This window comes from Telopea speciosissima, chromosome 2 (genome assembly GCF_018873765.1).
Source record: "Telopea speciosissima isolate NSW1024214 ecotype Mountain lineage chromosome 2, Tspe_v1, whole genome shotgun sequence".
Lineage (NCBI taxonomy): Eukaryota > Viridiplantae > Streptophyta > Magnoliopsida > Proteales > Proteaceae > Telopea > Telopea speciosissima.
Window position 1 is genome coordinate 75,407,645 of NC_057917.1, and position 136,663 is coordinate 75,544,307.

Below are 136,663 nucleotides of genomic sequence, written 5' to 3' on the forward strand. Positions count from 1 at the left end.
TTGGGTGTGCATCAATTGCTGAATCTTGCTGCTAAAACCTCTACTGATTTACCGTAAAAAAACAAAAAAATTCCGTAACCGCTGCTAATGCTGAAGTTGGATTCGACTGCTATAGGGTTGGTCCTCTGTTGATGCAGTTATCGAAGGAGACTGGAAGCCCATCTTTGCTATCGATTATTGCTGCTATTGTTATCGTTTTCTGCTTCTACTATGATCGATGAATAATTGATTTACTGCCGAAAGATTTGTTAAGGAATATCGATTTGCTGCCGAAATTCCAGGTTACTTGGTTTGTTTGCTTTGATTTTGCTACTTAGGGTTTTGTTCATGGAACCAAAGACAGAGCAAGCCCGTTGTCCACAATCTCATACAATGGATTGGCCGAACCAAATCATAATTGGTCCAGGTAGATTCTGATTCCAGCTGTGGTACGGAAAATTGTTAAGGCATTAAAACAGCCGATCCGATTGATTCAGGATGATTCCAGTCCGATCTGATCTGATCTAGTTCGAAATCGGTCGGTCCCATCCAGATCCGAATACCATGTTTTTAAACCTGGTTTAGAGGAGGTTTACTTTCCTCATTTCTGATTTCCTTCAAACAAGTTATCCACTTTTTCCATATTTGCTTTCCATTGGAAAAATATGAGGAAAGGGATTTTCACATTTTCCAGAAAATTTTTTTTTTTTCTCATCTTTTCTTCTGCTTTCATCATCATCAACTGGGTTTTCAAAATTTCTTCAATTTCCATCCAATCAAATGGGCCGGGAAAAAAAAATTCTAAGCTTAATTATGGGGATAGTAAAAAACACAAGTGCTTTACATTTTTGTCTATAATACTAGAAATAATAATCTTTCTTAAAGGTTTCCCTTTTTTGTGCTTTTCCATTGCCAATAAGAATATATTTTATTGATGCAGTATTATCTAAAATTATAACCCAATGGAACATTAATTTTCATTATATGTTTTTTGAGAAAATATATGAAAAATCCGTCCATAAAGAAAAAGGTAAACGTTTAACTAGATGATGGTCATTAAGGACGGAACCCACTAATGGAATAAGGGTGATAAACAATTTTGACAGTTGGATATCTAGGAATGATTTGTATTGGCCATGTCTCTAACACTCTAAACTCAAATATAATCATACTTCCTATGTTCTGACATTTTCCCTTTTATTTTTAATAATGTTTAGAAAATTTTAATTTTTCCTAGAACACAGAAAAAAAAAAAAATTTATGAGAAAAAGAAAACAAACTCAAACTGAAAAAATGATTACATCTGGACTAAGAACTTGTCGAACCTTAGAAGTTTGCGTTTGATGGGTTGGCTTAGAAGCTATACTAAATAAATACACATCTTTAACCACCAAATTTACAGAGCTTTACTTTACTACTTTTCCACACAATAATATTGAAACAATTTCTAGTGACATACTAAATTAAAGAAAATAACCGTCTAATGAATAAAAAATACATCAAATTTTATACTTAAAATAAACGGTAAGGAAAGAAAGTTTAATCAAGCTCTCATTCTTTGTTATAAGCTACAACATTGAAACAATTATCCAACGGCTTATCAGAGAGGAAATAACTATTTACACAGTGGAAAAATGTCACTTCACAATCCTATCAAGAAAAGTTTTTCTTGATGGTTCACAATATTTTTTTATATGATCGAATGATGTGGTAATTCTGACCATTAGATAGATAGTCTAGGTCGCTAGATATGTCACTTGTCAAATTTAAAGTTCAATTCAGTTATACATCCCCCGTGCATATTGGCATGCATCCCTATGTATGTGCAATAATTTCTACAATACTCTAACCCCTACTGCACATATTCCATAGTTCTAGATTTTTTAAACTCTATTTCGCCACTTGACCAATTCCGCTTACGCTAAAACTTGATATGTGGGCCACATATTTTGGGCTTCATCCCAAATGCCACCTGACATATTTTTGGCCAACCAGTTATTAATTTTCCAAAGGTCAAAATATAAACTTAAACTGAAAAGGGAAAAAGTATAGTATAATCAAGCTCTCTCGAACTTTAATTTTCCCCGTAAGTACCCCATTAATTGACTTAGGCCTTGACATTTGATTATCTGCAGCAAACATGCAAAGTTTCAACAACACACAACAAAGAAAACAAAAAACAGAAAGAGCATCCCAATGCACAAGGCTCCTGCTACTGCAGGGTCTGGGAGGGGGAAATGAGTGCAGACTTAACCCTTGTTTCATAGGAGAGGCTGTTTCCAATAACACACAACAAAATGAGATTTACATATAAAGCGAAGCATAAAGAAAATAAAAGTATTTCAAGCATAATCAGCATCGCAAATCTTATGTTATAGTCTCTTAGTAAGTGAAATAGAGAGAGAGTAAACAATTGGCTTCTCCCAAGCAACCCATATAACCAGAAAGAAATCTTCATGAGCAGCCCACGTATCAAAAAATTTTAAGGGCTTAGGCCCCAATGAAATATAAGGATTCAACTGGAGGATAATGGGGCAGAGATGGCTAGAGAGTTAATGAAGGCAAAACGCTTAAGGTAAAGGGATGGACAATATCTAGACGACTCAAAAACGTTCTCTTCGTACTCCTTTTACAAATGATTATATATTGTTCGGATCTGACTTAGGCATCAAAAAATCTTTTCCTGGAGTCCGTTCCAGGTCTCTTCAGTGTCCTTTAGCATTTTACAGGACATGCACGTCAAAGGGTCAAATTTCAGCTGCAACAGTATCCATCTGGATTTTGGACTTTTAAGGCCTTTATATTTTTAATTTCTCAAAGGGTACTTTGCAATATATGCTTTTGTTTCAGTGAGTGTGGGTGGGCATGATTGATTAATAATCTCTTCAGTAGCCTTGGCTTATTTCGATAGAAGATCGATCTCAAGAAATCCAAAGCCAGAAAGGAAGGAACCTTATCTTGTCTGATCAAGTCTAGCTCAACAACCTCACCTGTTTCACTGTTTTTCCATATATGTGCAATAGTAGAAGTATTTCGATTCAATGGGTAGGTAAGGTATCTCATGCATACATGTACTGTTATATATACAAAATGAAGATGGATCTGGATCTGCTCGCCCAAATTAATGGTCATTAAAATTAAGATGGAAGTTCTTAGGTTAACATTACTGGATCACTTTTGAATACAAAATAAGAACTCAATAATAAAATGGATCAACTGGGTAGGTGAGGAAGACTAAGAAGACCCATATAAAATAGTTATGTTATGGCCTGCATATATGCACACCTGCAAAGTGAGTAGTATAATTTCAAGGGTGGTAAGTAGTGAGTAGCTTACTAGTGTTTCTGACTTTTTAAACGTTTTAAGATTTGATGTTGGACTGCTAAAAGTTGTAGCCAGCCTTGAGACACGTACGAAGAACCGCTTCCTCTTATGTTTTTGAGTACTGCTTGCCTTGCTAACTTTCCTCCTCTATCAGGCTCACACCACAAAGTCCTCTTTCTCTCTCTTTATGTTTTTCAATCTATAGTTTGAATTTTTTTTTTTTTTTTCACTATAACTCTTAAGTTTTATTTTATATATATATTTGGGGCCGAAATGTCCCTGATTTGTGCAAACCATATAACTTACCACGTCTATGCACTTTTTTGTCGCATGAAAAAGTGATATGGTAATTTCAACTGTTGGATATTTAGGAAATGGTTTGCACATGTCTTCCATAGGAGAAAGAGTAAATAAATCATGAAAAAAATTCTTTATATGGGAGTGTAGTGCCACATCTAGACATAGATCCATAGAGAGCAAATTACTCACCCCGCCCCATGATATCAATGTGCATGATTGCATTGACCACCTATACATGCAGAGTCGCACAAGAGGGGGGGGGGGGGTCACTCTTCCTACAAAGAACACTGACCATTAAATCATTCATTCCAAATGGAGAAAAAATGATTAACAACCAAGATACCACACAAATCCAAGGGGTAAAATCAATAATAGCCTATTTGTTTATAAAAAAAAAAAATCAATAATAATAATAATCCATTATTTCCATTTGGGGTGGGTCGGTGGCTGACATCTGACCTTATTGTATTCATGATGGATTGACTGATCGATTTGGTTATTAGACAACGGTTGTCACATTAATGAATATAAGCCCATTCACATGGGATTGAGCTCCTCTCCAGGGAGCCTAACACACTCAGGGAGCATCCAGTCATTGGACTGTGCCGCAAACATCCCTAGGTGTACATCGAGATGTGTGTGGCACAGCTCAACCCTTGGATGCCATCTGAACACTTCCTAGGCGCTGAGCTCCCTGGAGCCGGATCCGTCCACATGGAATCAAATTTATAACAAATCTCTCCACTCTTTCTATTGGTCCATTAATGGACATTGATTTTACCAAGAAATTAATTATTGGACATTGATGACCATATTTTAAAATAAAAAAAAAGTATTATTATCTTTTTTACTACACTTTTTAAGACCTCTTCTCCCATTTCCCCGTTCTCCGCGACTTTCGACCAAAAAACCAAAGAAATCCTCCCCGAGCTAACTTTGCATTATCAATTTTCCTCAGTCCTACCATCCATATTTTAGTTAAGGGAAATTGTCCAAATCTACTAGTTAAGGAAATTAATTACAAGTTTAGTTGGTTTCAAATTTGTTTTACATTTACAAGTTTCTATTTGAAAAAGATTTACTTAATCCCCCGGCCAAAGATAGTTATTGCTTATGAGTCCCAAGAAAAAATAAGATTGATCTTCCAAAAATATCTCCAACATCACTTCTCCCAAGTCCCAACCGTTCCATTATGAAAAAAAAATATATATATATATATATATATATAATGAATTTATTTTTGGAGAAAGTTGTGCATAGACTTTTTCAGTTTGTATAATGCAAATCATAGTGGGAAAACTGGGTTTTGATTGGGGTGAATCGCCTGAGTCGAATCAAAATTTTGGAAAACCTAGTCAAGAATCATAACCTATGGAAAAAAATTTTGTTGCTACACTTGTAACAGGAATGTTCCTTCTACAAGGTTCGTAGCCAAGGAAATGAAATAATTCACTTCCCCTTTGAGTTCATAAATACCCTCCTAGATTTTTGTATTTTATAAAATACCCTTTAAGATCCCATTTGCTTGGTTGCTAACCCTGTTCTTGCTACACCCCAAAATTTCGTCCCCAACCTATTCCTAGTGAGTGGTGACTTCATCTTTGGTTAATGGAGCTGTTGTTGTTGTTGTTTTCTTTTCTTAACCATGTTGTTGTTGTTGTTGTTGTTGTTGTTGTTCGGTGTAGTACCTTATGACTTCATCCCCCCCCCCCCCCCCCAACAAAAAAAAAACAAAAAACTACACAACAAATCACAAATCACAAAATCTACTGTAGACTTCATTCTCGGATCCCCCATCCCATCCCATGATTCCCATCCATGACGATACAAAACAAAACAACAGAACTACTTTTGCCAAAAATGCCTCAAATCAAATCTCTTTCAGGTCATGCGGGCAATAAATTTGTAACCAACACCAACCATCATGATTTTTTTCAAATTTAAAACTTGTGGATATAAAATAAATTTAAAACCAATTAAACTTGTAATTTATTTCCTTAACTAGTAGATCTGGTTAATTTTCCCTTTTAGTTATCGATATCCGATAATGTGACTTTTCTTATTGGTCAGACCCATATCTTATCTCTTCAACAAACCATATCAACAGGCGCAGGTGAAGTTGGTCAAGCAAGCCAACGTATGTGTTGCTCATACACGCTGGGCCCACCACCCCAACCACAAAGGCTCACACTTGGCCAATTGGCCAACTCTATTTAAACTCTAAAGATTACTTCTCCCTGATCACCACCCTCAACCATCAAACTCAAGGAAACTAGCACAACGCTAAACGCTCAACGCCCAACGCCCTTCCAATCTCACAAATTAAGCTAAAACACTTTTCCTCTTCATTCATCTCGTCTCTTTCCTAACGAACCCATTTCTTCTCTCTTCAATTTCAACAAACCATATCACCTTTTTTTAGTCGGGAAACCACCATATATAGTGAACCCAAACCATCATTTTCTGCTTCTTGATCTCCAAAATGGGTAGCCTTGCGGATGCCCTAGAAAACAACACTGAAGTACTCACACTTAACCCTCTTGATCCTGAGGAGTTCAGGAAGCAAGGCCACATGATCATTGATTTCCTTGCCGACTACTATCGTGACATCGAGAAGTACCCCGTCCGGAGCCAAGTCGAACCTGGTTATCTTCATAAACTCCTACCAGACTCAGCCCCTACTAACCCAGAACCAATCCAAACAATCCTCCAAGATGTAGAGACTCATATCATCCCAGGCATTACACACTGGCAAAGCCCTAACTACTTTGCTTACTTCCCTTCAAGTGGTAGCGTTGCAGGTTTTCTTGGTGAAATGCTTAGCACCGGATTCAATGTCGTGGGATTCAATTGAATGTCTTCCCCGGCAGCGACAGAGTTGGAGAGTATAGTTACCGACTGGCTTGGGAAAATGCTACACCTCCCAAATTCCTTCCTCTTCTCTGGCAATGGTGGTGGTGTGTTACAGGGAACTACTTGTGAGGCCATCTTGTGCACACTCGTAGCCTCTAGAGACCGCATGTTGAATACGATTGGTAGACAGAATATTGGGAAGCTAGTGGTTTACGGGTCGGATCAGACCCATTGTGCACTGCTGAAGGCGGCCCAGATTGCGGGTATCCACCCAAATAATGTCCGACCCATTGCTACCTCGAGGTCGACGGCATTCGGTCTGTCGCCTGATTCCCTCCGATCAGCAATTCTGGCTGACCTACAAGCCGAGCTCGTCCCATTATTCCTATGTCTCACGGTAGGCACCACATCTTCAACCGCTGTGGATCCGGTCCGGCCATTATGTGATGTGGCGAACGAGTTCGGGATATGGGTCCACGTCGATGCGGCGAATGCCGGAAGTGCATGTATATGTCCGGAGTTTCGGCATTTCATCGACGGCGTGGAGAAGGCAGACTCATTTAGTCTTAATGCACATAAGTGGTTCTTCACTACACTTGATTGTTGTTGCCTTTGGGTTAAGGAACCTAGTGCCCTTGTTAAGGCACTCTCTACCAATCCTGAGTACTTGAGGAACAAAGCTACGGAGAGCAATAAGGTGATTGACTATAAAGATTGGCAGATAGCCCTAAGTCGTCGGTTCAGGGCAATGAAGCTTTGGCTTGTACTACGTAGCTATTGGTGTGACCAACCTTAGAAACTTCCTAAGGACACACGTAAAGATGGCAAAGCATTTTGAAGAGCTTGTGGGAATGGACAAGAGGTTTGAGATTGTTGTCCCTAGGACTTTTGCTATGGTGTGTTTCAGACTCCTACTGCCGCGGATGAGGGTGCATGCAAATGCAAATTCAAATGATGATCACTACTATGGTGAGCTGCCGTCGGATGAGGAAGGTGCAAATGAGCTCAACGGGAGGTTCCTTGAATCGATGAACTCATCGGGTCGGGTCTATATGACTCATGGTGTGGTTGGGGGTGTGTACATGATCCGGTTTGCAGTTGGTGCAACCCTAACGGAGGAGAGGCATGTGAACATGGCTTGGAAGGTGGTGCAAGAGCATGCAGACGTTGTTCTCGGTACGTATTAAGGTGGTGAAGGTGTGGTGCTGGAGCTGAGTTTGACATGACCGGATTGAGAGAAGACGATGGTGATCTATCTTGACCTAAAGAAAAATTGATGCCAAAGAGAAACAACTCCAAAAAGGGCAAAAAAAAAATTTTGCTATTTAGATTTTTTTCACTTATTTATTCTTAAATTTCTATGAAAATTTGCTTATTATCGATCTGTCTGTCCAAAATGAAAAGGCCCAAGATTTCATACACGGCGGTGCAAGCATGGACCGTCGTGTGCCTTCTCATATGGAGCTGGAAAAGCCATAAACCCTCCAACCCTATTTAAAGCCTTGAAACTCCTACCCTTTAATGCATGCCACAGTCTTGTATGAAAACTGTCCCCAAATATAAAATTCACGTTGTCTCATAATATCTTTTCTTCTTTTTGAGGGTTTGTGGTGCAACCTCTCACAGATGTTTACGTTTTTTTCATAGTTTAGTACGAAGTATACCTTGAAATAAATGCTTGTGAGCTCTCACTCTCTCACGCTCTCTTTGCCTGCGTGTGTGGTATGTGTGCGCACTTAACCAGTCCATTGTAATGGTGGTAGACTGGTAGTAGGGATTCTCTATATTTTTGAGTTAGGTGGTTTTAGTTCTACTTTCATTAATGAAATAAACTAGTGTAGAGGAGGGAGTTCATGTTTAGTAACCAGTGCTTCAGGACTGCCCTATAGTTCACCAAATTAGATTTCATTTTCTTCATTAAAAAAAAAAGTTTATATATTATTATACTTTACTATAAATGGATGTTGACCAAAGGTGGTAATTCCACACATGTCTCAATAAATGCAGGGCAGGGACCTATGTGTAGGAACCACGTCACTTACTAACATTCTTTTTCCCTTATAGATTATTGAAATTCCAAATCTATATATCTCAATAAATGCAGGGCAGGGACCTATGAATCTAACTCCTCTCAGTTTCTGTCCGGTCAAGTTCGTAAGTTCCTCTCATGGGGGGCTGGAAATGATGATCTCACTCCCTGATCGAATACACTGCCTGGGTGGAGTGAGGTCGTCATTTCTACCCTCCCTATGAGAGGAACCTACGAACCTGACCTAGATAGAAAACCTAAGAGGAGAAAAATTCAGGACCTATGTTTCTTTCTTTCAGTTGCCAAAAATAATTTTCAGAGATATTGACTTTTCAATCTTAGTTTAAATTTCCTTTTCAATACACATCAAAATTGGTTCTGCATCTTACCAAAATAATTAGAACTTGGTGATATAAAGGCATCCAAAAGTTTGTACTTATGCACTAATTTACTAAGCTAATTTTACATGATGATCCTAGCTAGAAGACTCTGAATACAAATATATGGAATCCACAATTAGTATATTCATATCAAGTACATCTTTCTAAATCTTTTTGTAATGATTATTATAGGAGAAAGAGAGGTGGAAGTTTATTTTTATAGGGAAAATCAAAAAAAATTTTAATAAAGGAGTTTGAGTAATATAGGGCCACTAGTATAGGGGAGTAATTTTCCCAAAACAAATTAATAGCCAAATTTAATTAGGAAGGGGTGGACTTGACCAAGTCAAGTGTTGCCAACTTGCCACCTATGAATAATGCTACTTTGAAAGGTCACCAAAACTATATCTTCCCACGTGACACATTTTCAGACCTTGATCTCCAAAGTCCTGATTAATTTCTGATTTTTGTGTTTTAGAACTTAAATTACCTTGATAAAATTGGAAATAGTTTTGTTGGGATATCCACGCATAAGGTAAAAAGAATAGTCCCACATCGGATATGAAAGGGGATGTGAGTGGGTAAATAGATACTCGGGTACCTTGTCTTTAACGACTTGTTTTTTGAGGATGAGACCCAAGTCCTTAACAAGTGGAATCAGAGCCGGGTGTGGAAATTTTCGTTTGGCCGAGGATTATCGGGGTTTGATCTCAGGCTCCATGTAAGCTCCACGTATTTGCCATCCGCGTGGAGGGGAGATTGTTGGGATATCAACGCATAAGGCAAAAAGAATAGTCCCACATCGAATATGAAAAGGGATGTGAGTGGGTTAATAGGTACTTGGACACCCTCTCCTTAACGACTAACTTTTGAGGATGAGACCCAAGTCTCTTACAAGTTTAGGACCGAGTTCACCTTCCTTCACCATGGGCTTCGGTTCCATGATATAGCTATTGGGGAGAGTAGTTTCGATTTCGTCAATGGGGGTGTGGACCGTGTGGTTATGGTTTGAGGTATCGATATCGTATCATCTATATTGGGCGATACATACCGATTTTGCATGTGACTAATCCCGACACCATGTCAGTGATATTGTACGGATAAGGGGTAAAATGATTTTTTTTTTAAAAACCTATTTTTAAAGGAGAATCAAGGACAATTTGCCCGATAGAATCAATTCCTATCCGATACCATATCGGTTTTGGAGTTGACCGATACCCATTACAATATTGTGCACCAAAACTATGGGTGTGGTGGGAGAGTAATGATGACCTAAGAGTCCAATTATGATATCACTTCAGTAACTATACAGTAGGAATTCTTCCTTCTCTATGCGTGAAGGAAGACTTTTGCTCTACCAAAAAAAAAGGAAGACTTTTGCCGAATGTTTTTTTTTAGCTAAAGAATGGCAAAGTATGTATTGATTGTAAATTGGAAAATAAATGTTACAGAAATTTCAGTGGAATAAAAACTGCTCCCTATGGGATTACAAAAACCTATAATGAGGTCGCCCCATAGCTTCCCAGGTGACCTGATTCACAATCAAACTTGGAGTTGTACTTATAGTCCATGATGTTTTGGAATTGGCCACATGATTTTCTAGGGAATCAGCTGGCCCATTTCCCTCTCTGAAACAATGTGTTATCTGCCAAGTTATGGTGTTTAGATAATCTATTGCAGCCCACCATGCTTGTAGAAATCTTCCTGGAGGGTTAGCAGTAAGAATTGTTGTTACAACTGCAGTTGAATCACTTTCCACCCATAATTTCTTGATGTCCAGCTTCTTAGCTTCTTTGATTCCAATAAAAAATGCCTCCATCTCTGCATAAAAGTTTGTTTTTATGCCATGAAAGGTGACGAAGCATTTGATTACCGCACCAAGATGATTTCTAAATATTCCTCCTGATCCTGCTGGCCCTGGGTTTCCCATAGAAGAACCATCTATATTTAACTTACACCAACCCTCTGGTGGCTCTTTCCACTTTACTTCAATTATGCTTTTGGGTTTGGGGCAGACTATTGTAGCATTCACAGTCTGTGCTAACACCAGCTCTTGAATGGATTTAATTCTTACTCCACTGATGCGAGTGCAATCTGAAATGTCTCTTAAACAGTTCTTCACAACATGTGTAGGTGATTGCTTTGAGCCTTCATATCTTCTTCGATTCCTTTCTAACCAGATTTGGCGACAAGTGACTGTGATTAAAACTTTCCAAATATCTGACAGCATGACTACCTTAGACTTCCTTCTCCACCATGAGAAAAATAACTCAATGGAAGGGAATCCTCTCCATCTTTCATTGAATAGAGATAGACTTTCATTCCATATATGCCATGAAAACATGCAATTTATAAAAATGTGTAGACCTGATTCAGCATCAGAGTGGCAAAGTTCACATCGAGACACTAATGGAACTGAGCGCCGGCTGACTCTATCATCAGTTGGTAGTGCATTATGTAGAAGACGCCATCCAAAAATAGTTATCCGGGGATGCAATTGCTTACACCATATATCTCTAGTCCATGCTGGCTGTTCAGCCTTCTTTCTTATCTCTTCCCACGTTGAATTTACTGTGAACTGTCCACTCTTTGACTTCCCCCATAGCCTTGTTTCCCTTCTATTTGATCTAGTGATTTCCTGCTCTTTGATGCTTGTAAAAATATTTTGTAATGCTATGTTGTCCACCTGTGGGAAGTTTAAAATATCTCCTTCAAAGAAATCAGCCACCTTGGTTGTTAATCGATCCCCTTGGAATTTGATATGGTTCCAGCAAATCTTCAATGCTCTCATCCCCAAACCATTTATCATTCCAGAAGTTTATTGTTGAGCCATCGCCCACCGCCCATCTCTCTGCATTTGTAGTAAACTTCCATACTTTTCTCAGCTCTGGCAGGATTGATGATGAGCCAATATTCCTTCGCAGAGAACCATTAGCGCTCAAGAATCATCCTCTTAAAAATGCAGCCAAAGGTGATTTTCAGGTTTTTATAAACCATGCTAATTTAGCTATTAAAGCCAAATTAACATCTCTCATCCTCCTAATGCCAAGTCCTCCTTCACCTTTGGGCTTACAAAGTGAATCCCATTGAACTGTGATTCCCTTTGTCTTCTCAGCTTCTCCTGACCATATGAAATTTTGAATCCATCGTTCTAACATGTCTATTGCTGAGACCGGCCATAGATGGATTGAAAAATTATGGATTAGAATATTGCAAATCACCGATCGAACCAACTCAATTCTCCTAGCCATAGAAAGTGGCCTCCCTCTCCATGCCGATAACTTTTTCTTGAAGTGATCAATCAAAGGCATAAATAAATCTTTTTTAACTCTTCTTCTTATTAGATTCATTCCCAGGTATCTTGTGGGAAAACTGCATAATGGTATTTCCAAAGTTGCCTTAAGCCGCTGCTTTCAAGCCTCCAATATTCTGTTGCCTAACTTCTGCCGAATGTTTATATGTTCAAACTTGAAAAAAGTCAGAAGGAATTTTCTAGTTTAATTATAAGTTTTCTTAGTCCAAAATATCCCTTTAGGGGGGAGGGGGGGGGTGGAAGAGTAATGATGACCCAAGAGGTCATTCATGATGTCACTTCAGTATTCATGGTGAAGGAATTCTTCTTCCTTCTCTAAGCGTGAAGCAAATCTTTGGCCAAAAATTTGTGTTCGAACTTGAAAATTAGAAGTAAATTTCTTGTTTATGAATTGTCTTTTTGCAAAATATCCCGTCAGCCCGGGTTGGGTGGGAGAGTAACGATGATCCAAGTAGTCAATCATGCTGTCACTTCAATATCCATGGTAAAGGAATTCTTCCTTCTCTACGCGTGAAGATAAACTTTCGCTGAAAGTTTGTGTTCAAACTTGAAAGATTAAAAGTCATAAGTAAATTTCTCTTGAGTTTTCTTTGCCCAAAATATCCCCTCATCAGTGTTTGGGGGTGGAAGGGGGGCAAGGGGTGGAGAATAATGATGATCGAAGTGGTCAATCATGATGTGTTCAAACTTGGTGAAGGAATTCTTTCCCCCCTCTATGGGTGAAGGAAAACTTTCTTGGAAAATTTGTGTTCAAATTTGAAAATATAGTCAGATGCAAATTTCTTGTTTAGAAGTTTTCGTTGCCCAAAATAAATGGTTTTAGGGCCCAGAACACCTACCCTTTCAAGTTTCAACCCAGTGGCAATTTTTGTGGTTTCCCCCCAGAATATGGGTTATATTTCATGGTTTTGTTTTAAGTTTAGTGATTTGCATGCAGGCCCTGCTTCATGCCTATATGAGTTGGTCAGTCAACCAATCAAAGGCGTAAGGACTTTACAAAGTCTTGATATTTATTCGGCAAATTCACATCTCAGTCGAGTCATGACTCGTGACTGGACCGGATTAGGACTCAGGAAAATGGGATCCTGTGAGAATCACAAGGTTGACCCGGACCTCTCATTGAACTTATCCTACCATCCTGTCTCCCTTCAACAAAATGTACGTGGTCATACTCCTTCCATGGGTGCGTCAGTCATTTCTTGTGCATCTAGGTGTAGGTACACGTTGCGCTGCACTACTAGATAGCATTCATTTTCCTAAAAAAAAATCTTGATCCTTCTTGGATAGGGGACATGTTTTACTTTTAAAATTTTTATTTTTTATTTTTTTTATTTTGGTATAGTACACTTGTGATGCTAATGTTTAGAGAAATTATGTTTGAGGTATCTCACGATTGATATATTAGGTTTGGATATCTCACGTTTATTAAATATTATGTTTGGAATACATTTTTTTCTTCTCTTCTAGCCAATCGGTTGTGTCATCTACTCGCTGTGGGAAAAAGAAAAAAGGAAAAAAAATAAAACAAATTAAACATTAATGTATCATTTTTCTAAGTCAAATCATCTCCCATTGGGGGGCAGGGGAAGTTTCCAAGTTTTTTTTTTGGGGTAGAGGGAAGTTTCCAAGTTGAAAATATGAAAATGTATTACAAACATAATATATCTTCTTTTGTTTTTTGGGGTAAACAAACCTAATATATCAAACATGAGGTCCTTCAGTTTAGTTTTTTAAAACATTAGGTACCCTAGGTGTAACTTACCCTTTAATTTAATTTAAATTTTTTATTTACTTGTAAGTATAAACGAGGATTTTAGTAGTAGACTTGAAAGAGAAGACAAAAATATAGAATTGTTCACACTTCAAGAGAAATCGTCTAAAGAATGTTTCAAAATCTTTAGCTAGCTCTTCTGGTAAAGTTGACATTAAACTTTGAAAGATGAAACTTTCAACTCCTCCATCTCTTCCCATATATATCACAAGTGCAGAACCAGAACCATTCATCTTTTCAAGTTTCCAATCCAAAAATTTAAAGAGATTTCAGAGAAACTTTATTCCCAAACTAAACCTTTCCTTCTTGATATTCTTAATATTCCAGACTGCAAATGAAGGCTACAGCACCAACCATCAATCAAAATCTTCTGGGCTGTTCTTATGATCGATCTCTTGTAATCCATTCCCACCAAAAAGTCACACCTACTGCACCTCATCAGCAGCATCAAACCACTAATCTTGCAACTCGCCATGCTCATTTCTTCTCGAGCCTTCTCCATCTCAACCTACAGATCCCTCATCCACCCACGCCGCAACATCCCTTCATTGATTGGAAAACCTTCTTATATCAAAATCAAACAGCTCCATTTTCACCCAAGGAGGATATATCTTCAAAATGGCGTGAAATCCATGGTTCGTCGGATTGGGATAATCTTCTAAACCCTCTCCACCCTTGGCTCCGGCGAGAGATCATAAAATACGGAGAATTCGCTCAAGCCACATATGATGCTTTTGATTTTGATTCTTTCTCGGAGTATTGTGGGAGTTGTAGGTACAATCGTCATAACCTTTTCCCCAATTTGGGACTTGGTAAGAATGGGTATATGGTCAGCAAATACATCTATGCCATGTCACATATTGACGTCCCACGGTGGCTTGAGAGGTCCCACCATTTGATGGACACATGGAGCAAGGATTCCAATTGGATGGGCTACGTGGCTAATAGCGATGATGAGGAGTCAATTAGGATTGGAAGACGCGATATCGTCGTGGCGTGGCGTGGCACCGTGGCACCTTCTGAATGGTTTGAAGATCTACAAGGGAAATTGGAACATCTTGGTGATGGGGATGTGAAGGTTGAACATGGATTTCTTGATATCTACACATCTAAGAGTGAGTCTACAAGGTACAACAAGTCAAGTGCCTCAGATCAAGTGATGAATGAAATAACTAGACTAGTTAATTTCTATAGAGCAAGAGGTGAAGAAGTGAGTCTCACCATCACTGGCCATAGCTTGGGTGGTGCCTTATCTCTCCTAAATGCTTATGAAGCTGCAAAGGCGATACCTGATCTTCCTGTCAATGTCATATCTTTCGGTGCACCGAGAGTTGGTAACAATGCCTTTAAAGAGAAGCTTTGTGAAATGGGAGTGAAGACATTACGCCTTGTAGTGAAGCAAGATCTAGTCCCTAAGATGCCTGGGATAATTTTCAATGAAGGACTCCACATGTTCGATGAAATGATTAGCAGAGCATCAGAATGGCATTACACCCATGTTGGAACTGAATTGAAACTTGATGTTCACACATCACCTTACCTCAAGAAAGGATTCAATTTGCCAGGGTTTCATAGCCTAGAGACATACCTTCATCTTGTTGATGGTTTTCGAAGTACCACATCAACATTCCGGGTAGATGCGCGAAGGGAGTTGGCTTTGTTGAACAAAGCTAATGGGATGTTGGTGGATGAGCTAAGGATACCAGAGAATTGGTATCAATTGGCTAACAAAGGACTAGTTCAAAACTCTAATGGGAGATGGGCTATACCTAAGAGAGACTCTGAAGACATACCCTCTCCCCCACTAGAGAATCATCATTTAACTAGGCTTTTGTTGATATGTATACTAATTATGAAGGGATTGAACTCTTAATGTTCGTTTCCTTATGTCAAATCCTTGAGGAATTGTAACAAATGCTAATATATATGAGTTGTAAATTGGAAGAGATTGGTTTCTTTAAAACAAGTTAACAAACACAACTGATCATCAAGATCTTATGGAAACTCCCATTAACTCCAAACTTTATTATTTCCAATGGAAACATACTGCCTACAAGGGTGGTTTTTGAAAAAGGCTACCAAAGACAAGTTAACCCTATGACCCTTTTGTCACAAACACATGAATCTTTGTGGGCTGCATCCAGTCTAGGGATTAAACTGAACATCTACAAGTTCAATCATCCGTATTCGATTTGTGTTCCCATCTATTTAGGTGATCCCAATTCAAAAAAATTGGTTTTCAAAAACTATCTGAATTTGTTCAAGGGCTGCATCCAGTCTAGGGATTAGAACTGAACATCTACAAGTTCAATCATCCGTATTCGATTTGTGTTCCCATCTATTTAGGTGATCCCAATTCAAAAAAATTGGTTTTCAAAAACTATCTGAATTTGTTCAAAAGCTATTCAAAAACGAGTACACGTACGGATAATATAATGTTATATTGGATAATATTTCGGACCCCACCTTAGCTGACTCATCTTCAAAAGGCATCAATTTGGTTATGGAGTTGGGAAATGCCGTGGATGAAGGTGGTCTTCTGGTTCACGATTTGGAAACTGATTCGTCTTCTCTCTCCCCCGAGAAACAAATTTTGCTATTACACTTGGAGTATAAATGTTCTTGCTACAATGTTGGCGGCCAAGGAAATGGAATAATTCACTTTCCCTTTGGGTTCCTAAATATCTTCCTAGGTTTTAATATTTTCTAAAATACCCTTTAAGATCTCATTTCCTTATCATTGCTACAAATGTAGCAGCAAAATTTCATCCGCGGATGACCTATAATTTCAGAGCACTCCAGCCTTGATGTTGATGCTCCATCTTCAATGATTGGTAGTGAGAGTAGGTCCATTTGGAGGAATGGAGGGACCTTCACTTGATGGTTCAATCACCCTACAACCTACCTGTAGTGGGCCTTCTTCCCACAGAGCCGAACCCCTCCCCCAAAAAAATTAAAAAAGTGTTTGTTCTAAAGGATCCACATCCTCTACTTCCATAAGTGGCGCTTCCATCCTACTTCCGTGCGCTACAAGGGCACCAGCTGGACTGACAGCAATCTAACGGTCAATATTGCAGGATTTCAAATTAAAGTTAAAACCACAAGGGATTTGGTTGACCCCACTTTAAACCTAAACCCAAAACCAAACCCATCCGACCGGTTCAAAATTTCCAAACCAACCCTTTTCACTCACTCTCACACTCATCTAGATTCCGCTCGGATCGGGCTCTTCTTCTTCTCCGTCGAGCTCTACTCAAATCGACTTATCCATCAAAATCCCCAAAAACAAAATCCCCATTCCGTGTTTTGAATCCCTTGTTCAGTTGGCAAGTATAACGGAGATGAATCCAGATTGAGTGATTGAGGAAGCAAGACATTAAGGAATGGAAGAGAAATTAAAAAACTCCAAAACTTAAAGGTTAGGTTTCTGAAGTCTGGATTCAATTCGTTGGTAGAAAATTCTTATAATGGGAAACGAAAAAAAGAAAAGATAAACCCATCCATATTCGAGGCATCAAGGTTAAACTTTCATGGCGATGAATCTTGCTTTTTTTTTGGTTAAAAAAGAAAGAAAGCTTCTCTGAATAAAAACTAAAAGGGAGTGATCTTCCAAAGTTTGTATTCTTCAAAGCAAGTAACAATTCCGTCTCTAAATTCATTCAACCCTACACCTTGATGGCATACTTCCTCATTGGGAAGTACCTTTGTTGCTTCTCTTCCCGAGGTGTTTTTAAGGATTCCTGGTGCTTAGTCAAGTGTTTTCTAATGCCTCTGGTTTTCTTCGGACGAAGATCAAGTGACAGGAACTTCTTCTCTTGTAGGCTTCCCTCAGAGCCATTTTTTGCTTCTGCGAGTCAAGACCTGTGCAATTGAGAACCTAACCACCTTGATCTTGGAAAATTTTTTAGGTGCACCACCAGTGACCTTCGCAACTCGGAGCAGAGCGAGTTCTGCTTTCAGATCTTTCAACTGGTTCAATAGATCTGTCTTTGACTTTCCTCTGAGCTCATGAACCTTAATCCTCGCCATGGCTACGGCTCTCCCTTGCCACTCCCCCTCTCTAACTCTTGCCTTCAATCATTCGAAACCCTAAATGGAGGCGATGAATCTTGATTTCGTCGGCCATGATTTCGATTGTTCAACTATTTTTTTACAGATAATAAAGGATTATTTGGGTTCACACTTTATATTTCTCAGATTCTCATATAGGTTCACACCCACAGAGAGATTTAAAGATCTTCAAAAGCCCATAATCCAGATGACAAGAGTTTTAAAAGTGATGCTTGAATGTTTCTTTCATCCGTTGCAGGAAGGGAGCGATGGAGGTTTTTGGGGATTTAGATGGATAAGCTCGATTTGGGCATTCACCTTCAGAGCTCGACAGAGAAGAAGAACAGCGGAATCCAGATGAATGTGAGAGTAGTGAAATGGGTTGGTTTGAAAATTTTGAACTGGTCGGGTGGGTTTGGTTTTGGGTTTAAGTTTAAGGTGGGTTCAAACAAATCCCATGTGGTTTTACTTTAATTTGAAATCCTGCAATATTGACCGTTAGATTGCTGTCAGTCCAGCTGGCGCCCTTGTAGTGCACGAAAATAGGATGGAAGCGCCACTTTTGGAAATAGAGGATGTGGATCCTTGTTCTAAAACAATGCAACGCTGATGCCAACTCACCAAAAAGGTCAGTTTGACTGACTTGTCAAAGTTCATTCATTTTAGGATAAATTACACATCACTCTCTGATTTTCAAACGAAACTCAAATCACCCCTACCGTTAGTTTTATGCTATTAAGTGATGATGTCAACCAGTTAAATAAATTTAAATTCTTAAACTACCCTTGACATCCAAACATAGATTTTGAAGGGTAGTATTGTAAATTTAATTCTAATGTTTTAGTACAAAGGTAAAATAGTCCTTTCACACCAATAACTAATAACAAACTAACACCGTTACTGTAGAGCGGGACATATGAATATTTTAAAAAACCAAGGGGTGACGTGTAATTTACCCTTCATTTTAAGTAGTAATATAAGTCTTTCGACGACCACTTATAAATTTAAAACAAGAAAGGTTTCTTTCAATGGCAGAGAAGAAGGTTATAAATTTAAAACAAAACAAGAAAGGTTTCTTTCAATGCCAGAGAAGAAGGTTATCTTGACTTTTGAGCATTGACTATTTTTACCATTTGAAATGGGTTACCCTAGGATATTTTATGAATTACAACAGAGAAGGAAGATCTATCTGGAATGACTCAAGTAAATTGTGATGCGAGTTTGCTTCCCAATTCTTCAACTGGTGGTATTGGTATATTATGCATGTAGAGATTGTAATGGGTGAGCTCTCCATGCTGTTTCTATTCCAAATTCTTTTGATGATATTGCCATCGGTGAAGTATTTGCAATACGATCATCTTTGTTGTAGTGTACCTCTGAAGGTTTGACAAGGTGTTGCTTGCATCTGATAATAAGGATGTTGTGTCCAGATGGGAATCGCTGCATTTTCTCTTAGGATTCGTGCTATTCTAGAAGATATATGTCATCTCTCCACCTATTTTGAATCGTATATTTTCACCTATGTTCCAAGGGAGAATAATAGTTTGGCTGACTCCCTGGCAAGGAGGGAACTATCAGTAACGTGTATGATGGTGTGGTCCATTTCCGATCCATGGCTTAGCGATCTTTGTAATCTTCAACCATGAGCTTTCATGTTATCCTTAATAAATATTTTTTACCAAAAAATAGATATAGAGAAGGAGGAAAGGGTGGGGGGGGGTGTAAAAAAGTTTTCCTTGCAATAGACATTTTTACCCATGTGATTGATTTTTCTTTGGGCCAACCTAGAAATTTACCAATCAAAGCTAAAAGGAGGGGATGTTGCATGTGGATGGTGACGATTTATCAATTTTTTTGGGAAAAAGAACTCTGTTTGGGAGTGTGACCTACGCCAGCACTCCCATGAGTCTATCTCTCTCCTCCCCATATGAAAAGACAGTTTTGCCCCCTTATTTTAAGGAGGAGTGAGATAGACACATGGGAGTGCTGGTCTCGGACAGAAAACTGTATCCCTTTTTTTTTTTTATCATTGAATGTCCAATGTATTCTATAAATTGACTATATTTCGAATTGAGTGGCACATCTCAACAGTATAGCTATTTTTAATTGGATAAAAAAATATATTAAAACCCAAGTGGAAACAATGAAACTATCTCTAGAGATCCTCAAAGAGAGGAAGTGGAAATAGCCTTTTGTCATCAAAGATGGTGAAAGTTCAGTTTTAATGAAAAGTGCAAGAGAAATTGAAACATCTTCTCTTGTTTCTCTCCCACCAAATTTAATAAATCACAACAAAAAAACAAGCTGGCTAATGAAATCGTTGATTGATTTCTCGCCGAACTAAGAGAGAACCCCATGCTCACTCCCTGTGAAAGGAGAGGATCCAACTAGGATTTGGCCAGCATTTTACTAAGATAACCCATCCAAATTAATTAGAAAGTGGGGTGGACATAGTGGGAATCTTAAAAGAACATGGGAATCTTAAATGAAACATTCTAACCTTCACATGGTCTATGTCATCTTTATTTATCATTTTGTGGAACTTCCATTCAAAAATAGATAAAATACCATATGTTATGTGTCTAATCGATCTGATCAAAAAAAAAAAAAAAAAAAACAAAAAAAGCTATGTGCCTAATGTGTCCGATCTAATGTATGAGTACTAGATTGGGTCAGCCTAAATTGGCCAAATGGATGCGTTATGGGCTTTAAAATGTGCTCCCAAATCACTCGTTGTCCTTTGTTTTTCCTTAGTCTTACATTTTCCATCTCCATTTGCACCCTAGAACCGAATATATGATATTTCATTGCAAAAATCCAAAGCTATAACAATATCTAAAAAGAAAATAATAGCTAACCATCGATCTAACCATCTATAACTAAGTTTTACACGTGGAGAAAACTATTACACGTGGAATATGTTATTCCTTTACAATATAAAGCCGACAAAATAAGGGAAAAGGCATGGCCCAGGTTGGGGAGAAACGTCCGAAGAACCGGACGACAATCGATCACTAAAGATGTCCTAATAAAGCATCTCTGTAAGGAGAGGACGTCGAGAGAGGGCCTCACAAGCAAAACGTACAAATTGGTATTCACTTTTCCAGCGCACCATATGCCTTTTTGGTTTTGATTCTTTCTCTTAAGTAGTCCCACTTCTCTAGGGAAAATTATCGCCCCCAAGTACTGGTGCAGCAGCATCCATGTGTGCACGATGTGCACCATATACCCCGTTTGTTTTACATCTCTAAATCCAGTGCAAATATTTATTTGGGTAAATTACACATCATCTCCTAATTTTCGAACGAAACTCAGATCATACTTTGATTTTTTTAAAAACTCAAATCATCCACACAATCAGGTTTTTTTTTGTTTTTTTGTTTTTTTTGGGTTGTAGTAGTAGTAGTATTATGAACAAACACGGCCAGTTGGCCAACTCTATTTAAACCCTAACATATTACTTCACCCTCAACTATCAAACTCTAGGAAACCACAGCACGCACAACCTTCTAACAAAACTCAGAAAGCTACAAACACTTGTCCTCCTCCTCTCCTTTCTGACGAACCCATTAATTTCTTCTCTCTTCAACCAACCACTACCTCTTATTATCCAAGAAAAAAACTCTAGCGAATCCACACCATCATCGATCTTCTTGTCCTCCAAAATGGATAGCTTTGTAAACGACCTAGAAAAAAACAGTGAAGTACTCACTCTTAATCCTCTTGATCCTGAGGAGTTCAGGAAGCAAGGCCACATGATCATTGATTTCCTTGCCGACTACTATCGTGACATCGAGAAGTACCCCGTCCGGAGCCAAGTCGAACCTGGTTATCTTCATAAACTCCTACCAGACTCAGCCCCCAATAACCCAGAACCACTTCAAACAATCCTCAAAGATGTAGAGACTCATATCATCCCAGGCATTACACACTGGCAAAGCCCTAACTACTTTGCTTACTTCCCTTTAACTGCCAGTGTCGCAGGTTTTCTCGGTGAAATGCTTAGCACCGGATTCAATGTCGTGGGATTCAATTGGTTGTCTTCACCGGCAGCGACAGAGCTGGAGAGTATAGTTACCGACTGGCTTGGGAAAATGCTCAACCTCCCAAACTCCTTCCTCTTCTCTGGGAATGGTGGTGGTGTGTTACAAGGAACTACTTGTGAGGCCATCTTGTGCACACTCGCAGCCTCTAGAGACCGCATGCTTAATAAGATTGGTAGAGAGAATATACTGAAGCTAGTGGTTTACGGGTCGGATCAGACCCATTGTGGATTACAGAAGGCGGCCCAGATTGCGGGTATCCACCCTAATAACTTCCGACCCATTGCTACTTCGAGGTCGACGGCATTTGCGCTATCTCCGGATTCCCTCCGATCAGCGATTCTCGCCGACCTGGAAGCCGGGCTCATCCCTTTATTCCTATGTGCCACGGTAGGAACCACATCTTCAACCGCAGTGGATCCGGTCGGGCCACTATGTGATGTAGCGAAAGAGTTCGGGATATGGGTCCACGTCGATGCGGCGTATGCCGGAAGTGCTTGTATATGCCCGGAGTTTCGGCACTTCATCGACGGCGTGGAGAGTGCAGACTCATTTAGTCTTAATGCACATAAGTGGTTCCTCACTACACTTGATTGTTGTTGCCTTTGGGTTAAGGACCCTAATGCCCTTATTAAGGCCCTCTCTACCAATTTTGAGTGCTTGAGGAACAAAGCTACAGAGACCAATAATGTGATTGACTATAAAGATTGGCAGATAGCCCTAAGTCGCCGGTTCAGGGCAATGAAGCTATGGCTAGTACTACGTAGCTATGGTGTGAGCAACCTTAGGAACTTCTTAAGGACACACGTAAAGATGGCTAAGCAATTTGAAGGGCTTGTGGGGATGGACAAGAGGTTTGAGATTGTTGTCCCTAGGACTTTTTCTATGGTGTGTTTCCGACTCCTACTGCCGCGGATGAGGGTGAATGCAAATGGTGGGACTGATGATGATCACTACTATGGTGAGGTGGCGTCGGATGAGGATGATCAGGAAGGTGCAAATGAGCTGAACCGAAAGTTGCTTGAGTCAATGAACTCGTCGGGTCGGGTGTTCATGACACATGGTGTGGTTGAGGGGGTTTACATGATCCGATTCGCGGTGGGTGCAACCCTAACGGAGGAAAGGCATGTGAAGATGGCTTGGAAGGTAGTGCAAGAGCATGCACACGTTCTTCTCAGTACGTATTGATTAAGAGAGAGAGAGAGGACAATGGTGATGTGGATATGCGTAGCTGATGTGGTGGAGCATTAATATCTTCTTATTTCAGTTGTCGTAATGTAGTTGTTTCCTTAGTTTGAGTCCGTACTGGATCACATGTTGGATCATATCGTGGGTACGTAGTTTTAGAAGGTGGGAAGTGTTATGTGGACAGTTATAGGGGAGAGGTAGTGAGATGTGTCTTGATTCAGTTATGCTACGTTGTAATAGGATAGATATGGAATTTGATAAATAAAAAGGCATCTTTTGAACCTAAACTTAAATCTACTCTTGAGTATGTAGGTCAGTCTATAAGAGAATCATTAATCACTCAAAAAAAAATAAAAATTTACTATAGGGTATGTTTGGTTGCAAGGGATATCAAAGGGAAGGGAAGTGAAAATTTTGTAATCATTACCTCACATGATTGTATAAATTATTTTAATTTCTTAGATATATTTTACATGTAATTTTTATTTTACTTTTTAATCCAAAGGGAAATGGATGCAAAGTAAAGTGAAATTAAATAATCAAATATAGAATGATTTTAAATTAGTAATATAATCACATTGAGCAATGATTACAAAAAAATCTATTTTAACAGTTCCCTTCCCTTTAATTCCCCTTGCAACCAAATGAAGCCATAATGATTTTTCTCACTTATTTATTGTTAGAATTAATAGAGAGATATGATGTTCTCTTTGTACAGTCCTTATTTAAGGACAAATCTGGATTTCTAATTATAGTAACATTTTGAATAGATTTCTTAATTGGATAAGTATTGATAGCTGGAGAACAGTTGGAATAGCTGTTGGTGACACTTCCCCAATTTGGATCCTATACTGTCGAGCTGTCCTGCAGGACCGTGCTGCCAAGACACGGCGAGGCGAGCAATGACCAACTTACTCCCACTCAGGCAAGGCGCTCGGGCAGAGGTAAGGCGGTCATTGCATGCCTCACCATGTCTTGACAGCACGGTCCTGTCGAACAGCTCGACAGTAGAGGACTACACCTTAGGTAATAGCCCTCTTTTTAAACCCCCCCCCCCTAAAAAAAAAATAGACTCTTCCCTTAGATGTGCAATCCCTTATGGATGGATTGTCTCATTGTGTTACTGTAGGTCGTTGAATGTGCGCTACATTTCCTGTCACGATAGAGAGGAGCCCAACGCGTCTGGCTACCCCCTTCCTCCTCCCAAAAAAAAAGAAATGATCTCTCTCTCTCTCTCTCTCTCTCTCTCTCTCTCTCTCTCTCTCTCTCTCTCTCTCTCTCTCGTGTGTAGGTGTGTATATGAGGAACAGAAGTGAGATCCATGCATGCAGAATATTAAGATATGGGACAAGGGAATGGTTAGAACTTCGTCAACATTTTCATTCATGGAACAAAGATGGTCCATTGGCACGTTGTTTTTGCTGGAGAGATGAACCTGTGATTTTACCACAAAAAAAAAAGAACCTGTGACAAAGGCCCCCACACAAAAGCTTTACGTATCTCATGAATTAATCATTTTTAATCATTTTTTTGCCGATGGATATGGTAAGGAATTTCAAACGAATGAAACCAACCACAAAAGTTATTATGTGTGTCTCAAATTCATGTATAAATTTTCAAGATTGATCCGTTCCGACATATTTTGGTGGCGATTCAAATAGGATTTGGGCTTCGGCTAACCCCCGATGGAGGAGTATTTATATTCTTTATTCGTCTTGATGTAAAAGAGTCAAATTTGGGGCTTTCGTGTTAAGGTTTTCTAAAGAAAGAGCAACAACACCATTTTGAGTGTTTTGTGGAGCACATTGAATTGGTAATTGATGTGTGAACCTCGTTAAATCTTTTTGTGGTTTAAAACATCAACATTAACCCTCATCTCTACGAGCATATGTATATATTAGAAGTGCATGCAAAACCCTCTATCTCTTCAATTAAGTTGTCAATCCCAAATTTTCAAGTCAAGAACAGTTTAGAGTAACATTGTTCCCAAAATAACTGTTACTCTTAAAGAGATTTCAAGAGAAGTCAGAATTATGGAATGGTTTCTCACTTGAGTGAGACGACACAAGAAAAAAGCTTTATATTTATAGAGTTAAGGTACAGTTACATGGAGGGTTGTAAACGGATCGGATTCGGCTCGGATAGTGCTATATCCGCATCCGCATCTGATTAGTTTTCGGACGGATTCAGATAGTGCTAAACGGATGAGGACATAGATACGGATCGAATATTTTATCCATTTACATGTAAATATAGCTTTTCGGATAGCTATAACCTATCCATATCCGCATCCGTTTAGCTTTCAGATGGATTCGGATAGTACTAAACGGATATAGACACGGATACGGAAACGGATTTCGACTATTCATTTACACCCCTTACATGTCACTATCAATAACTACTTATGAAAACTAATCTAACAAACTATTACGCAGCTGTCATGACTAAAGAGACAAAAGAACAGAGTATACAGCTGACGTGGCATCCTCCTTCTTAACTCTTTCACGATCATCTTAGGATTTAATATTATTGCAGATGATCGAAAGCCATAACACCACCAACCATCGATCAAATCTTCTGGGCTTTTACCATCCAATCTCTTGTAAAATCCATGCCCATCAAACCTATCGATCTGGTAAATATCCAATGGTACTCTACTCTACTGGATCGCATTCTCAATTTGGCAAGCCAAGCTAGAAATGGTACTCTCTCGGGGGTGCACTGGAGAGGAGCCGGACCGTACCAATGTGTCTTAGGTCATCCGATTGCAAATGAATCGGTGATTGGATAATAAAGATAAAGTTTCAAATAACTGAATGAGTGCCGGCTCATGATTCTGCTTCATCAAGATTATAGAGAATGGATCATCTGCAAGTACGTGCCGATGAACATACATCTGAGAAGCAACCACATGTCCCTTTTGTGTCCATAAATATCCTTCCCTCTCCCCTCTCCCTTGTAAATGACAAAAAGTCTTGGGATGTTTCTCCTCAACGACTGTTTCCTCAAAAAGAACCGGACATATATCACTAAAGATCATGTCCTGCGAATCTGTAAGGAGAGGACATCTTGATACCACGGGAGCCTTCAATCTCCAAAAGAATAGAAACACATTTTGTACAACCAAGTGTGTGAAGGTGCAAGGGTAAAGTCCCACACATTTCAATTCTTGGCTTTTTTTTCCATTTCTTGCATTGGGTTTATTTGTTTTTTATGCCTTATGTTATTATGCATTAGGATCTTATTTCAAATGCTGATCAGTGACAGTGAAACTGTGAGAGATCCTCACAGTATTTTTTTTTCCTGTTCTGTTCCTTGCCCGGTACAGTGGTCCCGTTCTCTTTATAGAGAGGCAAAAATAACGTTTTAACCTCCCTCGGACAATGTGTTCGGACAACGGGTTAGGTCATCATTTCTTGCTCCAATGATAGGAATTGGACCACATATGTTGCTTTCGATTTTGATTAGTTCTTGGAGTATGTAGATATGCTAATTTGACACAAATTTTGATGTTAGTGTATCCGCTTTAATTTCATTTTGTTTACATCCCTAAATCCAGTGTTGTACTACTTTGTTTCCAATAAGGCCTAAGGGATAGAGAAGGTTGTGCTATTTTAGATATTCTTAAGATTTTTAGATATTTTTTCGATCATTCTATGCATTTAACAGTGTGGCTCCGATCCTTGTACGAGGACCATCCTTGGGAGTTGGGACCACTGCCCTTTCGATGGGGGCAAAGACGTATGAGAGGACCTGATCCAGACTCCATTTAACATTCATATCAGGTGATAGATAATTTTTTTTTTCTTTTTTTTTTTCGCTGCTGCCATTAAAACCGCATGGAGCAACATTATGAATACAAAAAAGTCATTAAGGCACGTTTAATACCCACCAAAATTAAGACACTTTTTTTTTTTTGGCAAAAAAATTAAGGCTCTTTTAATTCCCACCAAAAAGGGCTTTAAATTAATGCTTAGGTTCTTTTAATTCCCTCCCACGAATAAAGTAGAATCTTTTAATCAGAGGAACAGTTCTCTTTGGGGGAGTACATGGGCCATGCACGGGACAGTCAATGAACGCATGCTGGCATCTAGGGGTCGGATTTCTAACATTGCGTTTGGTTGCATAAATTTCTAGATGTCTATATTGATTCAGATGTAACATCCATAGATCAGAGTAAGCACCACATCTTGAATACTTGAATAATAGTATGTGTTTCTTCTATGTAAATTAATTACAGCTAGAACAGAGTTGCAAAAGTTGCAGGGAACATAGCAAAGATTCTTAGAGGAAGGAGCAAAATCCATGGTTGTTTTATCGCTCAGTACTACTTCAATTCTGAGAGAGACGAAAGAGAGATAGAGAGTCAGAGAGAGAGAGAGAGAGAGAGAGAGAGGGGAATATAGATAGAAGAATGATTGCACAGATGCGTTTACTATTTTTTTTTGGTAAAAAGTGAAAAATTACTACTTCATCTACTTTCAATACTACTTCATCATCGTTGCAATATTTCACAGATGCGTTTACAGTTCCAAATATATCACATTCACACATACAGATACGACAAGGGAAGAAGAGTTTAAAAAGTTTTTTAATGGAGCTTTACAATGAAACTCAAATGGGGCTAGGGGACATGGAGTATAATAATAATAGAGCATTTTTTTAATGGGGCACATTTACACATACCTTTTGAAGAAGAAGACATGCAAGGCTTGTCCAAGAGGTCTTCAATGAAGGCAAACGAACAATGGAGCAAAATAGCAAACTGCAAAACACTATAGCTTAAGGTGTGCAAGAGCAAGCCAAGCGTCACAAGCTCTGATGGGTTTGGTTGAAAGTTGAAAGTTGAAACGGCAAAGGGAATGGGAATGGAATAGAAACGGAAAAGAGAAGAATAGGGTTTACTCTTTACACGGATTTTGTGGATTTTTTAATGAATAAGATTCAAAATTCAAATATCTATTTTACCCTTAAAAAACAGATACTTGTTTAATACGGGCGTTTAAAACGTGTTTAAAACAGATTGTTTAGTCATATGAGTTTTTTTCCGTATTGTTGAGAAGCATACAAAAAAACATATTTTAAACGATAACAAACGGCAACCACATTTAAAACGTGTTTTTGCTAACAGTAATCTCTACCAATCTTGAGTATTTGAGGAATAAAACCACGGGGACCAACAAGGTGATTGACTATAAAGATTGGCAGGTAGCCCTAAACCGTCGGTTCAGGGCAATGAAGCTATGGCTTGTATTACGTAGCTATGGTGTGAGCAACCTTAGGAACTTCTTAAGGACACACGTAAAGATGGCCAAGCATTTTGAAGGGTTTGTGGAGATGGACAAGTGGTTTGAGATTGTGGTCCCTAGGACTTTTTCTATGGTGTGTTTCCGACTCCTACTGCCGCGGGTGAGGATGAATGCAAATGCAAATGCAAATGCAAATGGTGGGGCCGATAATGATCACTACTATGGTGAGGTGCCGTCGGATGAGGAAGGAGCAAATGAGCTCAACCGGAAGTTGCTTGAGTCGATGAACTCGTCGGGTCGGGTGTTCATGACACATGGTGTGGTTAAGGGGGTTCACAATTTTACGTGATTCGATTCGCGGTGGGTGCAACCCTAACGGAGGAAAGGCATGTGAAGATGGCTTGGAAGGTAGTGCAAGAGCATGCACACGTACTTCTCTGTACGTATTGATTAATTTAATTTTGTTTTGGAGGGGGGGGGGGGTTGAAGGTGGGTGTTGCTGGAGCTGAGTTTGACCACTTCAGATCGTCTACGGCACAGTTGCCCGTAGCAGTCTGTGCAGTGCAGACTGAGTCGTGCATACAATGACCACCTTATTTTCGTTCGGGCAAAGGTGTTGGGATAGGGGTAAGGCGATCTTTGCATGCGTGGCTCAGTCTACGCCACATAGGTCGATACAGACAACGTACCATAGAGAATCTAAATCCGAGTTTGACAACAGAAAACAAAACATTAGTCACTCCAAAAGAAGTTTCACCTTCTTCTTTTTTCGTAAATGAACTTTTACTTATTTATTTTCTTCTTTTCATGAAATTCTGCGTATGAGCTATCTACCGTAAAGAAAATAAATCATGTTTTTTTTTTTTTTTAATTTTATGAATAAATAAATCATGTTGTTATGTCTCTCTATCTTATGTTTTTTTTTGGGGGGGGGGATTGTAGTTCAAGAAAATAAATCCTCACCAGCGCGATCCAACTGATGGAGGAACTCGGGATGCATGCCCTTATGCCTCCAATTGTTGGATCTGCGCTAGAGGAGTTGGTGCACTTGAGGTTGGGTATGTCTTGTGTTCTTTTACAATCCATGTAATTATAATTGGGTTTGTATATATAATTGGGTCCATTGTATGTACAAGAATAAAATTATAAATGGGTGGAGATTATGGTTATGGGGTTCACTTTGTGAAGGACATAATTGTGTAGAGTATTTCAAGAAAATAGTAAAAAAATCTCTTATTCTCTTCGGTGGATGTAAGCATTTATGTTAAATCACGATACATTCTTTGCATTGTGTGTGATTGTTTGATTGAATTTTTCATTTATCCCCAACAGATGGTAGGATTTTTTGCATTTTTGAATTAAGTGATTGTTGTATAACTTCATTAATAAAATAAACTAGTGTATAGGGAGTTCATGTTTGGTACACAGTGCTATTGTATCGCCCTAAAGTTCACAAAATGAGATTATATATTTTTCTTCATAAAAGGAAAAAACCTAGTTTGGTACGCAATGTTTTTTTTTTTTTTTTGTGGGGGTGGGGGGGTAAAGAAAGCGGACATCTTTGTGTGGATATGAAGAAATTTTTGGAATTGAGCCCATTTTTTACTACATGACAACTTGAGTGGACCAATCCAAATCGTTAGATAGGAATTGAAACATAGACAATGTGTTGCTCATACGTAAATTTGGGGACATATATTGTTTACACCCCTATTTTGGTCATCATTGGGTCGTACAATCGGGTTAAACAAATACGGTTGCAAATCGTTCCTAGAGAATTATTCAAATTTCAAATTTGAATAGGAGCAGTTGCTGACAGGAACCACCTTAACTATCAGGTTGCTTATAAAAAATGAAGCCCAACAACAAAGAAGGGATCCAATAAATCAACACAACAAGTCTTTATTTTTATCTTTTATTTATCTTTTTAAGAGTAGTGTAATTGTAAATGGTTTCTGTTCTTTTCCTTAAAAGAACTTGTTGGGGTTACTCTCCAATAATACTATCACATACAATGATGCATCCTTCCAAGTCAAATTAAAGATCTCTGCTGTCCTTTATTTTACCAAAGATGTATCCAGAGAGAAAATTAATTTGATTGCTTCTTTTTCTTGTTTTTGCATTGCAATCTTCGCATTTGTTTTTAAAAGTCCTTGGATGACCAAGGCACTGGTAGAATCCATCTTCGCCTGGAACAAAAGCAGAATAGTTTCCTCAATCAACAACGATCTTGAGACCGAAATAAAATTTAAGGGAAACATATATAACTAACTCATGTTATAAATTTTCCCTTCTGCAATATCCATGTTCCTAACACTTTTGAATATATTCATTTTTAAAATGTCATATTGTTATTTTTATTACTTATTTTGATAACAAAAAAAATTTCATGAATTCTCGTTTTGGAAAGAAACAGACACATCTAGTTTTGTATACCTATAGAATGATCTGAATAGACTACATACATGTCACCTTTAATCTTCTTCACATTTTTGGTAGTCCCACATTTTTCAATTCCCTATTTATTTCAAGTCCATCTGAACTTAAATTAGTCTAGAATTTGACTTGTAAGCGAGGGACTCTCTCAAACAAATTTCAAGACCATCAGACCTGCCACATGGCACATCTTGGTGCCCATTAAAAAATTCTTTCTTTAATATTTGTGTAGGAAAATCAAACTATTATGGTACAAGATAAATGGGAAGCAGTTTTCTCTATGGGAGTGTGGCTACGCCAGAACTCCCATGTGTCTATCTCTCTGCTCCTTAAAACAAGGGGGTAAAGATGTCTTTTCACATGGGGAGTAGAGAGATAGACTCATGGGAGTGCTGGCATAGGCCACACTCCTGACCTTAGTTAGTAAGTTCAGGAACGACAATTGAACGGGAACAGATACGTACGGCAATTAAACGGACTAGACGGTAATAATACTTTTCAAAAATCCGATTTCATAAAATGCATACGGTACGCGTTTAATACGGGTATAATACGGCATAGACGGCAATAATACTTTTAAAAAAACGGACATATATTCATTATATAACATGCATTCACCACCTAATAAACAAAATAATATCATGATTTTATGAACTAAAATAAACATAATAATATAATATGCTATATAACATCTCTAAGATTATCATTTAACATACCAAAATATCAATAATCTACAAGAAATGAATGTAGATTGTCTGAAAATGACATGAGCAAGTTGATTACCTTATCATTAAATCATTCTTCCAACATTACATTTCTTTCTATCTACAATGAGATAACCATATATTTTTAACCAGATGTGTTCTTGTGAAGGGGGATGAGTTCCCACTAATTAACCAACACAAGACAAGAGGGAGAGTTCCAGATATGGATCTCCAGTGTACACATTAGCTATAAGAGACAGAAAAACAATAATAAAATAGAATAGAGATTGAGCCGTTCTCGCCAATATCACACCAGATTCATTTGCTTCACTACCACCATCAAAGTTCAAAGACCAGATAAACAAGAGGAGAGTACAAGACTTAAGTGCCGCTTTGTTGAACGGAGATGGCGAGGATGATTGGAGATGGAGGACGGCTACTGTTGCCTGCTACGGTTGGATGTTCAACGCAAATCGAAAGGGACAAAAGGGAAAGGGAAATCGTTTCCCTAAATTCTAATCTTTTGGGTAATTTTTTTTTTTTTTTAAATGTATAATATGCGTATTATACGAGTATAATACTCGATCGATTAAAAAACACATTTTTTTTATAAAAATACGAGAACGAAAGTATTATACATTTAAAAATATGGGGACACATATAATACACGTATGATACGCGAATTTACTAACTAAGCTCCCGACACAGAACTTTTTCCCAAGAGGAATATTTTTTTTAAAGTCGAACTGACCTACCATGTGAAGAAATGAAGGCCATAATGAAATTTGGGTCCCACTTGACCTACCATGTGAAATATGTGCCACTTGTTTGAGACAAAGCAGTAGTGATGATACTGCTTCCATTCTTTAGAGTACATACTCAGTAATGGGATTAATCTAGAGTTCATAACCAAGGCCACAGATCGATCTTGACCAATTTGTAGTTCAGAGTTTTATGGTGACCGCCTTACACCCCCCCCCCCTCCATCTCTTCCTGTATGTATTAGAAGTGCCATCTCTCCAAGTTCCCAATCCCAAATTTTCAAAAAGAGTTCAGAGCAATTAACTTTGTTCCCAAACTTAGTGTTTCTCTTGATCATCTTAGTATTTATTTAATATTATTGCAGAGATGAAGGCCATAACACCAACAACCATCCATCAACGTACATTTTCTGACCTCCTGCCATCGATCTCTTTTAATCCATGCTCATCAAACAGTCACACTTGAAACCCAGCACAGATTAATCAACCCACTTGCCTTGCCCAGTCCCTCTCCAGCCTCCTGCATCTCCACCTAGAGATCCCTCACCCATCAATGCAGCATCCCCGCATAGATTGGAATACCTTACACCAATACAATCAAACAACTCCATTATCACCCGAGGACATATCTTCAAAATGGCGCGAAATCCATGGTTATGCCTTGTAGTGAAGCAGGATGTAGTCCCTAAGTTTGATGAGATCACCAGAACATCAGAATGGCACTACGACCATGTTGGAGCTGAATTGAAACTAGACATTCAGAAATCGCCCTACCTCAAGCGATGATTCAATTTGCCAGGTTTCCACAGCCTAGAGAGACAGAACAAAGCTTGTGGGATGTTGGTGGATGAGCCAAGGATACCAGAGTGCTGGTACCAGTTGACCAACAAAGGATTAGTTCTAAACTCTTATGGGAAGATGGGTTAAACCTAAGAGAGACCCTGAAGACATACCTTCTCTCCTTCTAGAGAATCATCTAACCAGGCTTTTGTTGACCCACATATATACAGATTATGAAGGGATTGAGCCATTTGTGTTTGCTTCATGATATCAAGTCCTTGAGGGATTGATTGTAACAAATACTAATACCAGTCCAAATTTTCAATCTTCTCAGCTCTTGAGTATGAAACCAATATCACAATTTAAGAAATAATAAATGAAATATACCTCTGCTCTACAAAGAAACCAAGGATTTTGTCAATATCAGCAATGATTATGTGAGAAAAGCTCATGGCACTGGCTGGAGTTTTTATATTGGAAGAAGAGCTTGGTTTCTTTAAAACAAGTTAACAAACACAAACTGAGAAGATCTTAATTTCAAAATCACTCATAAGTAATTGCTAACACTTCTTTTGGCTCTGCTAAACTTCTAGTTTTAAAAACCACTACTATAAATATTCTCATGAGATTCCTGTCAAATTAGTCATCAAAATGACTGAAAGAAGCATAAACTCTAGAGCTTATTAAGTAAATTCAGGAATGGAAATGTACTGCATATACTTCATGTAGAACTGTTTGTAAATAATATGTGAAAAATAGAAATTATTCTCTGGGTGGCTGGTCAAGTTCTCTTTTGAGATTCAAAAGACAACCCATAAACAGCTTAGTCCATTGAAAACCTTGGGAAAGGAAACCTAAATATTTTATGATGATGGAAAAAATCAACTGTTTCAAGATTCAAACCTTTAATTCCCAATCAAGACGAAAACCATTCCTGACGATTTCTTATAAATAATCCATGTTGGGTTTTTTAATATCTTAAAATTAAGGAGGACCTCTAACAGAAAAAGAACAGAACTCTATGTTCCAAGTTTTTCTCTTTGACAATCAAGTTCAGAGTCCAACATCAAAGATTCTTGGCTTATCAAGCATGGCGGCAACCCAGGCATTTAGCATAACTCTATATGGCAACACCATTACTTTTTAATCATCATTTCCTGTTTTTGAGATTTTCTCTTGCTAGTCTAGAATTTGAGGCCATCAGAAATTTGACACATGGCTAATACAAACCATTCCCTAAATGCCCATATAACATTTTCAAAACTCTTTTTTATAATCATTAATAAACAATAATATTTTTTTCAAGGCATATACTTATTGTCACTGTCTACCAAAGATGCAAGGAAATGTTTTTTTTTTTTTTTCAAATTGAGGTGAGTAGCAATAGATAAACAATAAAACATATGACTGGTATTAATCAACAAGAAGGAAAACTTACAACTCAAAGTAGACAGAAACTTCTCACACTACTGGGATCTGAACATTTATATAGACACTACAAATGACTGAAAGAAATGATTCCTAGAACTAATCATCAACAAAACAAATTAGGCCAATTGAAGGTCCATGATCTACTACAGAAAAGGAACACAGTATTATATGGACATACATGTTTTTCAAGTATTTACATCAAATGGTTGATCCTGTTCTTGACAATTGAGCGAGAGCGTCCTCAAACTGGTCACCATCATCAAACTTTTCTGATCTCAAACATGCTGGGATGAACGCTCTGTAGATGGATTCCATGTTAGGGATCTCCTTCAATTCCTGGCAGGCAACCTCAAGAGGAGTGGAGCTGAATGATCGGTAATATTTCTTGGAACATACATAACTGAAGAAGAAAGAGAATATGGGAAGCGGAATCAAAAGAACTGTAGCAACGAATTCCTTAATCCCAAAGAAGCCAAACATTGTAATTTGGTAGATGATCAGAGCCGCAAGAATACGTGAATGCATGTGGGGCCACATGCGCCCATAGCTCTCATATGATGGAACATACACTTTTAGGGCCTATAAGAAAGAAATGTCAAAGCGTAAGAATGAAGGAATTGGGTGACCAGATCAACAAAAGAAGTCATAAGAATAGAGCCTTCAACAAGGGGAGGGAGGGAAAGTACTAACACCCAATTTTTAAGGGGAAAATAATAGAAACTAATCCCTTTTAACCAATGCTATATTGAGTAATTTTTAGCAAGTATAACAAATTGGCTCAACATCAAACTTGCAGAGGAGTATACAAAGGTCCAGCAAAACATCCTCATCTGTCCTATCCACCCAAATCTTCAAAACTCAATGAGTAATAATAGATGGTTAGTTTTTAAAATTGGCCTGGCAAACCTCCTAGGGTAGGGAGGTGTCCAGCAAAGTTTTCTCCTACAGTCCCCACTTGCACACATACTACGTGAGCTGTGGTAGGTGGAATTCAGACAAAAAAAATTCTTACAAAACTTAAAAATAGAACTCCTTCCAAATCACTCTGAAGGTTCTTGACACTAGATTCAAGATTAGAAAGTAAGAAGTATCTTGACAAACCTGGTTCCGCAGAATAAGCCATCCAAGACCAAAGTATACCACACCAAACAGAAGGATAATAGGAGCTATTACAGAGTAACAGAGGACAATTGTGACGATTAGCATATCATTTGGAATCCTCGTAGCGTAACCAAAATCCCCAGGAGCCCAGGCTTCTTTCAGCTCAGCTTCAGTCTTACAGAGATATTTCCTCTTTAAATGGAAAATGATCAGAGGAACCAACCGGAAAAGCTCAAGCCCATAGCCAATAAAGAACCTGAGACATTCATGAAAGCAGTACGTTCAGTAAACGACAGGAACCTGTCCAGTTCAATCACAGCAGAGAAACAGAAATTTTTTGAGCAATCCAAGTACCATGATATATGCCCATATGTTCATGAAAATGCATTCCGGGCATAACTTTGGAATCTCTTCAATATCTGAAATCTGTCTGTCCTAGTAACTTTAAAAAGTTTGGGGGGGGGGGGGAGAGAGAGAGAGAGAGAGAGAGAGAATTTGAAAGTAGTCAACTTACTTCAATGCCACAAAGGTCACAAAGAAGGCCGCATTAGCAGGAAGACCATTACCCAGAATAGGAATGGCGTCGTTCGGATTTTTCTCTATGGTCTTCAATGTACCAAATAGGGTCCCACCGACGGTTACTCCAAGAAAAACATTTAACACTGTGAAATAGAAAAACTTCCCTGAGCTGGCTCTCTCAGCATGAGCCTGAGAAGGGATTCCTTCAGCCTTAGAGAACATCATAAGAAACTTTGGTAAAAAGGCCAGGAACAATATAAGTGCAATCTGAGGTAGGTAAGCTTCCAATACTGTCTTAATCTGGACAATGTCAACAATAGACTTCAAGAATGGAAGTAACCTCTTTAGATTGTCTAGAGTTGTGAATGCAGAGATGATCGTAATTGGAATCATGAAGAAAAATATAACCAAAGCCACAACCACATAGACAATACATTGTCGTATTGTTCTCCCATAATACTTAATTGGCAAATTACTCCATATTAGTTGACGGGGTTCAGGAGCTTCTGTAACTGTCCATGAGTCTGGCATCTGGGCATGAACAGCCTGAGCTGCAGAAGCTGCAGCCAGCCTGCTGTTGAAGAAGACAATAGCTGCTGCTTGCTGCTTCTCTCTAGTGGTGGACTTCTGCTCAGACTCTAGTTTTGGAATCAGTTCCTTAATTTTCTCATTGCAGTAATCAATTGTGTCTACTTTTTTTCCTGCAAGACCAAGGAAGCCAACTCTGCTTGCTGGTCTTGTTCCTTCTGATGTTCCTGTTCTTTTTGAGTCTGCGAAAATGGCTTCAGCATGGGCAAGCTTCTTTCTATATCCTTCCAACTCTTCCCATATTTTGTTGACCTAGGGGGGATAAAAAATGAAGTCGTCAGTATTTTTCTTTTTAAGTTCTAGACACTAGACTGCAAAGCTAATCAGTTTTCAGTTGCAACTTTGCCCCACTTCTTATGGATCTCAAACCGAATCCACATAAATAGCAAAAAAGATGCAAATGACAATATTGCATATGGATTGAGCAACCTTTTAGCATCAAATGCAAGCATGCTGTCAAAGAAGCACCTAGGGATCTACCTAATAAGTACCTTCAAAATGAACAGCCAAAACCTTGATCTAGAAATACAAATCACAATAAATCTGACCAAACGCACAAAGGTATAGGAGAATAGTTTCTCTTTCTTCTTCTGCCAAAGATTATTCTTAACCATATGATTTTCAGTCACTAAACCATTATCTACGTTTCCTTTCAAGGATCAATACCATGTTACTTCTGTAAAGCTTGATGGGAGGGGGGGGGGGGGGAATATATATATATATATCAATTTCTTGAGTTGATTACACAGTAAATATTTCATACTTGTAGACATCTTGTGTTCAGCAACCAAGAAACAACACAAACATAAAATGAATGTAGCAAAGATGTAGATGCTAAGATGGATGAGTGCAAGACTGGAAAGGAATAAAATCATAATTCACTGCATACATCTGACTGGTGAGATAAGGAAGCTTGAACAACAATAGTCATGTACACTGCACAGTAGTCAGAAGGAGCAGTATATTACAATTTTTCTTACTGTAGACAATGTTGAGGCAAATATTCAGAAACTAAGAAACACCACATACATAAAATGAGTTTATCAAAGATGCAAAGACAGAGATGGAGTAGTAGCATTGACAGTTAAGATGAGAGAAAATCAAATGAGAACAATCATTTAGAATGAGCAACAATCAGAAGCAATGGTACAGTACAATTTTTCTTCTTTCTCCTTTAGGAAAATCACTCTCTAATGGTAATGGAAGAAAATAAAACAACCCTGGTTGAGTTTTACCATACCTTAAATTTCTTTTTATTGCCTTTATCCCTAAATTGTTACTTCCTATATTCCATTTAGACTCATTTTGTTCCAAGTAAAAACCAAGTAAAAGGAAAATTTTGAGGTAAAATCTGTTTGGAACATATAATGCCAGAAACAATGCAGCCATATAATAAATGCCAAGCAGTGGTGGCTGTTGGTCAACCTGACCATTTGATAGAAGGAAAATTCCCTGGATGCCTCAACCATACAAAGCACCAAATCTGGGGGTTTTCCCCTCTTTTTCAAGTCCTGATTGTCAAATAGTCGAAAATAGACATAAATTTTCTAAGCATCACAATGAAAGGAGATGTCTATTGGTCCAAAAATTAAGCGATGATTATATCGGATTGTATGGACAACATGTCCACTGAAGTTGAGCTCCAACAGAATGGCCACATGGCAACTTTACTAGATTTGCTTCTGGCATTTTGTACCAGAAACAACCCCTTTTATTAAATATCATTGCAATTACATTTTAATTTATTGCAATAACATTGACAACAAAAAGCAGATTCAACCTGCATAGATGAAATTAACATTTTTACCTGTTTGTTGTCAGTGACTATCATTGATCTGTAAAATGTTTCCGAATGGATTGTCCTGAAATATGAATCGACCTGTTCTTTACGAGTTTTGCCTTCAGGAACCTGAGGTATGTCTCTGACGAGAACAGCAAATTGCTCAGGTTTCACTTCTGGAGACATTAAAGCTGTGGCTCTCAAATCAGATACATGTCTATATGCCTTCCATAATATGTAAAATGTTACAAAAGAAACCCAGTACGTGCCAATCAAGAATGCCCAGAGTCTCGGACTCTTCACCTGAAATACATATAGAAAGATTAAATAAACAAAATTGTATGTGAGGAAGATTATGACACTAAGTACCCCTTTTTGTTCCAATTTACAACAGAGGAAATCCTAACATATAGAAAGATAAAATAAACAAAATTGTATGGGAGGAAGATTATGACACTAAGTACCCCTTTTTGTTCCAATTTACAACAGAGGAAATCCTAACATACTGCAAGATTAAATAAACAAAATTGTATGGGAGGAAGATTATGACACTAAGTACCCCTTTTTGTTCCAATTTACAACAGAGGAAATCCTAACATACTGCAATCAAACCAGTTTAGGTACAAATGGACAGCTAGTTCTCATTCAAGAACGAAAGAACAAGCCCACTGGGAGGAAACACACACTCAAAAAGAAGAAAAACTAGAACACAAAACAGGGGCAGAGTAATGTATCTTACTTCAATGTTTCCCATGGATAACTTATCAAAATCGCTGAAGGTTCCATTACTGGTGGAATTTTTTTTCGACAACGTATAGTCGGTTGCAGCAACCGGCAGAAGAACTGGTAGTAGCACAAGGGCAGATAAGACCAAGATGCTCAGAACTGCAACATCAATTAAACGAATCAAAATGATTCCCAGAACTGCAACATTAATTAAACAAATGAAATTTTGAAAAAAGAAGGAATTAGATACTTGCAGGTACATCAATACAACTTGAAACAACCAATAGAAGGAATTAGAATGTGAGAATCTATTGGGTTCCCAATGATCAGAGAACAAAACATTAAGCACGCATTACAACAATTCACTCCTTGATGCATGTCAACAAATATTCAACAGACCCGACAGAACTCTAAAATGAATATGGCTTTCAACTCCTATTGACCAAAAGCTGATTACAGTCACAGAAAAAACTAGAGGTGGCAAACAAAGTTTTCCAGCTTCCTCCTGATTGCAAGGAAAGGAAAGTGAAATTAAATCAATACCAAAAAAAAAAACTTTTTGTAACCATTACTTAACATGATTGTGAATAAATTCTAAATCATTCCAAATCTAGTTATTAAATTTTACAATATTTTGCACTCAAATCTGATTTAAGAAAGAAAATAAAGATTTCATGTGACAAGTCTGATAAACATACTTAATATAAGGTAGTCACACAATCATAAATACAACATTTTCTATGTTTTTTTTAAAACTGATTTCAGTTCCCTTCCCTTACTTGCAACCAGTTGGAGCCTTAGGCAGCACAGGAACACCAATTGGGGGGGAAAAACTTGAGTCCACCTTTCGTTGGATCTCCCCCCCCCCCCCCCCCCCCCCCCCCTCCCCTTCCCATGGTATTCCATCAAACAGACAAGTGGAAGAACCAAAAATAATAATAAATAAAGAAACGAACACTTATCATCAAGTCCAGAAAGGGAAATTATCCAAGTATTCAATTCGTATACAATAACAAAGTAAAAAAATCCGTACCAGAAGAGTAATTCGTCCAAGCACTCGCTACCCAGGAAAAAATTGTTCGAATACTCACGCAGACTCACCAATTGCAGAAATTCAATCCATCGGAAAAACCAAAAAAAAAAACACGAAACAACCCCCCCACCCCCAACGGAAAAAAGAATACAAAAATGATCTATCTTACGAAGAAGAAAAACCGTTGCAGAAACGGGAATTTGTACAAGTACTCAAAACACAAAGATACCCATTGCAGAAAACTTAGTCTTTCAGATTAAGAAGAATCTCTCCAAGCCCATCTAAGCATCTAAACAATTTAAGAGAACAAATAAGTCACAAAATCAACCCAAAATCTCAGGCTTTCCACCCCCTACACCCACCAAAAGAAACCGCAAAAATTTCCCACAAGAGGGGGAAATTTATGGGTTGGGCTCGAGGGATAGAGATACTAAAAGAACCAAAAAAAAAATTTGCAGTGAAGAAGCCCATACTCACCGGAACTCAAGAAGACAAAGTAAACGGCGGTATCGACGCCGGACATAGAAATGATATCTGCTTCTGTGGAGCTCAACGCTTCCCGAATCCAAGCAAATGGGTTCTTCGACCTCGACCTTTCCCATGGCTCCAAGCCTTTGAGAATTCGATTCGGAAAGTAAACAACACTGTTGCCTTGTTTTCTCGAAAGCAATACGAACAAGAGCATCAAAAACAAAAAAATCACGAAAGACGTCGCAAGCGACGTGACAAACGAGCTCAAATCCATATCTCCTTAGCCGCTTCTTCCCACAATCCCACCTCTTCCTCTGCTGCTTCTCCAACTTTCTACTTCTTCTTTGCTCTTTAATGGGGTTACTAGAACAGTTGCAGCGTTAAAAACCACGAAAACTAGCCGTTGATTGGCCCATTGAAAGCGAGACAGAGAAGAAGAAGAAGAATAGCCGTTATGGAGGATTTATGATTTCTGAAAAAACTAAAAAATCCATTCTGGATTCGTTTTTTTTTTTTTTATTTATTTATTTTTAACGTTAAAAAAAATGTTAAGCATGTCTGTGTCTTGGGACCTACGGTTGCGCTGGGAAAGTGGTAGATAGCGCATTTAAAGGGAGGAGAAAATGATTGTGGAGTCTGAAATGACCAAGTTACCCTTTATCTGTAACTGTCTTTTTTGACTGAATAGTCAAAACTTGCTTTCGCGGCTTTATTGACAATCAACCATCCAAGTTAATGACACAAATTCCCTTATAATGCAGTAGTAAGTAGTAACTAAGCATTTACCAAAAATCAAAAAAGTAGTAACTAAGCAAAGTATTGGAAAAGCGAAGATTTTGCCTTCATCACACGCGTAATGTTATGAACCGTGCAATTTTGTGGTTAGTAACGAAAACAAGTCTTTGCTGGGTTAATAAGATTGTAACTATTTTCGTTATAGTTGTAAATGTCACCAAAGTCATGGTTAGATTTTCCACGTATTTTCACATTTCTTATCAAAAAAAAAAAAAAAACGTACTTTCACATTGTGATCATGTGGGTCTGGCGCATTGATACTCTTTTTTTTTTTCTAATCATGTAGATCTCCTATTGAAGAAAATGTTTCCTACATCGTGATTGGTATGATGTGGGAGATTTCTCTCACACACATTGCGTGACAAACCCTTTCACCCATGGTGTAAATGTCACCAAGGTCATGGTTGGATTTTCTATGTATTTTCACATTGTGATCATGTGGGTCTTACATTGATACTCTCTTTCTTTTCTAACCATGTGGATCTCCTATTGAAGAAAACATTTCCTACATCGTGATTGGTATGGTGTGGAAGATTCCTCTCACACAAGTTGCGGGACAAACTTTTTTACCCATGATGTAAATATCACCAAGGTCATGGTTGGATTTTTCACGTATTTTCACATTGTGATCATGTGGGTCTTGCATTGATACTCTCTTTCTTTTCTATCCATGTGGATCTCCTATTGAAGAAAACATTTCCTACATCGTGATTGGTATGATGTGGGAGATTTCTCTCACACACATTGCGTGACAAACCCTTTTACCCATGATGTAAATGTCACTAAGGTCATGGTTGGATTTTCCACATATTTCCACATTATGATCATGTGGGTCTTGCATTGATACTCTCTTTCTTTTCTAATCATGTGGATCTCCTATTGAAGAAAACGTTTCCTACATCGTGATTGGTATGGTGTGGGAGATTCTTCTCACACAATTTGCGTGACAATCCCTTTTACCCATGATTCAAATATTATTAATAAGCTACTGCCATCGGCTGGGCACATTATGCAATTAATTTTGTTTCGATCATTTCAATAATTGTAAGGGAAAAAGAACTGCCAAGCAGCGTGGAGCTTGCACCAAGACATAAAGGGAGGCAAAATGATTGTCCACCCTTGTGAATATGAAAAATCTCACTCCTGTAAATGCTCCTACACATTGTGATTGACCGTCGCATTGATGCAAGGACTACATTGCAAGACAGAAACCTCTCTCCCTTAAATTAAAAACATCAATTTATTTTGAAAGCTAAAGTGAAACACATCAAAAGAAGAAAGTCTTGATAACATCCACCAACCAAGAAAGATACCATCATATATACCAAGAAAACCTAGCCACACACATAAAAGCATAAGCAACAGCAACGTTTGTTTGTTTGTTTTGTGGGTCTATCCTACCGAAAAAAGCGAAGCTTGCCATTCTTTGTGGTGCTTTGGTTAATCTTTGTAATACTCCAAGATCTTATTCATCCTCATAATGTTTGTTTTGGTGGTTTAAATGTTGTGAATTTTTTTTTTGGGGGTGGGGGGAGAATGGGGCAAACAATGTCTTTCCATATCCATATAGGGTAATGCGACTTTGGGGGAACCAGACAGCAAAGCTTGTGGTCCTCTAGGCATTACTTGTTTAAATTTTAAACTTTTATTTCATGGCCTTAAACCTAACCTAACATGCTTTTATTTTATGTATTTAAAAAAAAATATATATTATGGAGATAGATATTGAACCAAAATTACTTTCGTGATAAAATGTGTCGTTCTGTTAACAAACAAAAAATGAAAATAATAAACAAAATAATTAATATTTTGCAATTACAAGCTCTTATAGTTGCTCCAAAAAAACAATCTTATCTAAATATAACATATTTTTTTTTATTTTTTTTTTTGGTTGAACTAAATATAACATATTCACAATAATCAAACAAGGCCCATTAATTAATTATCCAAGTAATGAACTTTGGGAACCATTGAAGATTGAAGTGGATGATCTGGAAATTTTGAATTGATCAACAAGACCTTGAATTTATAATGCCTTGTTTTAGTTGGCACCATTACCTACAATTTCATTAAATACAGAAATAATTGAATTTGTTGGGTCAAGTGTATGAAAGTGTTATTGGTTTGAACTCTTGAGAAGATTATGACATAATGTGTAAATTTATGTTGTGTCTAGTATGTTTTCTTAGAATTCATTCTGGGTCTTGAACACATTTTAAATTGATTATTTTCTGTTTTTTTTGTTTTCCTCAGAATGCATTCTAGACTCCCAATCTATTCCAAAAATACATAACAGACACAACATATGAGATATAGTCTATAATTTGAGAATGGGTTTAGAACGTTTATATGAATTCACTTTTCAGTTTGAAATATTAACAAAGGAATTCATACAAATTGTCTATCATACGGAACTCCACTTAAACAAGCGTTGGCAACACTATTGTAGTACAGAGACTTAGCTTCAATCAAACCAAGCACCTCTATAGATTTTTATTATTTTTTTAATTTTTTTATATTTAATAATAAAAGATGAATAATATATTATTCATATAATGTAATTTTATACATTCTCTCTCATTCCTGACATATAAACCTTAGATACAAAGTAGTATCTTTAACTAGAGACATTCCAATTATAATGTTGAGCAAGTTTTTACTTTGCCAAATGAAATTCATCTTTGTACAAGGAAATAATGGTAAGCTTAAAAAGATACTTTTATCTGTTTGAAGATTAAGGGCAGTCTAACATATCGAATAATTATCACCTCTAATTCCCAGGTATTTACAATTCTTCTAATTCTTTTAATAAAGAGGGAGTAGACCCCATTTAAATAGTATTTTCAAGTAAAAAAGTAGGACGGTCATTTCCAACCCCATGTGAAAATTTGAAAGAATTGAAGAAGAGATGGAATTTGGAATTGAAAGGGACAACGATTCCTAAAATATCTCGAATGAAGAAGGAAGCCCATGTTCTCTCACCCGTAGACCCCGCACTAGTCCGGTTTTATCTCTTTCGAGAGCTGTCACTGGAGCCCACTTGCCCTAAAGGCAGCGTCAAGTATCATTCATTTGCCTTACCCAAAATAAAAAAAAAAGGTATCATTCATTTGTATGACACATGTCACTCTCTGGTTGATTCGCCGATATGTCGAAATCTCCAGTTTCCTTTACCGGGTGGACACGTGTCGCTATCTGCAGCTCTGCCGACAGTCCTAGAACTCTCCAGTCCCCGATTCCCCTCGCCCCTGAGCTTCTTTGGATTCTGAGTTTTGATTCCATAGATTGGTCTAGGGGAAGCTCCATTATCATTGTCGGCCAATGATGAGAAAGCAGAAGATTGAGATTCTAATCCTATGGGCATGGGCATGAGATTCGATCTTTTATTCACTAACACGGTGTCACGTCGTTAGGGGCAGTTGTGAAAGACACGTAGCTAACCCGCGTTGGCAGTTGGAAAAAAGCGGAAGGAGTGTGGATAAGGGGAAAAAAAAAAGGAAAATGCTTTTAGGATATTTTGGAGCGAGATAAACGACAAAACAGGAGGTTACAAGGGCTTTTCTGTAATTTAGATGCCGACAGTTATAAATGGAAGTTATAAGGGCTTTTCTATAATTTAGATGCCGACAGTTATAAATCGTCCAAAGTAAGTTTGGCCCTCCTCCTCTCTTCTGGTGGGAACTGCCAAACTGGAAAGTATATTTTATTTTATTTTTTTATTTTTTTTTAAATTCTGCCTACTGCATAGTTTCCTACCAACTACTACTAAAATTTCAGCCAAAAACAAATAAAGATTGTGATTCGAGGTTTAAACAAAGTTTTATGTAATTGAAATCAAACATAGGATCAGCTTCCACTGATTTCATGAAATTGATTTAAAATTTCACAGAATTTTTTAAATTGAAATCAGGCAAAAGCAAAGATTTTTTAAATCATATGATTTTTTTATTTTTTTTTTCGGAGTTTCTATTTAATAAACTTTTGATCTTGTTGCAAGAGGTTTAGGTGATCGAAATCAAACATGAGCTCGGCCTCCATTGATTTCATTAAACTAGATGAGGAACAGAAGATCTCGAACTCAAAACCTTTAGAGGACTAGGCTATACTAGTCTTAAGCCAACTGTGCTAGCATTTGTCCTTGGGTATCTATTTAATAAACTAGGGATCGGATCTTGCTACAAGAGGTAAATTTCATTTAATTTTTTGATATTTTATTAACTAAAATAAAGAAACAATGACGAAAATAAATATCAAATATGAATAATGAGCGATACAATAAATATTCAAAATGGGACAATTCACTCGATTTTGTAGGAATCGCAATTAGGGTTCACTCGATTCCAATTCAAATGGGGTGATTCACCCTATCCGATTCTGTTTACTTAAAACATGGATTCAAATATTCAACTTCAACTCAATATTTCTTGAAAATACAAGGACTATCTAGAGATAGATTAAGATTTAATGTGAAGTTTAATCTTTTTTAAAAATTGAGTTACTTTTATTCCTCATCTAGGGTTGTTATTCGACCAGCAAGATGGATACAAGGTTCTTTATCACAAAAGGTTGTTTAATTTTGTTTACAATTTTATGTACATGAGAGAAGATTTGAAGTCATTTTTTGACAGAAATTATCTAAGATCATCAAGAAAAGTTTTCTTCTAAGAGTTTGTTTGTTTATACAGCATAGATTATAATCCACAAAAGCCAATTTCTTTTACGGGTACTAAAGGATTCAAGTACCATAATCGAGATATGTAATAACAAATTAATTTTCAATTTTTTTTAATAAAAGCAAATGATTGAACATGATAACACTGATCACTAGGAAAAGGATGAAAATTACAAGGGAGAGGGTTTTCCATGATGCCAATGTGGGGAATCTCCCATGCCACACCAATGGCAATGCGAGCAATGTTATCATCTATGTGGGGTTCACATGACCGGGATAAGAGAGAGAAAACAATTAAAAAAAACCTTTGTAAGAGGGTGATAGTATATTAGCAGCATAGACTAATGGAGATTTTTTTTTTTTTTTCCCCCAAAATTACATCCTATAGTAACTAAATCCATAGACACATTATATATTGATATTTGAGTCCATTGAATAATGACATTCACATGGCAAGACATCTAATTAGTTTTAGTCTTTCCTTACAAGCTTCTAAATATTTGGAAAAAAAAAAAGAAAAACCTTTCATCTTTCATTACAAAACTGAAGATGACCTCTAAATTTTCTCTTAAATTTGAAAGAATTTTGTAATATAATTTCCTATTCTCTCAGTCTCTATCTAAAATTAAGTTTTTGAAGGCAATAAATATCAAAAAATTATATTTTTCAACAAAAGGAAGAATTTTACAATTTATGAAAAGTGTCCCACACTGTATATGATAATATGATATTTGCTTAAGGGCAACGGCTGATGTCAAGCTAGTGGCCTTGCACTAGCATGAGGGGCAATGGGAGTGCACAAAGGGACATCGACCAAGGGGGATTTTTCATTTTGCAGAGTGTACAGTGATCATTCCAAAAGGGTTATGTCCGAGCGTAAGCTGCATGCTATTAGAGAGTGTTCTTTTTCCGTATACTTAAGCAACAAGCAAGTCTAAAACTTCATTTCAATATTTGATGATTGTGCTTCTTGCCTTTACACTTAATTGGAGATGGGCTTTCTTCTCTAGTTTGTTTCCATGCTAGCATCATTACAAAAACATGGTGGCTTTGGATTGCTCATTACAATTAATATGCTACCTATCAAAGGGAGGAGATTACCAATATGGCAATATATATGCTTTATTATTATTATTATTATTATTATTATTATTATTATGATGATGATGATGATGATGTTAAAAAGGGGGATTAGGTACGGATACAATGTGGGATTGGGTGAAGACCAAGAAGCTTGAAACTGAGATCTCCTGGGACCCAAGTGCTCTCCTCTAAAAAAGTTGTTTCTTTTAAGGGAGAAAGTTCTTTGTCTAGGAGTGTGGCCTACGTCAGCACTCCCATGAGTCCATCTCTCTCATCCCCATTTGAAAAGACACCCTTGCCCCTTTATTTTGAGGAGGAGAAAGATAGACACATGGGAGTGCTGGTGTAGGTGACAGTCCCTGACAGAAAACTACTTCCCTTCTTTTAATTAGTCATATACTGAGTTGTATGATACGTTTCAAGTATATGGCCCATCATGTATTAAACTTTTCATTTATATATTGAGTGTTCTACAAAATCACACAACTAAAGAATGCTATGAACAACACATCCATAGAGTTTGATCACCAACTAACCCTACGTGGTGAGAGCTATATATCTTCATATCTCATGGAGATTACCCTCTTCCTACTACTACTCCACTTCTTTTTATTAAAAAATATCTCCTTTTTAAGTATTCTTTTTTAATAGGTGTGCTGCTGTGTTGGGAATTGGAATCAAATGAATATAAAAAGTAATCAATAAAGTATATAATTAGTTTCCGCCTAACATGGATCTATTCCCAATTGTTTTGGCAGTGGTTCTAGCCTTCTAGGGATTAAAAAATGGGATACGATCGGCGGGCTGATCCGGATCAGAATTTTCTAAAGTTGATCCTGATTCCAGTTGTACAAGAATCTGTATTCCGGCCATACAAGGATCAGACCGATTATTATGGAAACTACTTATTGAATTTACTGGCCCATGAAACCGGATCCGACCTTGGGCTTCCACACGAAAGACTGAGCCCGGTAAGTCAGGCTCAGCTCAGACTGGGCCCAAAGCAAAAGCCTAATCTTGAAAGAGTAGAACCAAAGGTATGCAACCCATTATACATAGGAAAACAACCGATCGGAGTACATTATTTCACATCAAACCTATCAATACATATATGGATTATTTTTTTTCAGGGTGAGTTGGGCCTAGCGCGAGGCCTTAACCAAAGTCTGGCCCGGCCTGGTTTGCCCTCAGGCCTATATTTTGGCCTGAAGGCCAGCCCACGTACAGGTTGAAAACCCACAGGCCAAGCCCAGAAAATTTATAGGGCTAGGATTGTTTTAGCCTAAGTTGTATCCTAGCCAACAACCATTTCATGTTCTCAACTTAGGGATCCACTTTCTTTTTCTCCCATTGCAGATTTTAAGACGGCAGCGGATAACAAACCAGAAGGCGCTGAACCCAAGCAAATGGACCTCCACATGCGGCCCAACCCCGAATACCCAATTCTATCATTAAAACCAGCCAATCTACACCAGTAAATCTGGTTCAACCCATTACATAACAGAAGGATGATCTTGGTTCGACCGGTACAACCAAAAAACGTAGCGAAGTTTCTCCTTTTCCGAAAGTCTGATTTAGGCATCGAAGAGTCCCCTAGAGCCCACTCCGGTCATCTCTTCAGCCTTGTTTCTTGGCTCCCTGTGTGCAGGTTCACCTGAGGAGGGTTTCCGTGGCAACAAGACCAAATAGATTTGATTGAATGGATCAAATGTAACTAGTTTCCTCTCAAGATGTCCATAACCAGTCTCTCTAAAGGAACTGAATGAGCAGAGAGTCTCATGCTCATTTGTTCAAACAATTTCGACGCATCATCCATTCTACCAACACTAATCATACCATTAATCAGTGTATTATAACTAATCAAATCAGGTTGGTACCCTTTCTCAGACATTGCCAAGACAAGCCTACAAGCTTCATCAACTTGACCTGCATTACACAGCCCACCCAAAAGGCAATTGTATGTGATTATGTCAGGCAACAATTGGTGCTCAGATTCCATCTGATTCACTATCTCAAATGCCTCAGAGATCCTGTACTCCCTCCCAAGCCAATGGACCAATATGTTGTAAGTCACAACTGAAGCTTCAATTTTCCTCTCTTTCATCATATTGAAAACTTCCCAAGCTTTGTCACCTCTTCCATGCTTATAAAGCATGTGAACTACAGTATTCATGGTAATTTCATTTGGGTCTTCTAGCCCCAAGAAGACTTCATAAGCTTCATCCATTCTACCCATTGCCCCTAACCACATTATCAGCTTATTCCAAGTAAAAATGCTAATTGTAACACATGACTGTTTGATCCTCTCTATCAACTCAATCACTTCCGCAACCTTACCCTGCTTGATAAGTCCATTTATGCATATACAGTAACTGGTTGCATTAACCTTAACTCCCTCAGAAATCATCCTTCTCAAGAACATATAAGCCTCTGTACCCTCACCTAAATCACTATAATATTTGATAAACAAGTTAAAACTGCATAAATCCATGTTGCATCCTTGAATCACCATCCTCCCCATGACTCCTAGAGCTTCTCTTATCTGCCCATGATCCAAATAGGCTTTCATAATTGTGTTGTATGCATAAGTATTTGGCTTGTTAATTCTCCCCTTCTCCATCCATCTTAACATAGAAATGGCTTCTTCCATCTTGTTGGTAACACATAGTGATTTAACAAGTGTACTATACGTCACAACATCCGGATTGATGCCATCAGACTGCATCTTTGACAAAAGTTCTTGAACTTGTTCTTGAAGACCAGCTTCCCCAACCTTGTCAATTAAGGTGTTGTAGCAAAATGCATCTGGTCTGCAATTGTATTTTGGCATTTCATGAAGGAGATCAAGAGCTTGCTCAACCATCTTGGAGTCGCAGAGTATTCGGATAAGGACTGTGAAGGAAACTACATCAGGGTTATGTGTTTCTTTCATAAGGGCAAAGAGTTCAAAGGCTTCAGTGGCATGGCCAGAATCTCCAAGGAATTTAATAAAGGTTGTGTATATGACTACATCAGGTAAGGGACCATGTTTTAAGATTTGTGCAAGAACTTGTAAGGTTGCAGGGGAGAATTGGGTGATCCTCTGTTGGGAATTCATGGGCATAGACTGGAACTTGGTAAGAGTTTGTGAGAATTTTACATGGGTTGGTAACTTGGTTATGGATGAATAAGTGCACCTCTTCGACTGGCATTTGATTGGATGTGTTGTTAGTTTGGGTGAAACAGAATTTCTCCTGTAAAAACTTAAGATTGATGATGAATTGGCTGAGAGAACTTGGGTGTTTTCATGATTAAATTTAATTGGGTTCAAAGCAGAATTTGCAGCAGAGAATAAATGGCTACTCTCTGGTTGGAGATTTTGAAGTTTTTGCACTCTTGGTAAACTAAAACAGAGCAAATTAATTTCTTCAGGTTGAATCTTGATGGGTCTGACTGGTCTCAGTGAGGGATATTGGAAGAGATACAACTCCACCATTTCATCTTATTTTCCCTTCAAAACCCAGAAATACTATGAAAATTAATAGTAGGTTTGAGAGGTGGTGAGCAGGATTCATATAAGAAATGCAAGAACTGAACTTGGGTTTTTATCAATGAAAAAGATCCACATAGAATATAGAGACAGGTCTTCTGTAATCTTACCTCTTCAATGCTGCAAAACGCATCTGGGCTCTGGGTTTTTGGAGTTTCTGCAAATAAGCATTGGAATTGTAATATAAAGTGAATAAAGCATTGCCATGGAGCGAGCACACAAAACCCCTCTCTTCCACCAATATTATCCAGGACAAATTGTCTTGACCTTCTAACCGGAAAAAACAACTAAAATCTGAGCCACCCATATATCCAACAGTCTACTAGAGAACATCTTATCTTATCCCTTTGAAGTAGGTTTGTTAAAGCCATTTATTCTAGTGGTGCAAGTCAGCCCAAGTTGCTGGTTCAAATTTGAGCCCAAATTATCAGTTTTGGCACAGTAAAACTTGACGTGAGACTTGAGGATTAAAGAGGGGAATCAGGATCAAGTTTGTCCCAGCTAATTCGGAGATCGGATCAAAATTGGCCAGAATCTGTTTAAAAGAGGATGCAATCTGCTGTAAGTATTGGAAGGGATCGACGGAGCTGATTCAGTCAGAATCGGGATTAGATTTGATTCCAACTCTTGAATCCATTAGTGAGACCAAGATTTTAAAAAACAAAACCGGGATCTAGATTGGTGCTGGCCGATTCTGATCCGATTGGAACTGCTGGAATCGGCTAGGAGTCAATCAGAATCAGATGAAACCTGCCCTAACCCTAGATTTTGGAAAGGGGATCGGCCGAACTGGATCCACCGGACTGGGGATTCATATCCAAAGAAGCTGATTCTACTGTTCTAATTCCGATTATTGAATCCATGGGTTTGACTTTAATTCTAATACTTGAACCCAAGGGAAAGAGAGAGTTACTTGGGTGCGCTGCCCTTGCACCTAGACATAGAGGCGAGTGAAATGACTGTTACACCCCTAAGAAATTCTGCCTTATCATGGGGCACGGCGATCATTTTGTGCATCTCTAGGTATGGATGCAGGGGCAGCGCATCGCACACACCCAGGTTGCGTTCTTTCTCCCAACAATAAAATCCTCAATTTTTTAAAGTGGGGAATTAGAGAGAGACATCACTTCAAGCTTGTTTACTCAACCATGACTGGTTTTCCTTCCGGTTCAACTTCCATAGCTATACTAAGCTTAGAAATCATTTACTTGTCCACACCAAAACACATGTAGTGAAGGAATGACATATTAAATTCTGTTATCTGTGATGCCACATTATCGCATTGTGCTCATAAAATAGGTGATTTAATAAGCTTAATCATACCAATAGTGTGATATCATCACTATTAATTAACAAACCAAGATCAATGTTTAGCAAACAAAAATGGCCCAAATTCGGAAACCTTCTTCAATTGGACTCTCTACCACACACAAGGACTTAGCACATGAAGCCCAACACCAAGTGCAAGATGTATGGGCCTTCTTCCTAATCGGTAAGCCCATGAACTTAAGTCTTGGGTGCATTTTCAATGAACAATTCTCTTAGCTCATAGTGAAAAGAGAACACCTGAAGGATCTAACCCTCTGATGCGGCTGGAGAGGTATTTCGGGTTTTTAACAATAGGGTGCGGGAGTTAATGATGATATTCACTATTCTCTGAGTCCAATCATTGCATCAACGTAACATATGTGAAGAGAAACTAAATCAAGTATGATCTCGAACAGAGTTAATTGGAGGGAAAGGATCCATTTAGTTGGGATAAGATTGAGTTACTGTTGTTGTTGTTGTTCTCTGTCGTTGTTGTTATATAGATTGAATATCTAGCAAATCTATTTGGGCTTCTTTACTCTTTGAGGTTTTGATAGGTGTAACTTTAGAAGAACAAAAAAAGATGACTAGAATTGATTACAAAAATGGGTAGAAGGAAAATCTCCTTTTCGATAATGTAGATTTTCTTTTCCACACATGAAGATATATGATCATCAGCGATTGGTATGTGTTCTTGAAATGCAATCTAGGTCGATTTTGTATACTTGGTATACGGTCTTTTTTTTTTTTTTTGAAAAAACTTCATAATTGAAACCATGGTCTGTGCCTCTGCGGAGAACATATGAATCTCTGCATATGTTTGTGAGCTAACTCTTTTTACTTAGCTTTTTAATATTTTCTTCGTTTGTTTTAACATGGAACATGAGCCATCATAGTTCTAGTGCACAGCATCAAATTAGAGTAACGGTCACTTGTAAAACCGATATGGTAATTGAAATAGATCGGCTGTATCGGACAAAATTACCCTTGAATCTCCTTTAAAAAATAGATTTTCTGATCATTTTACCCCTTGTTTGTACTATGTCACCGATTCGGTATCGACTACATACAAAACCAGTATCAAGCGATACTATAATGTTACTTAGAACCATGTGAGCCATTGGTCGTCCCTCATATGAACCCCATCAATATTTGCAGATGTAGCAAAATCATATCACATGGACAAGTGATCCACGTTTTTGTTTGGTAAGACTGATGCCCGTTTCTCAATTCTTTTTCTTTTTTTTGTTTTTTTGTGGGCAAAAGAAAACAGTATTTGGGCCCGTGTGGGGGCATGTGAAATGATCGCCACCTCTCTAGGATTTTTTGCCTTTCCATGTGGGTGCAGCGGTCATTTCATGTGCCCCTGTATCTGGGCATAGGGACAGCACACCGCACTCGCTTAGGTAGCATTTTTTCTCCATTCTTTTTTTACAAGCGTTCTCTAGGAGAGCGTGGCCACTGTGCGCACACAAGGGGGGAATGATAAGACGCATGGAAGCATCATGGAGGCAGGATTTCTACTTATCATAGGTAGGCCTATAAACGGATCGGATTCGGCTCGGATACGGATCGAATGTAATCGGATTCGGATATTTCCTGGTCGAATACGGATACCTCTAAACGGATTCGAATGGATTCAGATGCGGATCGAATTCAGATTTTCGACCATCCGTTTACACCTCTGCCTTGTGTAACCCGAACCTTCCTCCCCCTAGTGGATACAATAGTTTTAGATCATGATTCTCTTCTCCTCATATTCTAGAACCTGTTGAATCTTCAAACACCCTCAAGATCGTTATTCACTTAATTTTTTAAAATTAAGTATTTGGATTCAGATTTTTATCGGAGTATTCGGATTTTTTTCCGGATATCTCTATCGAATACGGATGTCCCTAAATGGATACAGATGCAGATCGAATTCGGATTTTTAGTTATCCATTTACAGCCCTAATCATAGGGGCCACGCAGTTATTTCACCCTCACTGTGTCGGGGCTTGGACGGTTCCCACAGAAAACTTCTTCCCCTTTCTTTTAGGAACGCGTTCTCATACTAGAAACTTAGCCCTGCACTTGAGCAAGACCAATGAGAACATACATAGAAGCATCAACAGGAACGGCATTTCCACCTTCCAAGACAGGTCATTTCGCCCGCCCCCTACGATAAGTCGCGCACCCTACCAGCAAAATGTCACACTTTCTCACGTAGTAGGGCAGTAACTAGGTTGTTCTTTCTAGGAAACTTACGTGGGCTTGGAAAATGGAAATTTGCAGGTAACAAGTTCTCTCTAGGAAGTTTCTTATACATCTCCAAAATTCAAAAGTGAACTCCTAGAAACAGAAGAAAATAGTGAGATGCTTCCTCTAACTTACTTCTAGTCTCCAGGAAGGTTCAACTTTTCTTGAAATTTCTTCTTCTTAAACCCTTTATGCTTCTTTTTATTTGAAGTTGTGATCAGTAGTACTGCATTCCTCCCCTCCAAAACACAAGAGAGCTTCTGGGTTTACTGTTTTTGTTCTGAAAAAAAAATAAAATGCAGAGCACCACCTCCTCCACCACCAGCACAGCCACCACCAAAGATGACAATAAGTTAAATATTGTTGTCGACATCAGTTGCATCTGTTTCTTAACAGTGAATGCCGTGCTTGTACTACTCCGAGCTCATGCACAAGGCCACCTCTCCTCTGTAATTGGTGGAGTTATCTTCATGTATCTTTTATCAGTTTCCATCATCTGCTGCTCATTGGCGCTTAGTTTCATGCCCATTAAAGAGGAATCAACAAGGAAAGATTTCCTGATAATAATGGTTTTGGTACTCTCTTCTGCACTTGTTTTTGGTGCCACAATTCATATATCTTCAGTTATTGGTACCATTGCCACTACTATTGTCTTGTCCATAATGACTGCATTCTGCGGCTCTGCCTTCTTCCTTATTATATGCCGTGGTTATATCTGTTACAAAGACAGCAATAAGTCATCTCCAAGTTCAGACAAAGCTGCTGATGATCACAAGATCATCACGGCTTCGGTTGTGCCCAATTCTCCATTAGAAAATGTCTGATTGTATTTATTTTTGGGTTATTTGGTCCGGTTATGGTTCGGTTTACATTTTGACAATATGAAATCAAAATCAGAATTGTTTTGCATTCGGTCTAGTTTTAACGGTTTCTATCCAACTTTTATTATCCGGTATATATACGGTTTGTAGTACTGGTTCACATTCGGTTTTACCTTTTTGGATAATAATTTTTATCATTGGTTATCATTGGTGATGTGATCACTTTATATATGATATTAAGCATTTTGCTTTATGGGTGAAATTAATTATATTGTTTCATGAGCCCACAATTGAAATGTGCCGAAACAGTTTCATACATAGAAGAGCAACGATGTCATTTCATGTGATGAGAGAGAAAGACACAGAGGTGCTAGTGTACCCTGTCGAGGTGGCTAAGAAAACTTTTTCCCAAATTGTACACCCTATTTAAAACATCAAACCTATCCATACATATATATATATATATTACTTTTTAATAGAGTCCACTCAAAACAGCAGAAAAATTCACCATGAGGCAATTTTAGTTTCAACTGTCCCACTATTGAAGATGCTAAAGAATCACTCAAGTTTGATGGTTAAATTCTGATAAATTAGACAGATCAGATTGTTGGAATTTCTCACAGATCAATGTGTCCATCTGCACTCTATAGGTTTATACAAAAAGATCTGCTCAATTGCATTCAACCTTCTTTGCTATCACCAGGCATAAGAAATTTCTCCACTTTCTTGTATCAGGATAAAAGAGTGATGAGGCTACAGTATGGTAGGGCATTAGAGTAAGCATAGTTCTTGTTTGCCAGCAAAATGCAATTATACTGAAAATGGCAGAAATATCAGTTTCATGTAATCAACATAGAACTCAAGAATGGAATAACATTTTGGTAGTTCTCACTGATCACTCAACAATTAGTTTTGAATTTAAACTGTCATGAAAAAATATACAGTATACTTGTACAATTTGGCCTATATTGAAGATAAGCCAGAACCTAATGCTTTAGCTGTGACTCAACACTTACTAAATACAATGCTCTTTTCCAACAAATGAAAGATTCTCACTGGTATCTCTAAAGCAAGGAGATGAGGACCAAAATTACCGGGTAATGTTACAATGATCTACAGAATTGATTTGAGTGTAAAAATATTCGAAGGCAAATAAATCGTGCTACGGGAGCCTCCAATGATCACAGCTACTCATTGTCATCTATAGTTACAACAGTTGGCCCGGCCTCTGGACAACTTATCCCATAAACAGATCATCTGTATGGGCGACTGGTAATGCGCAGTGTAGTAGTTCCGCAAACACCCATACTGACAAAATTTCCAGTTATGGGAATACTGGACGGTTCTGGTGCTGTTGAATTGCCCAACCCACAATCCCATGCTGACATCCTCCATCTTGAACAACTGCCAAAGTTAAATTTCTCGAGTCATTGGACAGATCAATAATAATTACAACAGTAACAGAAAAGATCAAATCTATAAAAAGCAACAACGATAGAAAGGGTAGGCGAAATTTTCACGATAACGAACCCTTAAGCTTTGATTGGCATGTTGAGAGACAATAAATCTTGCAATATCACTTGAAATAATGTATCCAGGTCCATTGGCATAAGGAGGATATAAATCTTCTGGCCACTCCTGTAAAGATTAGTGAGTCAGGGAAGGACATCATGAAAATTCCCCCAGGGCCTCTTTATTTGTATGAAAATTCCTTCCTAATTAACTCAATTTTTTTTTTTCTTTCTTGGTCAGGAAATCAAATTTTCTTGAAAATCTCCCCCAGGTTCTCTTATTTGTATGAAAATCCCTTCCTAATTAACTCAAAAAAAAAAAATGTCAGGAAAATCGAATTTCATTTTTTTTCTTTTTTCTAATTGAATATCAAGAACAGAAGCAATTTTGTCGAGTTCTTGAATACTGGAACAATATAAACCAATTCTGGAGACCAACTGGCAAAGTGTTATTACTAATAATCGAATTATATCATGTATCAGATGTCTCATATTTCATTAAGAAAAAGTTTACCCCCACCCTGAGTTGGACATATCGGATGTTCATTCTATATGTCCAACTCAAGAAATCTTTTCACCCAAAATTGACAAAATCCTGAACAATAATGTAACAACAATTTTTTTTTTTCCTGAAAAAAGAGAATAATACAGGTGATGAATAGCACAAGCCACATCAGATTGTTAGAATAATATAACCAAAGTAGGATATCCCTCGAGTGGACTCATGAACAAATGGGTCCTGACGAACCCAATCCCCTTTAAGCATCATTGATTAGGGATGGTGGCTTTTGGGAAAGGGGGAAATGGATAAGCTTTCAGTAAATCTTTGCAGAAACCCAAAGATATTTAAATGCAAAACATTAACATACCTTGAAAGTAACTCCCCATTTACCCTTTCTAAGAGGCCTATGAAAAAGGTTCAGATTGCCCATATATAGGGACTTCTTGGGAGAGATGGCCTTAATTTCATTTAATACAGCGTCCACCCTAATAAAGGTATCATCGTCACATTTCATGATGTATGCAGCAGTCAAGTTCTTAACCTGGAGGAAAGTTGGATTTAGGGAAACAAGAAAAACTTAAAATGGGGCCCAAATAAACTCAATGTTCATTGAATAACCATCATCAAATTCAATTTTGAGAGAGGTGTCTGAAAGTATTAAATACATAAGAACTTTAACTCACCCCATACTCACAGATGGCGATAGTTTTAAGAACGACAAGTTCGTACCGATCCATAAATGGCAAAATCACAATATCACCAAAGTAAGATGCTTCCTTCTTCAGCAATGCATTCACCTCCTTCCTTGGATGCTACAAGTTAATGAGTAGGAACACAAGTAAATTTATTAAGTATTTATTAATAACAGAACAAGAAGCATGCGAGAGTATATATCCATAGGTAGAGATAAGATTTCCACTTACGGTCAAACAGTAGAGAATAGACCGGTGAAATGGGGTTTCATTGAAGGCAGTATATGCACACGTTTATGTCTTCCACACTATCTAGAAATTATCATGGTTCTCTAAATGACTTTTCCTCAACTGTTTTTGAGAAGGCAAAAGCAAGTTGAAAGTAAAAGAACTACAAAACCTCAGAAAACTACTTGCCCCCAAAAGAAATTAACATGGTACAATGCCTCAATAAGGAAGAGAAGTCCCCCAGTATCGCTGGTCTGTTACAATGCTAACCAAGTGATGTATAACCCACGTTGAGGCAAAGGATGCCATGAGTACAATCTTGATTATTAATGGCTTTTATGTTTTGGTGATCACATTCTATTTGTGTGTGAAAAAGCTATCTAGCTCTTCACTAGAGCTTTAATGAGTATACAGGTTTCAAGCATTGAGAAATGTGTCCTTGAGCCCAAGCATCAAACTGGAAGATACCAAGCTGCTCAAGAGATTTTGTCATGGATTGGTGGAGCTCAGACTGGAAGATCAAGTCATGCCATCTATGAGGATTCAAGCAACCCAAGCAAAGATAAACAAGTAACCCTCCATAATATCTCATAACCTTGAGAGTGGATAGTTCCCAACCTTGGAATCATGGAGAGCACCTCAGTTTTTATAGGTACCTCCATTATAACAGGACCAACTGGTGCACGGGTATGTCTCCTTCTAATATCTGAGGCAAACCCAACTGCCAGAGATCTCTCAGGAATTAACCATCAAAATCATGTTTCAAGGGATCTCCAGGTAAAATCAATTCAGAAAATGGTAGATACACTTCAAAATTGAACCAGCTAGTTTATAGATGAGATCAATGTCTATAACTCTTCTTTCAAAGAGTATTAGAAATGTATCGAATCTTTTTTCTTTTCTTTTTTCTTTTTCCTTTAAGGGATGGGGAGAGGTTGAGAGAGAATTCAATGAAAAAAGGAAGAAGACATCAGAGACAAGAATATTCAAATTCACACATCTATTCAATAGATGGTTATGGACCACAGGAAAATTGACCTGATGGAAGGGTTCGCTCAGTTAGAAGAGTACAAAAGTTTGACAGAAAATCTGGTCCTAATTCATCCATATATAGATGAACGGCAACTACATCTGAATCTTGAACTACTTCCATTGATTTGCTCTGAAGAAAACAGGTTTCTGAAACCTCAGAGTGCTTTGGTGATCTGTGTCATGGAGGGATTTGTATTGTCTAGTGAAGGATGTAAATGTGAAAAACTTATATCATGAAGATGGACTCAAATAAAGACTGACTCAATTTTGTTGCCTTTGCCTTCTAACCCCAAGCCCTGCCCCTAGTAACGATTTGGCAGAACAACCACAATACCTTTAGAGCCAAAGATCACCTGAACACACTGAGGATGCTTGTCATTTTTTAATGCTATCACCCCCCCCCCGAAACCAAGGCGCGGTTACATTTTTCTTCATTTACCGCAGAGACACACTAAAAACTAATGAGCTACTTAAAATTGAGGGACTCATAAGACCATGCTGACATCCCCTTTCAAAAGCAATCTAGTAATAGGAATTGCTTCCTCTCTAGCTTTACCAATAGATAATCCACAATGAAACAGTCAAGAAACAAAAGTAACAGTGTTAAAGAGGACTCCTATGCTGCTACCCACCAGACAGATGTCATGAATGGGCTAGCACCAGTCAATTCCTATATAGGAAGAATATCATGATTAAAAACCAGATATCTAATCCATTGACTTAATTTCAATTTTCAATTAATATTTTTCTTAGCACAAACAATCACGAATATCTCAGAAAGATTAAAAATAGAAAAGCTTACCAATGCTACAAAGAAACGAGCCACTATGTTTGAGGACTTGATTTCAGATGATTGCATCCAGGTTTTTCTAACTGCCATGCGCTCTGCAAAGTGATTCGAAGCAGAAAGAATCCCAATAAAAAGTTGTAGGTGACTTTCGGGCAAAGGATGGGCCTTCCACTTCTCTGACATTTCCAAGAATTGCTGGAGGGAGAAACTTGGATGAGATTTAGGAAGAGAAGTTGCATACACTGAATGCACATCCACATCACCTTTAATTGCTAATCCTGTTGCATCTTCAAGAGTAAATCCCTGAAGAAACAGAATGCCTGATCATCAGAAGAGCAATTTCAAGTCCATTTCAGCAGAATAAGAGAAGCTTCTGAAGAACATAACCAACAACTTCGAAAACAATGGAACAAAAGTTCAGAGAATTGATGGTTATTTGAAAAACTGATGACACAGAACAGATAGGAAAGGACAGGTGAAAGTTAAAACGTGTGTTCTTGGTAAAACAACAATAGGAAGACATCAACCTTAGTTGCACCACATACATTAAGCACATCCATGAGTATCAGGACCCAGCATCTGATGGTTCTAGGTGAATATGCACTAGATATGTTGCTATTAGTCGTTGGTGTTTGAGATTTTTCTTGACCATTCCCCATAATAATTTGGCCATCATAGAGAATGAGAAAGACCAGAAGGTTCAGTACTTGATTTGTCAGCCTTGCCCTAGGGCATCTCCTGGACAGTACATGATCGATGAAAACATCTCACAAACACCAAGGTGACACTGACTGGACAACTGGAAGAAAAAAAAAAAGTTGATTCCCATCTTCTGATCCAAATATTAGTGGTATATTTCATATAAAGCACTTCTGGATAACACAATAACATAACATACCATTCGATAAGGGAATGAAGATACATGGTGGCCACCAACATTGATCTGAAATCCTCCCACGCCAGCTCGGATAGTCAGGATAAAAATGCTACCCTCCGCAAAAGGAAAAGACCAGGTAACTTCCGGCCTTTGTCTACGTCCTATGAATCGCTTGAACCAAGAACTTGTCTTGGACTCTTTTGTATCTGCAATATCATTCCGCATCCATCTCTCACATCTCCCAAATCCATCAACTGTCCAACAGTAAGTTCCAGAAATATGGGTGAAAGTGTGAAACTCAAACAAAATATAGCAGCTTCGAGATGGAAGCTCTATATCTGATAAAGGAGCAAAATTTCACTGCCTTTCAAATTTCATATGCCTGGTGCAGTTATCGGGATATGGATTAGTCAGAACCAATCAACCAGAGTGGAAGGTGGTGCACCAAATAAAAGCATCATGAACTAGACAAAACAGCAACCAAATAGAATTGCAGTAGAACCTTGGAGCCTAAACTGAATCAAAAGTCAACACCACCTTGCGGCAATCTCCCAGTCCAGATGATCAAGTAGGCAGCTCAAAGATCCAGATGAGCTCCAAATGAAAGAATTCATTTATCTCTTGCTAAAGGATTCAGCTTAAAAATATTCATTAAAACAAATCAAGTTTCCGGTGATATGTATCCATCCGTTGGCTTGAGAGACCATGTCCCCCAACATTTTTGCATGGCATGCTTGTTTTGCATTATCTATATATCTAATAGCCAAGAAAAATACGTAAAAATATTTACTTTATTATAAATATTTTTAATTAAAGCTATATAGAAAAGTAAACCTGGGATAACATGGAAAATGACGGAACCACAAATGTCTAGGAATATTTGCTAAGTATGGAATTATGGGTCCAAATGGCATTTGTTTGATTAGGGAGCAACAGGAGTAGCCTGGTGAAAGAAATTGAAGGATTTTGAATCAAAATGGGCCAAAGCCAGACAAGGCTGGCCTGATTTGGTTCAAGGTTGAGAGTGAATTTGGATTGAGTTGCACCCACTATGTTTGACCTAAATCTTAGGGAACTCAGCCACAGCTATATTATCTATACTTTACAGCTTTCTAGTATTTCCAATGTTCAAAAAAGCTCACCAGCTACACCATTCACCAGACATAATCCCTAAACACTATTATATTTTCTTTCAACTTCATCAAAATGTTGTTTTTCAAGTATTATTCAATAACATGTCCAGGTACAACTAAACCACATTTGACATGGATCCCACATTCCCATGTCAATTTCTGGAACCATCTGGAACTATATGAGGATTTGCTTAAAGTGCAAGGTTATGTATTGCATCATCTCAGAGATCTGACCATTAATTCCTAAATTTAAACCCAAAAAAGAAAAGTCAATAAATTGAAACTTTTAAGATTAAATGTCTTTTTTAAAATCAAGTACTATTTTTCAAATAGTGTTTGAACATCTGGTGGATTTCATGGAGGTCTAACAAATCCTTAAAGCGTCTCTTATCTGATTAGAGAAGCCAATGTCCTCACTTCAGAGTTAAAAGATCAACTAAGGAAATGACAGGTGAATTAGCCATACTGATAATTGTCTATCTATTCTAGTGCAATCTTGCACGGATTCTCCACTAGCCTATTAGGGGCTTTGGCTTGTTGTAGTCTTCGCTTTTTTTTCTTTTTTCTTTTTTTGGATAGGTAGGGTCCCAAGGAGAGTTGAACTCGACCTCTTAATTGTGAGGTGTTGGTCCTGACTCCTACCAACTGAGTTTGGGGTTCGTTGTAGTCTTTCTTGTTTGTCCTATTGATGCAATTTCTTTATTAGTCATGGAAAACAAAAAATTTCCAACTCATGTTGAACTGTTCTGCACTACCCGAATGAATCTATTATATTTACTTTAAAAAGAAAAAGAAAAGATGACATGATATCTAATTTCTGACTTTTATGAATAACAGATTTTTCTTCAAATAAAGAATAGACCTGCAAGCAGGAGGATATAATCAAAACAACCAAATGCAGGGAGAAATAGCAATAACATGACATTTGACGCAGTATATAGCATCCCAAAGCATGGACCAATTAATCTCTACAATGCTGGAAAGGGACCTGAGTAAATGAAATCCCACACAGCCCCTGCTTTAGCACATTCATTGACCAAGGTGTCGCTGATCATGATCCCCAATAGAATGAAATTTTGCCGGATAGAGAGTGATCTAAACCACTCAATAAGTTGTATCTTCAGGGACCATTCTAGCCAGAAGATAGCCATCAAATCACCTCTCACCTAATGCATATAAGAATTTTCTGACACAAACTCTAAAGATTAGAGTATGAGAAGGAAAGCAAGGCCATGAAAAGGAATACAATATAATAGGGTTTTTATTTGGAGAACTATAGAGAAACAGTGGGAATGCAATGTAATAAAATTTTGATTTAGCGAACAATATAGAAACTGGAGATCTGAATGGACATGTTGAGAGAGATCGTAGAGGCTATGTAGCATGGAGGCTATGGAGTTGGAGAGAGGAATGAGGAGGGGGCCTCAATTCTTGACTATGCGGTCGCTTATGATTTATCCATTGTGAACACTTTTTTTTTTTTTAAAAAGAGACAGGAGCATTTAGTTACCTACAAAAGTGGGCTATCATATCAGCCAAATAGATTTCTTCCTAATAAGAAGGTCCGATAACTGTTTTGAGGATTATAAGGTTATACCTAGGGAGAACCTAACCACTCAACATAGATTGGTGGTCTTGGATATGAGCCTCATTACACAAAATTGTAAGATAGGGGGAACATATTTGCCTTAAGATAAGGTAGTGGAGCTTAAAAGGAGATACCTTGAATTTATTTACTGATAAAGTGGTCAAAGAAGGAAAACAGGACTTCGAGGGCGATACTAATATGGTGTGGAACGAAATGAAGGCTTGTATTAAGAAGGTTGCGAAAGAGATACTAGGGGAATCAAAAGGTAAACGTCATGCCCCTAGGGAGACCTGGTGGTGGGATGATTAGGTCCCACCAGCTATTAAGACTAAGAAAGCTAGTTTTAAGACATGGTAAAACGCTAAAGAGGTCCGAGGATCTAAAAAGGTATAAATTTGCCAAAAATTAAGCTAAGAAGACTGTGGGGGAAGCAAGGGCGAGGAAATAGAATGATCCATATAACAACCTGAGCACAAAGGAAAGGAAAAAAAACTAGGGAAAATTACACTGCCACCCCTGAGGTTTTTATTAAATACAGTGCGACCCCCTGTGTTTTCAAAATATACACCCAGCACATTTAAGTGGACGGTGTTAAATATAAAATTTGAATGGCAATTTGCCCTTCAATTAAAATAACCCTATCCCAATTTTTTATTTTTCTAACATAAAAAAGTGGGACCCAGCGCAATTTCTTTCTCTTCTTTCTTCTTCTTCTTCAACCACTGCTCCACCACCTCCACCGCCTCAACCTCTGTTGCTTTAATTGGGAACCAATCAACCCAGTCTCAAGGGCATCAACTCTAGCCCCAACCTCTGTTGCTTTCTTCCTTATTGACGCAGCAAACATGTCATGAAGCTCACCCTCTGCAACTAAGAATTATGGGAAATTGAGACGAGCAGAAGGTCCCCTCAAATAAAAAACAGCCGTATCATAAGCACGAGCAGCAGCCATGGAAGTAGAGTAAGAACCAAGCCATACCTTGATCTCTTGTTTGGTTCTCTGATTTCAGCTACCCACTTCCCCCACTTTCACATCCTTATACCTCTGTAAGGCTTCTCTCTCTGTGACCCTTTACTCGAAGTTGCAGTACACGCAGACTCTGAAGTCGTAAAACATCCACCTTCCATATCCAAAACTCTGTTCTTCCTTCTTATCAATCTCACCCAAAAACACCAGAAGAACAGAAGAAAACTTTCTTCTCAATCAAAACCCAGAAAGAAGAAGCAAAGATATTACATGGGTAGCCTTTACTTGAGGAAAATTTGAGGGTCCATGTATCAATACTAATATACATACGGAGGGGAATAACAAGGAAGAAAGGAAGAAAACTGAAGGAGAAGAAGTCACTTATCGATTCATCGAAATCCAATCAATCAACCCATGGAAAAATTGGAGGTTTATGGGTAGAAAATAAAATATATATAAAGAGAAAGAGAGAGAATTGGGAAAGATAAAAAAAATGGAGAGATACAGATAAGTAGTGAGGGAAGCATGCATTCCTTGAGCCTTGAATTGGGTCGGCTACCACGTTGTCTCCTGTTTAAAGAAAATCCAAACGTCGCCGACACATCTCTCTTCTCCTCTTGAGGTGCTGTCGATTTCTGCCATAGCCGAGGGGTCTACCTTCGTGATCTCAAGCCGGAAAATCTCCTCCTCGATGAGAACGGCAACCTCAAGATTTCCGATTTTGGCCTGAGCGCACTCTGCGAGTCTTGCCGGAATGACGGGCTCCTCCACACAACATGTGGAACGCCGGCGTCGAATTTGAGTACCAAGGGAAGGGGGTGTGAAGTTTGGGCTGCCCTATGGGCAAAATGGTAAACTCACACCCCATTAAAGGTATATTTGTCATTTTAAGGCATCAATGGCCAACACGTCAGCAACTAACGGGAATGCTCTAACGGAGTAGGGTTGAGTGTAACAAGTACCTTAAACTCAGGGGGTCGCACTGTATTTAGTACAAACCTCAGGGGGTAGCATTATAATTTTCCCAAAAAACTATATATAAGATAGCTAAAGTAAGAGAAAGGAAGAGTAGAGATTTCGACCATGTTAGATGTATTAAAAGTGAAGATGGTTGTAACGATCTAGCCCCTCTCTTGGCATGATATTGTCCGCTTTAGCCCAATGGGTCTCACGGCTTTAAAACGTGTCATACCAAGTAGAGGAGGCTACTCTTTATCAATAGCTTAGAATCTCCCTCCCTAGCCGATGTGGGACTAAGTTTGCACCCCCTCACCGATCTCCCAAACCCCCTGGTACTAAACCATCTCTTAGTGGGGACACCTCGCCGATCTCCCAGGCGGGCCGGTACTATGTTATTTTCTTGGGGCGTTACATTCCCCCCCCCTTACGCGGGGGGGAACGTCCCTGTTGTGGTCCTATCACCGGCGTCAGGAGTTTGCTCTGATACCACTATGAACGACCCAACCCCTCTCTTGGCATGAAATTATCCGCTTAACGCCCCAAGAAAACGGCATAGTACTGGTCCGCCAGGAAGATCGTTAAGGTGTCCCCACCAAGAGACAACTTAGTACCAGGGGGACTGGGAGATCAGTGAGGGGGTACAAACTTAGTCCTACATTGGCTAAGGAGAGAGATCCTGAACTATTGATAAAGAGTAGCCTCCTCTACTTGGTATGATGCATTTTAAACCTGTGAGGTCCATTGGGTCAAAGTGGACAATATTATGGCAAGAAAGGGGTTGGGTTGTTACAATGGTATCAAAGCAAACTCCTAACACCAGTAGTGGGGCCACAATAGGAACGTTGTGCCTGTGAGGGGAAGAATGTGACCCCCAGGAAGACGGCATAGTACCGGCCCTCCTGGGAGGTCGTTGAGGGGTCCCCACCAAGAGACGGATTAGTACCAGGGGATTTGGGAGATCAGTGAGGGTGTGCAAACTTAGTTCTACATCGACTAGGGAGGGAGATCTTGAGCTATTGATAAAGAGTAGCCTCCTCTACTTGATATGAGTCATATGACGTATTTTAAAGCCATGAGGCCCATGGGCCAAAGCGGACAATTTCATGCTAAGAGAGGGGTTGGGTCGTTACAATGGTAAAGTACTAATAGGGTTGAGGACATTGAGGAGAGATGGAAAGGGTATTTCTATAGACAACTAATGAGGACCCTTCAAGTACTAGTGCCCCATAAGGTTGGATTACTCAACTAGACACCCAATATTGTAGATATATGCAAAATTAGGGTGTCTGAAGTAAACGAAGCTTTAAGAAAGATGAAAGTAGGCAAGGCAACAGGCCCAGATGGAGTTCCAATAAAAGTGTGGAAGAGCTTAGGAACCTGTGGTTTATCTTGACTAACCAAGTTGTTTAACAAGATTAAGGGCACAAAGAAAACGTTAAATGACTAGAGGAGAAACATTGTGGCCCTTATTTACAAAAATAAAGGTGACATTCAGAGATGCAAAAACTATAGATGCATAAAACTAATTAGTCATACGATGAAGTTATGGGAGAGGGTTATTGAAACCCACCTGAGAAAGGAAACTACTATTTCGGAGAACCAATTTAGAATTATGCCAGGGATATCCATGATGGAAGTTATTTTCTTACTTAGGAGACTCATGGAAAGATACAGAGAGGAAACGAAGGATATACATATGGTCTTTATTGGCCTAGAAAAAGCTTACGACAAAATCCTTAGAGAGTTAATCTGGAATATACTAGAGAAGAGAAGGGTATCATGTAAATATGTGGGCATAACTAAAGATATGTATGATAGTGTAGTGACTAGCACAAGAACTGTGGGGCTCAAGGCAGTGATACCCCCTCCCTGCCCCCATCAAGAAATAGAACTGACTATAATCCTAAGGTAAAGGGTCGAGAAACTCAACGCCACTATTCCAGAACAACTTGGAGCCGGGCCTTCTTTCCTCATTATTATGTTTCCAATTACAAGTGGGCTTCATCACAGATCAGCCTTAAGCCCTTACTTGTTTGTGCTTATCATGGATGATTTGACCAGAGGCATACAAGATGAGGTTCCTTGGTGTATGCTTTTTGCTGATGGTATTGTGTTGGTGGATGAAACAAAAGCAAGGATTAACGCCAAGTTGAAACTATTGGGATCAACCTTAGAATCAAAAGGTCTTAAGATAAATAGAACAAAGACGGAGTACATATGGTGTGGAACTCTATCCACACAAGGATGGTTGACGAAATGGTGAATATTGATGAGAGGGAGATTCCTCAAAGTGGGTATTTTAGATATCTGGGCTCTATCATAAATAAAGAAGGTGGCATATAGGATGATGTTGCCCAAAGAATTAAAATATGATGGATGATGTGGAGAGGTACGTCCGGAGTGTTGTGCTATCAGCGTATTCCTTTAAAGGTTAAATGAGAAATTTTATAGGATTGCCATACAACCGGATATGATGTACGGCGCAGAATGTTGAACAGCTAAGAAGCATCATATAGATAAACTAAGTGTAGCAGAGATAAGGATGTTGAGATGGATGTGTAGCAAAACTAGGAGGGATAAAGTAAGGAATGACCATATTAGAGCTGAGTTGGGAGTAGCTCCGATACATAATATGCTCCGATAAAGTTGTTTGAGGTGGCATGGTCATGTTCAACAGAGGCCTTGGGATGCTCCAGTTGAGAGGAGATATTTGATTCAAATTGAAGGAACTAAAAGAGCCAGGCGCAAGCCTAAATTAACCTTAAGTGAAATGATGAGGAAAGACATGCATAGCTTAGGCCTTGATCTTATATGACTTCAAATAGAGCTGATAGGAGAGCAAGGATACATGTAGCCAACCCCATTTAGTTGGGATAAGGCTATATTATAGAAATTGGAGAAAACTACTCAAATAAAGAGAGAAATCAACTAGATTTAAAATAGGTAATTCATAGGGTTTAATCCACGGCAAGGTTCAAAAATTTTGAATTCTCTTGAGATACAGGTGGTGCTGCTGGGTGGTGGATGAGTTAGTAAAAAAAAGGTAGTTTTATGGTTAAGAAACCAATCAGTCGAATGACATGAGCAAACCCATCCTCTACAGCACAAATTGACATGGTTGAATAGAACTGATGCAGTTCCACTAGATATTAATCACATACGGAAGCCTATGCACAAGCTTGGGAGGCCCATAAGGTGTTGGTGGCAGTCTAATTGGCTAAAATTAACCTTTGGGTAGTTATATTATAAGTTGGGCATTTTATTTTTTTGGGTTTCATTGTAAAGGGTCTAATTTATGACCCCGTGAAGTGGGGATAAAGTACACGGGATTAAAAGTTAAGTGTTTGAATTAGCTTAGAATAATTAATATCTAGATAGAGTTCTGTTTTAAGTTTATTTACTTTATTGAGTGCGTGAGCATGATTAAGAGTCCTTTTATGAGTCAATTTAAGAATTTTAGAAGGTCTTTATATATGTAGTACACTCCCCATTATATATTCTTCCTCCTAAGAAGATCAATCTCATATCTTTTCCCTCCCCTTCCATAGATCTGATTTATTTCCTTAACAATGCAGTTGCGTCTTTCATCTCAAATCTCATCATAGATTTGACCAATGGGCCTGCTTGCATCTGAGATCCATAATCTGGATTTTAATATTACACTAATCGGTATCAGAGCCAAACCTGGTTGTTATGGATCCTACCCTCTTGCTTGCTATCTTCCATCAACTTCAACTAGTGCAAGAGAACTTACAAACAGTTTAAGAGAATATCGAAGAAACTTGGCGATAATGTAAAGAATTTAAGAACCTATAGTTGATTACATCTGATTATATGGGATCTTCATTCGACAAAGTCGTTGAACAATAGGTAGAACAAGACGACGAACCACCGACAATGGAAGATGTAGTTACTCCAGTTATCTTTGAAGAATCACCCATGGAGGAGCATAAACTAGCTGATCTTTTGATCGAACTAGTCGAATTTGTACTTTCACATTATCGTTGGTTTTGTGCCGTTGGATCATGGTCTAATTGTTGACTTCACTAGATCAAGGAGGGTGGATGTTGATCGTGCGTTGGAGTTCATCCCACTCTACAAAACTTGAGGACGACTTTTTTTTAACCGAGAGAGAATTGATGCAGTTGCACTAGACATTAGTCCCACATGGAGGCCTATGCGGAAGCTTGGGAGGCACATAAGGTGTTGGTGGCAATCCAATAGGCTGAAATTGACCTTTGGGTAGTTATATTATAGGTTGGGACTTTTACTTTTTTGTGTTCATTGTAAAGCCTATAAAGCAAGAAAAAGTTAGTACACAGGATTAAGTAGTTAAGTGTTTCAGTTAAATTATAATACTTAATAGCTAGATAGAGTTCTGTTTTGAGTTTATTTACTTTATTGAGTATGTTGAATTTGATTAGGAGCCCTTTTATGAGTCAATTTAAGTAACAGGATTGGTATCCCATACCTAGTTTCTTCTCTTCTCTTCTCCCAAGAAGATTGATCTCATCTCTTACCTCTTCACTTCCATCAATCAGATTTCTTCCCTTAAAAATGCAGTTCTTCCTTTATCTCAAATTTGATCACAGAATTGATCATTGGACCTGCTTGCATCTGAGATCCATAATCTAATTTTCAGATTGCATCAAGAACACTCTCAATTGGCTAAACATAATTCCATATATTAATACATGCTTTAGGGTTGACTACATCTCTATATATAATTTCCCCAAGATTCAACTCCCAATCATTCTAGACCCAAACTCCTACTACAACTTCAAAAGATTTACAAGTAACAGAAAAAATAAAGAAGACAACCCAAACTAACATCCCATGCATTAGTTACTTTGGCCCATACCAAACATATTTCAACTATGAATTTCGATTTACTAAAATTGTCTGTATGGACTATGTTTGTGATCTTTCAATAGTGGTATCTTTTCATCCCTCCTCCCCCAACCCCCAACCCCCTCTTTCACTATGAACGTTACAAAAAAGTCAAATAATTGAAACTGCAAGATTCCATAACAGTTCAACCCAATAAACCTGTCCAGAGTTTAAACCCACTAATAACTTGATGAGTACATCACTCAAGGATTTATGCAGCCACATGTCACTTCATTATGGCTAGATGACCAGCTTTATGTGTAGTTTTTTTGTATTATTTTGATGTATTTTTATTTGGGGCCAGAACTGTTACGTACTAATGCTGTAAGGGAGTATTTGCGGGAGAACTAGTTATTAGGGAGTAATTATTGCTGGAAAAGAAGTTCTAGGGAGTTTCCTTCTTTTTTTTCATTTTGGGTTTAAGAAAAGACTGTATTTGGAGATGGAAGCAAGGAAGAAATGAATGAAAGCATGAGTGACTCTATGCAATTCTTGGAGTGAATCCAAGATGGTGTGAAGCCAAGATGATCTTCTTTGTTGTCTATCTTTTCCTTCTTCTTCTTCTTCTTCCATCTACTCCTCTCTTTCAAACTCTATATCTACAGCAAACCATCCCTGTTTGATCACCCCAAATCCATTGTCGTCTATTCCATCATATTTCTCCCAACCTTCATTTTCACTGCCTAAGAGCATTCTATTTGTTCTTTCAACTACAACAGCCCGTAAACCCCCAAAAATCATACTTGTGGCTAGAATAGGACTGGATTGTGGTTTGAAGAGGATTCTCACACCTGTCCTACATCATAACTAAACTCTACAGATTAACAAACAAATGAAAGTGGCTGTAAACATGACTGGACACAAAATCAGGCCCTTTTCTTTGGTTCATCATCACCACTAGCTCAGACAACTCAATGTCAAGGATAGCCATATGCCATGAACGGAATTAAAAGAATATAAACCCATAATCCAGTGCAATTCTTAAAGGCAGTTACCTGATTATTAATATTTCTTAGACTGTACACTGTCTCTTATGTATGTGTAGTAATCCAGGCATGTGTTATTTTACTGTTCTTTCTTAATTTCAATAGGATACTTATATCTGAGTGTGGCTTAGTTCTTCTTTAGAAACTACTCGATACTCAATGCATGTTTCCAAATGTTGTGCCCTTTAACTCATAAAAAGCACAAAATGAAATAGCATTTAACTTCAATCTACTAATCAAAACCACAAGCAAGTTCCCCTTCATCCTCTACTTTGGTTGCACCCAAGAAGAATGATTGCACAGACACCATTGACCATATTCAAGACCCAATCCTAACAGGACCCTTGTGCACAAGGCATTGACAATGCTCCACATGGGCATTGGCATAACAAGGAGATAATGGCCTACAAAAATGGCATCATGATCCTTTTAGATTATTTTTTATATCTCTAGTCATGGGCCTTGGTGCAACGGCAAGGTTGCACCATTGTGACCAAGTGGTCACGGGTTCAAGTCTGGAAACAGCCTCTCTGCAAAAGCAGGGGTAAGACTGCATACATTATGACCCTCCCCAGACCCCGCAGTGGTGGGAGCCTCGTGCACTGGGAACCCCTTTTTAGTCATGGAGCAAATAATCTACTCCCCTATCCTCATCCGGTAATATTTTGGAAATCCTAAGCCTGAACAAAAGGTCCTGAGATTTACTTCACATACTACCTCCAAATATCCCAATCCAAGGATATTTATTTCCTTCATAGTATACCGCTTAATAACATATAATTTGAAATTTTCTTCTAGAAACTCACACACACATTCTTGATGACTTCACTGGTAGCATTACTTAGCCAACAATTTCCGTTAGAGAAAAGATAAACTGAAAGTAGCAGAATAAGAACTTACCCAACATATCATCATTGTTGCCTAATGATAAACCATTACACCTTTGAGGCACACCCCAATGCATCCTATAGCATGTATTGTGTTCAATGACTGGCCAAAGGCTCCAGTCTCCTTTCAACCGTGGATTCAAATGCAGAATTTTTGGTGGATCCTCCCCATCCACTGCCTTGAGCCCTTGCAATTCAACCACAAACTGTGAAACCCATACCATAGAATTCCTACGTCTCAATCTAGCAAGCTGAGGTATAATCTCCTGATGAGCAGCATGGGGTGTCCCCACCACTGTTATAGAAGAGCCTGCTGCAAGACCACAAGGAAGAAACATAACATTGTCCCCCCTCTCAAGTTCTTCTCCACTCACAGATATAGATGAAGGACATAACTCTGGTTTCCCCTCAGGTACAGAACCTGGATTAACTTCTTTGGTATCCATTTTTCCTACTTCTGCCCACGCTTTCTGTCCTAGAGTCCATGCCTCGTCAGCCATTCTCTCCAGCAGAGACTGATCCATTGTCTTATTCCTTTGCCTCCAAACAGCACCTATTATCCGACTATAGTTCAGCTGACGTGGCTTGACAGATGGAGCTTTGCCGGTCTCGTTTCGAAATGGTTCCTTATGAGGCATTAGTGGTGCATTCAGGTACTCGTTATCTTCCAATTTTCTATTAGAAGTATCCTTGTAAAAAGAACTAAAGAAGGGTTTGCTGATATCCCCATCTTCCTCACCCACTGCTGATCCATCCAGACCGACAAAACTGTCATCCCCACTGAACACAGAAGCAATCTCTAACAACTGAGGGAACTTGAAGGCTATAAAAAACAAGTACAATGCCGCTATAGCCAGCAAAAAATAAGGCAATTTTAACCTCCTCCCAAAGGCAGAATCGCTTTTGGCTCTCCTCATCCTCAGAAACCCTTCAGAAAACTGCAACCATTCACAGGATATCCAGAAACCCCACTAATAAACCTTCAAAACTGGCATTTCGCAACTCATAAACTGAAAATGAACAAAATCCCACGAGCAAAGAAACCCGCCAATACATTCCCAAAGAAAATATGGACAATCAAACCAAACTCCCCCACCAATCAACCAATGTAACTCCGGGATTCAGTGGAAAACACAACGATCATTTTGCCAATAGAATCAATTCAAAATTCTTATAGATCCAATGGGAATCTGTCCTGCTTCTCCAATCAACGAGCACTGCTACACAGCAATATTGGCATCAAAAACCATTGTTTCAAACTAATCTAGCAGTACCAACGAAACCGAAGAGGAGGATAACAATCTCATTCACAACTCAGTGGTTCATCAACGCAATACAAACTTAACAGCACTTCGCAGATACAGCAGATCCTAAACCAAACAAACATCAATGAAACCATGAGAGAGAAACCTAATTATAATGGAGAACCGAAAACAACAATCGTAGAAGAAATTCGAACCCAACTCACACATGGCTCGTTCAACTTCCTCAACCAACGCAGAAACAGTTGCAAGCCCATTACGCAAATCGGTTTCCCACCACTCTAAACAACCTGTTTTTTAGATAGAATCTGGAAAAATGAAGCAGAAACTCAGTCGAAAGGAACCCTAGTGAACAAAGCACAGAAGAAAGGAAGTACAGAAATGCGAAATGAGGACAAAACTTTCAAATTTCAGAGGCAATCAATCAAATAACACTTGCATTTGCTTCGAAGCCCAAAAAGAAGAAGGATCAAGTAGAACTGCGAAGGAATTTCTCTTTCTTCTTCTTCTTCTTGCTAAAGTTTGCCATGAAAATCCAACTCCGTATCGCTCAGAGACTCTCCAATTCGACAAACAGAAGAAGAGGGAAATGTTTTGTCTTTTTTTTATTGTTTTTCATTCAATATCTCATATTTTTCTTCTCCTGTTTTTACTTCCCTTCTAAGTTTTACGTATACGTGGCTACGTGCCGGCCATTATAACAACAGTGACACACGATCGTTGATTTGAATAAATATTTTTTGGGAAGCAGTTTTCTATACGGAAGTGTGGTCCACGCCAGTACTCCCATGTGTCTATCTCTCTCCTCCTTAAAAAAAGGGATAGAGATATCTTTTCACATGGAGAGGAGAGAGATAGACTCATGGGAGTGCTAGCGTAGGCCACACTCCCAAACAGAAAACTTTTTCCCATTTTTTTACCAAAAAAAATTGAGTTGTTGGTCTGTTTGGCTTTATCTACAAGTCTACATGGGTCATCTATACAAATCCAAACCAACATTCCAACTAGGGCTGCAACATGGAATCATTATCTTCTACGGTTTCCTGACCGGTGCGGTTCTCTAGTGCCTCTCACAAGAGGGGAATGGGACCCACCTAGAGCACCTGATCGAACACTCTGCTCGAGTGGTGTCCACCCTCCTCTTATGAGAGGTACTAGGGAACCGCACCGGTCAGAAAACCGCATACGATAAAAATTCAACAAGATGTCTACATTTGGGTTTTGTTAGCAACACTAACGATCATGTTTGAACTCCTCCACACATGGAATCCTAAGCATGAGAAACCCCATAAAAGAATATGGGAGAATGTTCTCTCTGTCACAGCGCAACTACGCTCAGGCACATGGGTAGCCTGTGCAGGGGGCAAGGTGGTTATTGTGGCCACCCCCATGTGTCTGGGCCCAGCCTGTGCTGCAACATAGAGAATAGTGCCCCAAAAAACATGTATTAAAGCTTGAGATTTACTATTCACATATGATAGATAGAATTTTATAGGATTCCACGTATGGAATCCCCCCTTTTGGGGTTTATGACAAAGAAATGTGTTTAGGAATCTCCCCCCCCCCCCCCCCCTCTCCCCCCTTTGGGGTTTTTGAAAAAGAAAAAAATATTTAACCCACAACCAAATGTCTAATCCACAATCACTTTTCAACACATCCATTTGTAAAAAAAGTTTTCACCCATCTGTCAAAAATCTGTCAAAAAAATCTTCGGATCTACTATGAGAAGGGTCAGACACTCTAACCAAGGTCTGTCCACTTGTCCTGTTGGTTGCTAAGGTGCCTTCATCATTAATTTTTGGTCTCACTCAGTTGCTGTTTTGTGTCCATTCAATACATCTCTCAGTTTAGTAAATAATTCTATTTTATTTGGGATTCAATTTGCACATATGATCATGATCAATGTTTTGTTCTTGATCTTTCAAATTGGAACGTTGCGGGTTGATCTCCTCTTCATTACTACTACTATATGCAAGAGAGGTTTTTTCCAAATTTTGAATCTAAAACCAACAAATTACAATAGCGTGACTTAACTATTGCGGCAAGGCTCACCCACTATTATTATTTTGCTTGTAGTAGATCACAATTTTAAGAATATTTGGCCCTTAAAAATATCCCCCACATTTCACCATAGTTTTTTTAACTATTTACAACCTAACCTCAAATGAAGAGCATATAACTAAAGCTCTTAGAGGACCTAGCCCCTCTCCTCAAATTTTTTTGACACGCCTCGATGAAGTGATAGTGAAATCTTACTTCAAAGCAAAGTTTTCACTATGATTTTGGAAGGTGAGATGCTTATATCTTCGACCTCTCATGTATCAGACATTTGGATTGCATTTGTTATGCTTTTCAAGAAATCGTACATATCTTCCTTTTTTTTTTGGGTAGAAGAAATCGTACATATCACAACCTTGATTTTATAAAGTCCACTATATGATTGCAAACGATTCAAATTGTAGCTCTATAGTTCATTATCTTTAACCACGATTTAGAGTTGAGATTTCTACGGTGTGGGGTACTTGGGACACAAAATATTGAGATTGAAATGAAATGATAAAAACACATTAAATAAATAGTAAGTCTAAATGTTTAAGATCATGGTTGGAAGGCTACGGTTGCATCAGATATGATTTATTACGTTGTGTTTGGTATGCATTACCATAGACTGATCTTTTACTTGCCTCATATATCATATCTGTGTTTCAGGCTTTTAGGTGCCCTTGTAGATAGTCAGAAAATCCCTTTCTTTGTCGAAGCTGCGGCCATATACAACCAGTTTCAAGAAATCTCAACTGGGCCAGATGTGACCAAATACAACCAGGTTCACAACGAAGCTACCCTCTACAAATTCCTCTCTCTCTCTCTCTCTCTCCCCTAGTCTCACTCTTCAGATTTTCATCTTAGTCACCCTTGAGGTTGTGTTTGGTTGAATAGAAATGGATAGACAAGGAAAGAAAAAGAAAAAAAAAATACGGGATAGAAAAGAAAATTTAAAAAAAAAACTTTTGAGCTATTTGTTTCCCAATAGAAGAATAAAAATATATTGAGAGAGGAGGGTTGGGTAACCCACCAGGTAGCTAGCCATTGTGCCTAATGAGAAGGGTTGGACTCAGAAGGCGGGGAAGTCATTTCTATAGGGAATCTTATGTCAAACCCCGGAACCCCCCTGGGAGGATTTAATGGCTGACCCGAATACCCGATGTATTCGGAGACCACCAGAATCCGGATGCAGTAAATACACGTCACAAGCACAACACAATTTCAAGATAACAAGTGTTACATTGATTAGAGTGCAGGGAAAGTAAAGTGTTATAAGTTTTATACATATTATTTACATTGAAAGTTTCAATAGCTCGATATTCCCAAGTTTACAATCATCGAGCCAACACATAACTATTCTGATAGTGAAAATTCATCCACCAAAAAGGATAGTATTAAACAAAAGAAAATAAAAAGATAACGCCACATCATCAGTCTCTATTCTCCAAGTAATCCTTTCTGCCACAAATGCATTCACCTGTAGGATCATCTAAAAAGAGAAAATTCCACAAAGGTGAGCTCCACTGAGCCCAGCAAGTAAAGGATAGACCACACACACACAAGCATGCATCCTAAATGCATGGGTTCAATTTTAATATTAAATCCATCCAACAAACAAATTTCTAAGTCGGGTCTGTGCTACGACAACAACTCGGGAGACATTCTCAGTTCCTTCTTAACCGCCCCAAGACATAACCTCAACTGTTGTAGGGAGCCCACAGTGGTCGTTAGTATTATATACCTTCCCACGGGTAGACCCCGATAATCATAGCCAGGACCCCATCCCGGCGTCCTTCAAACTCCTCAGTGACAGGGAGCTATGATCACCCAACACCTGAACCCCTGCAGGTAAGGGTTGTAGCATCAAGGAATGACATTCTTAACCATATGTGGTCTAAATGGCATAGTACGAGGTGTACAGTGCTCCCGCATCCCATACTACGACTCACCATACCTCTCGTTTCTAAACCAACTACGGTATCTAATCTATCACAACCATTCACATTGTCAACCATTCCGTATCATATCATTCACAACCATAAGTTATAAACAATGAAATCAATAAATATCATAAATAAAATATGAATTTAAATATGCAAATGATTCCTGGCAAATACATCTAAAAATGAAATAAACACTCTTAAAAGAAATCAAAGCCTACCCCCACTTACCTTGTTATGATTGTAATGGTGATGTTGGATTTTGTTTGGTGTCGGTGGTCGACGGGACTTGACGAGCGAATGGTAAGGTCCTACGAATATTTAACCATATCCGATGTTAAAAAGCGTCAAAAACCCTTGTGGAGTCCTAGGGTTATCCCGTGGTAAAGTTGGACAGGGTCTAGGATGTGTTTACAAGTGAAACAGCATCTCAGGTTGATGAGACAGTCAACCAGGACACCAACCTGAGATGGCAGTGGCTAAAAAATTGAAACAGTTATTCTCTGGTTGATGAACCAGTCAACTGGGACACCAACCTGAGATATAACAGGTGTAAAAATTAAGGCATTATTCTCTAGTTGATGGTTCAATCAACTGGGACATCGACCAGAGTTAGTAATAGGTGTAGAATTAAAATGACATTCTCTGGTTGATGACCCAGTCGATTAGGACATCGACCAGAGATGCACAACAACAACCTATAAATCAAAGAAAACATAATTTTTAATGGGGGGTTGAATCCACATTTAATTGATCATAGATGTTGTTTCTGTGATCATTACTATGAATAGAACCATGTTATGATTGATTTGTATGGAATAATTGAGGTTTTAAAGGTGGGTACAGCCATGAAGGTAATTTCATGAATCAGTCTTTGGATAAAACAATTCTATATGACTGAATATGAATCATTTATTTTAATTCAGTCCCTAGAGCTATGAATAGGTTAGTGCTAAGGTTAGCATAGAGTTAAGGTTTATATATACGTGGGTTTTAGCTTCTAATTCCATAAATTAAAATCCAATTTCATAAACTATAGGAATTGAAAGAACATGGTTCATTCCAAATCATCATGGATTTAGTAGGATCCACTATGATTAAATTAGAGAAAAGATGAGAAGAGGTGAGGATTTTATCTTAGGTTAGCAAATACTCCCTAATCCGGCACCCTTATTCTCCCTTTCTTCTTCTTCTTTTCTCTCCTTCTCTGTTTTAATTTCCTTTGCTAAGCTAAAACATTAGTCGATTGGACGGGGTGTTAATGGGTCTTAGTTTTTCTTTAATTGATTGTAGAGATTAGTATAGAAGGTTACAGTGGATAGGTTTAATTATTTTCTTTGTTAAGCTAATCTAAGTCGATTTGTAAATTTGATAAGTGTCATGTAAGTTTTTGATAGGTGTCATGTGAGTGGTTAATATGTGTCATTAACCTAATAACCCACATAATCCAAATTCAATTCTCATTCCAAATTTGTCTTTTTGTAAGATTTTGTTTGTTTAAACAATAAGTTGACCCCTACGTAGGTAATTGGACTTTGTGGGCCCCATGGGTCCTAGAATGTTGGGGAAAACATTCTAATCCAATATTCGGGGTGCGACGGCGAGATCCCCGACTCAAACATCGGGCTCCGCGCCTCAAAGAGCAAAATCCTTGGTGACACAATTCTCTGGTTGATGCAACAATCGAATAGTACAACAACCTGAGAATTCTGTATTTGTTTTCTTCGTGTCGGAACACCCAAAAGTTGATGCGGTTCGTATGCGAACCCACATGGACATAATTATAATACTAAAAACACCTAATACGAGGTTATGATCCCTTACCACGAGTTGTACATCTGTGTGTGGATCCCACAACCGCACGGGGAAGGTATCTGTCGTTTTACCTACAAGCGGCGTGTTACCACCGGGATTCCTTCTTTATCTTCGACCTGTTCGAACATCGAATCAATACTCCATAACGTGCACGGTGCTATGACCTCGGGTTTCGGATATGCATTTGGATTTAGGTTAGGGTTCGGATCAAAATTTGCTAGGCCGTAACATCTTATCCTCTCAGGTGCGGTGCATTGCCCAGTGTACCTATGTGGCACATCGAACGGTGCACAAAAATGTATGGAAACGTCTCACAGACATATAAATGGAATTCACCATGTAAGACCTCAAGTGCGGTGCACTGCCCAATGCACCTACGTGGCCCGTCTCGTGGGATGGGGAGGGCAGGCGAAAGTAGAGGAGTCGAATTGTGGCAGGAATGGGTTTTCGATCGGTGGGTTTTTGGTCGGGGGTCTTGAATCTTGATGGGTCTGCTTGTGTAGAAACTAGAAACCCAACCACCAGGAATTTTTATCACCTGCGGTTCCCCTGCCCGGTATGGTTCCCTAGTGCCTCTAATAAAAGGTGGGGTGGACACCACCCAGGCAGTGTGTTCGATCAGAGGGTGGAATGGTCATTTTAGTCTCCTATGAGAGGAACCATACAATCGTACCGATCAACGAAGAATCATTATCACTTCCAATTTCTGCCAGCTCCAATTCCTTCCAATCCCTCACATAGGAACGGAAATGACTATCTTACCCACTGCCCCGACACATTGGGGTAGGGTGGTCATTTTTGCTCTTATGTGAGGGATTGGAGGGAATTGGAGAGGGGGCAACGAATTGGAAATGATAAAAATTCGTCAGCGAAACTCAAGGGATAAAGGTCCATTTGAGTCTTTGACACTTAGAGACGTGAGAGCGAGGTCCGGCAAAGACTTTAAGTCACTTAACCTACTTCTTTAGCGCAGACATCAAATCGTTCTTCACGGGGCTCTGGAGTGGCTGCTCTTGATCGTAAATGGAATCTCTAGTTGTTGTGAATGGTTTCATCGTTTCCCTCCTTTCTGAACAGCTTTAGAAATATTGTCATCATGAAGGGAAACATGGTTTCGACAATTGCAGCAACTTTACAACCGAGGCTCAATCCATTCCGCCATCGAAGGAAAAGCTTAACACTAATCCCTCACTGCTCAGAAAAATCGAAATCTCAGCGAAACGTCCTTGCTCAATACCGTTGAGGACTTCTGTCGAGCGGTTTGTGTGTTCCATTTACTTCACCTTCCCTTCCATGGTGGGTTACACGTGGATGGGGAGCTTCCTCGCACAGTCAAACACATCAAGTCTCAAGACACCGAGTTTGGGATTTTAGGCTTTACCACATCATCATCATCATCCACTGTTCGTTCCTTGTATCGTTTCGATATCTACGGTGCCGTAGAAGCAGCAGCTCATTCTCAGCTGGGTTTGGCTCTCACGTCCTTCTTCCTAGGAGACTGCTTCCACCGTCAAGTGAGGGAATTAACATCAAGGTAGGGGTTTATGCCCTACTTCCAATGGCCATTGTCCCTTGTCTGCATTCATTTTGTGCATTTGCTATTGCTTTACTGTGGGTTTTCATAGGTCTTATCAATTTTGTATTGGCTATTGTGATTCTGGGTTTATAGTGTTATCTATCTTCATTTATGAAAACGTATTTCTGTTCGGTGGTTTCCTTTGATTTTGTGGCCTGTAAATATGATTATTTTTTATTTTCACTGGACTTAGATTGAGTCTTGATTATGATTTTTGTCCAGAGTTATGATTCTTGTCTATTTTTCCCCCCTGTAATTAGACCAAGCCCTGTGACTGTGATTTGTTTGAATGATGACTGCTGTAGTTACTATTGATAATGTTTCTACCATCTCTGGTTCAAGTTCATGCCATGTTTTTCAAATTGACCTGTGTCATGCCTTTTTTTTTTTTCTTTAGCAATAACCTTCTGGTTTCACTGAATTTGGTTCCTGTTCTTAATTGGAGAATTCCAAACTGCATCTCTGTTTTAATTTTTGGCTGAATCAATCATTAATGAAATGTAAGCCCCATGGTTGTTTTTTGATGACAATGCTTCTTGAAAATTCAAACTACTGCATTGTTGGATGTACTCAAAGCATTTTACCAAAACCCTTAAGACAGAATATTTTCTTTGGACCTAAATAATTTTGTTGCTTTGTTTTTCATCTCTGACTTCTTTGTGATATTGGACTTGGATTGTGGCTTATTGTTCGTCACTCACTCAACAGAGCGTCTAAGGGACTAACGATTTTCAATGTCATTCGTCTATGACAGATTCTCCTTGGTAGAAAAACCAGCTGGAATTTGGGAAAGTAAAACACTTGCAAGAAGGGTAGCCAAGTGTCAAAATGTCCATCAAAAGTGACGAGGAAGATGATTTAAACCTCCTGACCTTTTTACAAGGAGATGTGTTGGAGGTAGAAGAAAAGGAAAGAGCAGCAGTGATAGTTGGGGAAGACACAGATGCACAGGAGGAGCTACAGCAGCAGTACTACCTTGATTCAATAAAATCAAATGTGATAATTAGGCAACTCCCATCTGAAGGAATCCCCTTCAAACTCTGGCCTGCAGCAAAATCTCTAGTCACCCTTCTGGACAGATACCGACTTCAACCCAGCAGCAGCCCCCTCACTCTGATATTCTCTGCCTTCTCCAATGCCAGTCAACACAGTCCTCTCCGTATCCTCGAACTTGGCTCAGGTACTGGTTTGGTTGGAATTACTGCTGCTGCCACCCTCGGTGCCAATGTTACCCTCACTGATCTCCCTCATGTAGTCCCTAATCTCCAATTTAATGTTGATGCCAACTACAACACATTGACCTTGCATGGTGGAAGCATTAATGTGGCAGCACTTAGCTGGGGAGAGGCCAAGGATATGGAATCAATAGGCTGTGAGTTTGATCTCTTATTGGCTTCGGATGTAGTCTATCATGACCATCTTTTTGACCCTCTTCTCAAGACTCTCCAATTTTACTTGAGAAACAACACAGTATTCTTGATGGCCCATTTGAAGAGGTGGAAGAAGAAGGACTCGGTCTTCTTCAAGAAGGCAAGAAAGCTGTTTGACATTGGCATGATACATTCAGATCCTCCTTCCCCTGGCTCTCGTATTGGTGTGGTTGTTTACCGTTTCAAATGTAAGTGTCAAGATGGGAGCAAGTCCCAAAATTAACGTATGTTCTCTGATGACATGTGTATGAACTGTGTTCGAACAAGATTTTGAAACTTTGTTGCATGTACTCCTTCCTCTTTATCTGGAGAAGTATGTAGTTGTACTTTGGAAGAAATACTTCTCAAGCTTGTTAATGGTCCCTGAATGTTCCTGGTAGAACTTGTTATGTACCCATTCTTCTTAGTGAACATCCTCTACTCTACAATTGACCATTGGAATTCAACTGTATTTTTTATTTGGCAGGTGCTACCTCTAATACAACATTAAATTGGGATACTGTTCTAATAAAATGTTATAGGTTGCTGCCTTTTTTTGAATTTGGGGCTACCAGCTTCATTGGAACCTTTGTTGACAACAGAGAGGTTAGTGTCACCCTTCTCTTCTTTTTAACCTTTATTGTCTTTTATACTTTTAATGAAATTACCTTGTACAACTTTTTGACATACAAGGACCAGTGGGGAAAATGCTTTTTTGCCTTTCTATGCTTCCTGTCTAGTTGTGAACAATCTTCTTCAAAGGCTAATTTAGCCTTTTGGGATGAAGCATATAACTCTCTTCTTAAGCTGTTGTAATTACACCAAACACACCCTCTAATCAGTTGAGCTTTAAGGATGTGCATGTAGTGCAAACAGATGGTTCAGTTTGTATTGAAGCCACAATCATGACTGTCTTTTTCAAAATCCTTAAACAATGGCCTGTGGACCTTTAGTCTTGGTTGCTAACCCACGATAGAACTGTAAGGATTTGAATAATTACAAAAATAAGATAGTGGAATGGCAGGAGAAGTGTACAGGAAATGAACATGGAGACGGAGTATGAACACATTGTTTAATAAGTAAAATGAATTTGAGGATTTGGGATAGAGAAACATTTCAACATAACAGAAAAGATTAAGAAATGTTCTTCAATACCACATTGAGTTTCTTGACAGGTCTAATCCATGAACTGCGTATGACTGAAGATTTCGTTAACACTCCTCCAAATGTAGCATATATGTATCCCATGACATATTCTGTGCTCAGTTGTTCTGATAGTCCATGGTAGCCCATCTATAAGCCTCATCATCAACATACTGGAGGTATCCCGACCTAGTGAATGACTAACAGCGACTGAAATTGGGTGGAACCAACACAAATACTTGGGCCAAATACGAGAATATGCTGTCGACAAAAGATGACCCAGCAGGGCCAGCACCTGTTCCACCTCTGTCAAATAAAAATACAAGAAATTAATTCCAATGTTACGAAGGAGGATCATTCTTCCTTAACATGGGCAATGAATATTTCTGGGTTTTGTTTGTATTTCTATTTCCGTATCCTTGATATTATCTCCTCCTGTAAATAACTGAGGTCCAATGTGGCCTGAGTTTGGAAAACTAAAGAGACTCCAGCTTTTGGATTTGACTTTCAACTCTCTCTGGACCCATTCCAAGTGATTTGTCAAGGATTAAAAACTTGGATGTTTTGGATTTGTTGCATAATAATCTATCAGGAACCATAACCCATTCCTTGATCAATCTCAACTTTCTTTCAAATTTCAGTGTTCCTAACCTTCGCACGCTCAAGCTTTGAGGAGAACTCTGCACACTTAACACCGAAATACAACACTTGAGGTAACTAACATTTAAGGAAACTATGTATTCCTAATGTTACTACGTTTGTGATACCAAGCACAAAGGGTGTTAAGGAATTGTTAACATATATGAATGATGAAGTGGCCAAAATGTCTCATTCTCTTATATATAAAAAAAGGGAAAAAGAACTCTGTTCGGGAGTGTGGTCTATGCTAATGCTCCCATGAGTCTATCTCTCTCCTCCCCATATGAAAAGATAGCTCTGTCCCCTTATTTTAAGGAGGAGAAAGATAGACACATGGGAGTGCTGGCGTAGGCCACACCCCTGGACGGAAAACTGCTTCCCATAAAAAAATTTCAATTAAAAAAATATGATTCAACATCATATTTCTACATTTTATTAACCCTGATTTGGATCATGACCATTCATATGACATTTTAAATCATGACAAACTTCATGGTACAATCTGATCTAATATCACACCATCAATATCTTCAAAAAGATTATAATTAGAATGATATGATTTTTTTTTTGTAATTATTGAAATGGTATGATTCAACTATAGTGTTTTAACATTTTAATTGTTTGGTTTGGTTTGTGACATTTTAATTAGTATTTAAATCATAAAATACAATAGTACAAAGTACAAATCAATCTACGATCAAATGGTCTTAAATTTTTAAAAGATTTTTAATTAGTTAAATTATTATATTTTAATATTTTTAAACTTTGATTTGTATCAAAACCGTTCATTTAACATTTTTAATGATGATTTAAAATTCTAAACCCTAGACCCACCCAAACCCTGAAATTTTGGATGCAGGCTTGGAGTAGGGTCCAACTTGCTAGGCCAGACTTAACTTGCACCCCTATTCCATACCATTGAAAGCCCATTGGAAGACTGATTGATCCAAACTCTAGCCTACTACTTCAAAGGATCATGTTAGAACCAAGCAAGGAAGAAGACACAACACGTGGTAGTGGTAGTAGTACGTACTACCATTCTCATCAGGATTTTAAAACACTGAATCAAGGATGGAATCGATCAATGCCAATTCCAATCTAGATTGAGTATGAATCAGTCGAAGTCAGTCTCCAAGAACCTTAAAATCGATCCTTAGATTCAAAAACAGAGAATTTCTAAGGGTTTTGAGTGTGAATCGGCCATAACAAATCGATCAGAATTAAGATCAGTTACAGCTGATTCTGATTTGAATTGATTGACCGATCGGATTCTAGATTCTTAAAACCATGATTCTCATTTGGGTACGTAACGAGACAAATCATGATGATGCAATGATTGTTTTATGCCTGTATCTCTCCTTAAATTCATTTTTTCATTCGTTTTATTTACATACAAACAGATAATGCGTTGTCTATAGTCTCCACTTTCCCAATTCACTCGTCAACCATTTTCATCAGGAAAAAAAACTCACCTGTTACTCAAAATTAAATAAGTTTTTCACAGAGATTAGAGAAGAGAGAAAAATTTATCGCAACAAAAACAAAAGAAAAAGGGAAAATTACATGCCCTCCTTAAATTATGGCCTATTATATATTCCTCCCATGATTTTTTTCCAATTACACTCCGACCCTTTCTCATTTGAAGAAAATTATTATTACACCCATGCCATTAGCGTCCATCTGTTAAATGTTGACGTTGCTTAGTAATATTTTTCACATTTCCCCTCCCATGAGATGACCCTTTTACCTTTCTTCTTCCTCCTCTTCCTCCTCCTCCTCCTGCAACTCCGCCCCCACCCTGCTCCTGCAAACTCTGATTTTAGGCGCTGGTAGTTACTTCAGGAAAGGTTTCAGTAGGTGGGAGATGAATTTTGGAACAAGAAAAAGGGTTCATGAGAAGAACACGGCAGAATCCATCGAGGATTACAAGCCTGCCGAAAGAGGAACCAATGCATCTGCTGTGACGAATCTCTTTGGGAGCTTGATCTGGTAATCTTATTGTCTGAGAGATTGAAGAACTTGCGGGTTTCTTTTACTTCCTGACCCGCTTTGTAAGGGAGAGCATCAGCCTGGTGGGTACCATTTTTCTGAAGCAACAGAGTTCCATGAGTTGCAGACAGCGCTGAAAAGGATGTTATCGACGATGGGAAGACGTTGTAAGACTAAACCCAAGTGTTTCTTCGGAAGCTCAGACCAGTCTGCTTCAAATGCCGCCATTAATGAGATCAGAAATAAAACAAGTGAAGAAGAGAACACTACGAAGCGACATCGATTACAGGAAAAGCAGTCAGAATTGGGAATTTTTGAGACATGTGAGAAACACAAGAAGGCTATCCGCGTGTATCTAACAAACAGTAACTTGTAGAGTAGAAATGCCCCCCCTTCCGCCGCTGCAACTCCGGCTGCTCCACCCTTTCCCTGCTTATCACCTTATTCAATCATCTCCTTGGCGTGGTTGATCCAGATTAGCATACATATGACGGCGGATCAGGGAGACGGTTCTCGTTTCAAGATCTTCTGTGCCATATAGATCATGGAGGAATCTGTAAGGGGTATCCCGATTGGCTCTCAACGTCTTCGCCTCTACGGTAATCAAATCTATAGTTCTGAGATCTCCTTGAGCAAAGTATTTCGACAGCTATCCTTCTCTGCTACTTACTTAGGATCGGGTGATATTAAGGGGAGTTTTGCTCCCTGCCGCTACACTTTAGGGTCATTGTCAAGATTTTCTGCAACTCCAATCTTCTTCGTTTTTATATTTTGGTTTTTGGGGTCAGGATTCTATTTTCTTGGGGTTGCAAAATGAAGAGACAGAGATGGAGAGGAAAGGAAGAGTTAAACCGTGACAGGAGAGAGATTCAGGAAAATAAAAAAGAAAAAGGGGCATGGAGATACATATTTTGGGGAAGAAAGAGGGTTTCAAGGTTTTGGTTTTCTTCTCAGAGAAAAGGGGTTGGAGCCCCAGACTCTCCTGGTTTTCTTTATACTTTTCATTTCTTGCACCCGCCACATGTTCTTGCCAGTTAAGCAATCTCCTCAGTGAAAACTTTAACCGGCGGCGGTAGTGGTGGCAGCGGTGATGGTGGTGGTGCTGGGTGTAGGAGGAAAGATAGTTATGGTGTTTTAGATTGAAGATGTAGACAAGGGTAGCATTGTAAATTTTTTTCAGATGTTTTAATATAAGGGTAAAATAGTCTTTTCGAAACTAAAACTAACAATTGGCCAACTCTCTCAGCCATAGGGGGTTTGAATATAATTGGATAAAATCTAGGAGAGAATATGTAATTAAGTCATAGTACAGGGAGGGATTGTAATTTTTCCAAACAAATATAATTTTAAAATGTAACCAAAACAAAATAAATATAAATTGGAGAAAATCCAGGGGAAATTTCTCCCCTTCCCCCCTCTCTCTCTCTCCCGCGTTACTTAACTTAACGCTCCTTTTTCAAGTGCTCTCCATAATATCACTGATCGCTTTGCGAGGCGGAGAGGAATGAATCCACGCAGGAAGGAGTAACGGCACAAGCTCATCTAAGCTCAGGTATGTTATTCTTTGAGCTTTTCGTGTTATTTGTTATTTGGATTCTGGGTTTTGTGTTTTTTTTTGCTTCGTTTCTCATTTTGGTTCTTTCAGATGTTTTCGTTTAGAAATGTTCTCTTAAATTGATGATTAACTTCTGGATTTGTTTGCCCCCCGAGATAATATGTTTCTAGTATTTGTTTCCCTTTAGGATTTGCATCTTCTTCTGGAACTTGATTCATTTTATGGATATTATCATAGAGCGAAGAGCAGAACAATTTGTTCATTAATGATATGGAGTTAGTAATCCACTGGAAGCACTGTAAGAACTAACATGTTTGATTCCCACCATCTCTCTTCCCATGATTCAACTTGTTATAGTTAACTCCATTGTTTGAGGAGTTTTGTCTTTATAAATTTTTATAGGGGAAATCAAGGGAACAAAGAACATGCCATGCTATGCTTTCTTCATTCCATATAATGCAAAGATTTGTGTGTGTATGGGAGAGGGGGGGGGGGCGCTGAGTAGAACGCCAGTGTGATGGACCTGGATTGGTGTTGGGAATTGTTTGGAAGGTGATTACTATTATCTGGTTTACAAAGGGAAGCAAAACTTACTTGGGACCCCAAGGGGGTAGTTCAATTGGCAAGGACCAACACCTCACAATTAAGAGGTCATGAGTGCAACTCTCCTTGGGGGCTAACAATCTAAAAAAAACCTTGGGTTAAGAAGGAAGGGCAAAAAAAAGGTTTCTGGTCAGTCAATTAACAAAGAAGATTCATTAGAGGAGGTATGTATGGAAGCCAAAGAACCTTGCATAGGAATTCTAGAGAATACCCTATCTTCATTGACCTCTTGGAAGTTTCCTATGTAACACACCGTCAGGTGTTCTGATTATGGTTCGAGAACTCGCGAGATCTCGGCGAGTTTCTCAGTTTTTTGAGAAACCGAGATGAGATTGGATACGATACAAAATAATACGAGATCTTGGATCTCGGGTTGACCCATGGAAATGACCCATCTACTATGTATTTACTTACCTAACTCGATAAAACTCTTATATGCTTGCTGTGGAGCACTATATGCCACATTATAGCAACACTATGTCATGGGAAGACTATGTGACACTAGCGGGGATTGAATACTTGATTCAAAGTCATTTTATGTGATGATAGTTGTAACACTGTTAAACAGTTTGATATATCACTTTAACATTTCTAATTCTTATTTAAGTTGTTTAGCTATTAATTGAATGTTTTGTTTGCTTTCTATTACTAAATTATATGTATAGTAGGGTATTTTAGTACGTCATCGCCTACCAACCTATGGTCCAAATTGAAACTCATATTTGGACTTTGTTTTTGCAAAATTTGATAGTGTCATTGTGTTTAAATGCCTAAAATAGGTTGAATACCAAGTTTCAGACCCAAACTAGGTCTAAAACCCACTGAGTTGAGGCTTCGAGTCGGAAAAAAAATGCACCAACTCGGCGAGATCTCGACTCGACTCGGTTTTTCCAAGGGCCGAGTTGGTACCGAGATCCGAGTTTTAGTACCTTGGTTCTGATTGTCTGTTTGACAATCCTTATCAAACTTCTGTAGGAGGCCAGGGAGGACGAAACTCTAGGACTATTTAATCAAGAAAACTGTGTTGCTTTTATTATTATGAGAATATAATTTTTATTGTGTTTCTCATCTGTTTTCATTGTCCGAAACCTGACCTCATTTGGGCTAATATCTGTTCCATTGCTTTGAGTTGTTTGTATTTGCATCAATTACTAACTGCATTGGCACCAAGCTCACTTCTATGTCTAAGCATTATGTTAGGTCCTTATTATCATTAGGTGCCCGCTGTGCTAATTAAACTGGTGTGCCGTTTCTGGTACGTAGTGTTTGTTTTATATTTGCAAGTATTCATTGATTCTAAAACATCACCATAGCTGATGATAGTTTAAAGTATGAATATTCAACATCATTTCTTCTTTTGGGGTTTTGGACTCTGAGAGGATGGAAGAGATAGGTTGATTTAAAGATACAATATAAGGCAATGGTACTATTAGCATCTCGACCGCCATGATCCATTACTGTGATTTGTACTTTTTCTTCTATACGGTTCATGTATTTGTTTTTCCCCAAAATTTTATCATAAGCAATGCTGCCGAAGCCAAAAGTTTCATTGAAGCTGCAAATCCTTTATTGTTTATGGGGATTGGTAATCCAAAAGATTATTTCTGAAAACATCACAAATTGAGAGCAATCAGATTTTTGGGGATCTTATGAACTGAAAGATAGTATTGTGGGTGTCAACGATACTGTATCAATAGGATTGAGGGACCAAACACGGTTCATGTAAAAGAAACAAAGCGAATCAAGAATATAAATAAGGCGGCTGCTGAATCAAAACAAGTAAACTAGTTTTCATTTTCTATTCGATATGGTTGCAGGGATAATTCCCTCATACCACACACAACATTAGGATCTTGCCTTTGCATTCTTGAATCACAAACTATAAGAAGAGAATGATGCGTACTGTTCACTGGAGTCACGGAAGGAACCACCGCTTGACTGGAACTCGCCAGCGTCTCTGAATCACTGTAACAAGCAATGAACAATGAAGCTTCTAGGTTTCTCCCTCTTGATCTCTCACAATGTCTCTCAGTGATGGTGCCTATATGAAACCGTTTGAGACAGAGGGAGGACCTAGAGTCCTATTTATAAATAGTCAATGCAACCTCCCATCAAGGTAAGCTAAATAGTGTAGCACTCTATTTTCTATAGTTGGATAAGATTGTGTTTTCAATTATAAATCCAATTACTAACAATAGAGATACAGTTAGGTCAATTACTTAATTGGTCAGTGGGACATAATTAGCTATTAATTAAATTATTTCCTACAATGGTATGATTCTAATCTTCCTTTCCTTTCTCCTTCAATTGTGTGCTATTCTCTGTCTTAGCATGGTTATATTTTGCCGTGCTCATCCTTTCATTCCTACTAGTGACCTTTACAACATGTCACTTTACTCCATTTCTTTTCAACAGTTATTTAAGCTGCACATTCAATTATTATACTCCTTATTTCATGCTTTTTCTCTTAGGAATCTGTTGATGAAGAATGGGTGATTCTCTCCCTGAATGTAGATTAAATGAAATGGAAGGAAATGAATTGGATGGTAGTGAGGTATATGGTGAAGACGAAGTAGGTGTGAATTCTCCGGCTATGAATTTTGTTTTCACACAAGATGATGCAAATCTGGAGCCTTTTGTTGGAATGGAATTCAAATCAATGGAACAAGCGTATTTTTTTTATAATGAATATGCTAGGTCTATAGGATTTGGCACTTTGAAGAAAAATACTCGTCAATCTAGCTGGAATGGAGAATTTGTCGATGCAAATTTTGCTTGCACTAGATCTGGAAGAAAGAGAAAGTCAACTGGAGTCAGAAAGGACCGGCCTTGTCATAAGACAAATTGCATGGCTGGCATTCATGTGAAAAGAAAAGAAAATGGGCAATGGGTTCTAGTTGGTTTCATTAAAGAGCACAACCATAATCTTGTTCCAGCCAATACACAATACTTTCGAAGTCACAAGAAAATAGATCCAATTACTAAAAACAACATTGGTATCTTGCAAGCCTCTGGAGTACAGACAAATAATTTTTTTGCTCTGTTGTCTAAACAATGCATTAGTTGCCAAAATGTCAGTTGTCTTGAGAAAGACTTTAGGATTCAAATTGATAAAGATAAACGTTTACCTATAGACACAGAGGATGCTCAAGTGCTGCTTGAACAGTTTATTTGTATGCAAGAAGAGAATCCTAGCTTCTTTTATGCCATTGACTTGAATGATGAACAACGCCTGCGGAATGTGTTTTGGGTGGATGCAAAAAGCAGGCATGATTATATCAATTTTGGGGATGTAGTGTGTTTTGATACTACCTATGTCACAAACAAATACAAGATCCCATTTGCTCCTTTTATAGGAGTGAATAATCACTTCCAGTCCACATTGCTTGGTTGTGCTTTAATTGCTGATGAGTCTACAACGACATTTATTTGGCTAATGCGAACATGGCTTAGAGCAATGGGTGGGATAGCTCCTAAAGTGATAATAACTGACCAGGATAAGGGCATGAAAGCAGCTATTGAGGAAGTCTTTCCAATTGTACATCATCGACACTGTTTGTGGCATATATTAGGAAAGATCCCTGAGAAGCTTGGTCTTGTAACCAAGAGGCACACAGATTTTATGACCGAGTTTAATAAGTGCATTTATAGATCGTGGAAAGAAGAAGAATTTGAAAGTGAATGGGAGCAACTGCTCAACACATTTCAACTTAGAGATGATGAGTGGCTTAAGTCATTGTATGATGATCGCAGACATTGGGTGCCAGCTTATATTAGAGATACCTTTTTTGCTGGGATGGTTACTGCATCACGGCCTGAAAGTGTTATTTCTGTTTTTGACAAATATGTGCAGAAGAACACCACATTGAAAGAATTTGTTGATCAATACAAAGTCACTCTTCAGAATATGTATAAAGATGAAACTGATGCTGATTTTTCTACATGGCATGGAACGCCTGCATTGAGGTCTCACTCACCTTATGAGAAGCAAATGTCGAAAATCTGTACTCATGAAATTTTTAAGAAGTTTCAACTTGAGGTTATGGGAATAATTGCATGCCACATAAGAAAGGAGAAAGAAGATGGGGCCACCACAACATTTAGGGTTCAAGACTTTGAGGTGCAAGAAGAATTCAGAGTGGATTGGGATGAAAAAAATCAGAGGTTTCCTGTTTGTGTCGTATGTTTGAATTTAAAGGCTTTCTTTGCAGGCATGCAATGGTTGTTTTCCATCATGCAGCTGTGCCTGAAATCCCATCTCACTACATATTGAAGAGACGGACAGTAGATGCAAAGAGCAATTACTTCACAGGGCGGAGAACAATTGAAGTGCAATCTAAGGAGCAACGCTACAATGATTTATGTCAGCGGGCATTGATTTTTTTTGAATATGGGTCATTATCGCACGAGAGCTACAATGTTGCAATCTGTGCGCTGGAAGAAGCTACTAATGAATGTCTGGCTGTGAATAACTCTATTAAAGAGGCTACAAAGCCTCATGAATCAGGTACTCATTGTATTCAAAACATCAACAAAGAGAGTCTATGCAACAACAGAATGTTCACACTCAAGATGCTCGATTCTTTCATGACCACGACAGGAGGAGCTAAAAAGGCTTTGAAGGGTGGTGCAGATAAGAAGAGAAAGAGAGACAATGCCAATCAAAAGTCAAATGTTAGTTTCATATATTCTATTTTTTGTCTTTACAAACACACGAATACATATTATAGTGACTTTTTTGTTTTCCCCCTCTTTTCGGGTACTAAATGTAGGAACAGTTGAGCACAAGCTTGGCAATTTATGATGGTTGTGATCAGACACAACAACGAATGGAAGAGCAGGTAAGATATATTTTTATGACTACCAGATCTATGGTCCAAGTCCTTCACCATTGTATTACAATAATAAAAAATCTACGGCTTATTTGAATCACAGGAATCAGCATTAGGTGGACAGGATAGGGTGACATTGGCAGCCTCTCATCATGTGCAACAGAGAATGGAAGGTTAGGTAAATAAACTTCATGACTATCATGTTAATGATAACTCCTTGGTTATGATAATGTAATGATAAAAATTCTGGTTTATTTAATATATTCTTCAGTGGATACTGTAGTGGCCCGTTAACAGTTTATCATAGGGACACAATGTGCAAGACTTCTACCCAAGATGGTGGTAGTCCCTTTGTCATGTCTCACCTATTTGTTAACACAATGGTTTTACTAATTGTGTCACTTATATCTTATCTTTATTTATTTTTTCACTGTTTTTTCTTGGTTGGGGAATCGCTTTATCTGTATTAAATCATCACCAACTTCATGGATTCAATGGTATTGGCATTAATGAATGTTACTCATAATACTTCATATTACACCTTCCATGGCAGGTTTAGTTTTGACTGCGCAGGTTCATGTTTCTTTGCAATGTTCCAATTAAACCAATTCTCTTTCTCATGCCTTTTCTCCTTAAAACTATTTTTTCCCCAGGAGCAATGAATCAAGCTATGTAACTTGGAATATGTATGGGAAAGAAAATCTCCACTCTAATGGTGTCTCACCGTGACTGTCAGGATGGGGTTGTCATTTTTCTTTTTTTTTCTTTTTTTTTTTTTGGGGGGAAGAAGGCTGGATTGATCTTTAGTTCTTTTGTGTGTATTTTATTTTTGGGCAGGTATTCCTGAAATTTTTATAGTAGTGTGATCAATTTTAGGTTTCCCTTACTTATAGAGTTGCCATTTGTATTGGGTTTTGTTCATCTTCTCTGTTCTTTCTTTTTCCTTGTAAAATGCATTTAACGTGTCTGTTCCCAAGTGTACTTAAGGCAGCATTTTGTTAGAGAAGTATTTGGAGAAGAGCCCTGATATGCCCACAGGTAGGGGAATATTATTGCTCATCATGGTCGTACTTGAGTATACAGTAATGCCTTATAAACTTGCACAAATCATTGCCTGAAAGTAAGTTTGGGTTTGATGCCTTCCTACAAAATTTCTGGTCATGGTGGCATGTTCAGGGATGCCAAATTTGAGTCATAATCCTCTGAGACACCAAGAGGAGCTTATCGAGTTGATGGAAACGGTCGCAGTCAACTTCTTATGTACTAGGGCAGATGGAGATCAACCTTGAAACCCATGGAAGATATAATAGTGGTGACCCCAGAAAGCCACAAGACAGCTTCAGGGGAAAAAATGGAACTGGTTCTTCTACTACCGGTGGGCTAGGAGGGAAAAGTGATCCATCCATCCCTAAGACTTCCAATCAAGGTTTGGAAACCCAGAATCGATGATGGAGGCTAATCCTCCGTCAATTCTAATTTGAATCGGATTGTAATGAGCTTGAACCCTAAAAATTAAAGGGAGAATGTTCTCTGTGGTGCAGCATAGCCTGCGCCCAGGCACATGGGCAGCCTGGGCAAGGGGCTGGGTGGTCATTGTGCCCACCCCCATTTGCCTGGGCGCAGGCTGTGCTGTGGCACAGAGAACAGTGCCCCTAAATTAAATATGTAAAAAGTTTCAACAGATCGGTAAACGAATTTTAGCACAAAAGAATCATGAGTAGCAATTGCATTGTGAGTGTGTAGATTCAATTTTTGTTTTTTTTTGTGTAATTTTAAATGCCGTTTCACATTAGTCTTAGATTATAGAATCAGGTTAGTCATAAGAATAAAAAATCAAACTCTAAAACTTCATGTGGAAATCTCATTTCGTATTGGGCCTGAGAATTGAAGCACTTAGGGGTCTAAGATGGACGATACAACTCCCTTGATGCACTAGGTACTTCACCTTATCTATTATACAAATCAATGCAATTCCCAACTGTTTGGACCCTCATGAGTTGATTTGACTAATGAGATGGGTTTAGGGTCCTACATCACATGGACCTACCCATGTCTGCCATGTGGCAAAAAAATTGTGACTTCAAACAAAGTAGGTTGAAACAAGACAAATTTAGGCCATGAATTCTTAGTCCAATTCGGCTTGCCATCTAGTCTGGCCCAATCATTGTTTTGAGCCTAAAATGGGCCTTCAAGCCCATTTCTAGGAGATAACCATCACAATGAAAATAAGATAGAAATCTTTCTTTTCTGATTCGTTTTATACTTTACATGAATTACTAGCTAGCCTAGCTTTGGGGAAAATAGCTCTACAAAGGTGTAAGTGGGATTAAGATAGTAACCTTGGGGCCCATTCTGGTCTCTAATTCTCATCATGAACCTCATACATGCCCACTTCAGCTTAAGCCACCAGATTAAAGCCTATACCAGTGGAAACATTCTGAATGTTTAGGAGGAGCCCACGCTGTAAAAGCCCATTATATTCTTAGCATTCGTAGGGCTTGGATAAGCCCAAAACAATTGGTTAAGCTTGAACTGCTACTTGAACATAATGACTCAGGAAACCATCTTTTGGGTTAAGAGTATGTTGGGGTAAAATTGAAATTACATTGAACAGTTTTAGACATAAAATCCATATTGGATCAAACATTGAGGGAGCTTCAGTAGTTCACCATCCCTTATGTTAAGCTCAATGAAACTTAGACTCTTATACACACATAGATATGCTTTAAACCTGCTCTTGAGTTTAGAGTATGTTTAACTTTGGTGGGTTTGTGCTTATGTTCTCGCGCTCGATCTCGCCTTAAATGCTTTGGGAACTTAACGCTTATGCCTTGCTCAGATGCAATTAGCAGCCTAGTTTCTTAGACTGGACAGCCTTGGATCTTATTTGCTTGGGATTTGGCAATAGCTACTCAAAACTCTACTTCAGACAAGAAATTGAGCTAAGGACTGGGCCATGCTGGTCTTGTGGATGATTGGGCCCAAGATGCAGCCCAACTAAGTTCATTGGAGTATTATAATAGGTCTCTCTCTCTCTCTCTCATCATTACTAATTATACTTTTGGTATAAAGAAAGGTTTAGAGTAGAAAAGAGAGGGAGTGAATAAGGAGCTTATTGGATACTTAAGAATGCAAAAGTCGCGGCGGATAGCATGCCATGCAAGAAAGAGAGAGAGAGAGAGAGAGAGAGAGAGAGAGACTCCGGAGGTGGGCCCTTTTGTTAGATTTTGGCTTATGTAAGCAGATTTCCCTTTTACATTGAAAATCAGCTGCTTTTGGACCTTAGTGTGAGTGACTTCCAGTGGAGATATAAGTATATACCATCCCTCTTCCCCTACCCACCTTTGTTTATTGTTCCCCTCTACCCTACAATATCTAACTAAAGCCTCAAGAAATCTCTCTGTCTCTCTCTCACTCTCTCACACACAGTATTAATTCTTTTCCATTATGGCCTTTCACCATCCAAATAATGGGTCCCACCCATCCAGCAATCTCTTTGACATTGGATCTAGTTTTGCAAGATGCCCATAAAGTCCCTCCTCAACCCCCCTCTCAATTCTTCTCTCTCTCTCTCTCTCTCCTGACAAAGCATTTCACCCTGGACCTAGTTCGGAACAGGACCACAAAGGTCACCATATGATCATGGATTGGTCCATGGTAAAAAGACTTTTGAATCCAACCACTGAAAATCATCCATTAGCTTTGATTTTAATTGCGGATTAAGCAAGGGGTGACCCAAAAGTTTTTGGGCCCAGTTGGCTCAAGCTTGATCCACTCACACACACACACAAAGACCTAGAGAGAGAGAGAGAGAGAGAGAATTTGACTTTGTATAACCAAAGGCTCAACATCATCATTTTTTTTCAATAACCCTGATGATGCAGATATGAGAGCACACAAGAGCTTGGTCAGCCACCGCATAATTAGAAAATAAAAATAAAAATTATGCTAATGACATGGTTTGTTGGAGGCTCTTTGTCACCCAAAACATGATCAAGAAAAGAAAAACACAGAAGATTGCTGCCTGCTTTCTTGCCTCACCAAAATTCCAATATTATAATATGAAACAAAGGAGAAGAAGAAGAAGATGAGACACTATTACAAATTACAATTAGAACAAACAAGTTCAGGTCAACCTGTAGGGGAACGATTATTGTCGGGCATCTTATGCTAATTAAGGTGTTCTAACAAAGGAGGGGACAATTTTTTATTTATAAACAAACCAATAAAAAAGAAAAGACCCTTTTTCTAATCATATCATTAACTTCCCTGTCAATCTTTCTTAATCATCTTAATACTATTCTTTTTATGCTCCCTTTAACATTACTTCTCTAATCCATGTCGAATTGTTTTCCAATTTGTCTATTTCTTTGTGTATATGATTGTTGCCGTAAAATCCGACCTGTCACCCACCTGACCGAGCCGTCCTGCACAGGTAGATAACACATGACAAAAGAGTGCCGACCTGAGTCGGTTAATATACTCCGATACCTAAGTCAAATCTTTGTAACAGATAAAAAGCTCAAATCCAAAAATAGGAAATGAGAGTCCCCTTTACTTAGGATTGGAGCTACTATTTATAGGTTTGAGTTACCAGATCAGTACATGAGTTATATGTTCATAGGTAGTAACTTGGGTCTCATGTAATCCTACGTGTCTTTCTCGGGATTTGACAGCTATCGAGTTAGGAGTCATGCAAAAAGCATGACCTTGACCAGGCTTGGATTATGGTCAACTTAGTTAACCATGCGGGTTTAGGTAGTCAGAGTTATGGGTCCGATCCGAGTAGACCAGGCCGATCTCACATCCGACTCAGCGACCAATTTCACTTATTGCGGGCAGATTCGTTTCGTCATTAGGTTGTCATCGGGTTATCGGGTCGGTTCTTCATGTTGCTTGGTCCTATATGCATGGTGCGATTCTAATATTTTGTTCAGTTCGGCATAGGCCGATCCACGACGTGTCCTCTATTGATTGGCTGCCTCCAATTATGGTTCATCAATGATCAACTACTCTGATTCAGACTTCTATAACTCAAACTTATTAGCCTTACATCCCTTAATCTCATTTCTTAACTACTTAGTGTCAGCTACACAATTTTAATCCTTTTGATCAATCTTAATATATTAGAATTACGTAATTTGAGTATTAGTTCATGTGTGATTTTCATGTTTAAAAGAAGAAAAGAGGATTAATTAATGGTTACTGTTTATTTTAATGGATGAATATCTAGCCTCCATGGTTCATTCAAACCAATGGTGTTTGTTGACTTAGCTTTATTAGCCACACAACAGGAATAAAAATCACACTAACCCACCTAAAAAGAAACCCAAAGAGCTTTTCTAAGATGGGACCTCCTTTGGCTGCCACAAGCACACAATAAGGGTTGCGTTTTCATACAATATCTCTGCATGACTCAAAAGTAGTGTCTCACCTTATAAGGAGTCTTATTTCCACTATATGGAATGTATTGCTCAATTCATGTGTTTCACACCTGCATAAATTTTGGATGCATTAACTAGTGGAACACCTATGGCCATGTATCCAAGAGCTTAAATCTATTTACCTACACAATGTGACTATATACCCAATGGTTTAAGGATGATATATATTTCTATGCATAAAAGAGGGCAGACCTTGGGGCAATGGTTAGGTTGCTTTTTTGTGACCTAGTGGTCATGAGTTTGAGTAGGGAAACAGTCTCTTTGCGAAGCGGAGGTAAGGCTCCATACATTATGACCCTCTCCAAATCCTCCAATGGCAGGAGTCTCGTGCACTGGGTATGTCCTTTTATTTTTATGCAAAAAAAAACTACAGAGTCTCATTCCATTGGATCAAATTATGAAGAAAACACATATCGAAAATAGTAGCTATTGCAGGAGTTTGTGAGCTCTACAGACCTAAGCAACGGATCTTTATCCTCTCAGGTTTCCTGCCCAGTACAATTCGTACAATTCCTCTTATAGGAGGGCAGAAATGACCACCTTATCTCCTGTCCGAACACACTACCTGGGTGGGGTCCACCCCCCTCTTATTAGAGGCACTAGGGAACTGCATCGGGCAGAAAACCTGAGAGGATAACTTTCCCCTAAGCAACTCTACCATTGTCACACTTTTGGGGCCAAACAATCCAAAATCCGAAGAAGAGATAAAAAAACAACCTACAATGATAAAAGGGTATATTTTAGTGGTATTGTCTTTGCCATGTGAACCCTCCTCTCAAAAATCCTTGGTCACTACCCTTGTAAATTATTCAAAGCTTTAATTATGAAGAGAATGAGCCAGCCCATTACAGGGTGGGAGTATGAATGGGAATAAGATACTCTTGTGAGTCTCCATCTCTATAGATGGTATAGAGGGACAACATGGATGACCCACCTAGAGAACCTTTCCCCTACTATATAAATTTACAGTCTAGCTAGATTTGGTAGTAAGACATGGCTTGATATATTAGCTAGGGGTACCCTACCCTATCAGTTAATCAGTATATATAGATACATTCCCAACTGAAGAAAACATACCCTCATGCCATACTCTAATTTGTATTGACACAAAATTTATCTATATATTTAAAAGAAACCTTTAAAGGGGTCCTCATTAAAGAAGCCTGTGGCCTGTGGGCTGTGGGCATGGCTTGCTGTGGAATTTAAGAGCTCAAAAAGTTGATATGTTAATATCAGAACCTAATAGTGCAGCATTATTATATGTCCCACACTTTGTATCTTAGTTGCTGGATATGGGTCCTCTCCCTCTTCTAATGACCTCTTCCTGCAGAAAATGACACTTCACAGACCTGCCAAATACACGTGCACTAGATGCATTTTTCTCAACCAAAACTTAATTACAGACAACCTAAGATATTATTAACTAACTCTTAAGGTACCAATTTTGGAGAGAATGTGTGTTGGTTGGAATAAGTATAATTACTTAAGCTGGGAATGAAAAAAAAAAAACCATATGGTGTATTTAAAACGGTTCCGAATTTGAATGATACGGTAAAAAAAAAAATACGATCAAATCTTTCAAGAATCAAAAGAAAAAAAACAAATGGTACAATTTCATGCCTTGCAGGAGGGGGTATTATGGATAAACATTAAAAACAGAGGGTATATGAGATATTTTACAGGAGGTGGTGCTACAATTTCATGATTAATTTGCAATTTCACTGACCATTTCTGGGTATTCACTTCACTAATCCAATAGTTAAGGCCTCCTAATTGATGTTTTCTACTTCCTTATGCCCTACACAAGAAGTGATTATCTAATGAACAGTTGGAACTTTGATTACTAACATTAGCAATGCTCACTATGATCATTAGAGGGGTCAGACTTGGGGAAGGTCATGAGCAGCTAAGCAAGAATTTTAGATGTCGAAATCTGAGTCAAAATCATTAATATGCCTATCAAGTCAAAAACATTAAAAAAAAAGTGAGAGCTAAAAGGGTTGCCACTCAATTAGAACCTCTCCATGAGGGGCAATTTTTGCTTTCACATTGCTATCAATAGAATTCATGACAATAAGAAGTGGGTGGCTTGTCAAAATGGTCTTCAGATATGATATTGAAAAAAGGTTTCCTCACATGAATGGCCCAATATTATATCAGATTTTATGATGATTTTGGGTAAATTATTACCATTGTTGTTAGCCAAACGAATTAAAAGTCTTACTAGCTTCAATTATAAATGAAAGCTCTAGAAGGGGGAAATTGTAGAGGCATAAATCTTTTTTTAATAACTTTAAGCCCCTAAAATCGGGGAGAAAATGTTAAGTTAACTCAATTAAACCCTTATCCACTGAGGTTTGCTACACAATTATATTTTGGTATTTCATTCTATTTAAAACCAATTAACTAACCAAATTTATTAAAGCAACTAGAAATCAATGTGTTTAATAGTATAATTATTAGAACATTTTAAATTTCATAAAACTAAAAGCCCAATTAAATAATACATCATTCATTTGTCTCATTTTTTTGGTAAACCATTTATCTCATTTTTTAATGTTTTATTTGTTGACACTTCTATGTTATTCCCTAACCTTATTAAAGATGATATTACAGTTAGGGGAAAAAAACGCTGCTTGATCACACGGCCCTATGTCTAGACATAGGGTTGGCAAAATGACCACCCCCACGTTGGATGCCTGGGCGTTCACTCCCATTGGCCCCCGCGTTGGGGCACCACACGACCAAGCAACATTTTCTCTTCCTTATTATTAATACTGGTTTATTGAAAAATATATATTTTTACGTTAGAAAAGGCAATGACAAAGAATGTTTTGTTCCATATGTAACTTGAATTTAATTTTAATTATGTAAATTAAGATAATAATTATTTTCCTTCAATTGAATAATTGAATTTTATAAATATTGGAGTACTTTGATAGTTTATTTTGGTCAATTAAAATCTAATAGTATACAAAGAATCAGCTCATCAAACAGTGTCTTTGCTTCCAAAATATTCCCTTCTCATAAACTATAATGAGAAACAAGTATATGGGAAAATATTCTCTATGGGAGGTGGGAGGTGGGAGGTGGGAGGGACAATGCAGGCTATGCCTAGACATAATGGGGTGAAATGACTACTCCACCCCCATGAAAGACGAAAATCCCATTCCCGAGATGCCAACATACGCATTACCCCTACGCTCCCCCATCTTTATATATAGTACTGAGTGCTAATCTCACACACCCTTGGAAGCTACACCTTCCATGTGCCCACTTTCACTATAGGCCCTACCTTGTATGAAAGTGGAACCTAATGTGAAAGTGTGTTCAAGGAAAAGCATAGTCTCCACAATTGGTGGGGCTAGCACTACCCTTTACAGTCTTTAATTTATTGAATCAATTAATCCAAAAACCAACCAAAATTATGGAGAGAGATGCTATTCTCCCAATATGTTTTAAACAAATAATCTTACAAAGAATAATGTTTTGAGGAACCAAGTTGGTGAAATGGATTTTCTCTTTGATAGGTAAGAAGAGGACTGCTTCAGTACTGTGAAGTTCATCTTATTCTTGGTTTTATCCAAGCAAATTCTGTTGCAGACACTTTGGCCAACCACTTCGACTCTCTTTTTCCAGATTTTGTGTCTCTTTCCCATTAATCTTAAGACTTTTAGGTTGCCAGAACCAGGCTTTCAATTGTGAGGTTCTGTCCTTAGTGAATATATGTTCTACAAAAATGAAAAATGATGAAACAATAGATTTAACTGGTGGGAATAATCTCATATAAAAATAAAAATAAAATAATGTTTTGAAACCTTTGATGACTTCATACTAGTTAGCTCTCTCCACCTAACAAATTAAGCTTCATGGTTAAATAATTCAACATAGTATTATAGCCCCCAAGCTCAATATAATAATGATGCATCTCTGTAAAGCTACATAATTAAGAATAATCTCAAATCGATTACGTTTGGGAGTTTAGATTGATTCCCGCCAGTATAATATTCAATTGCAAGAGACGTAACTTCTTTGATGAGAATTTCATCATGTGGCGAGATGATTTGGCAATTCTGATATTGGATAGATAGGTTTAAGATTGGATTAGATACATATCAAATTTTAGGTCTTAATTCCATCAATACCCTCTTGGTAGTTTATGTTTGGATTAGGTTAGGGAGCTTGAGGTCTACAAACGTGAGCAGTTGAGCTGTCCTGACAAGCTTATAAAACAACAACTTAAGTAACTAATTAAGCCTCTAATAAAAAATTATTGACTTATATTATATTAAAACTAGATAATCCATAGTGTTATATAAATGACAAACTTAAACAAAATCTAATAATCTCTAAGTATTATTGGCTAAGCTAATAATATCTAAGCAGAACTACTATTTTGTCCCCTTTAGCTAAAAGAATCCATTTATAAGTGCTTAAATCTAGAGAGTCATCTGATGACCCAAACATATATAAGAGATTGATTGCCTATAAGAAAAAGAAAAAGAAAGAAATTGTCAAATTGAGATTCCAAGATCCATTCATTCTAGTACTCCATGACATCTTCTTCTACTTTTGGACTACTTGATGAGACCCAAACACCAACTCTCCCACTCCTTAGTTCCCCCCACCCGTCTTCTCCAAGAAATGAAAATTTGAAAGAGACAATTTGAGAGAGAGAGACGTTGGGTACACGTACTAATCACGGAAACGCGTCTCCGTCAAAAAGGAAGGCGTCAAAATCCACAAGGGTGATTGATGGAATTGGGTGTAGGACCCGCAAATCTAGCGAGGGTCAGGCTGGTGAGCTGTTGCTTTTCTCCCATTGATATAGAGAGAGAGAGAGAGAGAGAGAGAGAGAGAGAGCTATCAGCAATGCCCTTTTCCACACTTTCCCCCGACTTTCTTTGTTAACCAAATCTAAAAAGCGCGACACTCTTTGAAAACGAATGATAAATGCAAAACGGGAAAAGAAAAAGAGAGAAAGAGAAATGGGTTGATTTGTTTCGGTTTTAATCAAATTAATTCGGTTTCGATTTATTATTATATCAGTTTGGAACTATATTGTTAAGGAAAATATTCGATTTTGATCTGATTTGATTTGGTTTCCTATCAATTTTTTGTGTTCGATCCAATTTTCGATTCCATCGATGGATTCGATTAATTTGATTTGATTTTAGTTTCTATCAATTTCATAAAACCTCAACCCAAAATCAAATCGAATTTAAACTGAAATGAGTGGTTGAAATTTTATTTTTTTCCACTTGTCCAATGTAAGTTTAATTTGCTACCTTTTCTCTTCTTTTGGGTAGTCAAAAAGGGTGGGCGTGGCTATCCATTCATGAATCATGACCTTAATTTCTACCATTAATCAATAGATGGACACCCTTGGACGAATTTAGCTCGTCTCTAAGACGTTGTGTCATGTTTGTCTGGGACATTCAACGGTTGAGCTGTGTTGCACATATATCAACACACACCTAGAGTTGTGTGCGACACAGTCCAACGACTGACAGCACCCTAGAAGTTCCCTACTCCCTAGAAACGATCTTGATCCCCCTTGGACACCCTTCTTCTTATATTACCTCTCAAACATTCTCATATTGTTAATGTTGACCACTATTTACCATGGTGATTTACTATTTTATCATATTTAACAAGATAATTATGCTTGCCTGCCCTGAGGGAGGATGAAAATTTTATTCTTTCCATGTTTAGAAGTCATAAATGGCAAACTAGTTACTAGCAAGTTACAAAATTAAGTTGTTAGCTTGTCTCCAACTTGGATAATTTGTCTCACTTAACTTCCATGTTCACATGGGTTATATGTCTTTATGTCTTTCACCAAATTCATTTTCTTTCTCCATTTTCTATCGAATTAACATCACACGAGTAAAAACCGACCTAGACTGGACCGACTTCTAACCCAATGTGTATACTTTTAACCCTCACATTTCTTGACCCTCGATTTTACCCTCGTTCCCCATCCCCTTCCAAAACCAAGTTTCGGTTTTGGACCTAGTTTCGACCAGGCAGAAAACCAAGTTGGTCCAAGATCTCATCAAGAATTTGGTGAGTTGGTGCCTTTTTTTTTTTTATTATTATTATTCTTAAAGTCAGGTTTCGATGGGTTTTTGACTTAGTTAAGTAATGAAACTTGGTATATAGCCTATTTAGAGTCATTTAAACACATTGACACTATCAGATTTTGAAATAATACAATTAATGTAAAATATTGAGATCTCGAGTCGATGTTGTTTCCTTAACTCAATCCTTTGTCTCGTCTTGAACCTTCAAAAAACCAAGATATCTCTGAGACCTCGTTCCATTCAAGAACCCAAGTCCCTTCATCTCCAATCTTCATCTTACGACCATTAACTCTCAAATCCAATAACAATGAACAAACTAAATCGAACCATTTTAAATTTTGAATATTACATTCTAATGATGCATGACACCACAACAAATCATATTGTAGATTCCACACTCCGAGGAAATGGAGATATGGCCGCTTTAAATGACATGTCCATTAAGAAATCCATGGACCATTCAAAGATTTTGTGGATAAACAGATCCTACAGTCCCTTGCATACATGTCAATTTTGAGATCAAATGGAATTGGACTGAAACTCGACATGTTGACAGGAAACTTGGGGTCTACGTTTCCACAAAAGTTGGGCCCAATTGAAGTATCATGTGGCAAATAATTGATATCATTTGCAAATTATGAGAATCCCTAATTTTAAAGAAAGATATACATATATAGGACTTGTTATCATTTTGAGTGGATGATTTAAGATTTACATATAAATAAGAGAATACCACTTAAACTACTTAAATTTCTTACCATATTTTGTAATGATTTTTTTTAAATGTAATTTTTATTATACTTTTTCAAACTAAGGGATTTGGAGTTAGTGATACAAATACAATCATGTTGAGTAATTTTCCTTACAACCAAACAGAGCCTTAGCTTTTCAAGACACAATTGGCATCATATAATTATTTGGGAGTATGAAAATTTCATCATTTCATGAGTCATGAGATATTCTTGAAAATATCTTTGATTCTTAGGTAAACCCTCTATAAGATATAAGATTTGAAAACAAAATCAGATTCACTCAATACAAATATATCTTCTTAACTCATTAAAATCCCCTCACTCATAAAGTGAACATTTTACACCTACCTTTTTTTCTCTTTATTCCAACTAGAATCCACTTAATAACAAGAACAGTGCTCAACCTTGTATTACCATCAATTGAATCTCCTTTTTAAAAACAATAGCTGGTAGAGATAGTTAGAAAGTGTCTCCACTGAATGCAAAGTGCATGCTTAACTTTCACATTCATTGGCATCAATTCCATTGTATAATCCATTTTTAGTGGATTAGAATCTCTTATCCTAGAGCATAGGGGGCTAGAATTCTGACTGTAAACCCTCAATCCATCTTATCATATCTAAAAGGAAAAGAATTCCAAGTAGGACCATTGGGATTGTATTACCACCCTTTGAACCCAATCACCAATATTGGGTCATATACACAAGTCTATATAGGTGGAAAGGAATATCCCACTATCCCATGGGTGCTAAGACCCTTTCTCAATGAAGTTTGATTTGGAAATCTTAGTGGGGGCATTATTGAATCATGGACTGACTACTTGTAATTGTTGGGAGTTATAAGGGTATGGCAAGACTTGGTTTATTAATTAGGTGGCAAAGGGATGAGCACAAAACACTATTAATGTTGTTTCAATATCTAAATGGATGTACAAAAAAAAAAAGAAAAAAAAAAAAAAGGGGGTTTAAAAGAAAGATTTAAAAAAATAATAAAAAAAAAAAGTTTCTAATGGTAACTCATTGATTATAAATAGGGGTGTAAATGAATAGTCAAAATATGTTTCCGTTTTTGTGTTCGTATCTGTTTAGCACTGTTCGAATCCATTCAAAAACTAAATGGATGCGGATACGGATAGGCTATAGCTTTCCGAAAAGATATATTTACATGTAAACGGATAAAATATCTTATCTGTATCTGTGTCCATATCCGTTTAGCACTATCCGAAATCTATCCGAAAGCTAATCGGATGTAGATGCGGATGCAGATATAGCACTATCCAAGTCGAATCCGATCCAATTACATTCCTAGTTATAAATTAGACTATAACTATATTCTTAATTTTGTTTATAGCTTCCAAAGTCTCTTATTAACCTATTAAGTTTCAACATAATCGAAGCTTACCATTTGGCAAAACATAATTTAAGGTTACGCGGAAGGATTTGACAGTACGTGGAAGGATAAATGATAGTATTGGGTGGTGGTCACATTTGGTTATTTTTCGGATCCAACATAGGAACCGACGGTTAAAACTGAAACCGAACCGCAACAATACGTGATCCATTTCCAGAGTGACCGATCTCAGATCCAATACAGTGAGTGAACTTAAGCCAGGAACACCAGTAGGAAAACGACAACGTACCAAGATATGAACAGTCCAATGTAGTAATTAAACAGTGACATCATATCTTCTGAGAGCGGCACGTGGACTCATAATTTAGCGGGGGTAACACTTTTGACTGGTCAAAAAGTGTTGGAGTAAAGTGATAGGTGTCATTGTCATAATAATATACGGCAGAGCTACACCCTATCAAAGTTCCAAGAATCTTAGGTCGGATGGGAATGCAAGACATGATGAGGTAGGACTCAGGTCTATAGAGTATAGACAAGCGAAGCCCATGCAGTCCGTACATCCTGTAATAATCACTGATACATCATACATTTGTTGTTGAGACTTGAGAGGAGAGAGAGAGAAACCTGAGAGCAGATGTACGGTAAATGATGGAGGAAATAGAGGATAAGGTCTTGCCAACCTTAAAATTTAGGTTACTGATCTTTTCAGTGATAGGTGGGACCATCTTTTACTGTTCACGTGCTTTTCATTTGATTCAATGATTCACGAAGCAGTGAACTGAGTGAAGCATGGATTTAGTGTATAGTATATCGAACATCCCAAAACAGATACGATGGCAATACAAATTAGCACGAATTGAACCGTATAGACAGTTGCTCTTGATTTTCTTAATAAAATCAAGTTTTTTGTGTGACAGTTTTACCCCTACTTTGCATCGATCCATCGATATGGAATTGGCTAGGTATGGAGATTGGTTTTTATTGGCTTGTATAAATATTGATACAGATTGTTTGATATGATCGATCCAATACTGATACCTAAAACCATGCATTGAAGTCTTTTGTTCCCCCCCCCCACCCCCCGCGCGATTTTCAAGCGAAGCAAGACACAAATTTTTTAACCCCATCCCCAGTCAAAAAAGAAGAAGAATATAATTGAATATGGTTATTGAGAAAAAGAAGAACACATGATAAACTTGAAACTTGAGGTCTACCTATTTCACAAACGTTCTTCCTCATCCAACCTTTCAAGTTATAAATATAAATTATTTGTAGACATTACAAACTTTCTTCCTCTTCTAGACTATGATTTCCCACCACCATCATTCCCCCCTTTCAATACTTTCAAATAATTTAATGTTAATTACTTGAAGTTGACTATGAGTATCAAAATTCAAAGGCTCAAGACTAACCCAAAAGATTGAACCCAATTTATCAAATAATGCATATGGAGATTGAACATATTTTTCAATCATAAACAACCTCTTGACTTAACAAAGTGATGAATATATAGTGAGTATTTGAAATACCATATTAGTGGTCATTTGGAACTATCCAAAGAAGCTAGATATTTGGATTTAGTTTGTGCTTGGTTGTCACGCTATGGACAGAAAAGAAAATCATACAAATTTTGTATGATTGTGTTGTTTTACTTGTTTTTCTTTTGGTTTAGAACACTCCCAAACGATTAGAAGATTTTTTTGATATGACCTTGTGACTTGACTCTTATATAATTAATCAGACAAATAAATAGACTTGTGTAAATTACCAAGGAGAAAGTTTTTCTCATAATTATTTTTCCTTATATGATGAATGTACGAAACATCCTTAACACTGTTTTTAACACTGTTCTTGGAGTCCCATCCAAGCGTTAGAACCTATGAATAAATAAAAAACCACGAGTAAAAGAAAACCTGATCCAATTACTAATGTATTAATGGAATTATTCACGGCATGCATGTGTAGATTCTATCTTGACTTTGCTATCACACACATACGCAGGATGGGCACCCTTAATGCATGAACTACCATTAATGACGGTGGATGTCATTTCAAACATGTGACTTTTTGTCAATAAATCACGTTTCTCCATCTTTGAATCTAAAGCTTCAAAGAGACAACAAGATTGAAACACAACTACACATCCAAATCATAAAAAGGGAAATGCAAAGTTAAGAGTAGAATTCAATTAATTTTGACAATTATAAACGCATCTTCCAAATGAGATGAACAAGGACAGATCATATATGTCGGCAATTGAAGTTGGTACCATGGACTATGAATCTACAACTAGGTTTAGAGATACAAGCCTTTCCAGCCAGATTAAAACAGCCAAAAAAAAAGAGAAATTTCTCACATAATATTTAGAGATTCCGAATCCAAATTATTGAATGAGACAACAAATTTTTGGTTTTAACCTAAAAAATAAACCATATTATCCTAAACCAACCATGCTTGCACCTCTACATATTCTAACTGAGCTCTCTAATTTCCACTTGTGTTTTTAGGCAATTTCCAAACTAAAGGCAGCTGCTTTGGTCATTCTATTGGAAAGGAAAGAGATGGGTGTATCAGCTTTATTTCATTTTTTGATGTTTTTCATTGCAATCAATGTAAAGAGACATTTGATTGGTAGGACAAGAAACATGACAATTCTAAAGTTTCATTAATATGATCCAATGGGTTATGGTTCAAATCACATTTTGTGCTTTTGTCCTTTGTTTGCATTTATGTGGCTCACAGCTTGACACATTTTTTATCCAAGTTGAGAGAAAATTTTGCTTAATTGGGTTTCATAGTGTACTAAATTTAGAGGGATTAGGTAACTGTAGCTGTGATTGGGATGATTTTTTTTTTTTTGGTTCAAAATCTTACATTTCTAATGAAAAATTAAGAATGTCAATGTCATTAAAGGGACTTTTTTTTAAATTTTTTTTTCATCTTGAGAATGCCACATATATGTGGTTGAGAGAATTCAGGAGTAGGTCTACCATGCAAATCAACTCTACAAGAAAAAATAATGAACAAAAATATGAAAAGCTGTAATTAAGGTGCCCATTAACTTACATTTTTTTTTCTAATAAGTAGAGAATTTTTATATGAAAAAAAGGAGGAAATAAAACATGAGAATTAGTTTTCTATTCTGTTCAGTAGGTCACATGTGTCTATCTCTCTCCTCCTCAAAAGAAGGGGGGCGGGAGTATCTTTTCATATGGAGAGGAGAGAGATAAACTCATGGGAGTGCTGATGTAGGCCACACTCCCGGGCAGAGTTCTGTTTCCCATTTAACATATAGTACCCAAGTAAGCAACTCTCCTTTGACATTGATTTATAAATATCCCCCATCAATAAAATGTTTTTCAAGGGGAAGGATTTGTATTCCTTGGCTTTTTGTATCGTAATAGGATTTTGGCAAACAAAATTTGTAGGCATATATATCCATTTCATCATCTAATCATGATTCTACTTCTCATCTATTTTGTGGGCTTATATATCCATTTAGTTTCTAAAAACCAACTTCTAGTGATTAGGGATTAAAATGAATCAGGCTCTTCAAACTATTTCATTTGAAATTTTTAGTACTAAAAGAGTAAGGAGGTGTTTCTTTGACTTGTCGAGCTTTTGATAGTGAACAAAAAAATTATTTAGATTAGACCCACCATTTTTAACGTTTCCCATCATTACCAAAAGCTAGATACCAAGAAAGAGAACCTTCGAAAAGCTTAACAAAATATATACATAGAGTAACGAAATAACCAATTTATGTGACAAAAAAGTGGGGCACGGCAGGTAACAAGGCTCCCAATTTGGGCACACCTCAATACCTTTTCCATATTCTCGCCCCAATTAAGTGAAATAGATGGGATAAGTTTTGATTCTCTATAATATTATTTTAGTTTTTAAGTGTTATAATTTTATGAGATTAGTGGGGTTGCAAGTTCAAGACCCTCTTAAAAAAATATCTCAAGCATGTAATAAGACTCTAAACTCCTTTTCTCTCATGTGCTACCCAACTTCCAATACAATTATATAATGTAAATACAGAAGTTTAAAATTGTTAAAATCTATTTTAATGCTAGGTTGCATGAGACTTGCATTTCCAAAGTGAAGTAAAATTATATTAATTAGCATAAGCTTTTACATTGCTTATGCTATTAAACATATAAAACAGTAGAAAAACTACTAAATGACAACCATTAATATTTTGCCATATAAAATAATCAAACACCTGAGAACTTAGGAACCTAAGACTGTTCACAAGATCCAAATCAAGTATAGAAGTTTCTAGATTAGTGATTATATACAATGGGTTCTAATTAAATGAGTCCAAGCTCTATTCCTATGTCTAGTAAGTGTTTAAAATAAAAAAAAACACCTGGTGTGAGTTCTGCAATGTTGTTTTGCTTCTTAATACAGGTGGTATATCTCCATTAGGAAGGTTAGGTGGGGCCCAAATTAACCTCAGTTATAATTGGGCTTCAATCTCTCTTACTAATGTGTTGTTTGAGTGGAAACAAGCACTCCACTGGTCCTTGAGCTTCTTTGAATATAAATCTCTATTTGGCTATAACACTATTTTTGATATATGATAATATATAATTTTTTTTTATTTTTTTTGAACTGGTACGCACAGTTCTGAGTAGTGTGTCAGTTCATAACTTTTCAGTGTATCTTTGGCCGACAAATGCAATAGAAACTATGGAAAGATGGATGCACAATTTTATCTGGCCAGGAGATGCAGATAGCTCTAGGGCTATTACTCTTAGTTGGGAAAAGCTGTGTAAGCCCAAGAAGGAAGGAGGTTTGGGAATTTGCCGTTTAAGGGAGTTAAACTTAGCGTTGATCGCTAAGCTCGCTTGGAATATTTACTCAGATAATTCAACTCTAACAACCTTTTTGAAAAGGCGACTAGTGAGTAAAGATGGCTCTCTCAAGAAAACTGCTGGCACATCTACGCTCTTACCTGGGCTGAGGAGAGTTTGGGATTTTATTCGGTCTTCAGAACGATGGGTAATAGGAAGTGGAGACTCTGTAAATTTCTGGTATGACAGATGGGTAGATAACCAGAGTGTTGAAGATCTAATTCTCCCCCTGCACTTGCCTCGAAGTTTAATGGCTATGGTAGCAGATTTCTGGAAGGATGAAAATTGGGATCTACCAATATCCAGACCTTCAAAGAGTTTTCAAGAGGATTGCAGAAAGCAGAATATCATGCAATAATAGGCCTGATATGAGAGTTTGGGCGTACACCAACAATGGGCAATTCACGGTAAAGTCTGCTTGGGAGGCGCTGAGAAGAAAGATACCCACACCGGGATGGACATTGAATGTCTGGAATGGAGACCTACATCCTAGAGCTGCAGTTTTTGGATGGAGATTGGCACAAGGAGTGTTACCAACTGATTACTTGGCTAGCAGGAAAATAGTCCCTTTAGCATCAAGATGTGACCTTTGCTACAGTGATGAAACGATAAATCACCTGTTTATTACTTGTGCTTTTGCACATCAGATTTGGATGGAAGTACTATATGTCTTTAATCAAACCTGGAGTGGTCTCCCAATCATTGAATTGCTATTTTCTTGGTGGCGCAAGAGGACAAAGATGGTCTCATTACCTAGAGTTTGGGATATAATCCTAATTATCTGCTGCAAAAATATTTGGTGGGAGCGGAATAGAAGAAGTTATGACAACTTGAGTAGAATTCCTTCAGAAGTAGTGAGGCTATCCTATAAGGAGATAGGAGAAAGCCTACAGGCGAAAGGTGGAGTGCATGTAAAAACGGTGAGTGACTTAACCATGACACATTTCTTCAAGGTGAATATACAAAAGACACCAGCAAGAAGGATTTTAGAAGTTCGATGGAAGCAGCCCCCAAGAGGGTGGTGGGAGCTAAATATTGATGGCTCATCTTTAGGGAATCCGGGCTCAATTGGAGTAGGGGGTCTGATTCGTGATCACTTGGGAAAGGTGATAAGATGCTTCTCTGAATTCCAAGGTGAAGGAACAAATTACATGGCTGAGCTAGGAGCCTTCTTTTCAGGGGTTGAACATGCAAGAGAAATGGGTGCGAAATTTATTTGGATTGAGTGTGACTCTAAAGCGGTTGTCTACTCAATCCTTTTCAGCAATCTACCCTGGAGTCGATTAAACATGTGGTGCAAAGCAAGCAACTTTCTTAGCACCATAAAGTGGCGAATAACCCATTGCTATAGAGAAGCAAATTCAGCTGTGGATGCTCTTGCTAGACATGCGGCAAAAAAGAAGGAGAACAATTGCTAGGTGACAGCACCACAGTTTATCAAACAAACCATTTATTGGGAAGCGCTAGGTCGACCTTTCTATCGCTTCACTTAAATAGCAGAAGTATGTAATCACCCAAACCAAATATGACCTGAAGGTTTTAAGCTCAAATGTCATGTTTTCTGGGGAGATTAAGGTGTTTTTTCTCAGTTTTCTTTACACTGTAAACATCCTTTTATTATAAATACACATTGCTGATCTTTAGCAAAAAAAAATATATATATATATATTTTCTATTTTTACAATATATTGTATGTTGTTTCAATCTGTTAGTTTGTATTCTTTTACCTAATACTACACTGGTAGGATGTTACCCAATACAATGACGAATGCAACGGAAGAGGATCACAAGTAGGTAAGGTTAAGAGTGCACTTTCAGATGGTAAGGTGCTACCTAATACAATGACAAATGTAGCAGAAGAAGATCAAAAGCAAGTAAGCTTACGAGCTGCATTTAAAAGTTAAGAGATTATAATAAAAGTTTTTTTTTATCTCAATAATCACATAATTAAGCATTCAAGTACACACATACTCAACATAAACATTTGTATTATAATCATAAGAGTGTAATAAAAGATGCAATTTCTTGAGCTAAGACCATAACTGAGTGGGTAGTTACTTAAGCACTAATTTTTTTTTTATATAGTTCTTTGACTTCATTCACTCTTCCATAGGAGAATATATGGAAGCCCGTTCAATGAATCTAAAATTTGAATATTAACATATTATATTATTTATTAATATTTTTATTTTATTTTAATTTTTAAATAAGAACAGGGATGAGCCACCCCCAATGGTTGGCCATATGATGGAGCCCACATCAGACCCCACAACTTAAGTGCAATGCATGGGCTTTTATTCTTGATTATTCATGCACTTTGTAGGTTTTTTTTTTTTTTTTTTTTATGTTTAGTGTTCATTGCCGTATATAGTAGTAGGCTAGCTAGTAGCCATATTTTAGGTGTACGGCCTTAGGGTTCACCTTATTTCTCTACCACTTCATTATCACTTGCATTGTTTATAAATTTTTAATTATGTTTCCTTAAATTATTTAAAAAATAACAGCCAATACTTCTCTGTTCTATGATACATGTACATATTAAAATATATGAATTATTAAAACATGGGTTTAAAGGTATTGAACCGTGGACCCTAAGATCATGGTGGAAAGCAATAATTTAAAAAAAAAAATTTAATATCACCCTCTAACATGATATTTTTTTTTATCATTTTCTCTATAGTACCTTGATCATGTGGGTTTGTGTAGATAACATCATTCTTCATGTCGTCAATAATGTGGTATGGGAGATTCCTTCAACATTGGGTAACTGAGAACCTCCACTTTTTTTTTTTTATCAAATAAGAAATGTTTTGTTTCATCGATCTATATAGTCTAGAGGGTATATTTAAACTAAACAAAGTTGTGTATTGTAGGCAAATCAAATGGAGCTGATTTTTTTGAGACCTGATAAATCCAAAGTTCTATGCTCACATGTCAAGTTTCTACCAAAATGAAGCTGGATGGTAGTGAAATAAATCACTGAAGATCCAAGATTAATAATGGGTATCGGCCATTCCGAAATTGATACTGTATTTGATATTGATCAGTTTGTATCGGTCATATTAGATGCTTTTGCCCTCAAAGATATCAATATAGTATCATATTTTTACTATTTTACCTTCTATTTGTACCATATCAATGACCCGGTATCAACTACATATCGATATATAAATCCATCGATACGGCCAATCCAAAACAGGTTCCTAAAACCCTAGTTATGGATATATGATTGAATTTAAATATACAATTAATATCTGATTAACCTAATCATTTCCTAGATAACCAACCACTAGAATTGTCACATCAACTTTTCATGTAATACTTAAGATTAGGTGTGTAGTTTAAGAAAACCCTCGTAACCCATAAAATCATCTAGTACAACAACAACATACGGACTAGTGGACCCTTAAAAAGCAACTACTAGTACATGCACGATTCCATGGTGCCCTCCATTTCTTTGTGATTATTCGCAAAACAAGCAAATCCATCCGCATCCAAATAAATGTATTTTTGGAGAATGGCTTAGAAACAAAAGTAGGTACGATGATGTTATCAAGCTATGTACCAACTGTCATATTTGAAATCTCCAATAAAAACAAAAAATTATTATAAAGAAATCCAATCGATATCTGTATTACACTTTGTTTATCCCAATATAAATTTCCCTCAGATTTTATCTAGCTCTCAACAATTCAATGGCACCTACAAAATGCCTCTTCACATATATACTAAATTCAGCATTTTTTGCTGGCTGAATCCCAACTCAATGATGTTAATGCAATTGATAAATAAGTGGGTTTATGATCTTAAGCTTCTTCCTATGAGTACTAATATGACCATGTCCTAAAGCTACGATTCTTTTCTAACTCCTAACGATTGATGGACTTCTTGTATCCTCATTTATGATGGTAGCTATGAGCCAAGTACGGGTAGCACATGATGGGTTTGTATATTCTTCATTAATTCTTAGTTTGTGGTGTTTACTAAAAAAACTCTCAATTTGTGGTGGTCTATATGAATCATAGTTTTGTAGGGAGTCCTCAAGAATTAGGAATATGAGGATTGTTTTAGGACTTGCAGGGAGCAAAGAGCAGGAGTGGACTTGTCTGAAAGTATGGATGGACTGTCATGAGGTGGTAGATTGGCTGATTCAGGGATCGAGTGAAGGATGGCCGTGGGAATATTTCACTCTACTTTATGATATTTCTCATTTGATAACTTTTAATTACCTTTGTATGTATGATGCAAGCTACACCTGTACCCATGTGGCCGGTCCTGCCGGTCCTAACCAACTTCATAGAATTAGGTCAGGGGTGAGACTTGGAAATGCGAAAAAAGAAAATACCTAAAATAATTTATATGCCCCATATAATACAATTATTTTGTTGAAGAGATTTTTTTTTTTTTTTTTTTAAAGTATTGGTATTACTCATAAATTTATTGGTTTTGGCGGTGTAAGTATTGAAACATTTTCTTAATAACTCCTTAATAATAGTATTTAAGTTGGACAAGCCGTAATGAATATTGACATACTCTTTTGAGATTTTTGTCATATCGGGTGGTTATTCATGTAACAATGGAAGATGATATTTCCAAAATTCACAAGACACATCTTAGCCATCCATTTGTACATTTTCATTAATCTAAATCTTCTTTTTCCACTCAAAATTAATGCTTTGTGACATTTGAAAAATAACAAACCATTGTAACAATAATAATAAGCCTTATTGCATATTTATAGAAAAATGTCTTGGAGACCTTAAGGTCAGCCATCTAGAGGACCCTAGCATTGCTCTTATTTATACTTTTATCTTTACTTATATAAAAATACAATTGGTTGGGGTACTAAAGAGTTGACCCCATGGTCCCCCTAGTATTGTTCATAATTATATTAAACTTTGAATTATCTAGTAAGTTGAACCATTTGACCTATATATGGATCAATCTTTTGGCATTTCTCTTGACCTGTGATTCTCAATTATTTACAAAACCTATAGCATTTCTAATAAGGTAATGTACAAAAATATTATCAAGTAAAAATCAATATTAATAATATAATAGAGTCTAAAGAAAAGAAAAAAACCACACACATATTACCATTACAGTCTAAACATTTCTTTTAATCTTATTACACATCCTTAACTTTTTTTTCCTAAATTGATTCAATCTTAAAAATATTTCTGTTTTGTATTTTTTTTGTTTTTTGTTTGTAAGGCTTTAGCTTTTAAGCAAGCAAAACATCAAGGATCTAGCTGAGCCATCTCAATGCTGTCAATGCTTTGGTAGGCAAGGTCCATGCCTACACCATCACAAGAATTGAACCTTCATGAGAAAGCATGGACTTAATACTTAATAATAATAATAATATTATTCTCATTTTATTTGTTTTATTTTATTTTTTAATGAGTTTTCTATGGTATTTAATTAGATGAAAATCTTTCTCTATACAACTCAGGCCAACCCTTCAAAGATCTATATAGCCCAAATTTTAGATGATTTAACCAAATTATTTAAATTTTTTTATTTGCTTACAAATCAAAGATCTTCAGTTTTAAGTTTGGAGGTAGGGGTGTCAAATTGATCGGTCCATTTGTTTTCGATCAAGTTTAATCAGTTCTGCATCTTTGAGGGCTAGGACCAAAACTAATTGATTAATAATTAGTCAAACGGTTAGTGGTCCTTATAGGTTTTGCTATTTGATCTTTTTTTTTTTTTGGGGTGAATTGCTATTTGATCTTATTAGGTCCTAATTGGTTGGTTAAACTATATTTTGTCCATAGTTTAGCAATTCATTAATCCTTATTAATGGCCCTTCATTAGTCTCGTTTAATAAATAGTCAGTTCAGCTTCAGTTTTATTTGTACATTTTCAGTCGACTTATAGCTAATATCACAAATGAGGATACAAACATCCATCCTATATTTATAAACACCATGTGTTATGTAGATTAGGTAAAATTTGGTGAAGGACTACCCTATTAAACTAGTATTTCCTCCTCCCATACAAACACTAATGAGGAAAGTAAATTATCAATAATTGATTATTTAGTATGTTAAGTCAACTAAAACAATTAGACTTAGAATAAGAGATAATATAGGGATTGTCACATTTGTGTTGGGGTAAAATGATATTCACAAAGGGTAAAGTAATATGCATATTTATTTTCTTGTATATATGAAGAAAATAAATGAGACTTTTTGTGTTTGAAGGATTAAGTGACATTTCCACACATGACCTAACTTGATCCACCAACCCTATCCTAACCTAACCAGGTAAAACATTGTGCTCAATCAACTTCAAATGCAAATTTTTCCATCCAAACCTAAAATATTTATCTAAGATTATTATAGAATTTCTTAACCACATTAACAAAAAATGTGTTTTATTATTATTGTTTTTTTTTTTTGGTGGGGGAGGGGGGGGGGGGAGGATATGGGGTTTTGACCTTAGTTGTGCTTGTGAATTATCCCACACTGACTATGTTTGCAACTTAGGATGACTATATATATTAATTGGGTCTCACCACGATGCCACCTAATCACTTAAACTTTTGCATAAAAATATAACTCAATAAATTGGTATTCATTTCTAACAAATTTAACTCGTATAACCCATCTAATTTGTTTGCCCTCCCTAAGGGTGAGATGGCTATCTTAACATCGAGAGGGTAAGGGATAAATTATGACTTGTTTCGTAAATCTCTTTGGTCTCTTATGTTACTCTAAGTGAAGATTTGTAAAAAACATAGAGATGTGAAATATAAAAAATATGAAAATGTTATACATCATTGTATTGAAGTTAAATATACTATATATCAATAGGTAAACTATTTTTCTGGGGGGTTAAAATAGCAATAGGTAATGACATATAGGAATTATAGATGGATTTCTAAATATTGAAACCAGATCAATTGATTTATCTTGATTTAAAGACATACACATTTATTATGTAATCTAACTTGAAGCAGCATTTGCCAAAAATAATTTGAAACAGTATAACATCCTTTAGAAACTAGTTAGAAATTAGCAACTTCAATTAAAAAAAAGAAGGTAAAAAGGAATGGAAATCCTCGAGTTATATTTGAGATCAAATGTAAAGAGATTCGGTGAATGCTTATTAAATCAAAATTGATGTCGAGTAATATAAATAAAATAAAAAGTAATGGAAACTACAGCAAAGATACAACACAATTCATCCTTAGAAAAGAGCGCCCAATGCATGAAGCTCCCGCTACTACAAGGTCTGGGTGGGATAAATAAATATATGTAGCCTTACCCCCGCTTTGGGAAGAGAATGTTTCCATCAAAGTCACAATTTATTCTTAGGAAAAACAAAATTGAATGATTGAAAGAGATGAACTAGAGATGAATTTGCCCCTTGTGATCCTTGTAAAGGTAATTAAGTATATATTTGTTTTTAACGATGAAAAGAAAGACCTGATAAATTTCATTGTTTTATAATAAATTGATTACCACCTACCAAATAACATGTCATTTATGTTGGAGAAATATTGCAATGTACTATGACCATATAAATTAATGTTGCAGATGTACTTAAATCAAAATTATATTAGTTTAATGACTTGAATAATTAACATATGTTGTTAATTATTTATGCATAGTGATAGTATTATTAAGTAATATAGTTTATTAATTACTTTAAATGCATACAATACACATTTCTATTGAAACTATGTCATTTAGATACTTCCCCAAAATCAACATATTATTCAAACAATTTGATCATTGATTATCGAATAAGATCATTAATTTGGATATCTATCTTCAAGAGGAGGGGTTTGGGGTTGTTAATGGTTTTCCAATTATAACATGCCTAAGTTTTCCTTCACTCGCAGGATAGGTTTATCTTTTCTCCCTTGATGATTTGACAATGTGATCGGACTCTTGTGTCATTATTAAAATCCCACATCTTATTTTATAAAATAAAAAATTCCCTTCCCCATGCTAATCCAAAGAGTCACATATTTGGAGATGTAGTAATTCCCTCTTCACCATGGATGTAAAGACACTTCATCTTATGTAATATATCATTTCGAGAAAAAGAGGCACACGCTGACAATGTGCGATGTTTTCCATAATTTTCTAATTATGTGGATTTTGCACTGATAATCTCTCTCCTCTTTAATCATGTGGGTTATCTACTGGACAAAATCGTTTCCTATATCCTGCTTGGTCCAAGATAAAGGATTCTCCCACAAAGTTAGTGTGAGAAACCCTCTCCAATTTCGTAAAATTAAGGGTGTGAATTGCAAACTGAAATTGTGCATTGAAATCGAATCGAACTGTTTAAATAAGAATTGATAAATCATTTATTAATCTATTTGATTTTGATTTTAAGAAGTGAACATTTATTAAACGATTTGTTTTTTTTAAGAAGTGAAGCTGTTTAAATTGTCAGATTTTGAATCAATTAAAATGGGTAAGCTATTGAACCAATTATATATACTAAATCACTAAAAAGCCTGATTATTTTTGGCTCATTTTGTAATAGGTTTATATCATGTAAATTATTTTGAGGGAAGTAGTTTCTGTCTTATTTTGAGGGAAGTAGTTTCTGTCTGGGAGTGTGGCCTATGCCAGCACTCCCATGTGTCTATCTTTTTTCCTTATGGGAGTGCTAGAATTTTTTTTCTTATGCAGTTTCTGATCGGTGCGGTTCCCTAGTGCCTCTCACAAGAGGAGGGTGAACCCCACCCGGGCAGAGTGTTCGGTTAGGTGCCCTGGGTGGGTCCTACCCCCCTCTTGTGAGAGGCACTAGGGAACTGTAGACGATAATGATTCTGGAGTGCTGGCGTAGGCCACACTCTCGAACATAGTTCTTTTCCAAATTTTAAGGGTTGATGTTTTCTGTGCCGCAACGCAGCCTGCGCCCAAACACATGGGCCTGTAAGGGTGATCATTTTGCCTACCCCCATGCGTATGGACGCATCCTGCGCCCTGATAGGCTGGTACGGAGAACCTATTTTAAATAGTTTTTATTTTTTAAGTCACAATTTATACTAAGATACTGTGGCTCTAACTTATTGGTATCAATTTTCTTTATTTGGTTTTGAAAATAGGTTTATTACCAATTGAGTCCAAAACTATTAACTTGAATCGACAACAAAATTGAAACCAAGTTCTTCAAAAACCGTTTAATTAGAATCAATTACTAATTAATTTCGATCTAAGATATGGAAACCTTTAGCAAATGTTTTAATTTTGATTTCTACTCCACACTTTAAACCGATTTATTAACAGAAACCGAACCGATTAACATCCTTATTAAATAGACAAAATCCAAGCCCAAGGGCAATTACGAATAATTATGTTCCGATCAGGGTTTTAATAATCAGTATCGGTTTCGGCTAATCCCAATCCATGATCAGACTGATCTAAATTTACCCCTGTTTTCCATTTTGAAAAAATACTTTTTTTTCCTTTTCAATTTTGTCCCTGTTTGTGCCGATTCACCGATATGAGATCAGTCAAGAATCAGTATCACCGATACCGAAACGATTCCTCAAACGATGGTCCTATCGGTACGTAAATCGGTGAATGTGCTGCCCAGCCTGCTCTGCTGTGTCCTGTGTCTGTGTGTGAATGATCAGAAAAAGTAGAAAAACAGTCAAAAAAAAAAAAAACGGTAAATAAGAATTTCAGTTAAAAAAAAAAAAAGAAAATCGAAATTCTATCATTTCTCTCTCCCTCCGCTTTTCTCTCTTCGTATAAAGAGGAGCGAAAAATAATGGCGGTTGTATTGATTGATTGGAGTAAAGCAGAGAGAGAGAGAGAGGGGTAAAGCAGAGCTGAGCTGAGCTGAGCAGAGCAGCGGTAGCTATCTAACTTGGGGAAACGAAGGGAAAGCAACTGTAAAGTGTGATTTTTTTTTTTCTTTCAGATTTGCAGCCTTGGATCGTCTCAGAAACATCACTGCAAATTGATTTATTCTCTGCTCAGAGAGTCGAGTCCATTCATTGATGTGAACTGGTGAAGAAGTAAAATCCTTCTGAAAAGATGCACGATTTGCGGCTGGAATTCTGGAATCTGGAGCTGTTTTTCTGTATCCGAGGCGGAGATCTGGAGTGACCTGCGACTTAAAGTCCATTATTTCGTGTATTGGTAGTTCGAGACCTTCAGGGTAGGGTTTTTTTTCCCTCTGCTCTGCTCCTCTGCCTTTGTTTTATAGTGGAAATGGTGGGTTTTCCTTCTTCGAGTTGCTGAGATCTAGTGGTTTCGTCTTTTTCTGCAGCTTTCAATTGCGTGTTCTGCTTGTTTTGGAGTGCGAGAAACCCTAGGAGCTCGGAAAATGTGTGGCTTGTGGAGGTGAAGGTTCAGTGGATTGGTGATAGGAGTGCAGGGGTTCGCGTGGTGAGGACCTTGGACGGATGAGGCTGAGAAGAAAGTGTCTTGTAATGGAATCGGCTTTGGATAAAGGTTGGGGGGGTGGAGGGGGGCGTTATTTCAGCTGCGGATGAAGGTTTTGAAGCTAATTTCTGATTTATTGTTTAACATATCTGTTGGATAGGTGGTGTTGTGTGGTGCTTGGGGGTAGAGATTGAGCAGCTCGGCTGATTAATCAGGGTTGCTAAATTTGGATGGGCTTTTAGGTTGGAGCAAGAGGTGAAGAGGCGGTATGGTTGTTTTGGGCGAGAAGAGAGTGGTTGTTCGTCGGAGAGGGCGTCTTTTTGCGAAGGTTTTGCTCTTTTTCTGAGGTTTGCTGTGGTTTTGGATCTTGTCTTGGTCCTTTAGTAACTTCTTCGAGAAAGTTCTACTGAATCTGCAGAATGAGGCTCTCCTCGTCCGGTTTCAATCATCAGGCACAGGAAGGTGAGCTTCCCTGGCTGTCGACTTTCTTTGTTTCCCTTGCTGTGGGGATCCTTCCATGTGAATTTCCATCCCTCTTGCTTTAGTCTTGTCGTGTGTCAATATGCTCCTCCGTTAGGGTTTGGGGCTTGAATTAACGGTTTCAGCTCTTTCGAGCTAATTAGCTATGATCTCTCTCCTGAAATTGTCTCCCTTTTCTGTCATTTTATTAGCATTCCTTGCAACATAGTTGAAGAGAGGAACCTGAAGTTCTCCGCTTTCTTCAATGTTTATGAGATTTCAGCTATCTTTAGCTTACTAGCTAGGTGACCAGTCTCACGAAATTCTCCCTTTTCCTGTCACTGTATTTTATTTTCAATATATTTGAAGAGAGGACCGCGGGGTCAGCTTTCTTCAATGATTTAGGGATTTCAGATATTTCTAGCTAGATAGTAAGATGACTTTTCTTTTGAAATTCTCCTTTTTCCTGCCGTTATATTAATAGCATTTTCTGCAATATATATATATATATATATATATATATGAAGTGGAAAAAAAAGGGGATGCACGGGTAAAGAAGTATGAGAGGATCGTTGTGAGATTGATCTTTAGTGTTCAGTGCCCTTGTCGGTAGATTTATCTTGTTCTTTTCACTCTTCTAAGCTAATTTACGGTCGGTGGAACATGTTGCAGGGGAAAAGAGATGCCTGAATTCTGAGCTATGGCATGCATGCGCGGGCCCTCTTGTTTCTTTACCCGCTGTTGGGAGCCGCGTGGTCTACTTCCCTCAGGGTCACAGCGAGCAGGTTAGTATACATGAATTTGACTTTGCTAAGTATGATATACGGTTTACTGCAGCCCATCTTATGTGGTATGAGCGAGTAACGTATGCTCAAGTTATAGCCTTTATTAATGAAGGTACAAAGATTTTTCTTTGTGTACTCATGGCCAGTTATGTGAGTCAGTCTCCTACGATCATTATTTGACATTTCGTCCTAGATTGTTCCATTTGGCTCTGGACACATTCACTTCGACTCTTTTTTTTTCCCTCTTTTTTATCAAACAAGAACTTGTGATAACATGAAGCAACATTGCTCATATATCAGCTGTGCAATTTCAATACTTCATTAATTTTTCTGTCTAAGGAGGATGTGAACTTTGACTATGGAATATGAAAATCTAGACAAAATCAAGAATTGAGGATGGCTATCTACCATGTCTTAACAGTTCAACTGATGATCGAATGGTTTTAGTGTTGAATAATTTCGATGTAGATTGAAACCAATGTATGTGTTCTCCAGCTCAAGGACGAAGACCTAACTCCTTGTCAGACCATCTTTTCTTTCTGTTGATTTGGTTTATGGGTGATGGCTGCTGTTGGAACCCACCACTGCCACTAGTTGCAGTCTCTGGGATGGCAAGCTGTCTGTAGAAGACATAGAAACTTACTTTCTTTCAAAGTGAGTGGGGGAGTTCAGAATTGATATTTGGTCCATTATTCTTCACCCTGTTTTGTATAGGGATATTCTTCTTATCATCAGCAGAAGGTTGATGTACATTGTCCCCATCTTTATTGTGAATTTGCAAATTTATCTTAAACATATGTTTTTTTTTTAATATTCTGTGGATATGGTGTGCATGTGGGTTATATCGTTTTATGTGGCTCGTCATATTTAGATCTATTCCCAGCTATTCTGAGATTGCTCCTTGTCCTATGCCATGTTTTTTGGTGCATTTAAGAGCTATTGCTCTCATATTACCTGTGTTTTTTTTTTTTGGGGGGGGGGTTGGATTGTGCTACCACCATGGATTTAACTAGCCAAGCTGGTTTCGGATATTTGAACATTCAATCTTTGCGTCTGTTTTCAGTGATTAATTAGGCTGGAAATCTTTGATGTTTCTTATGCAGGTTGCTGCATCTACCAACAAGGAGGTGGATGCCCATATACCCAATTACCCAAACTTACCGCCACAGTTGATCTGTCAGCTTCACAATGTAACCATGCATGTAAGGTTCCTAATTATTCATTTATTTATTTTTGGCTTGCATATGTTTCTGAATAATCTTACTCAGAGATGAAACTCTCACTGGTGTAACTGCATCCCCATCTAAATGCTAACCAAACTCAGTCTGCTCCTGCCCTAACTCTCAAAATCTGTCAAACTGCAGGCAGATGTTGATACGGATGAGGTTTATGCACAGATGACCTTGCAGCCACTGAGTCCGGTAGTCTACTACATCTTGATTGTGTTTTAGGATTTGCTTTCTCGTAGTTTTCTTCACTTTCTAACCTGAACTTTTTTTCCCCAGCAAGAGCAAAAGGACACTTACCTGCCTGCAGAGTTGGGTACCCCCAGCAAACAGCCGACCAACTATTTCTGTAAGACATTGACTGCAAGTGACACTAGTACTCATGGAGGATTCTCAGTGCCTCGCCGAGCGGCAGAAAAGGTCTTTCCTCCATTGGTATGTTATATTTTACTCTTTAGGCTGTTTTTTTTCCATATGCGTTGTATCCTTTAAGCTAATCACATGAGTACAATCATACCTTTTGATTTTGTTGCTTCTTCAGGATTTTTCTCTGCAGCCTCCAGCTCAAGAATTGATAGCAAGAGATCTACATGACAATGAATGGAAATTCAGGCATATATTTCGTGGTTAGTATTCTAATATTTGGGCCTGTAAAAAATGTTTATTGCTTTATATAGTATATACAATATGAGATATTGCACTTACTGTGGTCAGGTGGTAATGAACAATTGGTCCAATTTTTAGCCGTCTCTTTCTCCTTCTCATGTAATGTTTCCATTTTTAATTGCAGGACAGCCAAAGAGGCATCTTCTTACAACTGGATGGAGTGTGTTTGTAAGTGCAAAAAGACTTGTTGCTGGTGACTCCGTGCTTTTCATCTGGTATCTATAGCCAAGTTCCCTATTCTTGTCCATTGCTTTTTCTCATTACCGATTACCTGAATCAGGGTGAACAGTGGATAGAAGGGGGCTCTTGTCTGTGAAATGTATGTGGCGTGTGCAAGAATTTCAGGCCATAATTGACTTGATTTGATGACTTTGAGAATTATGCATCTGCTTGGATTGTTGAACAAGAGTCTTTATTATTTATTTATTTACTTCTACTACGGTACTACTACTACTGAAGGCTAAAGGTAAATAGGAAGAATGACTGCTGAGGGAAAGTGGTTAAATACATACCATCCATAAGAGTAACATGTTCGGTTGAATTTTTTTGAGCTAAATGGTCCCCTTGTGGAGAACTGGAGTGGTAGATTCTTCTCCATGCACATGCACCACTTGTATGTAATAGACAAGGAGCACAGCCTCTTCCTATTGGTCATAACTGATTCTATGATATGCTTATGGTATGATTTTTTATTTAGTTTTCACTACTCACTGTAAAGTATGTCTGCTTCCATCAGGAATGAAAAGAACCAGCTGCTTTTGGGAATCCGCCGTGCTAATCGGCCACAAACTGTGATGCCTTCTTCAGTGCTTTCTAGTGACAGCATGCACATAGGGCTTCTTGCTGCGGCGGCTCATGCAGCTGCCACAAATAGTCGCTTCACTATATTTTACAACCCAAGGTAGAAGTCTTTTCAAGGAGAAAGTTGGAATTTTTAAAGATTTTCTTTTTTAGTTTGCTTATTTGTGGTATTGCTTTCAGGGCTAGCCCATCAGAATTTGTCATACCTCTGGTGAAGTACATTAAAGCAGTGTATCATACTCGAGTTTCTGTTGGCATGCGCTTCCGAATGCTGTTTGAGACTGAAGAGTCAAGTGTCCGTCGGTAGGTCTCAGGCTCACTTTGAATGTTTATTGTAACACACTATGCTTAAATCATTTTTGCATGGGGGAAATTTAAACTTATCGAATCCACTCTAAGATAGCACAGGTGCATAATGTGGAGGGGCTTGTCGTGGTTTGTAGTTGAAATTTGGAAACCTCATTTAGTTCACACCTAGGAAATCTGCAAGGCCCAAGATAAATTAGTCATTTAGTCTTATGGTCATCATCATCTTTTCTGTCTCTTTCTTCCGAGTTTCCAGAGAAAATGTTGAAAAACAATTGAATGGAAGTCCCATTCCCTTATTGAAGTTATGTACTCGGCAGAAAGGAGAGAAAGAGTTCTCAAGGCCTTTTAAGGAGTGCCAATGAATGTACAAATTCACTGGTAAGAGGTTACAATGTTTAAATGTAATCAGGTGGTTTTAGCAATCCGGTTGAACTTTGCACAGCTCATATGGTGGGTCAGCGTGAGGGGGATCTGTACCATCTGCATTTGCTCCATGTTTATGGTACATGCTTGTAAGAGACTGCTGTTACCATCCAATAGGCAGGATTTTTTTGTTTCTTTCTGCTGTTATATCCTCTCCTGTCCATTTCTCTTGTTACTGGGCTACACTTGCTATGCTTATAATAAAACAATTATAATGTTAATTGAAGTATTGCAAATATGTAAATTTTTATCAATGTACAATCAATCCTACTGTTTATGTTCCTTTTTAGTGCATTTGTTGGTTATTGCTCTACTTTAATTTACATATTTTTGCTGGTAGACACAATAATTATCAAATCATGTTTGCTTCTAGGTATATGGGCACGATTACTGGCATAAGTGATTTGGATCATGTTCGTTGGCCGAACTCACATTGGCGTTCAGTCAAGGTATATGGGCGCCTTGCATGATTTTGTGATTATACTTTTCTATGTTAGTTTTCTAGATGTGCTCAATACTTAACTCAAGTTTCTTCTTTGAAATTTGCTTCTATGAATGTAGGTTGGATGGGATGAATCCACTGCAGGGGAGAGGCAGCCGAGGGTGTCCCTGTGGGAGATTGAACCATTAACAACATTTCCAATGTATCCATCTCCATTCCCACTCAGACTTAAGCGGCCATGGCCTCCAGGACTACCCTCCCTTCATGGTAAGTTCACTTATCTCTTCCTTTTAGGTGTGAAATGCAACTATTTTTTTTTTTTTTTGTGCAACTTTGTCAATTTGAAATCATAATTTTGTTCTTTGATTTGTCTGCTTCCCTCTCCCTTTAAAATAGGTATCAAGGATGATGATTTGGGCATTAATTTTCCACTTATGTGGCTTCGAGGAGATGGTGGAGACAGGGGGAATCAATCCCTAAATTTTCAGGGGCTAGGGGTCTCACCTTGGATGCAGCCAAGGCTAGATGCTTCCATGCTTGGTCTGCAACCTGATATGTACCAAGCAATGGCTGCTGCAGCGCTTCAAGAAATGAGAGCTGGGGACCCTTCTAAACAGACATCTCCATCCCTTGTGCAGTTCCAGCAACCCCAGAATGTCTCAAACAGGTCTGCTCTGATGAGGCAGATGTTGCAACAGCCTCAATCTCAGCATGCCTTTATTCAGAGTGTTCCAGACAATCAGGCTCAAGTTCAGGCTCATGCTCAGGCTCAGTTACAGGCACAGCTTATTCAGCAACAGATGCAGCATCGTCATGCGTTTAATGATCAACAGCAACAGCAGCAGCAGCCTGCACAGCAACAGCAACAGCAACAGCAACAGCAACAGCAACATCAACATCAACATCAACAGCAACAGCAACAGCAACAGCAACAGCAACAGCAGCAGCAGCAGCAGCAGCGGCAGCAGCAATTGTCTGATGGACAACATATCCCTAATGTTGTCTGTGCACTGTCTCAGCTTGCGTCGTCATCTCAATCTCAACCTACATCTCTACAGACCATCTCTTCTTTGTGTGAGCAGCCTCACTTTTTGGATTCCAATGGGAACCCTGTTACAACTTCTAGTGTTTCTCCCCTCCACAGTCTTTTGGGCTCATTTTCTCAAGAAGAAACATCTCACCTGCTTAATTTTCCAAGAACCAACCCTCTTATGCCGTCTGTTGCGTGGTTGCCCAAGCGAGTTGCAGTAGAACCTCTTCTCCCTTCTGGAGCAGCTCAATGTGTTCTTCCCCAGGTTGAACAGATTTGTCGACCACCGCAAACTAATGGTTCTCAAAATTCAGTCTCATTGCCACCTTTTCCTGGTAGAGAATGTGCAGTAGACCAAGAAAGCGGTACAGATCCCCAAAGCCATCTTCTGTTTGGAGTCAATATTGATTCCTCTTCTCTTCTAATGCAAAATGGGATGTCAAACCTTAGAGGTATTGGTAGTGAAAGTGATTCAACAACGGTGCCATTTGCTGCTGCTAATTTTATGAGTGCCACAAACACTGATTTTCCGCTTAGTTCGGCCATGACAACTTCCAGTTGCTTAGATGACTCGAGTTTTCTGCAGTCCCCGGAAAACGTGGGCCAAGTGAATCCTCCGACTAGAACCTTTGTTAAGGTAAGTAGACCTGTCTTTGTTGTTTTTAAGCATTCCTATTAGCTCATCCATAAGATTTCTTGTGCGTGGGAAGACACCCTCCATGTTCCTAATTCCTATGCAGTCACCTTTTTTTACATGCTGCAGTTGTGAAAATTCTACCACTCGACCTACTATTGTCAAATGTTGACTTGGATGGATAATTATATAGAACGTTTTAATTCCTTGCTGTGTCTTTTCATCTCCGTTTGAAGGGGAAGGGGGTCAAATTTTCCAATGCAAAAGCATTTGGCTTTTATTTTATGTTAGCCTCAAGGGCATACTTAGTTGGAGTGTGGCCTAAGTGTTAGAATTTATATGTTGGAGGGGTACTTTAGGAACTAGTTAGTTAACTAGTTGCCTTATATAAACTCTAACACTAAGATATGTTTGGTACAAAACCTTCTTTGTGTGCACCATGTGTGTGCATTTGTGGAGAGGTTAATCCTTCTGTTCTTTCCAATGATCAAACATCAAGCCAGTACTTCCTTTTACTTTTGTTTTTGTTGCCACCATTATTTTTACTTCAAGCTTGTTGCTTAACCTACATCTTGATTTCATTGAGTTGTAAGATATATGATTTTTTTCCCCTTCACTTGTGATAACTTACTGATTCAGATACTGTAATTGTTGATAGGTTCACAAATCAGGGTCCTTCGGTAGGTCACTGGACATCACCAGGTTCAGCAGCTACCATGAGCTGCGAAGTGAGCTTGCTCGCATGTTCGGCCTTGAAGGCCAGTTGGAAGACCCTCTGAGATCAGGCTGGCAGCTTGTATTTGTCGATCGGGAGAATGATGTTCTTCTCCTCGGTGATGACCCTTGGCAGTAAGTTCCAACATTTACAGATAATATTGCTTTATAGTAGGTTTAAGCTACTAAAAGAACCAATACTCTAATGATTGACTGATCCTTTTGTGAATTGTGTTGTTGAACTATTTTTGCATCCTTCTGTGAATGGACTTGTCGAACTACTTTGCCTGTTGTTACCACTTGCTTAAACATGTGAACCGTTCATGAAGCAAACAACAGATGTGATGGTGGTTTTCTAAATATCTGGCCTTATTGGATTGGGATGTGCTGTCACTTGTGGCTGGACATTCCTAGCGTTTGATCAAGAATTTGTTATCGACAGGCATATGATGGGCAGAACAGATAGAACCCATTCATTGATGGTTGTGATTGAAAGTTGAGACACTGCTTTTGCTTTAAATTCTTGCTGTGGTCAAATTTGATTTTAATGTAGCCTGGCTTTGGGATTGTCAGTGGTTGCAGACATTAATCTACATGATACATAACAAAGGAACCTTGCACCCATGAAACTAAGGGTGTTGATCAGTTTGGTTTGGTAACTTTGGTTTATGTTACAATTGGCAGAAATCAAAACCAGACCGATTATTAGTCGGTTTTAAGTTCCCAAATCAAAACCTATTAGTAATGGGTTTCAGTTAATCGGTTCCAATTATACTGTTTATAATCGGTTTCACTGGTTTTTTTTTTTTTTTTTTTTTGTTGTATTGTTCATAATCGGATCGGTTATTCATTTATTAGTTTTATTAGGTTCGTAACTGATTTTATTTGGTGGTGTTCTGTGTGAGGGTTTATTGATTTTAAGTGGTTCTAAATGGTTTAGAACCTTCAATTTATTTGTTCAAAACTGAAACCAAATCAAATAAATTTCTTATACAATATGTAAAACCAAAACCGAACTGAAATGGTCTATCGGTTTCAATTTAAATGGTTCAATTCGAATTGACACCCTTCATGAAACATGACTCTTTGAGTACCAATGAATTAGATTCCTTCTGTTCAGTAGTTTTGGTTGTTGATGCTGAACTGTTATTTGAATTTCTTTTGGATTTGAATTTTGCTGTATGGTATAAAGGTGCTTTCTTTTCATTTCTGGGCATACAATGTTGCTTATGGTTTATTGCAGCATTTCAATTTCTGGTACATGGTTGACTTTTTTATGCATTTATGATACTTTGTTTCCAGGGAATTTGTGAACAATGTATGGTGTATAAAGATACTCTCGCCTCAGGAAGTGCAGTTGATGGGCCAACAGGGTAGAGAGCTTCTGAACTCGGTTCCAATCCAGAGGCTTTCCAGTAGCAGTTGTGATGACTATGTCAGCCGGCAGGACTCTAGAAACCTGAGCAGTGGGATTACATCCGTGGGGTCTATTGATTACTGATGAACTCAGAAAAGAAATCAGAAAGAGGTCTGCAAATTTTATCAGTTTTTGTCATTGTCTTGTTCTCTGTACTATTAGCTCTCTCTCAGCCTTCCCTATGAGTGGGCATGTTAGGAGTAAGTCCCCTTAATGCTTATATATGAACTACTTTCTGTAATTATTACATTCAACCCAACTTTCCACGTATATCATTAAAATATGTTCAACACATATTTGTTAGTAACTGATGTTTATGAAATTTAGCTATTAGCATGGTTATCTTGCATTGTTGTGACAGAGAGCTCACTTGGTGGGGGGGACAGTGTGAACGGGGCTGTGTTGGTTGTTCCTGTTCGGCTTCATATTTCTCAATTCTTGCAATCATCTTTTTGCCTGTAGGGTATCTTCTGTCCTGGAGGTTGCATTTCGTACTTGGCTGATTTTATTAATGAACTTCACGATTCGTTACCCTCCCAGATCTTAGAGTTTGGGAGAAGTACAATGTTGGACGAGGATGCCTGTAGGGTATCTTCTGTCCTGGAGGTTGCATTTCGTACTTGGCTGATTTTATTAATGAACTTCACGATTCGTTACCCTCCCAGATCTTAGAGTTTGGGAGAACTACAATGTTGGACGAGGATGGATAGAAGTCATTTTGAAATGGAGCTTAGAAACTTCTAGTGCCATGTGAAGGAGTTGGTTAGTGTTATAAAGATGCTGACTTTTGTTTTGTCATTCAACCTCAGAAGTCCTCTCTTGTTAGGCCAACCTTTTTAACCTGCTGCCAAGGATAATCTCTTAGTCAAATCTCAATACATCTGTCATGAACACTATTGTATTTTTTCTATTCTACCAGTGTCTTCAAAGTCTGTTCTAGCCCATCAATTTCATCCAACTGTATCATGAGCCATCTTGATGTGAAATACTCGTTAATTTTTGGGCCCTGCAACAGCTTTATTGCTCTGCCTCTATTGAGCTATGAGTGTTTTTGGCTTTGTTTGAACCAATCAAACCCAGCTCCCTTGATGGGCTCTGGGTGTGCATCTCCTAACCTGGAATCTCTCAGGCAAATGCTGTTTGGTTGGTTCCTTCTGTATGTTGGTCTTGAGGTGCAAAAACAATTTATTTTTGTTGGCCAAGAAAAAATTCTCCTTGTTAACAGAATAAACTTATGGAATAACTGACGTGGTGTGATTTAACCACCCTCTTTAATTCTGATCTTTCTGTTCTCTTCAATTTGTTGTAGGAATGCTTAGCTTTCACATGTTTGATTCTAATGCTCCTTTTTATCATTGTTAGTTTGCTACCAATTTGACGAGATCAAGGGGTGGAGGGTTTTTTAGAAATGGGCAATTCTCATTGGGATTGGGTTGGTCTTTCCTGCTATGTCGGCTGGCGTTGCCGACAAAGGCTGTAAAGGCTGGTTTGGCTGTAAGTTTGTGTGGCCTTGATGCTTTTATTGGTTGAGGTCAGGTTCGGATATTGAAGATGAGTTGGGTCTTTTAGGGATGAGATGTGACAGAATAGACTACTATCAAACTTGGAAAACAATAAAGCTTAATCCCAAATCCATGTGTGGGCCTTCTTGTTTCCTTTATATTTTTTTCCCTCCTTTGGTCTTACCATGCGAGGGTGGCCCTACTGTGTTTTTCCACGTCAAAGAATCTTGTGATACCTGCACCCCCCCTGATTTGTGCCCGAGTTGCTTCAGGTGGTACAATTGTCTGCTGGATGGGTCTTGTGTGTTTGGCTGGTTGTGTAAGTTAACTATTTGAGATGAATCCAATCTAAACAGCAGAAATGATTGAAGATAGGTTAAAAAAGAATAATGGTTGGCTAAATATTAGTAGTTTTAGGTAATTAGAAACTGCAATCAAATCTCATTGCAAAGTTTGTTCAGTCTTCTACCTTCTGTACCTGATATTTGAAGCCACCTTTTTCGTTTGATAGGTAATTCTGCTTCAATCCTTTTAGGATTAAAATGGAGGGTGGATCTTGGTGCATCAGCAGGATTGCTCCATTGTGACTAAGTGGTCGCAGGTTTGAGTTGGGGGAATCTCTCTTCGGGGGATTGTGAGGCTATGTATATTATGATCCTCCCCAGACCCCCTGTAGTGGTGAGAGCCTCATGCACTAGATACGTTGTGAGACCGTGTCTTGCTTCATAAACCATGAATGTGGAAAGGGTTGTTGTCATGAAAATAAAAAAATTAGTGCAGCATGGGGGTGGTTATTCTCATAGATGAAGTCCATTTTCCAAGTCTAAATGAATGGCAGTTGAGGCACCAGACGTGCACTGTAGTTAGAGATGGATCTTTTTGGATTTTTTTTGGGGGGAGGGGAGGGGGTGGTTGGGGTTGGGGGGATGTAAAGTAGATTATAGAGGAATTGAAGGAGTACTTGTCTTGCGTCATCAAAGAAGAATGTGGAGGGATATTGTCTGAAAATTCAAAATTTAGTGAAGCTTATGCTTTGCTAGAATAGAGGAAGCATGTAGGTGGTTAGTCTCATTAGATAATAAAAAATATAGTAGTGGTAGACACCAAAAAAAAAAAAAAAAATTGTAATTAAAAAGTGAAATATTATTGTCGCAAGGGTCTTTTATTTTTTCTGACCTCACAAAAATTTAGTGAAGCTCAAGCCATGCTAGAATAGGGCAAGCAAAGCGGTTATTGGTCTCATAGACCAAAATTGGCAGAATTGATAAGATTGTTAAGTCGTTCCATGAATTCTTTCAGAGCGGCAATGATATTGGTTGGCATTGACACTGACACCGACACCGATATTGATACGTATTGGTTTTATCGGGCCAAATCGGGATCAAACAATTATTTTTTTTCAAGGAAAAAAAGGGGAAGCTCATACACTTTATCTTTAATTTCTTTCTACTTTTTCTATGGTTAACAAAGAAAATACGACTTCAAGAAAAATCTAGACATTCCCGTTCTGTCTAGATGGCATGTAGTAATAAGTTCACTTAACACTTTTTATTTGGCATGACCTTTAGGCAGCCTAGTTGATGCTCAAATTAATAAGTTGTTCATAATACCCTTAGTTCATGTTGTAAATTTTAACCCCAAAAGCATCACCTTTGTGGATAGTACCAATTTAAAAGGTTCATTACATAATAGGTTTTTTGATTGAGTTTGGCTTTAAAATTTGAAAAATGATCAATTTCCTCATTGGAATACAATTGGAAAAGGTGGGGAAAATCCGTTAAAAAAACATTTGGCATAGGCCTTGAAATTTGACATATGAATTGTCCAAGTGCTCTACTTTGTTGAACAGTAAGAAGAGTAAGACATGCTCAAAAGAAGTGAAGAACTGAAGAAGAAGAAGCTGTGAAGCATTTCAGAAGTGAAATGAGTAAGGAGAGATTTTGGTTACTGGGTTTGGGGTTTAGCTAGAGCTGCAGGACATTTCCCTTACAAAGTTTTGGTTTTTCTTATAGCATGAGCACCAAGCGTTACCAGATACCAACTAACTCCTGATTTGAAAAGGAATAATAGGTGTATCACACTTAAAGAAAGGACTAAAGAAGATAACAGAATTTTTATGGAGATATATGATTTTGGATCCTTTGATGCTTAGATCTTCTTCATGAGTTGAGTTTCACTTAAATAATTAAAAAACCCTTCAAAAAGGAATTAAAGCATAGGAAGGTTGAAGCATTTAAAAGACAGGTTAAGATCATCTACTTAAGTTGGATTATCTCTTGGGCTGGTAATGTGGGTAAGTGGGTTTGCTTCCAGTATGAAGATTGACCAAGGATTGGGGGCTTCTTCTTCTTCAGAACTTGGACAAATAGAAGAGCACCATTCAAACCTACCTTCGAGTCTTCTCTCTATTTCTTTTGTTTTTCTTGGGGATGCTTTTTCTCTATTCATGTCAAATTTATCATATTCAGGGCTGTTTATGTCAACAAAATGAAAGTGGGTGAAAGCAGATAAACATGAAACATGATCCGACCCATTTTACATGGAATATCAATTTTCTATGTAAACTTTTGTGGGTCCTACAGGTTTTTTCCTTGTTAGACAATTTTCCTTTCCATTTGGAAAAGGTTTCTCTAGTCTTGCACAATGACAGATTAGATAGAACTTAAAGTTTTTTTGGACAGGTAGATCTTAAAGGTCTCTCTGCTCTCATGACAAGTTTCAACCAAAATGAAGTAACAGACCAAACAGTGCAGTAAAGCAGTGAAGATACATTGAAAAAAAAAACAACTTTTAAAAAAAGAAATGAATGACTGAATATACAATGGAGTTTTTGGCATAGCTTGGTGTGTCTGGTGGAAGTTATGTAGGCACTGTTCGTGGCTTCAAGATTCAAGCAAGCCATTCAACAAGAACTAAACAAGATAACTTATATATTGATCCATCATAAACTTTTAAGAAGAAAAGTTAAAAAGAAGGCCAAAAAGGTGGTGCAATGCCACCCAATTTGAGTTACAAAGTAGATGATTTGGCAATTTTCAACCATACAGATGGATAGGGTCCACCATGAATTTGCCACTTGTAAAATTTGGTGGTCGAATTTAGTAAGGCTCAGTTGTATTTGACTCTTCACCTAAATTTTCAACAGTCCGACATTTTAGCTCTTACCTAGGACATTTAACCTTTTTTTTTTTTGGGCTTTATTTTTCTTCTTGTATAGAATTCAGATTCTGCAAACAGCCTCTTTGCGAAAACAGGATAAGGCTGTATACATTATGACCCTCCCTTAACCTTGCACTGGTGGAAGCCTTGTGCACTGGATACGCCCTTTTTATAGAATTCAGATAACGCTGAAAATTTGTATGTGGATGGGGAATATGAAGCCTAACTATGCACCAAATTTGAGTGCCAAGTAGATTGTCACGTAGCAGATATAAAGCAAGTTGTTGCACTTGGCTTGACATGATTTTTTTTTTTTTTTGAATTCATTACCAAAGAAGAGAGAGAAATGAATATAGCTTACAAGGCTTTGATTTTACATAGAGGAGTCATGGGCCAAAACAATGGAAGGGGAAAGCCCCCAAGCATCAACAATCAATCTATTTCCACGGTATTGGCACAATGAGAAGGATGGAAAAAATTCCCCTGCAGTGCCCTAATTTGGTGGTGCACTGCAGTTCAGGCTTGAGAGCTCGACATGTGGAAGATGCAACATCCAACAGTGCCGAGCTCGAAAAGAAAGAAAAGAAGAAAAAAAAAATGCCTTGAATCGAGCTTGCACCGTTGGATAAATCTTTGATCTGACATAGAAAAAAAAACAGGATGGTCGTATTACAAATCCATTGGAAGGATCTGGACTTAGAAGTCCATCTTCTGAGGTTACCTTTCAGCCAAATGTGATAGATAGCAGCTCCAAATGCAAGCTTTCCTACAGTATCACAAGAAGTTTTCCCAGCAAAGGCCATATACACAGTACACCTATATCTATTCTCTGTCAAATGGCAAGAGTCTCCTTCTTTGAGGCTATCATTTAGATAGAGGCCTTTCCAGACTGAGGAAATGGGTAGTCGAAGAAGAGGTGTTTGACGTCCTTAGAGGCATTCCAACACAGACAGCAAGAAGGAGAAACTGGGATTTGGCTTTGGAGAAGAAAAGCATGTAGGGAGACAACAGGAGAACACCCTCTAAACAGTGACATGACTGTTTTACTGCCACCTTAAAAAAATAAATAAAAAAGAAAAAAATTAACAAGATTGATCAATCTAGAACTCTCAATCGTAGAGAGATGGAGAA

The 136,663-nt window shown here is 37.9% G+C and overlaps 8 protein-coding genes and 2 pseudogenes across 12 annotated transcripts; 6 read left to right on the plus strand and 4 right to left on the minus strand.

Moving 5' to 3' along the window:
* The first annotated feature begins 6,069 nt into the window (after positions 1-6,069).
* LOC122651458 (tyrosine/DOPA decarboxylase 2-like) lies at positions 6,070-28,821 on the plus strand. 3 transcript variants are annotated; one of them, XM_043844848.1, is made up of 3 exons: positions 6,070-6,124; positions 21,705-22,986; positions 23,025-23,061. In XM_043844848.1, exons 2-3 carry the CDS (start codon positions 21,755-21,757, stop codon positions 23,026-23,028), a joined length of 1,236 nt encoding a protein of 411 aa, XP_043700783.1. In that variant the 5' UTR covers positions 6,070-6,124; positions 21,705-21,754; the 3' UTR covers positions 23,029-23,061. The 3 variants fall into 3 exon arrangements, with proteins under 3 accessions (XP_043700783.1, XP_043700782.1, XP_043700781.1); XM_043844847.1 differs by lacking the exons at positions 6,070-6,124; positions 23,025-23,061 and adding exons at positions 25,035-25,041; positions 28,718-28,821 and having other exon boundaries at positions 21,665-22,982; XM_043844846.1 differs by lacking the exon at positions 6,070-6,124 and having other exon boundaries at positions 21,665-22,986.
* LOC122651455 lies at positions 6,071-7,648 on the plus strand (annotated as a pseudogene).
* On the plus strand, positions 14,188-15,866 carry LOC122651456 (phospholipase A1-Igamma1, chloroplastic-like). Its single transcript, XM_043844845.1, has one exon. It carries the CDS (start codon positions 14,284-14,286, stop codon positions 15,820-15,822), a length of 1,539 nt encoding a protein of 512 aa, XP_043700780.1. The 5' UTR covers positions 14,188-14,283; the 3' UTR covers positions 15,823-15,866.
* Positions 17,514-18,001, minus strand: LOC122651459 (annotated as a pseudogene).
* A 5,727-nt stretch (positions 28,822-34,548) lies between the features above and the next one.
* LOC122651452 (CSC1-like protein ERD4) lies at positions 34,549-41,098 on the minus strand. Of its 2 annotated transcripts, none has more exons than XM_043844840.1 (6): positions 40,816-41,098; positions 39,319-39,464; positions 38,607-38,882; positions 36,207-37,051; positions 35,693-35,948; positions 34,549-35,170 (listed from the first exon to the last, which is right to left on the minus strand). In XM_043844840.1, the coding sequence occupies exons 1-6, from the start codon at positions 41,081-41,083 to the stop codon at positions 34,790-34,792; spliced, it is 2,172 nt and encodes a 723-aa protein (XP_043700775.1). In that variant the 5' UTR covers positions 41,084-41,098; the 3' UTR covers positions 34,549-34,789. The 2 variants fall into 2 exon arrangements, with proteins under 2 accessions (XP_043700775.1, XP_043700776.1); XM_043844841.1 differs by having other exon boundaries at positions 38,607-38,876; positions 39,313-39,464.
* Positions 41,099-49,056: 7,958 nt separating this feature from the next.
* On the minus strand, positions 49,057-51,069 carry LOC122651454 (pentatricopeptide repeat-containing protein At1g09900-like). Its single transcript, XM_043844844.1, has 2 exons — positions 50,744-51,069; positions 49,057-50,563 (listed from the first exon to the last, which is right to left on the minus strand). The coding sequence occupies exons 1-2, from the start codon at positions 50,832-50,834 to the stop codon at positions 49,074-49,076; spliced, it is 1,581 nt and encodes a 526-aa protein (XP_043700779.1). The 5' UTR covers positions 50,835-51,069; the 3' UTR covers positions 49,057-49,073.
* A 4,955-nt stretch (positions 51,070-56,024) lies between these two features.
* On the minus strand, positions 56,025-74,039 carry LOC122651453 (hydroxyproline O-galactosyltransferase GALT2-like). Of its 2 annotated transcripts, XM_043844843.1 has the most exons (8): positions 72,312-74,039; positions 60,909-61,141; positions 60,023-60,313; positions 57,952-58,080; positions 57,636-57,809; positions 56,786-56,893; positions 56,426-56,659; positions 56,025-56,395 (listed from the first exon to the last, which is right to left on the minus strand). In XM_043844843.1, exons 1-7 carry the CDS (start codon positions 73,213-73,215, stop codon positions 56,453-56,455), a joined length of 2,046 nt encoding a protein of 681 aa, XP_043700778.1. In that variant the 5' UTR covers positions 73,216-74,039; the 3' UTR covers positions 56,025-56,395; positions 56,426-56,452. The 2 variants fall into 2 exon arrangements, with proteins under 2 accessions (XP_043700778.1, XP_043700777.1); XM_043844842.1 differs by having other exon boundaries at positions 56,025-56,659; positions 72,312-74,038.
* Positions 74,040-80,872: 6,833 nt separating this feature from the next.
* Positions 80,873-82,638, plus strand: LOC122650038 (protein-lysine methyltransferase METTL21D-like). Its single transcript, XM_043843335.1, has 2 exons — positions 80,873-80,892; positions 81,689-82,638. Exon 2 carries the CDS (start codon positions 81,763-81,765, stop codon positions 82,585-82,587), a length of 825 nt encoding a protein of 274 aa, XP_043699270.1. The 5' UTR covers positions 80,873-80,892; positions 81,689-81,762; the 3' UTR covers positions 82,588-82,638.
* An 8,122-nt stretch (positions 82,639-90,760) lies between these two features.
* Positions 90,761-93,398, plus strand: LOC122651112 (protein FAR-RED IMPAIRED RESPONSE 1-like). Its single transcript, XM_043844439.1, has 6 exons — positions 90,761-92,436; positions 92,484-92,779; positions 92,873-92,946; positions 93,045-93,113; positions 93,208-93,277; positions 93,376-93,398. The coding sequence occupies exons 1-6, from the start codon at positions 90,761-90,763 to the stop codon at positions 93,396-93,398; spliced, it is 2,208 nt and encodes a 735-aa protein (XP_043700374.1).
* Positions 93,399-122,151: 28,753 nt separating this feature from the next.
* Positions 122,152-131,213, plus strand: LOC122649862 (auxin response factor 6-like). Its single transcript, XM_043843115.1, has 14 exons — positions 122,152-122,427; positions 123,097-123,209; positions 124,313-124,411; positions 124,574-124,630; positions 124,715-124,870; positions 124,977-125,061; positions 125,226-125,316; positions 125,838-126,002; positions 126,083-126,205; positions 127,008-127,083; positions 127,196-127,343; positions 127,473-128,743; positions 129,399-129,589; positions 130,757-131,213. Exons 1-14 carry the CDS (start codon positions 122,385-122,387, stop codon positions 130,953-130,955), a joined length of 2,817 nt encoding a protein of 938 aa, XP_043699050.1. The 5' UTR covers positions 122,152-122,384; the 3' UTR covers positions 130,956-131,213.
* The last annotated feature ends 5,450 nt before the right edge of the window (positions 131,214-136,663 follow it).

Bases quoted from the DNA above. Each gene is read 5' to 3' on its own strand.
- LOC122651452 (XM_043844840.1), bottom strand. From the start codon at position 41,083: ATGGATTTGAGCTCGTTTGTCACGTCGCTTGCGACGTCTTTCGTGATT. The intron at 38,883-39,318 runs GTAAGATACATT...TATGTATTTCAG, and splicing joins TATCCATGGGAAACATTGAA to GTGAAGAGTCCGAGACTCTG. The intron at 35,949-36,206 runs GTAAGTTGACTA...TGAATGTCTCAG, and splicing joins GTGACCTTTGTGGCATTGAA to GTTCTTTATTGGCTATGGGC.
- LOC122651453 (XM_043844843.1), bottom strand. From the start codon at position 73,215: ATGAGGAGAGCCAAAAGCGATTCTGCCTTTGGGAGGAGGTTAAAATTG. The intron at 61,142-72,311 runs GTAAGTTCTTAT...ACTGTTGGACAG, and splicing joins CAACAATGATGATATGTTGG to TTGATGGATTTGGGAGATGT. The intron at 56,660-56,785 runs GTTCGTTATCGT...TAACTTTGGCAG, and splicing joins ATGCCAATCAAAGCTTAAGG to TTGTTCAAGATGGAGGATGT.
- LOC122651454 (XM_043844844.1), bottom strand. From the start codon at position 50,834: ATGGTGGAGTTGTATCTCTTCCAATATCCCTCACTGAGACCAGTCAGA. The intron at 50,564-50,743 runs GTTTACCAAGAG...CCAAACTAACAA, and splicing joins AATTAATTTGCTCTGTTTTA to CACATCCAATCAAATGCCAG.
- LOC122651458 (XM_043844846.1), top strand. From the start codon at position 21,665: ATGGATAGCTTTGTAAACGACCTAGAAAAAAACAGTGAAGTACTCACT.
- LOC122650038 (XM_043843335.1), top strand. From the start codon at position 81,763: ATGTCCATCAAAAGTGACGAGGAAGATGATTTAAACCTCCTGACCTTT.
- LOC122651456 (XM_043844845.1), top strand. From the start codon at position 14,284: ATGAAGGCTACAGCACCAACCATCAATCAAAATCTTCTGGGCTGTTCT.
- LOC122651112 (XM_043844439.1), top strand. From the start codon at position 90,761: ATGGGTGATTCTCTCCCTGAATGTAGATTAAATGAAATGGAAGGAAAT. The intron at 92,437-92,483 runs GTTTCCTGTTTG...CTTTCTTTGCAG, and splicing joins TGGGATGAAAAAAATCAGAG to GCATGCAATGGTTGTTTTCC. The intron at 93,114-93,207 runs GTAAGATATATT...TTTGAATCACAG, and splicing joins AACAACGAATGGAAGAGCAG to GAATCAGCATTAGGTGGACA.
- LOC122649862 (XM_043843115.1), top strand. From the start codon at position 122,385: ATGAGGCTCTCCTCGTCCGGTTTCAATCATCAGGCACAGGAAG. The intron at 123,210-124,312 runs GTTAGTATACAT...TTTCTTATGCAG, and splicing joins CTCAGGGTCACAGCGAGCAG to GTTGCTGCATCTACCAACAA. The intron at 127,084-127,195 runs GTATATGGGCGC...CTATGAATGTAG, and splicing joins CACATTGGCGTTCAGTCAAG to GTTGGATGGGATGAATCCAC.